General features: G+C 38.2%; 5 protein-coding genes and 1 long non-coding RNA gene across 25 annotated transcripts; 2 read left to right on the top strand and 4 right to left on the bottom strand.

The window, feature by feature from the left end:
* Nucleotides 1–1,406: 1,406 nt before the first annotated feature.
* LOC128319592 (uncharacterized) lies at nucleotides 1,407–2,441 on the top strand. The gene is made up of 3 exons (XR_008303059.1): nucleotides 1,407–1,532; nucleotides 1,809–1,888; nucleotides 2,304–2,441. It is a non-coding gene; the product is annotated as an uncharacterized LOC128319592 (long non-coding RNA).
* A 7-nt stretch (nucleotides 2,442–2,448) lies between these two features.
* On the bottom strand, nucleotides 2,449–8,157 carry LOC117595680 (ras-related C3 botulinum toxin substrate 1). Of its 4 annotated transcripts, none has more exons than XM_053238825.1 (7): nucleotides 7,909–8,157; nucleotides 7,733–7,844; nucleotides 5,996–6,067; nucleotides 5,643–5,790; nucleotides 5,226–5,288; nucleotides 4,056–4,215; nucleotides 2,449–3,748 (listed from the first exon to the last, which is right to left on the bottom strand). In XM_053238825.1, exons 2-7 carry the CDS (start codon nucleotides 7,765–7,767, stop codon nucleotides 3,618–3,620), a joined length of 609 nt encoding a protein of 202 aa, XP_053094800.1. In that variant the 5' UTR covers nucleotides 7,768–7,844; nucleotides 7,909–8,157; the 3' UTR covers nucleotides 2,449–3,617. The 4 variants fall into 4 exon arrangements, with proteins under 4 accessions (XP_053094800.1, XP_053094801.1, XP_053094802.1 ...); XM_053238826.1 differs by having other exon boundaries at nucleotides 7,733–7,850; nucleotides 7,917–8,157; XM_053238827.1 differs by having other exon boundaries at nucleotides 5,673–5,790; nucleotides 7,909–8,154.
* Nucleotides 8,158–10,332: 2,175 nt separating this feature from the next.
* On the bottom strand, nucleotides 10,333–44,385 carry sun1a (Sad1 and UNC84 domain containing 1a). Of its 16 annotated transcripts, none has more exons than XM_026914700.3 (24): nucleotides 37,960–38,306; nucleotides 37,235–37,381; nucleotides 29,765–29,962; nucleotides 26,555–26,754; nucleotides 26,421–26,447; nucleotides 24,382–24,687; nucleotides 23,899–24,018; nucleotides 22,692–22,823; nucleotides 21,981–22,061; nucleotides 21,372–21,479; nucleotides 21,118–21,216; nucleotides 20,190–20,283; nucleotides 19,514–19,572; nucleotides 19,223–19,392; nucleotides 18,878–19,147; nucleotides 18,674–18,766; nucleotides 18,545–18,588; nucleotides 17,586–17,730; nucleotides 17,178–17,441; nucleotides 17,003–17,087; nucleotides 14,670–14,785; nucleotides 14,387–14,554; nucleotides 13,407–13,499; nucleotides 10,333–11,060 (listed from the first exon to the last, which is right to left on the bottom strand). In XM_026914700.3, the coding sequence occupies exons 2-24, from the start codon at nucleotides 37,309–37,311 to the stop codon at nucleotides 10,944–10,946; spliced, it is 3,066 nt and encodes a 1,021-aa protein (XP_026770501.2). In that variant the 5' UTR covers nucleotides 37,312–37,381; nucleotides 37,960–38,306; the 3' UTR covers nucleotides 10,333–10,943. The 16 variants fall into 16 exon arrangements, with proteins under 16 accessions (XP_026770501.2, XP_026770502.2, XP_026770503.2 ...); XM_026914701.3 differs by having other exon boundaries at nucleotides 37,235–37,330; XM_026914702.3 differs by having other exon boundaries at nucleotides 18,878–19,144; nucleotides 37,960–38,305.
* Nucleotides 44,386–45,645: 1,260 nt separating this feature from the next.
* Nucleotides 45,646–77,990, bottom strand: myof (myoferlin). Its single transcript, XM_026915138.3, has 55 exons — nucleotides 77,593–77,990; nucleotides 74,143–74,198; nucleotides 73,874–73,965; nucleotides 67,629–67,737; nucleotides 67,368–67,461; nucleotides 65,711–65,838; nucleotides 65,410–65,538; nucleotides 65,182–65,244; nucleotides 64,713–64,763; nucleotides 64,566–64,596; nucleotides 64,345–64,460; nucleotides 64,029–64,155; nucleotides 63,051–63,154; nucleotides 62,901–62,969; nucleotides 62,754–62,797; nucleotides 62,324–62,406; nucleotides 62,117–62,152; nucleotides 61,331–61,455; nucleotides 61,093–61,206; nucleotides 60,814–60,991; nucleotides 59,095–59,219; nucleotides 58,874–58,983; nucleotides 58,528–58,720; nucleotides 58,209–58,364; nucleotides 57,911–58,042; nucleotides 57,629–57,792; nucleotides 57,407–57,521; nucleotides 57,134–57,236; nucleotides 56,883–57,022; nucleotides 56,555–56,725; nucleotides 56,326–56,425; nucleotides 56,068–56,145; nucleotides 55,786–55,967; nucleotides 54,241–54,399; nucleotides 54,007–54,108; nucleotides 53,646–53,807; nucleotides 53,396–53,561; nucleotides 53,203–53,273; nucleotides 53,040–53,096; nucleotides 52,662–52,670; nucleotides 52,451–52,549; nucleotides 52,078–52,206; nucleotides 51,801–51,956; nucleotides 51,590–51,681; nucleotides 51,329–51,499; nucleotides 50,201–50,349; nucleotides 49,967–50,106; nucleotides 49,056–49,144; nucleotides 48,873–48,968; nucleotides 48,628–48,769; nucleotides 46,875–46,974; nucleotides 46,597–46,787; nucleotides 46,399–46,508; nucleotides 46,167–46,314; nucleotides 45,646–46,030 (listed from the first exon to the last, which is right to left on the bottom strand). The coding sequence occupies exons 1-55, from the start codon at nucleotides 77,678–77,680 to the stop codon at nucleotides 45,992–45,994; spliced, it is 6,183 nt and encodes a 2,060-aa protein (XP_026770939.3). The 5' UTR covers nucleotides 77,681–77,990; the 3' UTR covers nucleotides 45,646–45,991.
* A 1,463-nt stretch (nucleotides 77,991–79,453) lies between these two features.
* On the bottom strand, nucleotides 79,454–91,912 carry tubgcp2 (tubulin, gamma complex associated protein 2). 2 transcript variants are annotated; one of them, XM_026915893.3, is made up of 18 exons: nucleotides 91,760–91,912; nucleotides 91,063–91,230; nucleotides 89,767–89,895; nucleotides 89,192–89,368; nucleotides 87,826–87,985; nucleotides 86,530–86,737; nucleotides 84,750–84,949; nucleotides 83,955–84,144; nucleotides 83,605–83,750; nucleotides 83,322–83,502; nucleotides 82,940–83,120; nucleotides 82,533–82,705; nucleotides 82,310–82,438; nucleotides 81,822–81,942; nucleotides 81,564–81,707; nucleotides 80,445–80,573; nucleotides 80,149–80,312; nucleotides 79,454–79,888 (listed from the first exon to the last, which is right to left on the bottom strand). In XM_026915893.3, the coding sequence occupies exons 2-18, from the start codon at nucleotides 91,210–91,212 to the stop codon at nucleotides 79,813–79,815; spliced, it is 2,658 nt and encodes an 885-aa protein (XP_026771694.2). In that variant the 5' UTR covers nucleotides 91,213–91,230; nucleotides 91,760–91,912; the 3' UTR covers nucleotides 79,454–79,812. The 2 variants fall into 2 exon arrangements, with proteins under 2 accessions (XP_026771694.2, XP_034165509.2); XM_034309618.2 differs by lacking the exon at nucleotides 91,760–91,912 and adding an exon at nucleotides 91,609–91,747.
* An 8,998-nt stretch (nucleotides 91,913–100,910) lies between these two features.
* Nucleotides 100,911–102,905, top strand: LOC113527290 (galanin receptor 2a). Its single transcript, XM_026914925.3, has one exon. It carries the CDS (start codon nucleotides 101,380–101,382, stop codon nucleotides 102,667–102,669), a length of 1,290 nt encoding a protein of 429 aa, XP_026770726.2. The 5' UTR covers nucleotides 100,911–101,379; the 3' UTR covers nucleotides 102,670–102,905.
* The last annotated feature ends 12,876 nt before the right edge of the window (nucleotides 102,906–115,781 follow it).

Below are 115,781 nucleotides of genomic sequence, written 5' to 3'. Positions count from 1 at the left end.
AAAGATGTGGGAATGTTATGGTTTTTACTGCCTTTATTATTCTCATACGAGCATTTCATTTCATTCAGGTATTGCAGAATGATTTAGAAAATCATAGGAATGAATTAGATTGTAATTAAATAATAAACTACTTTGAAAAAGATTGCTGTGGATGATCTCGCTTGAATATTCTGAAGACTGCATTTACCAAAACCACCCTTTCTCCAGTGGATAACTTCACTTGGATACTGTAGATTTAATCTTAAAAGAGCCCTGTGATGCTCATAATGAACATCCTTCATTCAACACACCCTGTGCTGTTTGATTTTACAGTATAGAGATGTAGAAGAGTAATGATTTATAACCCCGCTATCAGCTGTCACCCGGATGAGAATGGGTTTCCTTTTGTGTTTGGATCCTCCTTCAGGTCATTTCAGGGAATTTTCTTTGCCACTGTCATCTCTGGCTTGTTCATTAAGGATCAGTTTACCTGCCTTATAAAATACACTATGTGGCCAAAAGTTTGTGGATACCTGACCTTCACATTCACGTGTGCCTGTTGAATATCCCATTCCAGATTTAGTCCTCCTTTGCTGCTATAATAACCTCCACTCTTTTAGGAAGGCTTTCCACTAGATTTTGGAGCGTGGCTGTGGGAATTTGCGCTGATTCACCCACAAGAGCATTAGTGAGGTCAGGCACTGATGTCGAGCGAGGAGACCAGGGGTTCATTCGGCATTCCAGTTCATCCCAAAGGTGTTCAGTGAGGTGTTGAAGTCAGACCTCTGTGCAGGCCTCACAAGTTCTTCTACACCAAATTTGGCAAACCATGACTTTATAAACCTCACTTTGTCCAATTTTTTGGCAACAGTTTGGGGAAGGCCCACATATATACATGTAATGATCAGGTGTCATGGCCATATAGTGTACATAAGAGGTACTCTGATATGAGGATATAACAGACACCTGCCAGCCAATCAGAAATGCGTATTGGCCATGGTCATGCTATACCATGATAACTCAATTCTGTTTTCTGCTTTTAAACATCAAACAGGAGCTTTATGAAGCTCGCTTTGTGCACAGGGGCATTGTCATGCTGGAACAGGTTTGGGCCTCTTAGTTCCAGTGAAGGGAAATTGTAAAGCCACAGCATACAAATACATTCTATTCAACTGTGTGCTTCCAACTTTGTTGGCAACAGTTTGGGAAAGAGCCACATACAAGTGTGATGGTCAGGTGTCCACAAACATTTGGTTAGTGTATTATATGCATCAGTGGGGGTTTTAGGAGAGAGTGGGTTAAACCCAGTGCTCACATTGCAGGTTAGAACCTTCCACATCTTTCGGCATGGCACACAAATTAAAAAAATTTTCATACAGGTATAGCTGTATGAAACACCAAGCTGTGTAACACATTTCTCTGTAACGTTAGCGGTAGGGGCTTGTCGGCCAGACTGGAGAGAACTCGATGACGTGCTGATGAGAGATGCTGTGATTTACGTGGACAGCAGAGAGGGAGCTGCAGTGGAGTCAGGAGATATCATTCTGTCTGGGGTAAGCCTACACTTTCTTTTAGTAGTTGTCACTGATTATTTCCATACTCATATACAGTGATTTATTTAAAATGAATTTCAGAATACTTGAAAGACAAGTATTCTTTACTATAAATTTATTGTCCTATTTGGAATCCCAGCAATGATATCTGTAATAAGCACTATCACCAGTACTCATGATTTTTTGCCTGTTTTTATTCTGAGCACATACATGTGAAAAATAAATGATGTATTAACTTCAAGGGTTAATCTGAATCTATTTTTGGTGTTCCTCCAGGCAGAAGTGTTTGCTGAACTAGGAGAAGTTTTAAATGGAACTCGGCCTGCCTTGCGCAACAACAGTATTTAAGTCACTGGGTAAATGCTTTCCGTTAAGAACAGGCAAACTTAGGCTCAAGGAAGAATTCAGGCAGTTTCTCACAAGCAGACAGAATTCCAGCTGATAAGAAAATGTGAACTGCTAAGTCTCACCATGTTTTCTTTTTGATAGACGACTTGATATTTACTTTTTTGTATCCCCTGAGACAATAAAGGGAATTTTAGGCTCTATTTTTAAAGCTTAACTGTTTACAGATAGTGACGGTTCAGTTTTACGATTCCATTAGAAATTAAGCATACTGAAGTATATTTGGTAAGATCTGTTTCTGCTTGTTGCTCATACATGCTCATAAATGATTGGCAAAAACTATGAGGCAAGTGTTGAAATAAACATCAGCTGCTGGGTGTAAACTGAAGTGGATTAAGTATGGTTTCTCTTTTGCAAGTATTGTAGGAATGGGGATATAAGATGCAGTTGCTGCTAAGCTTGTGTTTGACGAGTGGAAGAGCAGCCAGTGAGGGACATGATATGGAGAGTTACCAGCCGGCATTCAGTACAGAGAACAACTCTAATGTCTAAAACTGAACACAACGACACGTGAAGTAAATCTCTATTCAACAGACATAATCATGACAGTGGAAACTGATTTCAGAGGAACTAACTGATTAACACTTGAATAAAATCACTAAAGCTTAGGACAAAGGACACTGTTTTTCATTTCCAGAGAATATTGTTAATACATTGTAAAAGTAGTTGGAATACAGTAAAAACAAAACAAAACAATCTGACATGATTGAAATCATACAAGAGATAAAAAATAAGACATCTGTTGGGAATTGTTCTCGACTTGTTCTCTTATATGTCCTCTCAGTGTGCCTTCCTGTGAAAAGGAATTTCAGTTAAACTTGGTGATCCAAGATCCACTTCTCTTGGGGGCGTGATTCCATACTGACAGCAGATTTTGGACAGACAATTCTCATTCTACATCTGTCCACATTCTATTCATCGGCCAAACTACAGGCTTTATACAATACTGCGTGGGAATAAAAAGTTCTTTCACAATGACTGCATAGTAAATGCAGCACATATTAATAAGCATTGAGCCAAATTTTGTTTTGTAATTTAGAGTGCTCAGATGACAGTGAGTCAGTGAATACGTGCTTTTTCTAGTGTAACATTTATGTACCAAATGTTTGACCCCAATATGTACACTAAATGAGTAAACTAATAAAAACTAATAATATCATAAGAGTGATTCCCAAATTTCCCCTCAGGGATCAATAAAGTACATCTATCTATCTAAGTAAGCACTCAGCAACTTCTGAATTGTGGACTCTTTCCTACAAAAGTAAAAGCTATTATAAGCAGGTTTGCATTTTTGGTAACTTTTCATTTTCTATAAAAAAAAAAAAATGCAGTGTGTAAACAAAATATATAGGCTCTGATGGATGAAATAAAGAAAGGATCATTTGGTTTACCATTACATAAACATGAAAAACACAGTATTAAAAGGCAGCAGGAATTACTTAGTGTGAAGGGATATAACAAGGAAACGCATCCCCATGTCCTCGAGACAAACTCTAGGATCCTAAAACAGACTCAGAGAAGCAAATCTAATTATAACTACAATATGTAAGTAAGAGAGATGTATGGGTATGGTTCATAGAGTCTTCCCTCTTTCTCCTAACACGTCCTCCCTCCCCACTATTCCTGAAACCTCTCCTCAGGCGAGTGCAGACTGCAGATGGTTCTTTCTGGACGACCTCTTCAGAGGAGACGGCACTTTGGCTTTGGCTTTTTGACCGGCGGTGGGCACAGGACTGCACGGATGGCTTCGTCGAACACTGTCTTAAGGCCACGCTGAGTTAAAGCTGAGCATTCCAGATATTTCACAGAACCTGTACATAGATTAGAAACATATAGAATACTGCAAACTCATACACAAAATGCACGAACTCAAGCAGGTTTTTATCATCATCCAATGCATGGTTCATGGGATGGTGCAATTTAAGACATGGACACCACACACAAGAAAACAAAGCAGAAACAATGCACAAGTGTGCAACGCTACAGGTACACACTAACTAAATAATAACTAGCTATTAGTGTAAACTAGATCGCATAATTGTGCAAACTGGAGCAAACTATTAGTGTGTGAAACTGTAAACCCAACAGCCTTTATTATTAGTAGCTACTAGTACTAACCTATTTCTTTAGCCATAGCAAGGCCTTGTGGGTAAGTAATGGGAGTGAGTTTCTTTTCTTTCAGCTTCTCAATAGTGTCCTTGTCGTCTCTTAAGTCGATCTTGGTCCCAACAAGAATGATTGGGGTGTTGGGGCAGTGATGTCTGACCTCAGGATACCACTGTGGGGAAAGGAGGAAGGAAAAGACAGCTCACTCAGACTTCACACACTAATATATATACCTGTGAGCTTCAACTAAACACATTTACACAGAACACAGAGATAGCCTGATACTGTACAGGTTTAAATAAGAGCACTGTCATAGATTATACATGATCATCAGCCCTGTCTAAAACTCCAGAGGAGATTACATCTAGACATGCAGGGAGTGTCTAATGGTTGAAACGCCACAGGCAGCCATTCTGCATTACAAAGACAATTTTTACTGGATGCATAATATGTAACTTTCCATCTTTCAATTTGTAAAATGTATGATTTAAGTATTACTTCTTGCCATGTTCGTTTCATGCAATTTTTTTTATCCATTCATTTCTGGTAACAAGTTGATTATTAAAGAAATGTAGCCAAATATAAATCTTATCAGTCACTCTAGTGTGGTTCTTAGAGGAAATGCTGTTACTGTCAAACAAAATCTACATTTAAATCTATATTTTCACATATTGTAACTGGGTGGATGGTTCAGGAGTTAAAAGCTTAAATAAATAAGATGATCCATATTTTCCAAATAGTCAGCTTATGTTATAAGGGAGTTTGTGGAAAAGTGTGAGCAACCACTGACCCATGCTGCACTAAATCCTTCTGACATCCATCTTGTGTTGAACCGACATTCAACATCATCCAGTTTCATCCAGTGGCTCTACATTTATTCTCTTACTCAAACACATCACCATGATAACTCGCCTACAAACCCAGTCCCAATTACTGCATCTCAGGTGATGTGATGAGTCAACTTTGAGGTCTATGATCATCTGTAATGTATTATATTACATTATAGCCACAAGACTCTGAGCAAACAAAATACTGGAACTGCTTTACGCAATACTCCAGACCAGACACATTATATCGGGCTCTTCCTTTTTCCTTGCCATCCAGATGCTCTTCTACACATGTCCAACACTTCATTTAATTTTACTTTTTTAGCTACACAGGTTCAATAGGGAAGCTGCTTACTTTGGCACGGACGTTCTCGAACGAGGCAGGGCTCACCAGCGAGAAACAAATTAAAAACACGTCCTATAGAAACAAGAGAAAAAAAGCAGTCAAATATGAGATGAAACTTCATCAGAGATGTAGAATATGCAAGATCATTTCCTTTCCCTTTCTTGATTCAGCACTGCCTTGTGGAAATGGTATGAAAGTAGAAACAGAAAGATGCTTTAAAGGGTAGTAGAGCGCAAACAGAGGAAGCATTCATTTTCATTACCAGAAAAAGTAGTGGTTAGGACACAATAGGATACTTTATGCACCGTGAAAGACATAAGCACAGATGTTTCATAACAATTGGCACTGGCACGACAGGCTCACATGGAAAAAAAGCAATGAAGCATGATCATGAGGATTGAAATGAGATGGACTGTTAATATTCACTCTGCATTGAGTTTGCTCTCGGCGCTGTACCGTTTGAGGATAGGAGAGTGGTCTCAGTCTGTCGTAGTCCTCCTGTCCTGCTGTGTCCCACAGCCCCAGGTTCACTGGCTTCCCATCTACCATTACATTTGCAGAATAATTATCAAACCTGGAGAGAGAGAGAGAGAGAGAGAGAGAGAGAGAGAGAGAGAGAGAGAGAGAGAGAGAGAGAATTTGTTTGATTGTACATGACAAGATAGAGGACATACACTTCTACTGAATACAGAGAAATGAATTTAGACAGAACAAGAGGCTGTTCACGGCGACTGCTGCACTTTCAGGACTTTAGCAGAGGAGTGTGTAATGTTACTCACACTGTGGGGATGTACTCTCCGGGGAAGGCGTTTGTGGTGTAGCTGATCAGAAGGCATGTTTTTCCGACTGCCCTGGATTTAAAAAATAAATAAATAAATAAATAAATAAAACTATCCACTAAGAATAAGTGCATGATACCAGATTTCATGCACTCTTACCACTGTGCCAATGTTAACATTGCCTTATACTGGAATAGATAAGAAAACATTTTCAAATGCAGAAACACTATAAGATTTTTCAAACAAAGAGATCTCCCTAGTTTTAGGGAAAAGGGCAATGTCTATTCTAATTAAATAAGTCAATACTTTTGCTCTAAAATGATATTACACCACCTAGACTGTTAATCATTTAATGTGATTCGATTAATTAATTTTACACAATTTGAAGATATTCAGCTATAAAGCAATAAAGATTTGACCATCAAAAGCAACTACGCAACTTTTTAAATATATTATAATCTATGTATCTATATGTATGTATATAGATATCTATGTATTTACATCTATCCATCTATCTATCCATCTCTCTCTCTCTCTCTCTCTCTCGCTCTACATACATATATACATATATATACATATACACACACACACACACACACTTAATGTGTGTATAACATTAGGTCACTATTTTTGAAAAGTCAGACAGAACTTGTGGAACTGCTTGATTGAACTCTGGATTATTTTTACATGATTTAATTTATATTTATATGTGTACAATAACATTCTGTCTATTTATTACAGTTTTAGAGATTTTTATTCCTGAACTGTACAGAACACCTCCTAATGTAAGACATCTACAAGTAAGCTGACATTCCATGTAAACCTTGTTTTTTTTGTAAAATATTGAAGTTTGGATTAAACTCATTCAATTCCAGGGACCAAACAGGCCAATAACTAGACAAATTTATATCAGTTGGTTGTGATTTCCAGCACTGTAACTAAATTTAAAAAGAAATAAACCCTCTAAAAGTCTGCACATTGAGAAGCACTGCTTTAGACAGATAACCTGAGAGAAATGACTCGCCTCACATTGTTATATTATTATAAACATTCATTTACATAAAATAACTACTTTCTTTAGCAAAGGTGTGAGAATGTATTAATCTGAGAAGCTTTTAAAGCTAAAACTGTGTTGTCTTCCTGACTCCATTACACAACTATAACGCTATTTAAGCCATGAAAATTCTCCAAACATCCTCAACAAACATGACAAACCTACATGTTTAAAAGCTAACTGGCTACACAGAGTTGTTTAGCGACCTGTACCGGCTCTTATGACCAATTAATAACATTATAAAAATAAGATTATTAAGACAGTTTTTTATCAGTAAGCTAATAACAGCACAGGATTTGACTCCATTAAAACAAACACTACCAGTAAGTCTAAAGGAATGCGGAAAACTACTACCGGAGCTAAGGAAAATGTTAGCCAGTTAGCTAAAGTGTGAGTAAGGAGAAGATTAGGAAAGAAAAGTGGAAGGTACTTTCCAAACTACACAGCTGGCATTCATGCTGAAATGTCTGATAACTGTGAATGGTGATGATAGTTTATTTAGTTTTCTAGGCACTTTGTAAAGCCTCAAGTCTCATGATAAAGCTTCACAGTAACAGAGGATAAAAATGACTAATATTAACATTTATTTTTATTTATCAATGGAAAGTGCGAGGCTTTAAACTACAGAGCAGGTAAACAAACACAAAACACAAAACACAAAACACACACACACACACACTCACCCGTCTCCGACCACTACACACTTTATGGCCTGCATGTCACAGCTGTTTCTCTGCTGCTAGTTGATCAGTCTGAAGAAATCAAACACACACTCTCTCACACACACACTCTCTCACACACACACTCTCTCACACACACACTCTCTCACACACACACTCTCTCACACACACACACTCTCTCACACACTCTGCGACACTGGAGTTAAACCGCCTTCACAAAAATACCACAGCAAATCAAGCCAAATGGTGAAAACTTCCTCTGTAAACTGAGCTCACAAGCTGCATTCCAGACTCCTCTGCTAGCGAGAAATGCTCCAGTGAAACAATCAGCAGCAGCCACCACCCAAAAACAACTCAGGATACAATCACAGCTCCTTTAACGCCCTCTTCTTGCTCCTAAGCCATAAACTCCTTCCCTCTGATTTTTTTTACCATCCGTATTATGACTTACGCCGTCCTTGTACTATGATAGGCTAATAGTACTCACATACAGCTCGCTGATTGGACGAATTTACTGCGCGCATTGTCACTAACCAATCCTAATGCAGAAGGCGGGGCTTATTCGGAATATGTGTGGGAATGAAATAGAGAGGCATAGCTTTAAACAAACTACCGCCATCCACTGGAGTAGTACATGCTCATCAAAGATGTGGGAGCGTCAGGGTTTTTCGTTGTTGTGGTTGTTGCCTTTATTACTCTCATATGAGCGTTTCATTTAATTTAGGTAGCAGAATAAAAGAGTGATTTAGAAAATCATAGGAATGAATTAGATACATATTGCAGTTTGAACTACTAATTTGCACAGTATCTCATCTCTCTCTCTCTCTCTCTCTCTCTCTCTGTATATATATATATATATATATATATATATATATATATATATACACACACACACTATATGGCCAAAGGTATGTGGACACTTGACCCATATATGGTTCACACCCATATGTGCTTCTTCCTCAAACTGTTGCCACAAAGTTGGAAGCACACAATTGTATAGAAAGTCTTTGTATTGTATAGCTTTAAGATTTCTCTTCACTGGAACTAAGAGGCCCAAACCTGTTCCAGCATGACAATGTCCCTGTGCACAAAGTAAGCTCCATGAAAACATGGCTTGCTAAGATTAATGTGGAAGAACTCGAGCGTCCGGCAAAGAGCCCTGACCTCAACCCCACTGAACACCTTTGGGATGAACTGGAACGCTGACTGCACACCAGGCCTCCTCACCTGACATTAGTGCCTGACCTCACTAATGCTCTTGTGGCTGAATGAACACAAATCCCCACAGCCACGCTCCAAAATCTAGTGGAAATCCTTCCCAGAAGAGTGGAGATTATTACAACAGCAAAGGGGGGACTAGATATGGAAAGGTACGCTCAGCAAGCACATATGGATATGATGGTTAGGTGTCCACATACTTTTGGCCATATAGTGTGTGTGTGTGTGTGTATATGATATATTCTATTTTATTCACATTACATTCCTCTATAGGCAGTTACATTTTCATTATATGTCTACTAGATTTTATTATATTCTGTTTTTAGTATGTGTGTGTATATTTTAGTTCGTTGTTGGTTCTGTTCTTTGTTGCAGTGTGGGACGAGGAACTAAGGAAACACATTTCACTACATTACATCAAATGTATGTGACAAATAACAAACCTTGAACCTATTGCACATATCCCAGTGTTTACAGTTAGGATCTACACTTTACCTACATACTAACTAGGCATACATACCATACATAATAATATATTCTGCATTTGTGTGTGTATATATATATATATATATATAGTGTGTGTGTGTGTGTGTGTGTGTGTGTGTGTGTGTGTGTGTGTATCTCCTCCCCCACCTTATCTTCTGATGTATATATTTTTTTTTGTGTTACACAACGGTAGAGTACCTGAGCCTCACAACAAGCATTTCAATGTACAATTGTCACTGACGTTTTGTGCACATGACAAATAAACCTGAAACTTGAAATTTGAAACTAGATTGTAATTAAATAATAAACTAATTTGAAAAAGATTGCTGTGGATGATCTCACGTGAATACTCTGAATATCGCATTTACCAAAACCACCCTTTCTCCAGTGGATAACTTCACTTGGATACTGTAGATTTAATCTTAAAAGAGCCCTGTGATGCTCATAATGTACATCATTCATTCAACACACCCTGTGCTGTTTGATTTTACAGTATAGAGATGTAGAAGAATAATGATTTATAACCCCGCTATCAGCTGTCACCCGGATGAGAATGGGTTTCCTTTTGTGTTTGGATCCTCCTTCAGGTCATTTCAGGGACTTTTTCTTTGCCACTGTCATCTCTGGCGTGTTCATTATGGCTCAATGTACCTGCCTCATAAAATACAATATATGGCCAAAGTGACTATCACATCCATATGTGCTTGTTGAACATCTTTCCAGATTTAGTCCTCCTTTGCTGTTATAATAACCTCCAACCACATCAAGTAGTTTCTTATTCATTACAGAAAAAGATTATGGTCTTTGAGTAAGTGTGTATGTGGCTTTGGTAGCAGTATTTTTCCCCATTACTGTCTATAAAAAATATTAATCACCAAAAATTACTTTTATGCAAAGCATTTAAAAAAATTACTCTTTATTTGAACATCCCACACAAACAAAATATAACTTCATTGCAAAAGCCAACCTGTGGTCCCTCAATAATTACAAAATGATTTGAAAAGCATTTACAAAAATACACAATATAAAGTCTTACTAAGATCAACACAAATACATAAAAAAATAAATAGTGATTAATAACAGTCTCTCTTAGCTGGGCACTTGAAAATCATTACACTATATAGGAAAATGCAAAATTATTAGACACACTTAAAGCGGACAAACTATTAACAATATTTACAACATGCTGTTTAAAATACACTGTAGTCCATTTTGTTTAGATTAAACATACTGAGTGTTTTCAGTGCAGTTCAGACCACGCCGAGTTCGCTGCTCTGTGTCCGTGTCACATGCCGGAGTAAAAATCACACAGAGGAGATTAAAAAAAGAAACAAAAAACCACAAGTTCCAGATGGAGATGAACTCTGTATTGTCTGAGAGATACAGGAGTGCAAAGCGCAGAGGCAAAACTCTGATGGTTAAAGCAAGCAATCATGTTACATGTTTCCACATTAAGACAGAGTGGCGCGGTATCTCCTCTGTGAAACTCCACGTCCAGTTTAGTGTTTGATCACTGCTGTACCGGCTCGCCGTGCACCCGGAAGCGGTACAGACACGTGTACTCTGGGTGACCCCAGTTACTCAGCACCCGCAGCTCAATAATCTGGAAGGCTTCCGTGTTGTTTTCCTGGAAAGCGTGAGATGATAAAGTAAACAATATTATCAACGGACGAATCACTGTTCTGATATCTAAAGTGCATACGCCTCTCTAGATGGCAAGTCAACACCATTTTTGTTTCATGTCTAGTAGAATGTGTGATTAATAACTCAACTCATTGAACAGACTGCTCAAAAATGGTTGGTTCAGTTGAAAGCAGTATTGAAGTATGTTTATTTCAGCAGACACTGTTACAGATGTGTCCAGCAGTGCTATAGTCTAGGAAAAAGTTGCATCACATAAAGCTCTCTCTCTAATTTAATGATCATAACCTGTATATTTACAAATTCTGAGTAGATATTTCTAATAAATAAAGGGGCTCAAACCAACAGATCATCTTGTCATATGGTAAAGTACACCACAATAACAAAACCCATTAGATACAGGTAAGTGCTAAAGTTTTGGTGTGTGTATATTTATTTATTTATTTATTTTATTAGTCTCGGCAATACTTTGCTTGCATGGGTGATTAAGGGCTCCAAAACATCCTGTTTTTCTGGGAACTTTGCGCATTACACTTTATTTTTAGAAACATCCACTATAGTATATACACTTTATTTACATTATGTATATATTCCACTCACTTACACTTTATTTAAGTTAAATCTATGATCATTATTTAGTGTTTTTCTATTAAAAACCCATTACAACATGACCTAAATATTACACCAAACAAGTCAAATAGCAAGCTGAAAGTTTCATCCCTACTGATATGCTCAAGGTCCTCTGTGGGCTTACGTAAAGCAATCACATGCTTTATATAAATTATTTACCTCAAGGTAGATCATCAAAAAAAGAAACATTAACAGACTTTCAGAGATTTCAGTCATTTAGTCATGCTGGTTGTTTGTATGGACATTTGTAAACAAATAGTTCTATATAGATGGACATTCACAAATTTTAGAAATGGTCCTGGGCTAGGATGAGTCTTATTAAGCCTAATAACCTAAACAGGCAACACATGTTTACTGTGAGCTTTTCATCCATTACATAAGATTGAACAAACAGGATGCAAGTTGTAAGCTCTGTGCTGTGAGCAGAAAAGTTAAGAATCAATGGGATCAGGAAGAAAGCTATCACAAGACAGAAAATATTGACCTTTCACAGAGCTGGAGGAGGAAGACACCAGGAGGTTTAGAGATAATCATTACCTCAGTGAAAATCATAATTCAGAAACAGACAAAGATACTTCAGAGAGGGTAGAAAAACTAAGTGGAATAAATTGCCAGAAAAAATCCAGAACCAACAGCAGGTGACCTAAAAGGTCTAAGTGGAGGCTTAACACTTTCACCATTTTTGTTACTTTTGATATTTTTGTGATACTGAAAGAACATATGCAAAACCTAACTTGCATTATGTTAAGCCTGGACTGTATGTACACATCTCATTATGGTTTCCATTAGGGCTGCATAGTATACCGAAATTATGGAAATATCGCAAATGTAAATATCGCAACATGAAATATTTATGTTGGTTATGTCATTTTAGTTTTTCAATATACTGAAATAACATCATTTACAGAAACCTAAAAATTGATATTATGCATATCTGAATATAAGGTAATGCTTTATAGCTGTAGCTGCCATTATAATGGCTCCCTTTTCCTCCTCCTTAAAATGTTTTCCCAAGTAGTGCGTGTAGTCGAGGCTTTACCACCCAGACCAAGTACAGGGTTGAGTGCTTCTTCTAAAGCATCCATTTTTCATTTCGTGATTCAGGGAGTGTTTAATCTCTAGGATCAGTGATGCACACTCTCCAAAACTACATACGGCAAGGAGCAGCACTCAAGCATTTTTTTTTTCCCCCCAACGAGGCAACATCTGCATAGAAAATCACGGACATGTGTATCTGTACAGGACAAAAACAATCAGATGGCGTCTAAATTCAGTGAAAAACTGTAGACAATTCAGCCTGTAATTTTCTGAGAGGAGGATGGAGAAAAACACATGGACAATCCAGATGGAAATAAAATCACCAAGAAGCACCTGTAAAATAGGAAACTACTCCAGAACCCCATGCAGAATCTGTTACTATCTTCACTACACTTAACTAACCCCTAACTTGTCCCGTCAAGTGCAAAAAAATCTGCACATACACTTATACCTCTACTCTGTGCACTTTGCACCTCTAGTACTCGGTTAAAAATCTTGTATGGTAGCACTACTTGTATTATTCTCTGCTTGATATATCGCTTTGCTTGTATTTCCCTCATTTGTAAGTCGCTTTGGATAAAAGTGTCTGCTAAACGAATAAATGTATAAATGCAAATTTAATCCCATCCAAACAGGGCTTAAGCATGTAGTGTGCTTCCCTCACCGTGACTGGGTAGGTCTGTAGAGCGTCTCCATCCTCTTGGTAGACGTACTGCCCGAGCAGCTGCCCCTCCTCCTGCTGTTCATCCTCCAGACCCTTTACAGAATGACAGAAGAAAGTCACTACTACAGAATTCACTTTAACATTCTTCTTCACTTTTTGAATCATTTGTCACTTCAGAAGAAACCATATTCCAATTAAAAAGCACACAATCAACATGTACCTTAAAAAATACCTAAATTGGAGATTGACATCTCACCAAGTAGACTCAAATGAGTGGCGTAAAAATTAAACATTATGCTTTTCCGTAAAGCTGTCGCATCTTTAATATCATCTTTAGTACTTTTTATACCAAAACTGTAACTATACAGAAAAAATCCTGCTCAACTTTTATTGCACTGAACTCAACCCATCAAAGCATACCAATACTTATCATCTGATTGGCAAGAATTTTATAAATCAGTATAACATATTTCAGATTTTAACTCTAAACAATGAATCATTTAAAACGTTCATGTAATAAATAGGTTTTTTCCTAATCTGAGCCAATTCCTGAAACTAGAGTCCTGGTATGAGTAAGTGAGAAGAATCACATTTATTGCACCATGGAGCAAGTTCTTCCCAACGACTATTAGATGGCTACCTAGATGTTTTTTTTTTTTCTAATTTTTTTAAGCCCTGTTTGTCATTAATGAGACTGCAACTCTTGAAGAGTGTCCTGTCCAAATAAACACCATGGCCAACATGATTCACCTAGACACAAATGTCAACATGGTCTAATGATATTCTAATACATTGTGCAACACACAATAAAATTACAATGACAACTAATTTTGAACTTCATTTGTCATGATAGAATGCAATTTTTCATTCAAGCCTATTTCCAAGTGCTCAAAACTAAGACTGGCTAATATAATCCCTCCCACATCAATAATAATTAAAAAAAAAATCTATGGTAGTCTGCTTTCAGTAATGTGCCTTACATAGACTGTGAAGTTGCGTGGGGCGCTGCTGATGTTGCCGGTAGGTGAGAGAGCTTTGGGGATGTGTTCCAGGGAAAAGGCTGTGGGAACGATCTTCACACACAGACGAATCACCAGATAGCCAGTGGAACCTTTAAATGCCCAGCAGTTGCCAGGATGTACATCTGGCTGATGTGGGAGAATTTAAAAAAAAACAGAAAGGAGAAAAAGGGAGGAAAACAGTATAAAGAAATTATATAGCAATTTTTGTGTAATGTAAGTACCGAGTAAGAATGGAGCTTACCTGTATGACTGCACGGGGCGACTGGGAGAAATACCAAAGAGGAAAACCGAACAGACTCATCAGTGCAGTCTTTGTCTCGTACGTCTCTGAACAACGTGTGCTCAGGATGCTGCCACCTAAACACAAACACATACATACAACTGTCACGCAGCTTAGACTTTAACAGTCACTTTTCCAGGCACACTCAAAACAGTAGCTGTAAGCTCTCTATTGAAGAAATCGAACCTTGATTCCTCAGTTTTAAGCAACTATATAATCTCTAACGCTTCATTTTCTTCTTTCAAGTACCTGAAAGTCTTCTCACAGCTCAATAATTTCTTAAATGAAAAAAATATTTAAAAAATATTCATGAACACATCAAGTCTCACTTCAGCTCAAATCAGACCCCTTTAACTCTTCTACTGCTACCATTTCCAACCACAATAACAGTAGGATTAAACACTTTACAAAGGTGGAAATTAAAATGAGACATACAGAAAAAACAGCTAGGTTTCTAGTATAAAGTGTCATGACGTAAGTTTTGAGCAGTGGTGCCATATGTCACAAATTAATGACACTTAAGAGTAGTTTTACTTGGGAAGTACTTTTCACTTTACTGAAATTTATAAAGACAAATGTATACTTTTACTGGGTACATTCCTCTCTCTTAATCCACCACATTTTCTCTGTCTCATTCTCTAACAGTTCTCTAGTCATAGTGAGGTCATAGTGTACTGTTTACAAATCGATTTGGCATAAAAGTAGCAAGAGTATATTTATAAAATTTCCAGACTGTACAAATAACCTGGAAAATGTGCAGAACATGCTAAAAAAAAATAATGGGTTAAGTCATGGCCTCGTGTGGCAGGGGAAAAAATGTTTTTTTGAAAAATCGCAAATGCACTTCACTCTAGAACACTGGAATTGTTTGGATGGGCCTCGTGTCAGTCATTTTATAGACTCGCCCCAACGGCGCTTCACTCCAAGCAGAGTACCTGTGTAACATTTGTCACTCAGGATAAGTGAAATCTAATTGTCATTAATCGACGAGCTGAATTTCGCTTTAACTTGGATTTCAATTACTTGAATGCCTGAGCGGGCTAAAAAGCTGAGTTCTAAAATGCTAACATCAGCGAGCCTATATACAGAGCTCTGTAGCTCGCCGCTCTACAAGCAGAGTACTTCTGTAGCATGAAAAGATGATAAAGTCACTCAGGATAAATGAAATATAATTGTCATTAATTGCTAAATACAATAAATCGGTGCCTGCCGTGAGGAGTTTCCAATGCAAGAGCTAGTTTAGAGGCTAAGGAACAGACAGGTGAATAAAAAAAATGAGTAACTTAGTTGGAGAAAGCTTCTGGCTTTATTAACAAATCCCATACAAGAACTGTGTTCTGGGTAAAATATAAAGCATAATTGATTAAAGTCTCTTCTTGTATAGAAGAACTCCACCGTTCCTTATTATTCTGCAATGCCTAATGATGATACTAATCCTTATAAATGAACTAGTTCAATAGTTGGTAACTTGGTCATTCCAGCTGCACTGTACTCTACAGGCCAATGTAGGTCCTGGGAGCAGAGCTTTGTGAACATGGGAGGAAACCGGGGTGGGCTCAAGGCAGGGAAATAAATCAATCAATCAGTTTCAAATGTTGAACCTACCCACTTTACCATCAGAGACCTAATCTTACTGATCTTACCTAATGCTCCTTTAACTGTGTGTGTGCAGGGCTTTTTTTTTTTTTCCTCCTTTATGAGAAAATCATTCTTCATAAAGATGGTCAAAATACTATGTTCAGTAATTCTTAAAAAACAAACAAACAAAAAAACCCTACATAGATATTCATTTAAAAAGTTTTGGGGAACACTGGCTGTATTTGTGGGGCGGGGGGGACAAAATGCACACTAAACAGCTACATGTATTTATTTTACGGCTTTGTGTGCGTTAAGGAGAGAAATATTCCAGTGCAGATGTTTTTATATTAAATCAGGCATTTGTATTAGTCCATTTCAGATTCACAGGTAAAACACAAATTAACACACAGTGATACGCTTTTTGTAAACATGAGATGTTTTGGTTCTTGGGAACTCTCTCTCAACTCTATCTGCATTTTTTACATCTAAAATGGGAGACTATATTCCACTCCATGCAGAACCTGCTCCTCTGTTACGCACACTGAGACTGAGAAAATACTGCTTACTACAAACACGTCTGCATCTGGGCAGCCATGAAGAAAAACAGTTCGATCAGCACATTCGTAACTGCAGTATTAATTCATAACCAAAACCACACTGCTTAGTCAGGGTTCCTCTCAAACCATACGATTGCAAGCGTGGTTTTGATACTGTACCTCCAGACTCCAGAGCATAATCCACAAGGCCAATGCGGTCCTCAGAGTAGAGCTTCAGAGCATTCTGCACAATCAGCTGGACATCCTGGTGAGAAAAAAGTAAAGTGTGAGTGAGAGTATTGAGGAATTATCTAAAAAATTTGAATTAGTGCAGCTACATTCTCGACACTTTTACCTCTTCTGATAAGCCAGATTGCTCAGTGGCTTGCAGGACACGCTGCGTGATCATCTCTTCACTAGGTTTTTGTTGCATCTCCTCTAGCTGAAGTGACAAGTTACCCAGAATTCTCTTCTCGAGAGCACCGAGTGAGACCAGCAGGTCCGAGTTGCTCACAAACTGGGTCGAAAGCCACTGCATCAAAGAACCTGGCAGCGTCACGTCCTTCTGCTCGCTACCGTACAGAAGAACCTGAAGCTCCTTCTTGACCTGAGCAGATATCTGGAAGGCAAATAGAACTGACATCAATATAACTTGCATCATCATGATTACTGTCACTACAAAGAAATGCTATTACAGGCGATACCATCAGGCCACATGACATGAGCATATCAAGATTTAAGTAGTAATAGGCATGTGACTTACTGTGTCATGAAGAGAATCCAGCTGTTCGCACCTTCCTTTACAGCCGTTCACCCCCTGCAGGTCTGCCCTGATGCTGCTCAGAGCCTCCTCCAGCTTGCGTACTTGTGCCAGCAGAGTCGCGTGAGAAGCACTATCCATTTCCCCACTACAGAGAAAGTCGTTGTCAGGTGTGATTAAGAGGCTTTGCAGCAAAATTTCCCTTGTAGTTCAGCTGAACACCACAACAAATTTCATGGACTTATACTATTTTTTTAACTTTCATTTTTAATCATCTGAAAGCAAAACACACTCCAATTTCTAAGAATCCCATGTTCTCAATACTTGAATGACAAAGCACAAGCAAACACAAACAAGTAATTTGAGATTTAACAGCAAATATGGCTAAAGAGTGTAAAATCCAGCAGTTCTTTTTAGTCTCTTTAGTCTCAAGTCCCCTTCATGGATAGTGTCACAGAGACACTGCATTCTTAGTTAACTAGCATTTTTTTCCCACTATTTGTCCCCCTATAATTACTTTCATTTGATGGAGTATGACCTTGTCTTACCAGAAGCTATTTTTCTCTGCAGCTGTCACTAACCTGGACATATAATAGACTTGGCGCAGTTCTGACCACATTACAGCTTATTAAGTGGGCACAAGTTGGCTGTAATTTTGATATTTAATTGTAATAATGTCCATTTTTAAACATGTGTGTAGCCAAGTACTTCTGAAACTTTTCTGAGACCCTCAGTTTGAGAACAGCTCATTTTTATGTGATATGAACGTATAGAATAGCACTACTGCTGATGCCATGTCTTTGTTTGTGGCAGTATAAATCGTTAGGTTCATTAACACTCAAATACAATTGAATAATAAATGTTTTTAGTAATTCAAATTTTAATGCAGTAATTAAAGAAATTTTATAACTAATACAGATACAAGTCTTGTGGTAACAATTATAATATAACAATGCACAGACCTGACAGCAGACGGTGTATCGGCCTCTTGTCTTGTTTGTAACTCCTTTAAATATCAAAACACACACATTCAGTTATATGAACCACAGAGGAATGAGACGTGATTGGGATCAGGTTGTGAATTATCGTACCTCGGTTCTTTGTGCCAGGTCCTGAAGAAGAGCTTCGATCTTGGCTAGCCGGGACTGCTGAGTTTGGTACCCGGCTTCAAACTCTTCCTGATGCTGAAGGAATAAGACAAGCGGAAAATGCTTTCTACTCATTATCCTGTCATAAAGCCATTTTATCTTCTGTTAATTACGTGAAATATGGGATTCGTTTATTCACATACGTACCTTCTGTGAGTGCTCCGTCTCTCTCTCCATCTCTTGTCTCAGCAGGCTTAATCTTTGCTCTACAATTGTGCCCACCCACTGGCCCATGGTCTTTTTATCCGTGTTTGTATGCAGCTCTTCTTTTAGTGAGCTGCACAGACCGAGTACCTCAGCGTGCCGCTCCTCCTGTTTGCCGCCTGATGCCGCCACTTTATCCCACAGCATCCCGAGACTCTGCTCTATCCGTGCCAGTCGCTCAGAATCAGCCTCAGATACAACCGGCAGCTCCTGCTGAGGCCACAGCAACTTTAATTTTGCAGTGGATAAACTTTATATGCAGAATTAACATATAGGATCTTCATTTACCCGAGAGTTTGTCTCTGATACAGTGATATCAGGTTGAACCTCAGTAGCTCTGTCTGATAATGTGATATCAGGTTGAACCTCAAAGGCTTTGTTTATGGGCGAGTCTCTAGTCACGTTTGCTACAGGCCAAAGGGTCCAGAAGCTGAACATTCCCCAGTACCACAGGACGGCTAAATAGCAGAAAACAGATTAGGATAGAGGAGATGAAAATGACAGATAAGATTCTCAGGAATACATCAAAGGAGCTAAATAAAAACAGGGGCCTCCAACATGACTGCAGGCTGAACTCACCAAGGGTAAGCACAAATGGAAGAATAATCAGGAAAAGTTTCTGAAGTAGAGGCACGATCCTACAGAAAGAGATTACGTGTGTTAAACGTCTCAAAACAAATTTCACTCTGAATTATCATAGTCTTTATGAATTTTGGAGGCAGAAAGATCTATAAATCAAGTATTTATAGAGCCAAATGTTCCAGTTTAGTTGCCTAATGAAAGTCCATCAAAACTTAATTTTAGCCAAAGTGTGTTATTCTGCTTGATGCAGGAAAAGAGCCCCGAATAAATCCATGTGATATTATATATACGATTTTCACATATCTTTAAGTTATGGAATAGATCAAATATGAAATAAAATGTACATGCCCTAAAAGTGATACCACATAACACTTTGACAGACACTCAAATGGTGTTCAACAGAGCATATGGTGCACTATGCAGATGTTAAAACACCATGAATCATAAAATGGTATTGCCCACCTCCCATGTTTTATGCAATACAAACGCACAGTACAGCGCTACAACAAATGGTCTGTTTGTGACAGTAGGAATTTATTCTTGTTTGGTTTCAAAGACACAGCAAAACAATGAAGGAATTCAAGTCTGAATGCCATTTCAAAGGAAATTTGACAGGCCACTACATGCACAGATACAAATCTCTGCCTGAAAATGAATGGTTATGAAAACTTACCTAGTCAAGAAAAAGACGTTGAGCAGAGACATGAGCGTGACCAACTGGTACCATGCCGTTCCCAGCCACTGTAACGCCCCTGAAGCTGCACTGCCTGCATGTACACACACACGCACACACACACACGCACACAGTCAGCCATAAATCAAGCCACAGAGAAGATAAGCACAATGGGTTAGGGAGTTTGCAGGGGCTGCAACCACAGAGATTAGAGTAAGTAATCAGCTGAGAGGAGGAATAGGAAGCCACGCCTTCACTTCGCTGTGTTAGTCAGTGTGTTAGGGAGAGAAGCACAATCACCTTACACACTACAGCCAAGATTTGACTCTGGCACGTACTGCTGTGTGAGGAAAGTATATGATGCCCAAGGACTCAACAATATTTGAAAACTTTGATTTTATTACAGTTATAGCCACAACTGGAGGTGAATTCAGCCATTTAAATAATCAAATTAAGAGTTTTAACGTGTGTGTTCTTTAAATCACTGACTGTTTATACTTCTGACAGTGCTGCTTGTTATTCATGCCAGTGTGTTAGAAAGTTCAGTGTCATGACTACTACTGCGGTTCTGAATTGCCCAATTGTGGCTTTAACGAAACAGCTACAAAGCAATGCCGCTTTCTGACTTCGAACCGACAAAGCTGGAGTAATTCACAAAAGCTAAATACTGTCCCCCTGCCAAGTCAAGGCAACCTGCCTTGAAAGTTTTCACTGATAAACAGTTCATGCTTGTGAAGACTAGAATGATTTGCCTTCGTGCTGACACAGAGGCATGATGTTACTGAGAGACTGCACACTACAAAACAGACAAAGGCACAGTATTTGAAACAGGGTTAGAAGGGGTTAGGGAAACAGATAATGCCCAGGGATCTTGCAACTGGATACAGGCAGGGATTTTGTAAGAAGCTGAAAATCCCGTCATAATGACCTGGAGACACTGCAGCCAAATAGAGAATAGAAAGAATCTTCCTCGCGATAAACCAGGCTGCTGAAAGAACGTTCTGGCCCGCCTTTAACACACTCCTGCCTGGACACCGTCAACGGGGGGAAAGCAAAGTTATTTACACATTACTGATTGCAGTAACAGTTTTAGTCCCAATACACAGTATTAACGGTTACTGAGCACATGAAGCAAAACTGGAACAGACTATAAAGCAAGTTAAGAACCAGCGAGTACAAAACCTGTGAATGCTACAAGGACCCACAGAGCCTCTACTAGCCACGGGGCTCTGGAAGACCCTGTGGAGACTGTGACGGTCCTCGAAGTCTGTTTCTCTTTGCAGTCGTCACCTGTTGGGATTCAACATGTACGGCAAAAAGATTAAATCATGCATGTAAAGTAGATTAAATAAATCAAGTAAACCATTGTAAATGTAACAGCCAGAAGCAAACCAATTTGTGATCTGCCATAAATAAATGGAACAGATACGTATGTCTTTGTGAACAAATGCAAAGTCTGCTTAAGTTCTGCTGCCATGTGTTTTGGTGAATCATGCGGGTTTTGTTTGCTGTGCACGAGGACATGACTCATCTCCTGTTGAGCATTACACCGGCAAACTGACCAACACACCTACAACGGTTCCTATACCACAGGTAGTGGAATAAATACGTTTCTGGAAACAACGAACTAAAAGCCGACCTCAAGTTTTCAGAAAGCAGTTTTCTATGCAGTGTGTAGGATCTAACGTAATCCATTCAAACTTGCAGAGAATGTACCTATGGTAAGTCTTCTTTGTAGGATGTGTGTGTGTGTGAGAAAGAGTGAGAAGTGTAATGTAGAGCCGTACTTACACAGAGGGCCATTAAGAGTGTGCGGGTCCTTTTGAGTCACCTTTTCATTTACATTCATGGTTCCACAGTAACTAGCATGACCTACAGAAAACCAGCACAACAAAACAAAAAAATCATTCTATTCCCTCAGTTCCGCCTGCAGTCTTTGCCTTTCTCCCTCTGATCAGAGCCCAGGATGTGCAGGGGTGGATGCAGACAGGCAGGATTTGCATGTAACCAAGGTAATGCCCACAGGAGAGAGAGCCATTTGTTTATGTGCAATACGTTGAGCTCAGCTCTTCTGCCGGAAGGGTTAAATTGTGTTGGACGTAGTGAAGAAGTGGCTGATGGGTGAAAAGTGCAGATGTCAGGACTTGAAGTGGTGTGAGAAGATAATACAAAATGAAAGAATTTGAATCAGCACTTTGTGCAAATCATTCTGTGACATTGAGGCCAGCTTAATATCAACACCAGAAATGAAAGACAGGTGACGATAGGTGACACGACAGACAAGCACCGGAGATGTTGTTCAGATTAGAAAATGACATAAATTAGCAAGAACAGCAGGAGCTCCAGTTGGGAAGAAGGAGAAAAAAATAAATAAATAAATTCAGAACACAGTACTGATTCAGTGCTCAACCTATCCAAGAAAACTTTTAGGACTGGGGTGTTGTCATTCATACGAAGAATTAAAGTGGTTAGAGACAGCAGTGCTCAAGCCTCCATTATTACCTCCGTTAGCACTGCCACTGCTGGTCTTCCTCAGCCCAATATACTGAGCCGGCAGTGTGAGGGCTGCAGCTGAGGAGGCACCTGCTCTCCTGCACACCCTCACACACCGGTCTGTCAGTGAGCACAGCTGGACTGGAGAGAGAGCGAGGTTAACACACACATGCAATACATTAACACAAATACAACTTATAACCTTCTTATTTCAACAAATATACACACAGAAACAGGAGTGTGGACAGCATGAGAAAACTTGGAAATTTCTTGATGAAAAAAAAACTGTGAAGTTGAGGACAGAGGTTAAAGAAGGCTGTGAATCTTGGAGTATTAGCAGGGCAGCTGTGTGGACACTGATTTGCATGCAGTGTGAATCTCAGTGTGAATCCTAGTCTGAGGTGCTGACAGGACAGAAGTCATTCCAGCGAGTTAGTCGAGTCAAATACACAAGTCACATTTTGACATGAAAGGACATAGTAAAAAAAAACACTCATTATTACAAGATGAGAACTGTATACTTCTTCATTATGGAGAAAACACCCAACAAAGTGTCAGAAGATAACAGATCAGAAGATAATGGTCAAGGCACTGTATTTTCTCTGTAAGTACCTAACCCCCCCTCCCTTACTTACATCATGGCTACTCACACCAGCTTAACCAATATAAATCCACTTTCTTTGTTACTCATACTTAAAGGATAGTTAGTTAGAATGAGTTGTGCTAGTTTTTTTTTTTTTTTTGGCTAGTAGGGTCAGCAAAGTGTTGTAGAGAGACTGTCTGGATTCTTTAGCGCTATCTCTACTTCCTCCCATTCTTCCAAAATTTAAACTGATGTTAAATTTTATCTCGTAGCATAAATAAAAGGTCCAGCCAAAACCGTTGTTTACACTCGCTGTCATGGTTACATTTCAACCTACTTACACACTATCAGACGCTTTCATTTGAAAAAACGTGGGTGCCGATATGAAATTAACACACACGTCCCTAATCTGGCCATTAAAAATCCAACAGCCATAGGAGAGAAGATAAAACAAGGTGAAAAGTTTAGAGATAACACCATGCATCAGTTAAGAAGCTCCAGTGAAAAGAAACAGGTAGCCAGCTATTTAAAAAAAAAAAAAAAAAAAAAAAAGACCAGAGACTGTATTGGTAAAAACAGGAAAACTGCAGACGGAGCAGGAATTGAGTTCAGGGGCAGATGGAAGGCTGGTACCTTTGCCTAGTTGGCAGGTCTTGAGAACGCTCTGCATGAGTATGGTAAATACACACACTACAGAGGCACACACTCTCCTGCTGTGATACAGGAAGGCCTCTGAGACCACTCCAAGCACACCTACAGACAAACCACACCCAGATATTGAAACACAATGCTCCACCAGAACCTGTAATCCAACATAAAATCTTAAAGACCTTCTAATAACACACATTTGCAAAAGAGGCATCAAGATATGAATGTATGAACTCTAAACTTACAATACACTAAATTTCAGTTATGATCCGACACATATCGGTCACTGACCATACTAGAAACTAGGAGAAGATAAATGAGCATGTCCTTTTTTATTATTACATTAAACCCGCAGGACTCAAAGTGCAGCTTGTGCAGAGAATAAAAAAGGAAATTTAAAATGCTCAAACCACATAACACACTCCCACACCTTGGCAGTACGTTATAGAGAACACTGAGATCTCTCACCGGCTCTGTGTCGGCGGCTCCTCTCTCGGCTGTACACTGTAGTGTGGGGAGAGGAGAAGGATGTGCTTGCAGCTGAGGTGGCTCCATCCACTGCGGTGCCGTGCAGAGCGGCTGAGGAGTAAGAACAGGAGGAGGAGGAGCAGGTTTTGGAGGAGGTGTAGGCTTGGAGAGCATCTCTCCTGTCAGAGTGGCTGGCCACGCAGTTATTGCAGATGTAGCCGCCGTGTAGGGTGGAGGTTTGAGTCTGAGCCACATGCGTGCCGCTGTTGTTGAGAGAGAAGCTGTGGTCTGCGTGGAGAGTCTGATCTAAAGGAAGCATCCAGAAAGTATATGCACCCATGTATTTGTGTTCAAGAATGTATAATGCCTCTTTGAGTGAATTTTATTACAGTACTGGTATTTATTTACAGTTTTTCAGCCATTCAAAAAAAAAAAAAATCTAGTTTACACAATTTTCTAATTACCCCAAATTTAATCAATCAGCATGGACATGCTTGGTGTCTGATATCTGTTACTCTGGCTTTGCACTTGGTTTTGTAGAAAACAAGTAATGGAAATCTGCATATCAGCATACGGCTCAAACCATGTCCAGTTCTCAAAGCTACTGAATGTAAAATTAAATAAATAAATAAATAAATAAATAAATAAAAAGTTCCCCCTCTGTGGTAGAAAAATGTTATTTAAAGCTACTTGAATAAAAACCTTTCACAACACTGGCTGGGCTGCACTGATCTCCACCATGCAGATTAATCTCATAGCTGCCAAATCAAGACTGTGCTCCAAACCACATAATGAGCACTAATTGGTATAACTAAATAGTAAGATCACTGTTAAGATGCACCGACAAAATATATAGTAGGGTAATATGCAGTTTGGGGCGCCAAGTATTTGTGACTCTTAAAATATAAAACATTTGTGGCTGTTGTGGTATTACAGAAGTGTTATGAAGATAAAATAGTCAGGGTTACGGTCACAGTGTAAAACCTTTTATCTTCAACAAGAACTTGCTTTTGAGCAACCAGCATCAGTGCCTGTGCATCGCTGATATCACGGAGCAACAGTACATTATACATTATAAAGCGATCGTTATCTCTTTAGCTAAAACAACCTCACAACTGGGCGACAAATTCCACAATCAGGATAAATAAGATGATCATCAGTTACAAGCTTCCCACCAAGTCAGAAGACAAAAATGTCTCATCTCATCAGCAAGAAAAAGCTAAAAACACAAAATCAATCCATTTTCTTCTTACTGATTATATTTGACTCACTCTCACTTTCTCTCTCTCCCCTAGTGGGCTTGCTGGTTCTCACCCATTTTTGTGCAGTCACACTACTAACTAATGTTGCCCTAAAACCAAATTTTTTGTCACTACTGACCAAACACCACTGACACAGTCTGACTGTAAACTGTTATTACAGGATTATCTAAGTGACTCCCAGCAGCTCAAGAACATCTTATCAAGTATTTTTTCTCCCCTGACTCAATATTTATATTTTAAACCGATAAGCATTGTAGCTTTAAGTTATGACTGACTGATCTATACAAATAAAAAGTGACTGCCACCTTGGAATGACTTGGCACAACTTGCTATGATTCCTTGACAGTCGGCAAGACAAACAAAAGCAGAGAGTTGGAAATTGCATGGTTGCATATATAAATAAGTACTATTGTAATTATTTTAAAAAATCTGAAAATGAGAAAATGTGTACGTAAGGATTTGAGCATATATTCAAATGCCTTGTAGATCAAGTGCAAAACTAATAATAAACCCAGACCCAGAAAATATCTAAGCTGATCAACTATATTTGAAGTAAATGGAAAACTGTGTAAAGTCATTTTTTCTGTTAATATAGATAAATACTTTAGTCAATTCTTTTCGGCAAAGAAGCAGTAAGACATCATATATGCACTGTTTATGCTTGCGTGACACACGCTTACACTTATTCAGCTTAGCCAGAGATCTCCATTAATCCATACTGTACACAACAAAAGCTTTAACACAATTAATTCTTTAAAATAAGAGATAATGCCATACCTTTGAGATCTCCATCCTTATCCAATCCTAAATCAGAATGGGAAAAAAAAACAACAATATTTTAGCAATCACACTGCAACACTTGGCCCAGAATAGCTGATATGATCAGAGACCCTCTGGTAATGTGCACTGACCCCAGAAGCTGTTGACGAGTGTGTGCTCCTGGATGCTCGACTCATCCAGCAGGGAGGACAGAAGTGAGGCGTCGCTCGCAGCACAGCTGTGCATGCTGCTGTTGTGGGCCTGCAACGCCAAGGACTGGCTCTTCACCGGAGTCTGAAAGAGTGAACTTGAACCGGATACGGAGCGTTGAGACCTCCTGCTCTTCACGGTCCTAAAAGAAAGAAGGAAAGACAAAAAAACAGGACTGGTGAGAAGGCACAAAATAAATAAATAAATAAATAAAAATCCATAACAAGGAATAAAGCCACAATTAAAGGCAAGTAAATGCTTCAAATGGCGGTGTGTGGCAAATAACTGGAACAACGGTCACTTATTTAATGCTAGTAACCAAAATGTCTATATTCTGCTGCTTGATGCATTTCATACATGTTACATCTTCCTGTAACAGATCTGTATAGAACTTCTTTTTATGTTGATTTAAAATGTACTTTTGTTTAACATACAATTGAAGGATTTTTTTTAAATAAACATTTTATTTAGCAATGAGGCTTCAGACACCAGGATATTGTTTTATTTTATTGTTTCAATGCTAAAAACATGGTGGTTATATCACAAGTTGGCACTAGAAGTGTGCCTTAAGAAACCAATCCTGTCGCTCCGGCATTTAGCATTTGTGTCTGTATCTACTAGAGATATTCTCTAACTAATTTCATTGGTTGCATTTCCTAAAATATAAACAAATTAGCAATTTAAGCCAAAGTGATCCTGCAGGATAGAACAGTTGCTGAAGATGCTGTTGCAAAGCCCCGTGAGAGCACACTAAGGCATCCAATAGGTTTCTACGTTAATCAGCATGGCCTTTCTCTGTCCCGCGAGATTCATATCTGACCCTCTGCTCCAGCCTCAGTGAAATAAAAAAAAAAAAAAAATTTTGCTCCCATGACTCTAGTAGTCACTAAGAGAGTAGAGTATGGGAACATCAGACAAGCAAAGTCATACAAATGGACTAGCAGTGTGATCACTATGGCTCATTTTTATGCTTAACTTAACTTATACTTAGAGGATATCTTGGACATGCAGTATATAGCATGCAAACAGGCATTCATTTAAAAGTAGCTGGCAAGTGCCGGATGATGAGGGAGGCCTTAAGTCTTTGTTTGAAGAGAGTGACTCAGCTGTTCGGACAGACAGGGGTGGTTGATCCCACTACCTGGGCACCAGGACAGAGCAGAGTTTTAATGAATGTCTTCCTTGTACCCTGAGAGATGCGGGGTCCAGTCGAGGTGTGTTAGAGGAGCTCAGTGGGAGCATGGTGCAGCGTGGGGGGAGTGATAAGTGTCTAAAGGTAGGTGGACACTGGTCCATTTTAGGCTTTGTAGGCAAGCATCAGTGTTTTAAATCTGATGTGGGCAGCTACAGGAAGCTAGTGGAGGGAATGCAGCAAATGGTGCTGCTCCTCAAGTAAACGGCGAGTGAAAAGTAAAAAATTACATAACATTTGGTTTTCTTTATTTTTAAGCAGCACAATGTCATAATTCTGTCATAATTTTTCTCTCAAAAGTCTGACTTATTCTCAACATACAGACTTATTATCCACAATATCTGACTCGTTATCTCAAAATTCTGACTTCTGAAGGTTTCGACTATCGCAAAATTTTCTTATCTTACACATTCTGGCATATGATAATAGATAAGTCTTTCACTACTTGCCTATCCCTGTCTTACTCCTATCTAGTGCACAGCTCAAAGCTGTTTAGCAGGATAACCTAATTAGCCAGCTTTGTAGGTAGGAACATTTGAAAGCAAACAAACAGCAGTTCAAATGATGTATCAAAAATGGTCAATGCTGATAAGCATACACGTTTTCTATATTAAAGGGGCTTAACTCCTTTTAACCAAATCCCAAAATTGTGCTTTAAAAAGAAGATTTGGCAGTTTTGAAAATTTTAATATCCAACCTAATAAATCATTATTTTGGCATACAGAGCCAAACATTTGATATAGTTCAACCTAATTTACAATAATAATTGGGAGAAAGATAAGCAAAAATATTGAAATAATAAGTCAGAGTTTTGAGATGAGTCAGAACTGAGATGATAAATAAAAAATTTGAGATAATGAGTCAGAATTTCGAGTCAAATTTTGTGATAACACGTCAGAATTGTAAAATAAACAAACTTCAATATAAGTCAGCCTTTTGAGATAATATGTTGAGATAAGTCAGAATTTTTAGACACATCAGAATTCTGAGATAAATAAAAATTGAGATAAGTCAATTTTAGGAAAACAAATCAAATTTTGAGGTAAGTCAATTTTTTTGACATACTGCTGCTGCCAAAAATAAGGGAAAAAAACAAGTGGTGTGCACTTTTCTCCTTTTCTACCTGCTGGAAATTGCTTCTATATAGAGCAAAGTGGAAGAGGAAGAGGTTCACTAAGCTGGTGATATAAATATATCTCACACATTGCCAACATAAACATGAAGATTAGAAAATGCTCATTACACACCCGTTTTAAGAAAGAAAAAAAAAATATATAAAACAATAAATGTCATCAAGCATTTGTTATCTACGTTCACCTCAGGAATTAGTTTATGATTCTTCTTTTTCTTTAAATGTGAAATCATTAAACCCTTGTGATATTTTTAGACTATAACATGGTGCAAAAGCTGCACTTGGGAGGCTACTGCAATATCAAATTTTTATTGCTCACTCTTACAAAATGATATAGTCTACATCACTACATCAAGTATATAAATGGGCCTTAATGACCAAACGGGGTCTGTCAGGCTGTCACTATATACAAAAAAAGACTAAATATTATAAACTACATGTACAAAATGAACTGAAAGTTACAAAGAAACAATGAACAGTACGGGCAGGACACTACTATAGACTATACTATAGACACAATTAACAGAAGGTAAGAACTAGATGTGTTGTTCATAGCGCAGATTCATATATCTCCCAGGAATAGTTCGTTTATTGCATTACATTGACTGTCAAATCAGGTCAGTTTGCCTAAACCTCAACTCTTCATAGTCACATTTAAAAAAAGAAAAAAGAAAAAACCCCACCCTCAATTCAGTTTGTCTTTTATCATCCTGTCACTGTTTAAGAATAATAAATCTCAGAGTTGTGCACTCATGTTGGAACTGACTAGGCTCCAGTCGATGCTAATGTAAATATAGATTGTCCTCATTAGTAGTAAAGCTGTCTCACTTGCTCTCTTGGTGAACTCGGCTTTCGGTACTGTAGGAGCCGCTGCGGTTGACTGAGGAGTCCAGCAGACTGTCGTCTCCATAGTGAGCGGAGTTGGTGTGCAGGCGGAGGCTGCGTCGCGACATCCTGGGCGACTCAAACACAGGAGCAAGTTTGTGTTCCCTCTCGTACTCCAGGGCAGATGATGAGTAGCTGGAGCTGAGTGACACAGTGATAATAATAATAATTATTATTTTTAGGTACAATCTATAATTTTCCAATTTATAACATGCTTTTGGTCCAACGGACAGCAGTGTTATGATAACGTGTCAGAAACAAGGCCTAGTTGTAACACAAAGATAGAAAATTAAAGAGAAAATATCACAAACTACAATGAACTTAACACTACTGTGTATTTCGGAACTCAGTGTTAAATAAACCATTTTTTTTTTTTTTTGTTCTTCATACTGAATAAAGAAATAGCAACAGTCTACTTTCCTGCCTCAGCTTAATTCAAACCATGCCATGTGCACATGAGGATACTGGAATGAGGAGTAGAGAGCTAAAAATAACTTAATCTCTCCAAAATAAAGGTTAAGTAGAGAGGTTACGGCTGTATTCCAGCACAGGATCAGAACTGCATAGGACAAAATAACTGACAATAAAAAGCACAGGAAGACCAGACAACACGGGAATACACTCTGCGATAAACACAGAAGGAAGCACCGCCCACCCGAACAACTGAACAAAAACAAATCTCGGCTCTCAGCCACACGTTAAAGCACAGGAAAAAAAAAAAAGGGGGTGGGATGTTTCCACATTCTGTGCCTGACCACGATTTCTAGTCGACTAAATATTTCCAATGCAGACGGGGGGGGAAAAAGGGCAAAAAAAAAAAAAAAAAAAAATCCATAAACCACCAACTGCCGTTTCTCTGGGAACAATTCCAGCGTTCATGCTCTTGAACTTTGGAGCTGTTCTGATTGCAACAGGCCTGTTACATTTGCCTAGACAGCTGAAACACAGGCAGCTGGCATGCACTGATACACTGCAACTTCACTTAACGCTGCAGAACAACCTTAGCACAGCCTCAGAGGTCTTTTGTTGTGCAACACAAAAGCTCAGTGCTAACTGAGAACATAACCTCAAATGCACACAGGTCACACGTCCCCAAGAAGAAAGAGAGTTAAAACTGAAAATAGGGCAATACACACAGCACAGTCCAGCCCCAGCTCTCCAGATCCCACCTGTCGTCAAAGCTCATGCCATGGAAAAATCCCAGCGGACACACGTTACCACCTACACGGACTCACATACGCGCAAACGTACAGCCGGTCGATAGATCAGGGTGAACTCTGTGGGAGGGACATCAAGGCTTACTCCACTTCCTGCTGGAAGCACTAAAGCCACTCAATGACTCACGCTATCCCCTCCCTCCAGCCACAGTTCTGCGTTTCTGCACTTCTTTATTGCTCAGTGCCACCTTGCCCTTCTTTTCTAAAAATACAAAATAGCACACTGCACTAGACTGAACAACATGAAGCTAGATTTTCAGGACTACATGTCACACAGATAAACACTCCCTTATTTTCAATCTGCTTAGAAAAAAACATGCATTTAAATAAACACTATTTCACGTTATATTAACTGAAGTGTCTTTTCAACCATTCAGCAATATTTTATTCTGCTAAGTAATGTTTCAAAGAACAATGAGCCACTGCAAAGGTCAAATAAACCTGACCAACATTCAACATTATGTGATAAAAAGAGGTTTAGTATTCACACATATGCAAACAAAGAAGTGCTCAGCTCAGCGGGAATGATTAATCCATATTTTTCAAACTCTATTAACATAATGGTACACAAGCTTTCACCTATTTTCCTAGTTTCCATCTATTGGTTGATCAGTATTTCAGTTTACTGACAGGACAGCTACAGGACAGCATCGCAGTAGCAGTCATATGAAAATTATTTCATCTACATAGTGGAAAACATGCAAAAATCAGGCTAGTTCAAAAATGCTAACACTTACAGAGTGTTTTCCACGGGCTTTGGAGTAACCTGAAAGGAGGAACCAGGTGTGGTCGAGTTGTGAGTAACGCGATTCTGGTTGTTGCCGGGTGTGTTTGTGTGAGCTCCATTACGTTTTTTTTTTTTTTTTTTTTAAATATTTATTTCAAACTTAAGAACTTGCAACCAAGCTAGTACTGATTATACAGTATCAAGCAGGGGAGAAGCAGCTTTAGCGAGCTTTAAATCCCCATTAGGTTTTTTTCCCCCCATCTTCACTTAATTTGATCATTTTCCACTTGCCAAGGGATTGTGAGGGCATGTGATTCCTGACACAAAGCCACCCACTGAATCTTTTCAAAGAGCTTCTCATGTTGTGTCACAGGGCAATGGTACACAATCAGAGGAAAGTGCTAACTGGCCTTTCCACATACATGGACTTACAGATGCCCACAATTGGCTAGAATTGCACTGACTGACAGGAGAGCGTAATGCCATCCCTCCCACTCAGAGAGCACAGCCAATCTCTTGCACTCCACGGATGTTGGGATTCAAACAAATGTTTTTCTGCTGTGTCACACAGGAAGAGTTGGTTATGTTACTGCTGTTCTGCTCTTTCTCTCTCGCTCTTTTAGTCCTTCCCCCTTTGCCCCAGGCCATAACAGTGAACTTCATAACCAAAATGCAAATTTTATTTAAACAAGAAGAAATAAACATACTCGGGATCTCCCAAAGTATAAACTATATTTAGGGAAACATTTCTTATTGTTGAACGCCAAAATAATGCATCTTATACAGTATACAGGAAAACATGTTCTGCACATAAAATTACATGAAAAGCCTCAGCATTTAACAAAATAGCTTAGGCAAGTCAGGATATTCCTTTATGCTCCTTCCTTGTTTCCTTTTCCTGACTCTTTTCTCACGTCAAGCTTATGCTGCATTCATCTTAACTCAGAAGTGAGAAGTCGGAATGCTGAATGACTATTTTCGATTTCTGTGTGTTCAAGCTGCAAAGTGGGGAAAAAAACACTGATGCCTCCATGTTTGTCTTTTGCATCTTAGCAACAATCTAGCCAGTTAACTGTAATGTACATCTTGCTCCTTAAAAACAGTGACCTGTTTAGTCAGTGTTACAGACTTAACAAGCTAATGTGTCTGTATGTCGATCGCACTAAAGCAAATACTTGTATATACAGCATAACTCATTTAAAAAAAAGTGCTACTTTGTTTGCCATGTTGATTTCACGTCACATGCGTGGGACCTTCCCGACTTTGAGTAGGAATTCTGAGTTGAGGGGGTGTTTTCTTTGTCCCCCCCACAAGTCAGAGGATGGAAATGTCAAGTTACAAGTTTTAGTCAAATGCAGCATTACACTAAAGCTGCTGAAAGCAATTTTCTTTTAAAAATAAATAATAAAAAAAAAAGCTTCTGATAACAGGCAGGATGTAAAGACAGTTTATCATTTGAAAACAGACTATGAAAAAGGAAATGTCTAGGTAATCATCAACTAAAACATTCCACACACTACCCTGCTGGATTAGGATGTTTACAGCTGAGTGAACCTCAGAGTGAAACTGCAACCCAGTTCTTGATATCTTATAAAAGCAATGATTGAAATGACTGGACCAAAGGATTTAATTTCAAAAATCACAGACAGCTTACATTACAAAACTGCCTAATAAAAAGAACAGTGCTGGAAAGACCAGAGAGGATTTGAGGGTGTTTGAAAATGGAGCCAGGTATTTTGTGTGGTTCTGGTGTCATCTGTTATCCAGCCATATCTTAACAGTATAATTTACACAACACTGTTAGCTAGACAAAAGACAAGACTTGGATGTCTTTTGGTGTTTACATAAGATAGACATACACTATCTGACTGATCCTAAGCTCCATGCAGGCTTGGCTACTATCTAGGTCAAGTTTCTAAAAATGGAGATTGGAGTCATTGAGTTAAGGTGGCCACCTCAAGCAGTCAGTTTTAAAGTCCAGGAAAGATTTTAAGTAGAATCAGAGTATGGCCTTTGGCATATGTTAGAAGGATATATAGGTAAAGTTTAAAAAAAAAAAAAAAAAACAAACAAACAAATAAATAATATCAAATTAAGTAAGTTCTAGTATAGCTAACAAGCAGTGTTAAACGTCAGTCTTGTACAGTCTGGATAGCAATGCTTTATATCATATATAGATAATTTCTTTTGGAGCTTTAAATTCAAAATACAGCTTGCAGACATCCACGTGTCCGCTCTGAACATCCCATTTCAGATTTAGTCCTCTCTTTGCTGTTATAATAACCTCCAATAATAACTCTTCTGGGAAGCCTTTCCACTACTCCCATTCAGCCACAGGAGCAAGAACAAGTAAGTTTGGACACTGGAGGCTTGGTGTGCAGTCAGTGTTCCAGTTCATCCCATTGTTCACTTGAGTTTTTCCACTCCAACATTGGAAGAACTATGTCTTCATGGGCCTCGTTTTGTGCACAGAGGCACTGTCATGCTGGAACATATTTAGTATCAACGAAGGGAAACTAATGCTACAGCATACAAAAATATCCTATACAATTGCGTGCTTCCAAACAGTGTGGGGAAGAACCACATCTGGGTGTGGTGGTCAGGTGTCCACAAACTTCTGCCTATATAGTGTACGTCCATGGAGAAAGACAGGTGCTGACGTGCTGAAAATGCAAGGTAAGAGGAAAACGACAGTGTACTGATCGGAGGATGAAGAAAATAAGGTGGTGCTTGGGGGCAGTCAGTTTTAGAACCTCAATCAGTGTAGCATTGCTAAATTTCTGGATCCTGCTTCACGTTATGACACCAAGGCACTGCGAGGGGTTTGGATGGAGCACATGCTGAAGGGTGGGTGTGACCAAATATGCTAGAAGCTGATATCGGAGAAGCAGGTCATCCAACCCAATCCAGAAAACCTAATCAGCAAAAACGCACGTCAGCACTAACAGGCTGTACTTGAGGAAGGCAGTCAGGTCTTAAATGACAAAGCAAAACAGAAAGGCACTTATAATGTGCGGTGTGATCTAAAGATTTAGGTCTTCTTTAGTCTGTGCTTTAAATTGCACTTTTTTTTTTTTAATATACTAAAACAGTTAAAATAAAGATTTGTACAAAAATCCTGCATTCAGGTTTCTCTTTGTAGACTGTGGTACCTATGATGTAGAAAACAAGGCATCCCTTAGCTGTCTTGTTCTCCTGCAGCAAAAGCATTAGGGTGCTAAAAATACCATGATGAAGATACTACATGCTTCCAAAATGTTTTTCTTTTATTTAAGCAGACTAGAAGCCTGGAGGCTTTTCTGGCTCACTATGAAAAAAATTAACACAGTTAGGGTGTGCAACATGCAACAGAAAAATGTCATTCCTCAGACCAGAAGAACAAGATAGACAGATCTGTCATTTTCAGTCTTATTTTCTCTCACACCCATGTTTTATGTTTGTGGGCCAGTTTCAATTAATTGTTTTTTTTTTCCTCCCCATTTTTAATATTTTATGTAAAGACTCAGAATTGGAAAGTGCTATCACAAAACGCAAATTCTTACAACGCCATTTCAAACTAGTGCTATTCTGAATGAACCAGAGATGACAGTGAAAATTTATTTCAGTAGGACAACCAGTCACACACACGTGCTACAGCAGTTCACTAAGCAACAGTGCTACACACACACACACACACACATGAACACACTCGGACTATTTCCATAACTTCCTGAAAGAGGAACACACCCCTTGAGAGGCCAATTTCAGAACGTACATTGCTCATTTCTCATTTCAGTTCTTCGGCTCTCTATGTCCAACATAAATCACACTTTAACTACCGCAATTTGGTTTTTCTGGACAGAAAAATACCTCTACATACCAATGAACTGTTCAGAGCTTTGAACCAATTACTTTGGCCGCACCCAAAATTCACATTTTTAAAAGAATACCATAAATACCATACAGTCACACTGCCATGCCTGTTCATGCACCTTACAAAGAGGCTATGAAACTGAAATGTGAAGCAACACGAGAGATCTTTGGGAATGCACACCCTGCAATTACACACAGTCACATCTGTACAACACGCAACCTTGGGAGTAGGGGTGTGATTTTACGCTCATCGCAGTGTTTAACACCTGATACAAGATATTTACGGCAAAAAAAAAAAACAGGTCATGCTGACTGAATACATGCGACTATAATGAGACGTGCTGTAATGTTGGCTGGAATACAACCACATGAAAACCAAACAAAGAACTGAGCATGAGCAAGGCTGTGGTTAGCAGATAATCAGGATGAAATGAGAGTTTATTAAAAACCAAAAAAAAAACAAAACAAAACAAACAAAAACAAAAAAACACCCTTGATGCCACGGCTGAATAAAGGCAAGTTCACATACACACACACACACAAAAAAAAGCCTGATGTTAAACTGGTGAATAAATTAACAAAAATGCTTGAGGATGACAAAAAAAAAAAAAAAAAATCTACACTGTGACAAAATAAAAGATTTTAAGCAATTCCTGAAAAACTTAATTAACTGACCAAACAAAAATAACATTATGAGAATATTATTTATGCATGGAATAGTATTTTTTATATATATATATAAAATAAAAATTCTAAATTTTATTTGTCGATACAAATTAGACAGTTAGTAGATATTTGGAGTCGGCATTAGTTTGCAGCCACATTAGCTACATGGATTTTTTTTTTTTTTTTTTTTTTTTTAAATAGGGGAAAAAAAAAAAAAAAGCTCTCTTAAATTCTGTTAGCAGAATTTAATGTCAACATTTCAGGTTTGAATTTTTGAGTTACATTTTGACAAAGCATGCAACTACTATATGCAGTGTTAGTAACAATAAAGTGGATTAAAGCGATTCATCATGACAAAATTATGAATAAATTCAAAATTCTAGTTTAATTCTACAAAAAAAAAAAAAAAAAAAAAATTGTTAAAAATGCCTTAAACATTGTTAGTAAATTCACTTTCATGATGTTGGGCCATGCTATGAATAGAAATGAAATAAAACCATTCGCTTGTGTTGCATTTGTGCTTGTCTGGGTTTTGAGATTTTATTGCATTATATAATCAATGCAAGGCAATAGTAAGATTTGTGTCACATTAATTCAAACATGTAATATCTAAAATAATAATAACAATAATAATAATAATAGTAAAGCAGACAAGTTATTTCTGTCTAGGAGGAACAAATGATGCTAATTTGGCTTTGGGTTTAATGGCATTTTAGGCACTGTAATATCAGTTCAGACCATAGATTTCGGCTATAATATGTTCAAAACTAAACTGGAGCAAACACTCTTATGGCACAAATCAGCACAAACGAATAAGTATTTCTTTTTAGATGGAGATGACAGAGGTAATCCATTCCCAGGCATCACCATTCAGTCTCGCACAGTGATTTAGGTAAATTTTTTTTTTTAAAAATAAATAAATAAAAGAGCAAGCTTGAAGCAAGCGCTCACCTGAGAGAGTAGGTATAGCCCGTCTTGTCTGCATCATGCTGTTGAGCAGTGTGTGTGTGCACTTTAGAATACACCATGGTCTCCTTTCAGCTCAGACTGCAAGAGTCAAGGCAATGGAGTTTACTCTCAGCACAGAGCGCAGTGTTTCTGCAGAGAGAGCGTCCCAGTCACACAACACAGCCCTTCAGCAACTCCACTACATCTTAACACACATCATCTACACTGCATTCAGGGCTGGCTCATGCGTTTAGTAGTAATATGTGGCTGCAGGATTATGTGGATAATGTGGATAATATGGAGCTGAGCCATGGCATGGGGCCAGGACACTCCCAGCAGCTCAGCTCTGTCCTACAATCCCAAAAGCTGTCCTTAAGAGCCGGGAAGGGAGATCAGATTAAACAGTGTGGAGCTAGATGAAATTGAAATAATGTGATAGAACAAAAGGAGAAATATTACCTAGAGCAGACATCACAGATTGAGATCATTTCAGCTAAAGGGAGATTAAAAATAATACTAATGGGAAAAAATAATAATAAGCTACAAGGTCAAGCAGATGGGACTGAGTGAATTTCCATTGTACTGTTCTACAGCAAAAGAAAAGAAAAAAAAACCACCACTGATCATTATTAGTCAGCTTTCCAGAGCACAAAGACTACAGGTTAGGATGTGCATTGTTTGGGATTATAAACCAATGTGGATGTGTAGCAGTGTGGAGAAACACGTACCTCAGTATAGCGCGACTCACTGCAGTGCCATGAGCGTCGCTGCTCCGACAATTATGTAATTTTCAAAAAATAACACCACAAAAAATACGCGTCCAGCTTTCGGTTACAGCTCGAAGCCACCTGTTCGAAGTGTGCGACACACACACGGACACACACATACACACACACACACACGACGTTTAGGTGTGCCGCGGTGGGCGTGAATAAAGCCAGCAAACCCTGGAGCTGTGTGAGGGGAAAACTAGCAGCTCTGTTCGCGCCTCATTCCTCCTAACACAACACCAATATGGCCTCTGTGCAGCTGAACGACGAGCAGCAGGAGGAGCAGGAGGAGGAGGAGGAGGAGCGAGCTGAGGCGCAGAAACTGCCCTGGCTCTTAAATAGAGCGCGCGCGCACACACACACACGCACGCGCGCGCGCACACACACACACACACACACACACAACCCACCAGAATAACCAGCAGATCACATTTCACATTTCTGTGTCCACCATTACTGATCCAAACAGACAAGACACACACACACACACACACACACACACACACACACACACACAGCTGTCATCAGGAGTGGACACCGAACACACCACAGTGCAGGCTTATTGTGATAAAATAAATAATAGCGTAAAAAAAAAAAAAAACTGCAAACCTTAATATATGAACATAAATAAATACACAAAATAATATATGAAATAAATAAAAATATAGTATCCTATTTCTTTATTACTTTTGACAATCCAGGGATTCCAGAGCCCAATTTATACACTATGTGGCCATAAATATGTGGACACCTGACCATTACACCCATATGTGGATCTTCTCCAAACATGGAAATGATGGAAGCACAGAATTGTATAGGATTGTATGCTGTAGCTTTAAGATTTCCCTTCTAGCATGACGATGTTCCTGTGCACAAAGTGAGATCCATGAAGACATGGTTTGCCAGGTTTGTGTGGAAGAAATCGAGTGTCCTGCACAGAGCCCTGACCTCAACCCCACTGAGCACCTTTGGGATGAACTGGAACGCCGACTGCAGCCCAGGCCTCGTCATCCTACATCAGAGCCTGATCTCACTAATGATCTTGTGGCAGAATAAACACAAATCCCCACAGCCATGCTCCAAAATCTAGTGGAAAGCCTTCCCAGAAGAGCGGAGGTTATTATAACAGCAAAGGAAGGACTAAATCTGGAATGGGATGTTCAACAAGCACATGTTATAAATGCTGGATCTCCTTCAGAAACCTCGCTGGTAAAAAGGCACAAAAATCATACAGCGGTGTTACTGTTTGAAATTTCCACAGTATGATAACCTAGTCTAAAAAAAATAATCACTGTTTCATGGTATCACTGTATTAACAACTATTCAAAAACATACAAGCTGGAGATTATGAGTTACGCAGATATCAGTTGTACTCAGAAAAATCCAACTTCCAACATGGAAAAATGCAATGGAAATGTAAACCTTTCTACTTGATGTGTAACTTTTCTGTCATAAAAAGGTGTTTTAAAACTAATCCCAATGATGCCACAGCCATCTGTAACCGGGAGTCCAAGAGAGGAAAAATTGGGTGGGAGGGTTGGCATACTCTCTCCTCCGTCAATCACAGTGACACTAACCAATCGTGGGCATCTGTGAGCTCATGTATGTGGAAGAGGGCAGGTAGCGATTTCCTCAGAGTGTGTTACACTGCCTTGTGATGCAGCAGGAGCAGCAGTTCGAAAAAGATGCGGATGGCTGGTTTCATGTGTCTCGGAAATTTCATGCTAGTCTTCACCTTCCCCTGCTGGTCACTGTTGTATGATGGGGAGAGCTGGCTGGTGGGTGGGAATTGGCAAATTGGGGAGAATATTGGAAGGCAAAATACACAAACAAGCCAGTGATCTAAGCCAGTGACACAAAAGAGCGGTTAGTATTTATCGCATTGTCATTATAAGCCGAAAGAGAGATCTAGACCTCTCTCACCCCCTCCCAAAAAAAAAAAAATCTAACTAGCTTGGCAGTGTGCAGAAATAAATCCAATAATTTACATTTGTTTGGTTTAGTTCTGGTCAGCAATGCTATGTTGCTCTGTGGGTTTGATAGCAGCAGCAGAGGAAGCAATGTAGCATGTTTATAACAGTAGTTGATTACACAGGCAGAGGGCTTTCAGCGCCGTCACGTCCAGGTGCAGAAAAACAGAGGCTGCTGTCGTATGATTTAGGACACATATGTCAAACTAAAGGCCTGCAGGCCAAGCATGGAACTATAAATATGCTGAACAAAAAAGTGTTGATGGCACATGAAGATCAGTGCATACATGTTTTTAGCAGAGGGAAGCCTGTGCGAGTTCTTCTGAAATGTCCTGCTTAACGCTGTGGTTTTGTTTTGTTTGTTTGTTTTTTTTTCTTGATATTTGGAAAACATCTATATTTAAAAAAAGCCTTTAATCGGTACAATAAATGTAATCACATTGTCCTATAAGTGCATGCAGTTTCTGTTAGGCCTTCTTTTTCTTATAAACATCCTATTTTAACACCAGTAGGCTCTGAAAGTAATCAATACAATAGATAATAATATGTTAAAAATGAATAGCCTTAGATTATGGCCCATCAAAGGCTCTCAAAAATGCTGATGTGGCCCAGGCAGAAATTGTTAAGGAATCGCAGTCAGACACAAAAGATGAGAAGCCCTGGAGTAAGGAGCTTGATCAGGTGAAAAAAATTAACAAGTAGATGGTAACAGATGGAAATGCATTTTAATCTGTATTTTGAAAATCTACCTTTTGAAAAAAAATAACCACCCGATCATACACTGTGACTAACTCTGACGACTACTAACAAGTGTGATGAATAATAAAGGATGTCACGGAGTTGTTCAATCTCATATGCTTACTAAATATACAGTTTTTGCATCATCATCATCATCATCATTTCTTCCCTGGCAACTTGCAGACATTGTGCTCTTCATGAACAGTTTACGAACAGATAGTGTCTCTGATAAATGTTGGATGCTGCAGAGAATGATTACCCATAGAGCAGTTCAGGTGTGCATGCCCACTCTAATAAAAACCTACTTAAATGCAAAATACAAAAGCTCTTAATATACAAGAAATACTGTCCATCCCTGGATATGTTGTGTTTGCTAACCTTATGACTTTGTCTTCAGATATTTAACTGTGCACATCAACTTCATCCTGTGTTTGTGTTTATGAATTTATGAATCCATCTGCATTTTTTTTATTCACATTTAAAAAAGTTTAGTAAGTAGCTGCTTCTTCAAAAACAGATTTTTCAATAGTGAAGCTTGCAAATGTCCAAACGATCACCAAACAATAATTATTGTTGCCAAGAATCACTCAACTCCAACTGAGAGGTTTAGATTGCTATTTGTCTGGAACACAGAGATGCAATTAATAAGATAAGAACATAGCTCAGTATGCATATTGTGTAAAAACGACATGAACGACGCCCATGCAAAGCATCTCTGTGCCTGTTAAGCAGTGATGCATGCAGAGGGCTAAAAACTAATATCCATCAACAGTTCAATAATGAAACTATTAGTGTTAAGAAATGCATTATATCTCAAAGTCTCATCAATGCCATAATAATTATGATGTGGGGCCAACTATTACACACATTTAAAGACAGATAGCCAGTTTGTAATGCTACTGGGTTCATACTGTGTTTCCTCTGAATATCAAACATGGTAAACGAAAAAGCTGTGACCTTTTAGTTCAAACCAAAAAAAAAAAACCAGACTGAACTTATGGTTCTTATGGTTTACTTTTAATTTCTTCTCCAAATGCATTGTGGGGAAAAAGGATGATAGAGTAAACCAAATAATCCACCTTGTTCAAGTTTAATACACACATGAATATATTTCACATATTCGCTGTTTCAATCACAGCTGTGTCAGTGAAGTGCACTGAGGAAACATCAGACTAAATGAAGAAGCTGTTACTGTTACTGACAGCCTGCGCGAATTTACAGCCTGGGCTAAAATGAAGTCAGCCCCAGCCTCACTTCTTCATACCATTTGTGTCATTTTCTTTCTGCCGGTGCTGTTGGCTTGGTTCCACAAAAGTCTGAAAATAGTCTGCCTTAAGACATTTGTTAAGTAAGGAATAAAACACGACTGGGCTTGCTGTTATAGGAATCCAGGACAGGGTGGTGTGATGGGGCACAGCGTGAAGCAGGATGAATAATTTTCCTATAACAGCACAACATTTAATGTTGTGGAGCGTCCACAAGAGTAAAAGTTAACAAAAGCTAGATCTTATTATCACTTATGTTATACACTATAAGGCCAAAAGTATGTGGACACCTGACCATCACACCCATATTTTCTTGTTGCTATAATAACTTCTACTCATTTAGGAAGACTTATCACTAGATTTTGGAGCGTGGCTGTGGGAATTTGTGATCATTCAGCCACAAGATCATTAGTGAGATCAGGCACTGATGTTAGGTGAGGAGGCCTGGGGTGCATTCAGTGTTCCTGTTCATCCCAAAGGTGTTCAGTGGGGTTGAGGTCATGGCTCTGCGCAGGACACTCGAGTTCTTCCACTCCAACTTTGGCAAACTATGTCTTTATAAACCTCACTTTATGCACAGGGGCATCATCATGCTGGAACAAGTCTGGGCCTCTTGGTTCCACTGAAGGGAAATCTTAATGCTACAGCATACAAGACATCCTATACAACTGTGTGTTTCCAACTGTGTAGCAGCAGTTTGGGGAAGAACCACATATGTGTGAAGGTCAGGTGTCCACAAACATTTAAACAGTCGTTCCCACACCAGCCTAGTTTTTTCTCTCTCTGTCTTAATAAGACAAAAACCCACAGCTTATCACACTACCAAAAAAACGGAAAGTCAATGCCAATGGCAGAAAACCTACTGACTGTTACAAAGCGCTGACACTGGAGACTCCTTCCACAAAGGGTACATAAACGTCTCCATAGAAAACTGTAAGTTAGCCATTAGATATTAAATAACACAACCAGCTAAATGAAGGATTTAACTTCTTTTAGTTAAAATGTTCCATAAATTCCTGACTTTTTTTTTTTTTTTTAACTTGCATCATAGATGCATAGGTTTTCCCTGACCTAATTTATTCAATCATTACTTCTCGGTTTAACTCTTGTTTGTTGTCATTTTTATCTTTTTCCAACCTTTTGTTTCTTTTGTTGGTTGTTGCCTCCGATTTCCTTGTTTATTATTTTCTTTCCATCCAAAACAATATATGAAAAAGTAAAGCTGGGACAGAAGCAACTCCACCGATCATCACAGGTGAGTTAGTTAGTTTGTTACATTGAAAACCCTAACAAGTTGACTGTACTCAAATGATTCATTTCACTTGAGTAATGGGATCTCCCAAAGCTTGGATATTTAAGCTCACTTAACTTGGTGTTCATATAATGTACGTTATAGCTTACTGACCGTGGATTGAACCTGGGCCATGGCGGTGAGAGCGCCACATGCTAACCACTAGTCTACCAGGGAGCCGATGTAGCGAGCTAATTAAGTTCACTTAACTTGGTGTTCATTTTAAGTGTACTTAAATACAGGGTGTCCCAAAAGTCTCCATACACTGGGGAAATTAACATTTTTTTTAGCAAAATTTAACTTTATTTACAAAACATCCTCCACATGATTGCCATTTCTTTGTAAACACACATGGAGTCATCTCTCCTACTCATAAAGATCTCTAAAACCTCACTACACCAGTACCAGCAACAGACAGACGAAAAGCACCGCCTTCTGCAATTATCTACCAATCAGCGCATTAGTTCTCTTGTTGCTAGGCAGAACTCCTTTACATGGCCAATCACATCAAAGAAAGACCAGAGTGAGCTATTTTAATGAATCATGATTTTGAGTTCATAACACTTGAGATCTTAAGTTTATGTATTTTGTAGGTAAATAAGTTAAACAAACTTAGATTTTTGATTTATGGGTACAAAACGTTTTACAACATTTTATGTGATGTTTAGTCATGATTACTTTGTTTATGTAAAGCCAGCATTAGGGTTTACAGTGTAGTTAGCAGTGTAGTGGTTAAAGGTGAGTTAGCCAGATAGATAACAGCAGTGATACACACCTAACTGAGCTCAAGTGCTTTCAAAACAACATAATATTTACATATTTTCATCAAAAATATTGCAACTAACATCTATAAACCTGTTTTCACTTGACTGGTTCATTCATTCAAACGGCTGCTAGTTTGTTTTTTTCTTGCTAGTCAGATTTTCTATGTGTTTCTGACATACACTTACCTTCACTCCACAAAAACCTCGACTGCGCTGAGAATATTTTTCCTAAGTAGTAAATAAAAATCCAAGCATGAACTTGAATAATTAAAAAAAATATATATATAAATATATATTTGGGACAATATGCGGAAAGTTTATGTAGCAATGATAACACAGCTATCTCCACCACTTTATCACCCCCTGTGCCTTTGATTCCTGACGTCATCAGATGCGTCACGCCGGCAACCTGAAATAAACGTCATTATGAATGACGTGTAATTTTTTTTTAAATATATATATTAATCATTAATCTTTGCCAGTTGATCACTCTTATTCTTACAAGTTTTTTTTTTTTTTGCATCGGAATTTTCCCAACTGTCCAAAAAATTGCGTTTATTCATGCAAATGAGGCTTCGTCTAATTCCATATGCATATATTTGCATATTCAATAAAACCAAAAATCTAATCTTTTAATGTTGTTCGAATTGAAATCTTTATTTCACTCTCAAGAGAAGAAATTATACAGAACGGGTTACTGGAAAATCATTTCTTTATTGCTTAATCAAGAAAATACCACGTACTGTGGTATAATCAATATTTATTTTTATTTTATAAAAATATTTGATGCCCTTTTTTAGGATGAAATCTAACAGAAAATCAAACAATAATCAACATAACATTTTGGGAAATCTCTCAGTGATATCCTTCTGATATTCATGAATGCAGGTCATCAGGTGATTTTTGGCTCTGAATTTTAAAAAAAAGAGAGAACATTTTTAAAAACACAATGTGATTTCATGTTTTACGACATGGTCTAGTGGTTTATTACATTCATAAAGGAAATTTTACATGTATATCATAATGACAGAAAAATAGACATTTCAGATAATGCAGTAGGGGGAGACAGCGGCTTAGTGGTTAACACGTTTGCTTCACACCCTGAGTGTGGAGTTTGTATGTTCTCCCCGTGCTTCAGGGGTTTCCTCCAGGTACTCCGGTTTCTTCCCACAGTCCAAAGACATGTGTTGAATGCTGATTGGCATTTCCAAATTGTCCGTAGTGTGTCAATGTGTGTGCATTTGTGCCCTGCAATGGATTGGCAACTATTGGTTCCCTGGGATAGGCTCCAGGCTTCCCCACGACCCTGTGTAGGATAAGCGGTATGGAAAACGGATGGATGGATAATGCAGTGGTCTTGGGTGGACACAAAGGGTGAAATTAACACTTTTCTGTTGAGCGTAGATATTTTTATTACTACAGTTTGAGAGAAGGCATGTTAAAGGTGCTATTTTTCCAAAAAAATCTGACAAATTCATGTAACCAAAATTGCATTTCTACCTGTAGTGTCTTTCCTTAAAATTCACATCATATTGCTGTTCAGTGTCTAAAGATTGTAGTGTATACCGTATGTACCTTTATCTCCGTTAGCAGGGAACTAAGAACACACCTTTCGCTCATTTAAAATGTTCTTTATTTTTTAGTTTATATACCAGTTTTTGAATGCTCTTAATCAATGACACAGATTAAGTGGCTTGATGTATTGCAAAAAAAAGTGCCAGAGTTGATAAAAATATGACTGGTATTAAAACAGTTCATTGCTGTGAGCATGATGGTGTCACATGCATTTCAATCCAATGGGGAAAGAAGACGGAAAAATATAAAATGCTATATAATACCTGGCAGTGAGTGTGGTAAAACTCTGTATTTCAGAATAACTTCTAAAAATACTTTGGATCAGTTAACACAAAAAGTGTGTTCTTGCAGGCTGTTGCTCCTGTGTCTCCAGAGCAGATGTCCATCTCATTTAATTGGCTGCACAATTTTCATTGAGATGTAGTTCTGCAAGAGCAAAATACAAATCACTAATGCATTGCCATATGAGGGAAATAAGAAGTTGTCTTCACTATAATATAGCACCATATGATCTGGGAAACACTATCAGCTTTTTATTAACTAAATTCAATCCCGTCCTTACCGGTAATGAATAAAGAAGTATTCCAAGGAACAGCAGCACTAATAGCAGTATAACCAAGCCAATAAACAGCCACTTGAATCTCCGCCACACAATGAACTTCAACGTCTTGCATGGGTTGGTGAACCAGAAGAAGGAAGTTTCGGGTCGGCTAAATGAATCCAAAAATGATACGTTACCAAATGTCAGCATTATATTAAACTTTAAATACTTTGTGATAGCTGTTTATGATTACTTGGGTGGGTTGAGCTTTGGATTCATGTTGGGTTCATCTCTGCCTTTTCCTGCTGGTCTCTCATCTGCCTCCTTCTCATTCACTATCTCCAGTGTCATCTCCACTTTGCCCTAAAAAGTAGTATCATTTTTTAAATTCATCTCTGATGAATTATTGAATTACAAGGTCTTAAATAAATCTCATGTAAGCTATACATACACCAAGCTCCTTCTTTCCATCTTTTTCAAGGTAGCAGGGCCACCATCCTCTGACTGATTTCTGGGCAAACAGGGACTTGGACTGGTCAAATTTCTGATGTGTTTTAGTCACATTATCCAGCATGTGCAGGCTGCATTTCTCAGGTGTTTTAGCAGGGGAGATGAGATTGTGCAGATTCAGTTCAACGGTGCCTGTGAAACATGGCAAATTAGCACCCTCTACCACACGAGCAAGAGAATTTCAGCTGTCTCGTACACAAAATAGGCAAGAAATCTTACCAAGGTAATCATCCAGGGAGAATTTATCATTGTCCCATATCTGAATGATCAGCTGAGGTGGAATTCGGAATTCTGTTTTGTCAAGACTCCAGAAATGTTCCTGTTCAGACAGAACACCTTCTAAGCATTTTTACAGAACAAAACATCCTGGTATTCATCTTCACATACTAACTTTTGAATGTATTTTATGATATACTAGGGAGCTGGTAATACGAGGCATTACCAGCTTTGTATTTGTATTGAAATTGAATACTTGTACTCTTACTTCATCACACTTCCAAGAAACAAAACTTACTTTTTACTCCTTACATTATTATTTAGACCTTAGTACCAAAAGTACTCGTTCACAAAGGTCTCTTCTTCTCATCCAGGCAATGACTGTGCGTTTTATATATATATCAATCGAATGGGCTCAGTTTAGCATCCAGTCATTTCAGTTTAGCATCCAATCAAGTACATCAATACTATCAAAACTATCAAGAATCATGCCAATTTGAAATCCGCTGTGACCTTATCATGCTATACAATGAAGTTAGCAGTAGATCTACCCTTTGAGGAAGAACGCTCCTGGCCCTACCTCAGTAAAATATCACAATAATCTGGAGTAAGCCAAGACTCATATAAAATAAGGAGTCTCCTTTACCTCTCTAGAAGGAATGAAAAAGCATGTTGAGGTGCATTTCGCTAATTTGATAACATTACCTGGCTATAATTAAATAAGTTAGACTGTTTTCTGTTTTGCTAATGCCAGGTTAGACTAGCAACTAGCCAGGTTAGACTAAACTGATTCCAGTAACTAACGTAACTGCCTAGGCAGCAGTCTTGCTAATGGTAAATATCGGTTATGTGCTTGATATTTTACTTCAGGTTAATTAATTTGCAAGATATGTAGCGCTAGTCATATGTATGAGCACCAAACTTACAGAGACTGAATGATGTTTTCAAGCAAAACAGTGTAGTTATTTTATCATCTTATGATGCATCATCTTCTAACAGTTTTATATAACCAATAAAAGCTACTTTTCATACCAACCACGATATTAACTAAATTTCATTAGTTAAAAAATACTTTTTAATATATTAATTTAAAAGTAGCAACTTTTTTTTTTTATTTTCAATTGAGTAGATTTTTGGCTGGATCCTTCCCCTTTTAATTAAGATTTTAACATATTATCTCTACTTTCACTTGTGAATAATTTCTCAGGACATTTTCACTGTCAAGCTAACCAGAGTTTGTTAGTTTTTTTGTTTGTATTTAAGTTTATTGCCATATCAGCTTCATTGGCTATTTCATGGCAAATACAGATATTAATCAAACATTCAATAAAATTCAGCTTATAAAAAATCAAACATTTCTGTGCAACATGACAACTCTATAAAAGATTCTTTAAATTTACTAGTGATTAAAAATGAAAAGTTTTCCTGGGTCCATCTTTCTAAGTTTGTCCTGATAAAAGGTGTTGTCTCATGAAATTAAAAATAGGGCAGACCAGAAAAATATGTTTTAAAGTCAAGGGAGTGTTACAGTATTGACATTTTGGTGGTTCTTCACACTTCAATAAATATCCATGGGTCAGTCTGGCGTGGCCTATACGGCACCAAGCTAACCAAAGCTCGCTGTGCTAAATAACACATACAGCTATAATCAGAGTATATAAATCACTCAATTTATACTGTATACTCTAATTTGATCACTTTTATGCTATAATATAGTAGTCTACTTGTCACCTTTTCCCATAGGTTGCTGCATTACCTTTTTGGAAACCAGGCACAGTTGCTCAGCAGGCAGGTAATCAAACTCAAAGACAAATCTCCAGTTGAAATTTCCATCACCATCAAGAGATCTGTAATGGACATCAGTTTTTTGCTTGTCCTCCTCTTTTCCTGCCATCCACCTGTGAATTAACATGCAGGTGAACAACAGAAAATGCTGTTTCTCTCAATAAAAAAAAGCATTGATGATAGATCTATCAAACAAGGTGAGGTTTTTGCATGTACCCCTTCACATAGATGTCACTCATACTCTCTCCAGTGATGCTGGTTTCATCCAAAATGACATTAGTGGTGTTCCAAATGATGACGCGCAAGATATGTCTGGTGGAAAAGAATGGAACGATGACTAGTTATTTGAGCACCTATAAGAAATGTCATTCATAGTCATTAAGAGTAACTTTTCCATACTTTTTAGCCTTGCGTGGGGTAATATCAAAAGGAGGTCCAGGAAGTCCAAGGCTTTTGGGGAAAACATCAACCCACATTTGAAGACTTCCCTACAACAGACAGATTAAAAATACAAATTTGGGTTAGCATTTTCAACATTATATCTATGTACACCACTGTGCTACTGAATTCTCAAATCTTACTGGTTAGAAACTCTGACAGTAGTGCCAGCTGTAATTCAAATCGCAGGTTTATATTAACGTGCTTGTTCTAATACGTTATCATTTGTACAGTAACAGCTAATTCACAGGGACCTGTATGGCAGATACACTACATAATCTAAGGCTAATAATAAACCGATTTAAAAATGAATTTTTTAACAAAGAAAAACTGAGGCATTTTTTTCTCTTTGGCTTTTTTATTTAACATTTATGGAAAGAGTCTGCAGTGTCAGTGCTTTGTAAGTGGATTGAGAGCATTCCAGACAGAAGCCTTTGCATTTTCTGGTTTCTCGGTAACATAAGCTGCGTTTACTCGTGTTATTACCTTCAAAATAGAGAAAACAGTGGCAGGTGAGGGAACAACTGTTTATAGCTGCTATATCGTAAGCTATAACAGGAACTAACTTGTCTCACAAACATTCCACAACATTAAATAACATGCTGTTCATTAATAAATTAAAAATTGTAATCTTTTTGCAAATTGTTGTGGTATAAGAGGAATAAAACACTTCAGGATGTGCCTTTATTGAAAAATAATCAACTGGTTGTAACAGCCTACATCACGCCACTCTATCATTGATAATTTTCCTATAAAAGTATGCCCTGTCATGTTTTATTCTTTACATATTAAGTTACTTCCAAGATCTGTTCCAGTAACACAAATGTTGTTGTCAGAGTGGTGTTGTTAAGAGAAGCTTGTGTGGTAAATACCTGAGACAGAGTGGGTTGGAAGGTGCTGTAGAGTGTTCTGGTTTCCACATGCTCAGGAATGAGGCCTTGTGTCCTGAGAACATGCAGTGCGATCCGCTCACTCGGTGGGCCCAGGTGCTGGTGAATTTCTTTGTTAGCCTCTACAAATATAAAAATGTTTTAAAAATAAATTAGAGAACTGAATGCTTTGGAAGGTTTAGCACACCAGTTAATAATAATAAAAAAAAAAGTCACCAAAGTCAGAGAGCTGATATTCTTGGCCGTTGAAACTTAAGGTGTTCCCGTTGTCCTCAGATGAAGGAGGAGACACTCCCTTCAGGCGTGCATGGTTCTGAAGGATCTGCGACGGCTTCAGCTGATCTCGCCACTGATTTACCCCAGATCTATTCTCTCAGGAATAATATATCTACAGGTTAGACACTCGTTCACGATATTTTGACGGTTATTTTGATAACCAATATTTTTCCAATTAATTGATTAGTTGGATTAATTTCAAATATATAAAATACCAAAATATGTATCTAAAAGTACTATTTTCCAGCATTTCAATCCACTAATATTATTACAGAACTCTTACATAGGGTTAATTAAATAACAGGTCATGAATTACAGTGAAATATTACTGACATTTATCAGACATTTATCAGGTCATGAATTACAATGAAATATTACTGACATTTATCAGACTGTTTATCAGACTATTTATACTGTTGTGGTATGAGAATATTATCAAGTGCTTATGTTTAACATTGTTTTCCAATCAGACACCATAAGGTCATGGTATTCCGTACATTTTTACTGGTTCCATACACTTTTTTGCAACGAATGTCAGGTCTTACCTGTATTTCAAACACTGATTTGTTCATTTCTGACCAATCAAATTCAAAATAAAAGGCAATATCTTTAAGCCAATAAGCCAGTATCTGCCTTGTCTGCACAAGGTGAATCATTTTGGTGGGAGGAATTGACTCCAAATCTTTGGGCCTGATGCTTAATTTTCAGTGCATGGAGTCAGTTCTTTTTGGGATTGATCTCAGCATCTTCCATATGAACCAAAAGCAGGAAGGTGAATTGATTTAAGCAGGATGCAGGATGGTGACTTTACACAAAATATAGATTAAAAATATATATTGTGTACATTAATAAAAATCCAACAATGTAGCGCTTATCAACAGTAAAAAAAAAGGTTTAGCTATAAGCTAAGTGATGTAATGGGTGCCACAATGTTTTTATAATGTAGACCAACTAAGCCATAATAAAGTTTGTTGCAACCTCTTTTTTATTGAGTTTTATCAATTTTAGCGAATAATTGTTGTAGCCCTATTTGAAATAACTTGAAGGTTTGTGTATATGGTTTCTCACATGCAATAAGTCTGCGGCAGACCACAGTAAGATCCAAAACGAGAAAGTAACCGGTTTTCCAGGTCAATCACCGTCTCTCCAACTTTCTCATCACGGGTAAGCAGATCAAAGTCATAAACTGAGATCTTCAGGTCTTTGTCTTGAGGGAGGAAGCATGACATCTCAAACATTCTGTCAATGAGAAAATGAAAATGTGGTTAACTATAATGGTATGGTGAACAAAGACATGAATCACTGTATCCCTTTTAAAAATCACACTACCTTCCAAACATTGGGTTCATGGTATTTGGTATGTAATTGTCTCTGTCATCGATGGTCTTCTTTCCCAAAGCGATCTTAATGTATGGATCACACTACATAGAAAACCATTTAAACAACATTTAAAATAAGTGTATCATACAGAAACGGAATTAAAATACAATTTGTGATTTAGGTGAAATGCTTATGCTGTGTTAAGGAGCATGACACTTACTAAACCGTTGTTGTCTTTGGGTTGCAGGTCAACTGCTCTGATCACGTAGATCCTGACGATACACTCCTGAGGGCCGCTGTCGGGAAGCTCTCTGAACTGCCGTGGAGGTGAGGGTACGGCCGGGTCATCTGAGAGCGGGTAGAGCTTGAAGGATCCCTGAAAACAAATAGTCATACAAACATACAGTAATTTAAGGAAAGTAAATGACTCTTCCTATAGAACACATTCTATTATCCTCCACACAGCTTTCATCATTCATATGCAGAAGTTTTTTTACCTTAAACTCCCCAACTACAGAGGGGTCGTCCTCACCGGTGTCACTCTTTCCACGGTAGAGTTTGAAGGTGTTACAGAAATCAGCCAGCCCCTTATAATCAGCCACATTTTCAAGTTCACAGTTGAACACCTGTAATAATATGCACAATTCAGCAACATTCAAAATTTAAAATAAATATCTGTGCTTCATTTTGTTGACCAAATATTAGTTTAAGTAATATTTGAAGTAAGGGCATATAAACATCTGAGTTGCATGTGAATCACCTTCCGAGAGAATTCCATCTTACATAAAATATCTGGCCAATATTTATCTGAGACACTCCTTTGACAAAGATAAATATTTAATGTACAATAACTAAGAGTTTAGAGATTACCTTCAGGGTGTCATAACCTTTCTGAAGGTATGGGCCACATTTCTCATGTTCCCCAACTGAAGCATAAAACTTACTCCACCAATCAATCGTCTCTTTCTCCTGTAATACAGAGTAAAGCAAAGAACCTTCAATGTGCACTAGGTTTGGAATACTGAGTATTATTCTAAAACTTAATGTGTAAAAAGATTTAAGTACCAACAAAAAAATTCACCTTCTCTTGCTGTCAGGTTTGATGCCAAGAACAGAAAAAGAAGATAATGTCAAACATGAAATGAGCCAATAATATAACAGTAGCAATAATGTTGAAATCAGAGACCCTGTGTCAGTCAGGTTTAAACTAAATCACTGTGCATATCTCTAAATCACAGGAAGGTGAGCTATGAGCAAAGGACACAGACTCATTGCCAATGAGTGGATTCAGTGATTGCTCCCCAATTTCCAAATGATCGAAGCATTGAAATTTGGAAAGAAGAAAAATTATGTGATTTTAGATTCTCATGAGGGGTTGAACTAGGACCATCTGAAGCTCAAGCAAAAAAAAAATTAAATTAATTTTCCAACTTGTTCACATCATTTATACCATACATACACGGAGTAGAAAAGATGGAGCCATTTTGTCAAACGCTGATGAGATGCCGTGCATAAACTGAAAGTCACAATGCTGACAATGAAAACACGCTCATAGACACGGATGCAACAGAGCCCTAATAATAATCCAGGTTAAGTAACGTGTTTATGCCAAATACTCCCACCTGTGTTTCAAGAAGAGGCCTTTCCTCTATATTTATGTGGAGTTCTTGAGGGGCGGCTGCCATCAAAGCCACTGCAGGAGAAACATATATGACAGCTTCACAGCAAAGTACAAAAACCACAACATACCTTGTCTCTTTACAAAGAAACAGAGACAATGTGACTTTTAAATGATTAATATATACAAGATGGTACCTTTAGATGACATAGCCACTTCAGCCATGGTGCTATACGGGTCACATCTGTATTCTTCCAGTGAGTCAATGGTGCACTGGCCTACTACAGGCTTCCTCCCAAATGGCCTATGATCAATAATTTTCAGCACAATTGGAGGTGTGTACATCTCCTCTTTGGGCAAGAGCTTCGGGATCAGATAACAGATGCCTTAGTTCACTAACATCCACATTGGTTTGTTCTCAAAAAAATGCACAAAAACTCATCTTACCACTTTCAACTGAAGAACATTTCCAGGGAAGTTGGGGCTCTTTTTCATGTTCTTGATGACTGCAGACTGAATCCTCTCACCTCCACACTCCACAACCAAGCTCGGAGAGGTCACAGGTGCCAACTGGTAGGTCTTCATGTTGCGCAAACCCCATGCCAGAATCTACACAAATCACAACTAGCGATTAAAAAAGCATGACTAACAATTACAATGTTTTTCATAATCCGAAACAAGTTGTAGATCTGGATGTGGTTACAAATCATTCCAACTGATTAAAGAAGAGTATTCATCTTTCCCAATGTTAATCAATTAACAAAATTGCTGCAGGTCTACGTTCAAAAGGATTTAAAGCTCACTTTACCTCTATGGCAGTGAGCTGCACTACAGGACGAACCCCTTGAGGCACCATGTATAGCATGTCTCCTCTCTTTGGTGGGACAAGGGGAAGTTCAGTCTCATTTCCCTGAAGAAAATTATGGAAATATCACATTACTACTACACAGAATTGCATGATTCTGTATGATCATGACACTGACATGACATTGTATGATCAAAGATCACTGATACTTTATTAGCAGGAATTAGATACTGGCACCTTGTTCCTTAAAATGAGCTCTGCGGAAACCAGTATTTGTCCAGCAGGCACTTCCTTGTGCGTGACAGGGCACCAGAGAAGCTTAGGAGATGTATCCATGGCTGGGTTCAGTTTCACTAATGGCAGGAGGCTGCCCCTGCCCAACAGCTCGTCTTTGCCCTGGAACACGCATGGTCATATTGAAGTATGTCCAAATTATGTCAAAGTTACATTACAATACAGTGCCTTGAATAAGTATTCACCTCTCCTTAAACTTTTTCAAATTTTGTTGGGTTACAGCCTCAGCTGGACTTAATTGGGATTACAGGTCTTCACATAAGAGCTCATAATAATTCAATAAAATTAAGTCTTCCTGGAAGGCCCTAGGATTTGTTAGAGAACAGACCTAAAGAAACAGCATCATGAAGAACAAAGAGCTATCAAGAGAATCACTCAGAGTTTGGTTATCAAAAAAATATCCCAAACTTAGAACCTCCCACAGAGCACAATTAAATCCATTATTTTAAAGATTATAGAATAAGACACAACCATGCCTCGAGGAGGACAGTCAGAGAAACAACGAAGAGACCATGGGTAACGCTTAACATTATGCTACCACCACCATTCTTCACTGTCTGGATGTTATTCTTGAGGTGACGCGCAGTGTTGAGTTTCCGCAAAATGTAGCATAGTGAAAAGTTCAATGGTGAATGCTAATGCAAGGCACTGTATGTCCAAAGTACATATACCACCAATATACCATATATAAACTTATAAGCCAGTCATAAAGACACAAACATTACAATAAAATCTGTATTTTTGTCTGTAATTTCCTCAGTACTTTACACTAAGATTATATTAAACCTTAGAGTTTGACAAACTTCCATTATAGCATAGCACTGTAAATTCTTGAATCTTATTGGTCAGAATGTGCTGAAAGAAGCTCTGACATTAGTTCAGCTGTAAGGCAAATCACAGATTTATACTAACATGCTCATTCCAATATATTATCCTTTCTAGAGTAACAACTTACACAGAGACTTGTTTGTCAGACACCTGACACCAATAGATTAAAAAGCATATAATTGTTCATATGGTTTAGTTGACAGTGAGTCTCCAGTATCAGCGCTATGTAACTGTCAGCAATAAGGCTGCTCCATTAAGTTTTCAGTCACAGATGATCTTCAGGATGGAGGGCTTTTGCTCAGGAACATAACAAGCTGCACTCTTTTTGGCTTATTAACATAATGAGAGAGAGAGAAACAGATGTTCATAGCTGTTTTAATGTAGGTGAAAACAGAAACTACCTTGTTTTACGGATATTCCATTAAATATATATTAAGTATACCCATAAACAAAAAAGGTATTGGCAAATTGCTGTGGTATAAGAGGAATAAAACTCTTGGGATGTGCTGTTATTGGAAAATCATAGACCCCAGTGTTGATTATTTTCCTATTTCAGCATGAGTTGTTGTATTTTATTCTTTACATATTGGGTGTTTTGGGCTTTTCGAATACTGGGTCAACTACAACTTTTTAAAGTAGTTTAGGAAAATAAGGACAAACCACTTGGTCACTGTCGAATATCTCCAACACAACTTGAGGTGGGTTGCGTGCAAGGATCTGAGGATCCCCATAGATTTGCACTCTGTTGAAGATAAGAGTTTGATCCCAGGTTGGGTTCAAAGTGGCCTTGACTGTTTCTGTGGTCTGGCTCATGTGTAAGAATGACACATGCACATATGGATCTGGAATCAAACCAATAAAAAAAATCAAGGACCATTACAAAAAAAGACTTAATTAACATTAAAACAACAACAACAAAAAGTCAGATAGTGGTTCGCTAACCCGAGAAACTATCTTTGTCCAAGGCAAGCAGGTTTCTGGCCTGGTAAACATAGACCCGTAGGTGGTATTCATAGGCTCCTGCAGCGATGGAAGATTGGAAATTATTAAAATACACATGTGAGTGGATGAATAGGAAAGACAATCTATTACCGTTTACACAGGACGAAAAAAATTATTAGTACAGTCTTAAACTAAATGGAATAAATTACAGTATAATTTAAATTACAATAAATTAAGAGTTAACGTTATCTTACTTACGGTCAAAAGTACATGACACACTGGGTGTATTGGCTCCAAATAAGTTAGTGGGATCTGATTTTGAACCCTTTTCATCCCCCTTTACTTCCATATCAATTCCCTGCAAAGTAAATCAAATACAAAACCCTAAGATACAGAATATTTCTTATAAATGAATTAAATTAATTGATTTCTTTCAGGAATTTACGCAGTGTAAATTAGTGCTGACAGCTTCCTTAAACGTACTCACCAGTGCCCCCTCTAATTTAAAGATTCCTGACGCCCCGATGCTATCAGAAGGTTCCATCTTCCTTCTCCAGCGGCGTCGGCGAAACGTATCAGAGGAGCGCTCCTTCTGGTGGAACTTCCATCCAATAAGAGAAGAAAACTCCCAACCTTCTGGATCTCCTGTATCTTTCTTCTAGTAAGGAAAGGAGCAATACAGAAAGGAAACACAATAAACTGATTAGCTGAGCTCAAAATGTCAATACATATTTAATAAGAATTTATTATTGGGTAAATAATGTGATTAAACATCTGATTAAATTTTATTTTACTATATAGCTGATATAGCATACCTCAGTGGCTGAGGCACCACCGGCCACCTTTTTGCGCAGTCGGATTTTTCTTCTACGGCGATGGACATGGTACATTTTCTCAGCTGCCACCCACGACCTAGGCTTATCATCAGGAGGAATCGTGATGCCATATTCCCAACCTTCGACCAAATTTTCACACTCATCAACTCATGCAAAAACACCTTCTAAAGCTGTCTAGCATTATGAATTTTTTAAAGCCCTATTGGAACTATGTATGTAAGGAGGCTAACCTCTCTCATCCACTGCCCTTTTGTCATCAAAGGTCCAATCATCCACCCATTTCCATCCACGAGGACACTCTATCTCCTCTGGGGGATGAGCCTTCTCTCCATTCTGTAAGCAGGTACTACTCAGAATTCTCGAAAAAGTTTGTCAGGTCATTTATCATTATTTCTACATCAAAGCAGTCCCTTGAAAACATTCGGCACATTTTACAACATGTCAGTGTCCAGCTATTAACGTCTAAAGTACTGTATATTATATGTGTATACTAATATTCGTACCACATCTGTATACGGTTCTGACGCTGCTGCCCACTCTCCTCCAGGATAACGAGTCTGATTCTCGAAAACTTCGTCCACAAACTCACTGTGTCCTGCATCAGCCTCCGTCAGCAAACTATCACACATATCACAATACAATTACAGCTAGGATGCTTGTCATTAATTATATAATTATACACTGTACCCTTAAAATCGAGCTAACCATCAAGCTAACCTATGTACCTTTTCTCTGGATCCACGAACCAGTCACCTTCCCATTGCCAGCCTCCAGGAGGCATAAAGTACTCCTGCTTTAGTTTCACTTTACCAGTCACGTCGGAGAACTTAGGGCGATTCAGCAGACCCGAAGTACCCCACTTGCCCAACATTTTCGCCTGGTTCTCATACTGTCAAAAAGAAAAATGCTTGGTTCTAATCTATCATTTCTCAGGCAGTCTCACTGAAGAGTGAATGCGATTCGGTAGAATATAAATATACATCTGAAAGAAATAGAAATGGATTTACCAGTTCTGCAAAAACATTGAATGTTCCCTCAGCATAAGCATTGAACTTTTTCTCGACTGCGACTAATCCCAGCCACATATTCACCCGTAATTGGGCAGGGATCTTGGAACCCTTGTTTTTATCCATTGGGTACTGAAGAAGAAGACAGTGAGCTTTACAGGACATAGCGATATACTGAGTCAGGTTCTAGCTGCTGCTATTAGTCCTCATCCATTGACATGAGTACGTAAAGTACAAGAGTAGCACAAATGTGCAACATTATTACTTTAGCAGTAGTGTCCTAATAGCATAATAATACCTTTAGAAAGACAGTCTGGGTTTTTCCACAGTACTGGCCACATGCCTGCTCGCTGTACACTGAATATAGAACTTGATGAGCTGGAATGCGACCGTAGGCCACACGTTTCTCTCCTCTCAACATCCAGATAATCACATCAGGCATGCTGTTCTGGGGCTGTAGAGAACATATAAAACTCATCTCAAGATTTATATGAACAGCAAATACAATTCACATTCTGATCATAGTGTAGAATTAGAGCAGTAAAGTAAATTGTGTGAAGCTATGCGTAAACATTAAAAAGAAATAGCTGTTTAACAGGCTCTGGAAAAGTAGCCACCTCCTCAGCCAGTTGTTTAAGTTTGTCCAGCCAGCCATCAATGGTGGCCACACTGTCCGTAATGTTAGCACTCTCCTGTAACAAGCCCTCAGCTGCGGTCAGGATGCTCTGCAAGGTGCTGTCTCTTAGCTTCTTAATCTTGATGTCCAGGGCTGTGAGGTTAGCCTTAGCCTCCAGGTCTGGGAGTTTCAAGCTAAAGGGATTGATTTTGGACTTAGAAACACTGATGAAACACTGATGGCAAACCTTCATATCAGTCAATCTTCATATGATGATATCAATACTACATGTAAAAACCATAATACATAATATAATGCTGTGCAGAAGGAAATAAAAATAACCTCACCTGCTGATGTCCTCCATGAGTTGGCTTAAAAGCTTGTTCCAAATCTCAAACAGTTTTGTGTCTGGGACTTTAGCCAGTACTGCGGTTTTCAGCTCGGTGATGTTATCTTGCTGAAATTAGTGAGCAGGTTATGCCAAACAGTTTACAATTCCAGTTCAAATCAAAGAAAATGAACCTGAAATCTTGTTTACATGTGTGTAACCAGTCAATAATATACATACCAAACGGTTTGCAATGTGGAGAATGATGTTAACAGCATCTAAGCGATGACTGATATCCTCCCAAAATGACATCACGGCAACAACAGGCTTTGTGTCAGCCCAGGGCAAGTAGTAGTACTGATTACCTATAAAGCCAGAATGGAGAGGATCATTAAGCTGGAGCCAACCTGATTTTACAATGTACTCAAGATGTACTCAAGTTTGTACTCAAGCTTGTAAACCTATACTTTTCTTATATTTAATATTTTTCTTTATATTTTTCTTTATATACAGAACTGTGCAAAAGTCTTAGGCACATGCAAAGAAATGCTGTAGAGCAAAGATGCCTTCAAAAATAACGAAACTAAATGTTTCTACATTAAAAAAAATACTATAAAGAGCAGTAAACAGTAATTAATGAAACAAAGTCAATATTTGGTGTGATGATCCTTTAAAAAAAATAGTAGTCTCAGGTACAGTGTGTGCAGTTTTATAAGGAAATGAGCTGTAAGTGTTACTGAGCATCTTGCAGAAGCAGCCACAGTTCTTCTGGAGACTTTGACTGTCGCACTTGCTTCTTATTTTTGCAGCGAAACCCAGCAGCCTTCATTATGGTTTTTTGTGTGAAAAGTGTCTCTTATGTAACATGCTGCTTTCTTTACTGACATACAAACATTTTTCTGTAACATTTAATTTTGTGCTGGAAACCTAATGTTTGGAATTCTAAAATGTTTTTGTACAGAATCAATAATGTAGAAGTCATAAATCTATAACAAAGTTTGTACTAAAAAAAATAGGGTGCCTAAGAGTTTTTATTTATATTTTTTATGTATATATTTTACTTTATATTTAATATTTTTCTATATTTTCTTTTCTATGTTGGAACAGTGGTACAAAGCATTTCACTGCAAGTCGTACTGTGTATGGTTATGCATGTGACAAATAAAAATTTGAATTTGAAATTTTTTTACTCAGTATACTCAAAACCACCCTGATTCAACAGTAGACTCGCTGTATACCCTGGTTCCACAGTATCCTCTCAATATACTCTAAAAACAAAACTGATTCCACAATTTGCTCTCAGCTTACCCCAGAACATCCATGATTCCACAGTATACTCTCAATATACTCTAAAAACCAACCTGATTCCACAGTATGCTCTTAGGATACCCCAAAACACCCCTGATTCCAGAGCATGCACTTAATGTACTCTGAAACCAAACTAATTCTACAGTATGCTCTTAGTTTACTCTCAAACCACAGTTTCAAAGTATTCTCCTAATACACTATGAAACCAAACTAATTCTACAGTATGCTCTTAGTTTACTCTCAAACCACAGTTTCAAAGTATTCTCCTAATACACTATGAAACCAAACTAATTCTACAGTATGCTGTCACTATACGACAAATTTGCCATGACTCCACAGTATACTCCAAACCACTTTGATTTTACAGTATGCTCTGATTATAAATTAAAATGACTCTGATGCCACAGAATGCTCTCAGTATACTCCAAAAACACCCTGATTCTTGAAGTATGTTAATATTATACTCTAAAACATTTTAATTCTGCAGTACATTTTAGGATACTCAGAATCCACCCTGATCCTGCAGTATAATCTGCAAGATACTCTGTATACTCAGATACCGTCTAGATTCCTCATGAGGAATTGTACTCAGTACAATACTCAGTTTCAGTGTACTCAAAACCTGATCTGAATTGGGATTATTGTCTTTACCATCAAACATGGCACAGCTGTATTGAGTGGTTGAAGCGAGAGGTTTGCATGTAGAGTCCAGCTTGTTGCCATAGTTCCCAATGCTAACTTCAAACTGAATAGGCTCCCCAGGCTCTTGTATCATCGTGGCACTGTGGAACACAGCACACAGGCAGTACTTCCTCCTTCGCTGGTATTTCTGTCAAAGAAATTCATGAATAAAAATGACATGCAAATGTGACATGCAAAACGAAAGGTCAGAGATCACGATTATCACAAATGCTTGACTGATGTAACTACCTGAGCAACCAAGATGTCATCATTTGATATGGCCTCCACATCCTTCTCTGCCTTTCCCTCAAGCTTAGTGGAAAGCTCAACAAGAACCCGTCCTCTGTAGGCTGCCCCTTCCCCCTTTGAGAAACATTTGAGAACATTATTAAATGAAATAAAAGTTGTCATTTGAGAAAGGCTGACTTTAAATCATTAGTTTATTTCAAAATGTTTCGTTCTATTGAGTATCATACTTCATACTTGCCTTTCCATAGTTAAGGTCTTCATAAGGATCAATTAAACCTGTAAACTCCCTTGGGCTGCCATAAAGGTTAATGTAGCTTGGGCCAAATGCAGGCAGAAAGCCAACCTCAGACTCCCCAGTTTCTCCTGTGAGAATAACAGATCTGTTAATTGATCTTAAAATGATGACAGATGAAGGGTTAGCTGAGTTATTACATTCCAGAGAAGGGTGTCTGGACGGAGATATTAGAGACATGACAACATTATTGCAGGTATAGAACAGTTCAAGCACTTTGTTAACGCTTAAGCCATTCCAGAGGTTTATAAGGGTTAGACATGTTAGTTGATTGAGGTATGTTGCATAAAGATTAAGAATGCTATATCTAGATAATAACAGTATTTTCACAACTCCCTTATGGATATTGTGTATCTGTCATGATGCGTTATAGAAGAAGAAAGGCAACTAAGGGTGTACGGTTAATAGTCTCCAACTAAACAGGACAGTCCATGTTTAAAAGCAACATAATATAACAACAGAAGGTTTAAATATATAAGCCCATGCACTGCAGGTAACTTGCTTAATAAAGCAAATAATATACAGTATAACTGCAAGCCTTTCTTCAGGGTATATGACATAACATTATATAGTTTACTATGTGGCATAGCTATAGAATATTACTAACAAATACAAAACAAGCAAGCAAAGAAATGGTAACTGACAAATCCATTTTTTTTACTGTGTGTGTAACTGTTATGAACAGCATGCACAGCGCTATGGAAATACTGAAGGGATGTGAACCTATTTAACCTGTATATCCTGGAAACCCATTTCCTGGATCCTCCTCTAGTATGGCAGAACAAAAAAATAGGAAATACATTTAAAAAAGGAAACCCCAGAACAACCCATTTCATTGCAGTACAGTACTCCAACTAAGTTCATACACTCTGTGCTGGTTTATACTGTAACACTGAAATGTAATGATATAATTCAGACTGCACCCTAAAAATGCCATACCTTCGACTTCACCACCAGAGGACGCTATTGAGGTCAGATTCAAGAATGTAGTGCCTATGGCATCATTTCTTGTGAGGCGATCCCTAAAGAGGGGGAAGGGATTGAGAGACGCAGTCAGTTAAAATGAGCTAGCATGTGAGTCGACATTCGTGGCAGTCACAGCCCAGCACTGGATCTCCTCAGATTTTCCACACTTCCCTCAGTGGGCTTTAGCAGAGGAATGAACTGTGGGAGAGGGAGGGGAAGCACCGCACTGACTCATGCAGTCTGCCGGGATCCACCCAGCTTTCTCAATCTCCCATTACAAAGTCCTGCAGTATTATGTTTACGACAGAATCCCAAAGCAACATTATAAGCATGCTCCATTTTCCTGTCTCCTCTACAGCTTTGCCACACAGACACCAGCCAAGCATATGTTAAAGGAACTCACCAATCGAATACAGTCAGTTTGATCCGTTCACACATAGACGGAAACTACGGATAGGGGAAAAAAATTCCATTCAGCTATTTATATGAAACAACAACAAAAAAATAATCCTGCATATATGGAAACTGCAATGCTGCCCATCTTTATTACCTTAACCTGAAGATTAAGCAGCTGGTTCCATTCAGGGTTTGCATTCTTCTCAATTACTTTTGTGCATAGCTGTGGAGAAGAACAAAAAGCAAAACTCAAAGATACATTACAAAGTTTTCTCATTGGAGAGTAAAATTTATGATGTTATACCTTCTTCCCTGCAAACCAGGCCTCGACGAATGGATCTACTAGATTCTTTTTATCGCTTTCTCCTCCAAATGCCTCTTTCAAAGATTGAGTGATGGAGTCATCCACTGAAAGTGTAGAACATTATCAGTAAAATGTGTGAGGGATGATACAAAAAGCTGATAGGACTGATATGAGTGAAAGAATGTTCTTCAGTTCCTATAAGATATATAGTACAAAAACACTCTTTTACTAACAGTGCTACATGAAATGGGGTAGGGCTGCAGGATAAAAGCTAAAATAATAATGCTGATGACATCACAGCACTGCTGAAATCTCAGTTATGATTGGCCAGAAGGTTAATTATTGATTATTAGTGATTAGTTTTCTATAACATTTTCTATACTAATAAGTTCATATTAATGCACTTTAATGTTATCATTTCTATAGTAAGAACTGACACACTCCACATAAATGAATTCAAAAACATGTATATGTGATCATGGTGATCTGGTGAGGCTTTCTGTGAGATGTTTATTTAACATTTTTGGAAGGAGGGAACATATAGCTGCTGTAACATAAGCAATAACAGGAACTACCTTGTCACATGAACATTCCATAATAAATAACATAAAAAATGTTTTAAAAATGTAACTATAGATAGATAAAAAAATGTGACGTCATTCTTTATTAAATAAAAAAATTGTAATTGATGGCAAATTGGGCAAATTGCTGTGGTAAAACATTTCCAGATGTGCTGCTTTTGGATAATAATCAACTTGATAACTTGATTGATTGATAATTTGATTGATTGTTTTTCAAAACACCTTTTGTATTTTATTATGCTAAAACGGGACTAAACCATATGTTTGTGTAATATAAGGCATCAAGCATGGTCATGAACCAGGTATGCTCCAGATGTTCCCCATTACAGACATTACAGCATTGCATGATGTACAGAAATACTGGCTTATAATGGTGTGTTGTGAGATTCTGGCTTACTCTGGGGGACGTCCTCGGCACGAAAGACTTTGAGCTGCAGTATAACCCATCTCATTGCAACTCCAGCTGGCAGCAGAAGGTTACTCTCTACATCATCATTATCACTGTCCTGCTCCCTCTTCTCCACCTGTCCAATTAGGCAGGAATACTGTCACTTTGTCCCACTCATGAGGCCTACTGAGCATCTTGGAATGCACCTACATTTGTTCCTGTGTTATCCTTCATAGTCATACCATGACATACCCTTTGTCAATTACTGTGTTATTCTTTAAAACAATAGTGAGGATATGCAGACATAATCAGACAAAATGAGTACCGGAGGATCGTCCCCGGTCCCCACGATGAACATGCTGACTTTCAGGTAGCCCTTTGCTCCAGAGCTTGAGTCATCAGGGTCATTTAAAAGCAGCCATTTCCTCATAACACAGTGAGCTACAGTCAACAGTAAAAAGCACACACAATGTCACAGTTTCGTTAAAGTAAATATGAGTAGGAATACATAAATCATGCTGCATGTGGGGAATTTCGGAAACATACCTGGCTCATCGTAGATGTAGCCGACATCAATCTGAGACATTAAGGAGAATAAAACAAATTAACTTTTACGTCACAAACCTAAAGTTTGTGAAGAGCAGTTCACTCTTTTACACTACTGGATGTAGTGAATATATGTATATACAGTACCTTAAACTCTCCCATAAGACTGTCAGCCCTCAGTGATGAAGAGTTGTACACCTGTAGCAGGAGAAAACAGCTTCTTCATATAGTTTAGAGAAATACTTATCTCTCCATTTTTAATTGACTTAAGACAACATAGAAAATATAATATCATTCAAATACTCAAAAGATTGAAGCAAATAAAAATATCGAGTAAAATATTCAATGATTAGGCTGATGCAGACAGTTAATCACATTCTGTGCCAAAAAATACAATATTTTTTTTACCATGGACATGGTATAGTTTGTACGTATATCTACTAAAGAAGCTATTAATTTAAATGTGACGATTTGATGACACTCAAAGGAGCTCTGAATTCTGCTGAGGTTCCTTGTACTACAATACAGATACACGTAAACATATAATAGTGATTTTAAAGACAACGCCACAATGTAATAAACTTCGACTGATGTGATATGAATCGTTTGTACTAACCCGAATGCTGACATGTTGATCGAAAAGGTCTGATGGCAGCATGTGGACATTGTAGAAGAACATCTGCAAAAAGTTAGAATAAAATAATTGTTTATTTATCTAGCACACTAGAGTAAACTCTAGGGAAGAGTATGAGAGTAAGAGAAGTAAGAGAAAGAGAAGAGTTTACTCGCAGGTTTATGTACATCCTAGCAACATCGTCCTGTCAGTAAACATTTATGTCAATACCTCATCAAAGAAGGGGTTATTTCCTCTTTTGATGCGAGTCCTATGGGTCTCTCCACAAACATGTATTTTCACAACAGGCTTTATGTTGTTTCCAGGCAACTGACGACCCTCGATGATCCGGATCCGGATCTTGATAATGGAATAAAAATCAGATCACTTACAAAGCACACGTCAGTGTTTACTTATTTCAGCGCGTTTGATTTCAGCCTTGGAAAAAAAGGAACTGAGGCAGTACTAAAGTTAAATGGCACTGATTTAGGAATAAAGTCCTTTCTTATGCATGGCGTGGAAGCCACTATACCTGGAAGTCTTGCGGTTTGTTGGATAATGGCCGCTGTTTTCTGGCCCTCCACTGAGATTTTTGGCCTGGCTGAGTGGGAGATGATAAACCCCCCGTATCAGTGGCATCTTCACCTCCATCAGCCCCACCTGCTCAAAAGCAAAACCACATGTATTCTTTACACTGCATTAACACTAACAAGGAGTATATGTACTGTCAGCCTCAGGGAAGAGCACATGGCAAGCTACTCCTCAAACAAACACAAATAAGATTGTTTGCACAATAATACTTTCACTGTGTCACATCATATAGCATTGAAACAGCTCAGTTATACTGTATGCTGTTAACTTAATTGTGGCGTAAAATGAATTTTAGACATCAGCTCTTTTATCACGTGATCTATTTTTATACATCACCTCTTTAATCATTGCCTAATCGGAACACAATCCAAACTACTATGCGTTATTGAAACCGACATGGCACTAATGTCAACGCCACAATATCAGCTGATAAAGAAATAATGGAAACTTGTTGAGCAGACTGAGACTATGGTGATGCTACTGTAACACTCGCTGTCTCAGTGGCATGTGTCCAACGTTACGCCTCCCCACAATTCGACTCACACGGACTCAGTTACCGGATCACCTGTTTTCTGTTTTTATTCAACACAGCATACAGCCTTTGTGTTTACTCTGCTGTAGCTTGTTCTTGTTTGTATTCATAGTCTTTTCTTCGTAGCGTGCCCTTCTGCCTCATTGCACTTATAACCTTTTTTCTGGTGTATATTAAGATCTCTTGTGCATTTGTGTTGTCTAAATGAAGTTTCCATTTACCACTATTTACATGGTACCTTTTTAAAAACTGTTCTACTCTAAAAAAAAAAACTTTTGTTTTAAAATACACTTCGCAAAGAAAATGACAAGATTTGCCAAAATGTTCTTTTAAAAGGTACAGAACTAATGGAACTAATTTTAAAAAATTACTATTTTTATTTAATAGCAATTAAAAATAAATTACTATTTAACTAATGGGTAACATGTATGTTTTCTGCCTGTACACTTACATTTTTAATTTTCAAAAGTCTTTAAAAAGTGAAAGAAAGCAGTGGGTATTTATGCTGTAGTTGTTGCCAGTTACACAAAAAAACAGAAACAACAAAAAAGAGTTATTTTAGGAGCCAGTATCCTTCTGTTAAACACAATAAAAAATCTATCTTGGGAGCAAAAACTATGGTTTAACATCCGCTCCTTCAGACGATGGCATAAACAGGATAAACAGCGCAAAGTTCTGACCAGTTTTCTACAAATGGTTGGGGGACTCAATTTAAATCTCCTTCTTTCTGTCAAAACTACACTAGAAGGTTCACATGAGGTTCATGAGCTAATATTGGCACTTGCATTTGTGCAAAAAAAAAAAAATTACCAGAACACAATATGGAGACCATAGTAAACAATATGTTGGTAATATGATATTGAGTTTGATCCAATGAATGGATGATACCACTAAATGTTTGAAAACTAGTTGAACAACATTCCACGGAGCATAGAAGCTGCTTTGGAAAAAAAAAATTATCCGACAGCCTACTGATCTATCCTTATATTTTTGTTGCTTTTGTATATATCAGTAGCAATTCATAGAAGAACAGAAAAAATTCCAGACTGAGTGAATTAAATCATACCTGCATTTCCTGCCACACCACCATCGTGTTGATCGTTTGGGTTTGGAGGAGCGTTAGCTGGCGGTTCATAGCCAATTAGCAGATCGATCGTGGCCTACAGTTAGAGAGACTGGCTTTAAAGATTAAGAACATTAGGTTTGCTTTCTCCCATGTGCTTTATGAAATATAAGCGGAAAGCAGTTTTAATCTTTTTTTTTTTTTTTTTTTTTTTTTTTTTTTGTGAAGACATACATGAAAAAATGAAGAAGTTAGAGCACTTACTCCAATATTTTGCCCGCTGTCATTGACTAAAGCCAAATTTTTTGAATGGAGGGACTTCACTTGACCGCTTGCTAGGTCATTCAGGTAGACTTTTGCAGAGCCAATAAACCTGTAACAAAAGATCAGATCAAATCAGATCAAAACCTGGAGATGTTCGAGTCAGTGAGGAGAAGGAGGTCATTTTCCAGCAGACTCATTTAGCTCCACTGCCATAAAGAACGTTTTAGGAAATCAGTCTTACCTTTCACTATAACACTGTACAACAGCTCATCTGTACATCTGTATATACTGTTTGTCATACATATGTTGTATATATCATTCACCTGTTTTTATTGCTCCTTTTTTCTATTTATTACTATTACTTTTTCTGATGTACACATCTTTATTTAATATTCAGTGTGTTCTGCAATTCTGCTTTTAAATTTATTGTTATTCTTTATGTTGCTGTAAAATAATAATTATCTTCATGGGACCAATAAAGTATATCTATCTATCTATCTATCTATCTATCTATCTATCTAATTTTTCAGTGATTGTGTCGACTAACAAATCATGTTCGATGAACACAAATCTACTAAACCTTTTATATGAGGGTGAGACAAATGAAATCCTGATTTTATTTACATTGTTTATTGCAAATTGGTGCCACAAAACTGTATCAGGTTTAAGGTAGCAGTAGAAGGAGCTACTGAGAACAATGGACCAGTATAACATTTTTACATTTTACACCTACGAATTTAATTTTTCCTAGCGAAACATTTATTATTTCTCAAATTTGTTGCACTTCTAAGGTTCTCCTTTGACTGACCCTCGTAATTTGGTGCAGAACTGCCTGATAAGACCAGGCCATGTTCCAGCTAAGGCACTGTGTTAATGATGTAGAGGGGAAACGCCTAGCATTCCGCTGAAAGCTCCGGACACAGAGGCCAAGGAAAACTGAGATTTGCACTCTCTGCATTCCATAAAAATCAGGAATTAGAGAATGACTGTCACAAGTGCAAAGCTGAGTTTAACTGAAGCCTGACTCCCAAATAAAAAAAAGCCTTTGTGTGCTTTGTGACAGGCAAAGAGAAAACCTCCTCCCAGTGCAAACACTAGCTCACTAAAGGCATACAGGCTTTCGCCAACCCATCATCACAAGTATTACAAAGCTCGACCAGTTTTTGCTGTGGAGAGAGAATGTTTGCCACGGAATATTATGTGCATACTGGGAGTGCTTCATTTACAAACACTGACTTATCCTTAACATACATGCCGTGGATATTAACATGCTAGACTGCCTTAAGCACACATTTTAATTAATTGCTAGTCTTGGTATGACTAATGTTTATAAAACTCCACTGGCATGTGTTTTTGTGGTTTAAAAGTTAAAGAGGCAATGAAGAATGAAGAATTGCTCTTGTGTAGAGCACTTGTGATGTTAATATTACACTATACTAGCAGAGGTAATATTATTTCCAGTGTATGATAATTGAAATAATTGGAATTTGCTTTTGGAATACAAACATTATAATACAATATTCAATCTTAATAAAAAATTCGATGCAGTATGTCTAAGTAAAGATATACACAGGTGACAATTTAAAGGGAAATAAGGTGTTAGTAAGTTGTTGGGCCACCACGAGCTGCCAGAACAGCTTTAACGCACCGTGGTGCAGATTTTACAAGTCTCTGAAACTGTACTGGAGTGATGAATACCATTCTTCCAAAACATATTCCCTCAGTTGGTGTTTTGATGATGGCGTCGCTCTAAAATCTCCCGTAGGTGTTTCAATTGGGTTGAGATCTAGTAATTGTGAAAGCCATAGTACATAATTTACATCATTTAAAAAGAGTCAACAAATCATTCAGTGAGCCCTCGTGCACTGTGGATGGGGGCGGAGTAATCCTGGATGAGGCCACTCCCACCAAGATTAAAATGTTTCAATGGAGGATAAAAGCAACAACTTTGTATTGATTCGCAGTGAGACTCTTCACTCTAAGAGGACAAGTGGAGACAAAGCATACAATCAAAATAAATGCCCCGCACCACCAGCATTACAGAGCCACCGGCAAATTCAGTGATCATAAAAGTACACACCAGTTTCCTATAACCAAACATGCAGTGGTATGCTCAAAAGTGTAATATCATGTCAAAGCAGTATACACACATTGATGATCAATCTTTATATAACAATAAAACAGAAGCATATACTGTAGTTTGCTATAGTCCCAGTCCAAACCCATGATCCATGTCAGTGTGTGCAAAAGCCTTGACTGCACCCTCCAACACAAACACTCCATACCAATCAGTTTCCTGCTTGCATGCTCATGATTCAGTCACTGATCCTGAGGCAATTCCTGGTTGCTTGCTCTGCCAACCTGTTTGTCACTAGGTTTTTCAGGATGCTAACACAGTTATGCAACAAGCTTATACCGCAGTGTTGATTCTGATTTTTCAGAAGGTGATGATTCATTTTCTGTAACAACAGCACCCACAGTAGTGCCATCTGTACAACAAATAGCATGTTTAAATTCATGCATTTACTGTATTTTACTACTTTAGCATTACTATAGTTAATTACTAACAGTTCAGTCACTGGGACTTGTATAGCAGATGCTCCACATAATCTAAGACTAATAATAAACAAATTTAAAAAGTGCTGTTATTCAACAAAGTAAAATGTATCAACATTGATACGGCAAAGTTTTTTCTAAGATGTTTATTTAACATTTATGGAAGGAGTCTCCAGTGTCAGAGCTTTGTAACAGTCAGTAAACTTTCGATTTTTTTTCTGTAACAGGACCAGCTGCATTTTTGACTTAATAACTTCAAGAGAGAAAGAAGAAAGACTGGTGAGGGAATGAGTGACAACAGGAACTTGTGTCAGGGATGTTACACAACATTAAACTGATTCAAAATTATGATGTCTGATTTTAATTATTTAAAAAATGCACCTGCCTTCAAACCACTGTGGTATAAGAGGAATAAAACACTTCAAAATGTACTGTTATAGGAATGTAACCAACGTCGGAGTAGTAATGGCTCACAGCTTCAGTCACTGATTATTTTCCAATAACAGCTTGCCCTGTTGTGTTTTCTTCCTTACTTAACACAATTGAGTGTTAAGTATGGAAACAGCATGTACAGCATGGAAACAGTGACAGCTGCAGGAAAGTTTGAAATGTTTGGGCACGTAGGAAGAGCTGTTGAGACGCTTGCTAGCTAATGTCTCTAACAGCTCCTTCTGTCTGCAAGTCTGACACAGCTAACTGCACAGCGAACAATAATGAATTGTATTATGAAAATGTGGGAAGCTCTTCTACGTGGGTTACACACAGGCACAGTGTTCTCCTAAAATTAGCTCCTCATAACAGCAATAGGGGAACTATTACACAGAATTTACACACTGAACTTGGACACCATACTGTTTTATCATTATAAGGGTGGTGGCTTTGTTTCCTCTCTCTATCATTTGGTGGGACAATCAGCACAGTGCACACTCTTTCCTCTCTCACTCTGTATGCTTAATATTACTCTGTTCCACCCTGAGACTACACACTTTATGTGACTAATCTTACTTCAACATAGCACACAAGCATCTAAAACAAACAGAAGACGACCTAGATATTTAATACGCGCTGTACAAAGAAACAAGTGCTCATGATAGAAAGCAACACGCGAATAAACTCAAAGTAGCAGCAGAATGCTGCTTAATCTCAATTTGCCTGTTTAAAACCTGTTTATCCCTGACTACTAACATTATGCACTGAACAATGATTTGAATGAAGCTCTTATCCATTCATCTGCTGTATAGAAAACAAGAGTCTGTACACAAAAACATATTAGAGAGAGAAAAGCAGGGTAAAAATCAGTAAATTTAACAAAGCATATTTGAAGTAAGGTTTACATATCACCAAGATTATTCTCATAAAAAATTTAAGTAAATTTAACTAGCAGTTTTTTTATAAAAAATTATAGTTTTTTAAAAAAAAATTATAGTAAAATAAATTTTACTCAAACTTGAGTTAAGTTGCACAAACAACACAAGTAAATCATACTTTTTCCCTTTTGTTTTAAGAAAATTATATTTTACCTTTCTACTTCATGTAAGAGAGCTCAAATGAACTACATAAATTTCAACATTGTAAAAAACAACAAGAACAACAACAACAAAACACACATTATCTAAAACCTATCGTTACTACTGAATGGCAACAAACACCTTAAATGGTTCCAACCAGAAATAACACTCCAATGAGTAAATGCACTTACATCAGCCTTCATGAAGGCTGAACTGGCAGAACTCAAGATAACTCAAGATACTTCATTGACTTAGGCGCACACACACAAATCATACACCTGACTGAAAAAAACAAAAAATATTGAAAAGAATCCATCCATAACCCTCAAAATTAGATCTTTTTTTAGATCATCAAGTGCAAATGCATAAAATGCAAAAACCTATCTTAGGGGACTCGAAGCACAAAATGGGGTCACCCTGGACAGGGTACCATCGCAGGGCACATTCACACACACTACGGATGATTCAGAAATGCCAATCAGCCTACACCACATGTCTTTGGACTGGGGAAGGGAATCCTGAAAGCACGGGGAGAACATGCAAACTCTGCATGCACAGAGCAGAGGTGGGATTTGAACCCCCAACAATGGAGATGTGAGACAACAGTGCTAACCAGTAAGCCACCATGCCCTCCAAAGCACAAATTTGTTTTTCTCATATTTACTGAACCACTGAATCTTTTTTCAGCGTAAAATGGAGATCCTCATATGAGCTCTGTTCTGATTGTGCATGTCCCTAGTGGACAGAACATGAACATTTATTACTTTCTCCAGGTGGTATCATGGAATGATTATAAATTAGGACCACAATTATTTTTTTGCAAGCGCAGAGTCAGCAAGATCACAAAAATAATGTGAACTGAATTCTTTCAGTCACAAAATTGTTCCCTAATCCAGTATTAGCAAACGTTTTTCTACTCCCCTCCCTGTCTAACCGCATTACACAACAAGTCTCAACCTGGTTCTGTGGGTGTGGCGACTGACTTCATTGAGACATATCCGAGACAAGTGGATAATCCCTCGATTTTCTAATATTCTGCTGGTCTGTGTACATTTTACACACAGAGAACACACTGCAAATTAAGTACATGTCTAGACATCCAATATATTTTACAATGAATTCAGCTACTCTTGTAATTCTGACTGTAATAATGTTTACAGTATTATCTTGAATTGTAATTTGAATCACATTTTACAGAATCAATGTAAGAATATTGCAGTTTGCATTATTGCATATAACCAATAAAATCCAGGAAACATATGAATATGAATGAAATATGAATGAAAACTTACTGAACATGTCTGTCAGTATGGCTATTGATAGAAACTTGTCATTTAAACCTATATGGCTTGCAGAACACTGATATTATTAATCTAATGTATTCAAAACACAGCCACAAATTAAATGTAGTCTGATTCTGTGGGAAAACCAAGAACCACCACCTAAAAAGTTGTCACTAGCTTTAGACTCTCAAAAGGTTAGCTAACTTCACTGGAAGTTTGGCTTCATCTTGGCCTCAAAAATGTGCAAAACCAAATCAATCCAGTCATATTTGAGACGTGAGTCATATTTGAGTGTTACAGTGTTGGGGTGTAAACCTCAGGCTCCGATGATGTGATATGATTTCAATTCTTAAGGCAATATTTGACAATACCACTGAATACAATTCGATTTAGTAGCCTTGATCGATATGTGACCATCTTCATTCAGAATCTGGGGTAAGCCTACTATTAGTTTGCAAATGATGCTAATGAAGTATCAGAGTTACAGGCAAATCACAGTAGTAGCCTATTTACACATCAGTATATGTATAAAAATATGAATTATTTTTACACACCAATTGTCTGTTGTTTTTTGATCGTAGGTGCTTCAATTCATTTCAATCCTTCCCTTTTAAACAGATGCATCGATCCAAATCAGCTGATCGTTACATCCCTACAATAATGCTTCAAAATCTCAATTAAAAATCTAAATGACCCTGAATATGTGTATAAAAAGGGCTCTAAATTATAGTATCGTTAAAAAGGATATGTTTTTAACCATCTGATTGCCTGTCTAACAGCAGTACATTAGCAATTAGATTAGCAAGAGAATTGATTTTTCACTAAAAACCTAAACTAGCTACAAAACCAAAATGTGTGCCCAGTACAGATGTTTACAGATGTGGAGTGGAGGACTTACTTGTCTTTTCCAAGAGTCTCAAAGTCTTTTACAATCACATCAATGAAGGAGGAGGAATCAAGAGGGGAACCCTTTAAGTCAAATTCGAGTGTCTGGGAAACAAAAGAGCACATAGTCAGATAAGTTTGTATTGTGTTAAGCAGCAAATACATCACACCAGTCACTGAGGAACCAAATGAAGCTTTAAATACTTAATAAACTATTATAAATGATTGATGTTTAGAGCTGAGAGCCTAAACATTTTTAAGCATGCATCAGTGCAGTCCTACCTCTTTCCAGACAGGATTAATTTCATTGCTGATGGACCGAGTTTTCTTCGTTTCTCCTAAAAATAAAAGAACAATGAAATTAACTGTGAATACCAAAATATGTGTAACTGTATGCGATGTGTATGTAGGTCTTTTGTTTTTAAGTATTTATTAATTACTGCAAGTGTGAAATGTGTAAGAAAGTCAAATTCTGGTTTTAACTTCTGGCACACAGACAAAAAAAAAAAAATTATAGTTTTATAGTATGTCTACATACAGCTTTGATGGGGAAAATGTTCCATAACAGTACCATTCCATTATGCTTATAATACAAATAATAATTATATGACCAGAAATTCCTGAATCACTGTTTTGCCAGCACACTCCTCACACTTAATTAAAATAAACCCACATCAGCCAAGAAAAAAACAGGACCAGTCTCACCAAAGAGGAGAAAATTAATATCAATCAATAAATCAATAAATATTGGGAGTCATCAAACGATTTACAGCTTTACAGCTTTTCAAGAAAAGGAGGCAATATTATCCAAGTATTGAAATGTATTTGAGATGTCAGGGCTCTGAACGTTAGCAAAAAGTGAAAGGAATGATCAGATCTTTCCAAATGTATCTACTTTTATTCATTTTTTTAATGTGTGTTTTAACTATTTTGCATATAAAGGCATATTAGGCTGTTTCCAGTGAGGGCGTATAGGACTCCTAGCCAACAATAAAAAGCCACGGCATCAGAACAAGAGGATGCAAGCAGGACATTGGTGGGCAGACAGACTAAAGATGACCACACTGGGACATGGACAGGGCTCTAAGGCTTAACTAGAAGCAATAAGTACTGGACATTGACCAACAAAAAGGAGTTTGTGTTGGACAAAACCAGATAACGTGACTCAAAATGGTGGGGGTCTGATGGCATTTATGAGTCTATTAATTTTATTCATTCATTTATCTCTTTATTTCTTAATAGACTCTTTATCCTGGTCAGGGTGCTGGTGGATCCGGAGCCTATCCTGGAAACACTGGCTGTGAGGCGGGAATACATCCTAGATGGGACGCCAGTCAAGTCAAGTCAAGTCAAGTCAAGTGGCTTTATTGTCATTTCAACCATATACAGCTGGTACAGTACACAGTGAAACGAAACAACGTTCCTCCAGGACCATGGTGATACATAAAACAACACAGAACTGCCTGAGACTACACAGATCTAATTAAAGACTACACACACCTACACAAGACTGGACTACACAGGACTACACAGTCCATCGTAGGGCACCACGCACACACACATTTGCATACTCCTTCACAACTAGGAACAATATTTCTACATTGTTTTGATAAACTGTTTGTAATTCTCAAGTCTGTATTAACATTAGTCTAGCAGTCTCCTTGACTAAATCCTATAACAATGATACAACGAAAACTGTGATTTTTCTGTTGGACGGTTTTCATACTACTGCACCTCTATTCCCAAGATACGCAACACTGTGACTCACAAGATGAGACTTGCAATGCAAATGTAGCAGTGTGTAAGAATGTTCACTAGATTTGTGTGATGAGGATGATGATGATGAGGAAGAAGAAGATGATGGACATCATATGTGTATATAATATATAATTGTTTTCACTTGTTGTAGATGTTGATGTTATAGTCTATAACTAAATCTGTGTGTTACACTTTTTTACAGAGGTGTGCATAAGAAAGGCATGTTGTGACACAGTGGCATTACACAGCTAAAACCCAGTGCTGATTCAACACCTGTAGTGTTTACACACTGCTATGTACATACTGCTGAACACTGTAAGAGTTATTTCGACACAAGCGTTAATCAACACTGCAAGAGTTAATATAACACTCCAGGTATTAAACATGCAGGGCTTTATTCAGTACTGTGGGTGTCTATGAATCACATTGGGAGATTTTAATTTGGCTCAACACAAGTTATTAATTAATTCAACACAAGTATTAACCAACACTGTAAGAGTTAATTTAACACTGTAGGTATGAAGCACTCAGGACTTTACACACTGGGCGTCTATGAATCACATCCAAAGGTAACTTAACCCTGTAGGTGTTCTTTAAACACCTACCAAATTGGTTCATCACTGAAAGCTAATTTAACCCTACAAGTATTCATTAAACACTTAAATAATTAATTAAAGTCTAAGAACTCATTTAGCCCTGTAATTATTCATTAAACACTTCAAGAATTTATTTAACACTAAGAGTATGTTTCATCCTATAGGTGTTAAAGAGTTAATTCAATACTAAAAGTTCATTTAGCCATGTAGACGTTCATTAACTAAATCTAAGAGCTAATTAAATAGTTAATTCAATACTAAAGGTTAATTTAGTTCTTTAAACAGATAAGGAGTTAACACTATAATCCTTTAGGAGTTTGTTCAGTACTAAAAGTTAATTGAACCCTGTAGGTGTTCTTTAACCAGTTAAAGAGTTAATTCAATACTGAAGGTTAATTTAACTCTGTAAGTGGTCTTTAAGGCATTAAAGAGTTAATTCAGTATTGAAATTTCATTTAACTCTGTAGGTATTCTTTAAGCACTTAAAAAGTTAATTCAATACTAAAACTTAATTTAACTCTGTGGGTGTTCTTTAAGAAGTTAAAGAGTTAATTCAATACTAAAAGTTAATTTAACTGTAGGTGTTTGTTAAGACATTAAAGAGTTAATTCAATACTAAAAGTTAATTTAACTGTAGGTGTTTGTTAAGACGTTAGAGTTAATTCAACACAAACTTCATTTAACCCTGTAGGTGTTCTTTAAGAAGTTAAAAGAGTTAATTCAATACTAAAAGTTAATTTAACTGTAGGTGTTTGTTAAGACGTTAGAGTTAATTCAACAAAACTTCATTTAGCCCTGTAGGTGTTCTTTAAGAAGTTAAAAGAGTTAATTCAATACTAAAAGTTAATTTAACTGTAGGTGTTTGTTAAGACATTAAAGAGTTAATTCAATACTAAAAGTTAATTTAACTGTAGGTGTTTGTTAAGACGTTAGAGTTAATTCAACAAAACTTCATTTAGCCCTGTAGGTGTTCTTTAAGCAGTTAAAGCGTTAATTCAACACTAACAGTTAATAGCCTAGATATTCATTAAACACCTAATTATTAATTCAACTGTAAGCTAAAGTTTAGTCCTGTAAGTGTTCTTTAAGCAGACAAAGAGTTAATTTAACCCTGTAGATGTAACCTTTTAGGAGTTGGTTTAATACTGCAAGTAAATTTAGCCCTGTAAGAGTTATGAACACTGCTCTTTTAGCTGGGTGCATTTTATTATATTCAGCAGCAGACTATATAAACTTCATGTTTCCAAAAGTATCAGACACATCTTCAAGTTCAAACAGCTTTTATCCTGCAGATATATTATATTATATATTATATATTAGTCTTTAGCATTTCCCAGATGTCATACTCTCTGGTCTGTGAGTCTGCCTCAGTATTTACCTTTAAACACCACAGATGCGATGGGGTCCGGACTGCCCAGCTTCTTTTTAGGAAGACCCGAAGCAGACTCAACCACAACACGCAACATGACTGATGCACGCCGAAAAAGAGTCCAGAAAGATTTTTAAAGGTGTTTTTTTTTATTATCCTGTCATCATGCCTGAGTGTTTTGGCTATAGTCCTCAGTTTTGTTTCCTCAGTGAAGTTAAAGCAAATGAGCTGCAGGGCAGGACACTGGGAGGAGGGTGTGGATTTACACCACATCAGCACTACACCTACCTGCTCTAATCATGACCCTGAGGAGGAAACCTGATCAGGGAATGCTAAGAACACATCGTTATTTTCTGTATATGAGCTGAACATGTCTAACAATAAGGTTAAACCAGAAGGAGGTGAACAAAACATCCATGAGCATCACATTTAAAACGAAGATGTAGTCAGTGAACAAAGACGCGGCTCTCTGTCGCCCTCTAGTGGTGAACATGAGGAACATTCACTCACAAGCAGTGTGCTCAATGTCAATACAAACAGCTTTATTGAACAGTCTTTTACAGGTAAAGGTCATTTTAAAATAAAATAAGTTATATGCGTAATACAATACATTTTTGCCTTTCAAAGGGCAAGTAAGGGAAAGCAAGATACAATTATTAAGGATATTTTACACCACCCAGAGCTGTTATTTACATAACATCAATACTAACTTGCTTTGAATATTCTCTCTTCCTGGTTTCTTTTTTTCTTTCCTGAATCCTATTATTATTTAACCACAGGCAGTGCATAAAGTCATGGAGATTTGTCCAAGCTGAGGGTTTATTTTTCACACAAATCTAAATTTTTCAATTTCTTCTCATTCACATTCTCCATGCTATTGAGCACTTGTCAGCTGTCTATTGCATTAATACACTATACGGCTGAAAGTATGTAGACACCTGACCATCACACACATATGTGCTTCTTCCCCAAACTGCTGCCATAAAGTTGGAAGTAGACAATTTTATAGGATGTCTTTGTATGCTGTAGCATTACAATTTCCCTATACTGGAACTAATCATTTTCCAGCACGACAATGTCCCTGTGCACAAAGTGAGCTCCATGAAGACATGGTTTGCGTTTGTCAAAGTTTGTATGGAAGAACTCAAGTATCCTGCACAGAGCCATGACCTCAACCCCACTGAACACCTTTGCGATGAACTGAAATACTGACTGCACCCCAGGCCTCCTCACCTGACCTCACTAATGCTCTTGTGGCTGAATGAGCACAAATCCCCACAGCCACACTCCAAAATCTAGTGGAAAGCCTTCCCAGAAGAGTGGAGGATATTATAACAGCAAAGGGGGACTAAATCTGGAATGGGATGTTCAAAAAACACATAAGAATGTGATGGTTAGGTGTCCACAACTTTTGGCTATACAGTGTACATCACATCATTTGCATTACACTTTTTCTGACAGCATTTATATGCCATATTGTTCACTGCATCTTTGCACTTCACTGTATTGTTTTGTAATTGTATTGTGCTGTTGTATTAATTTCATTCTGATTTTTATTGTGCCTTATTTTAACTCTAGGTATTACTCAGTTTGAGCATCAGGTAAGGAATTACTGTGTTTTTATGCTGTAAACCTATTATACATCACAGGTCTGGTCTTACTATTGTGAGCCATATTTTCTGCACATTACTGTTATACTTAATGTAATTTTGCTGAAACAATCTGCACTAACTTTGATAACTATGCTGACAAAAATCCTAGGGTCAAAAGCAATACTTCTAGCAATAATTCTCTGGGGCATTAGCAAGTGTGCAAAGTGTGTTGCCACTGGCTACTCCATAAGTGTATGATTACTTTAAAGTTTCTGAACTTTACAACAATAACACTGGTGTTTATTGGGTTGAGCGTTAAAAGAAACGAATCAGTAATGAAAAACAAACATCACAAACACTGCTCATTTTGTTAGAATGCAATATTTCTTAAAGAATTGCTTATATTACAACACAACACTGCTACATGTCCTGTGGAAGAATAAAGACACATCGAACTACTCAGCCATGGCCGAGCTGTTATTTAAATGTACGGTAAAACTCTTCTGAATAGACTTTTAGGTAATGTGATGGGTACAGCGTGTTCATTTTAAACATAATTGTAAGGAGCAGAACATGCCATTAGGCCCCTTATTGCTGCCTGATGTGTACTTTATGAAGGTTCTTGTGTAGGAGAGTGTTACGTGGCAGCCTTCTGACCCCGCTCAATCGCCATTCGCTCCAGACGCTCAGTGTAGAACCCGTTAAAGTCAAGCCTGCCAAAAAGCAAAAAAACACTCACCTATTGCAAGAGAGTTAAGTAGATTATGCTTGTTAGAACTGTATATGTGTGGTGGCGTGGGAAAACCCTTCACATGGTCCAATTTTGACATTTTATATTACATATAGTTCTTACAACTACAGGCTTTCCTGAACTATGTTTCTCTTTTCCATTCATCTCAACCACTAGTTTCGACATTCCACGAGTCTTCCCAGGCCACCGCAAATACACTTTATCCCTTAAGGGCTCACTCACCTGTAGATGATGTTGATCATGCTGTGCTCACAGTCATTGGTGCTGTAAATGCTCAGCTTGTCCAATAGGTCCAATAACAGTGTGCTGAAGTTACTGTCAAACTTACTGATGGTGCCTTCAAAGCCTGAGTCTGACTGCAGGGAATCAACATGCTCAGCTAAAAACTGCAAATGGACAGAAAGAAACATTTTGTCTTAAACAGTGCTATGTATGTTAAAAAAAAATACAACATTTAAGCTAATGAAGTGATATAAACCCTGTAGACAACACTGCACACAGCATTAAAAGTCTATTACCTTGGAGGCCAGTCTTTTCTTCTCAGCCTCCTCAGTGCGTTCGCTCTGTGTTGGAGGACCCTCCATGGTGCCATGTTCCAGAGTTAATCGGTTTATCTCACTGTCCATCCTCATGCTCTGCATGAATCGCTAGAACAAAATGATTGCTCTTAAGCCTGGGGTTAGACATCACAAAGGACGCAAACTGCACTCGACCGTGTCTCTTACCAAGTACCAAATTACGTTACCTTGAGGTCGATTCAAACATGACTATTAGTGAGGGAGCTCTCTGTTCGGCGAAATACAGAAAGTAATTTACTCTGAAATTTGTAAAAACAACGGACATTGATCCGTACCCGAGTAAAATCCTGTTTCTTGCTGGTAAACACTTAAATGGTAACTCTTTACATTAAGGTTCCTTTAAATTACATTATTAACATATTATTAACATATTAGTTAACATGAATAAACCATCAACTTTAGCGTTAATACACAATAACATTAACAAAGTAGCTAACTCTTTATAAATTCATTTTTTTTTTTTTTTTAAAGAATAAACCAAATTAGCCAAATAATCAATATCCGAATAAAACAATGTTCACACTACCAGTAAGAAAATTGAAATGACCAACATGAGAAACATCTTAATAAACGTGTTTCTGGTTGTTAAGTGCCAAAATTCAGAACTGAAGCCGAGGTTCTTGAAATTATTATTTATTTAATTATTATTATTATGCTGTAATTTAATTGTGGTAATTTATGTAGACTTATTTTTAGTCATGGAATGACTAAATATTAGTCAGTTTATGTGTATTTAATGAACTTATTTTGTTACTTTAAAATTACTTATGATCTATTAATGTTTATGGTTAGTTGAGGAAACCTTAATGTAAACTCAATGGTGTATTGTTCCTCACTTAAATGACAGTACCTCTCAAGGTAAATCTCCAGTTTAACAGGTATTTAGTGAACCAAGAACGCTACCATAGGTTAGTATACCCAGAAAGTACAGCTACACAAAACTCAAATATGAGTGCCACGATCATAAAAAAAGAAACTTAACAGCACAGACTCCAGTATTAAACTATTACGACAGCTTAACAATCCTGACCAATTCATCCTGAAACTGTCACTACACACCTGCATGCAGTTGGTGTACATGACGCACACAGACATGAGCTTGGAAAAAATCCTCAGCAGTTCAGGGTTGGTCAGCATGCAGTCTTTCAGACAGTTATCCAAGAAACTGGTGTGATGGCAAAGAACATCGTCAATATTGGACGCCTGCAAAGACAAAGAAATGAAGATGAATACCTTTTGCCTCTAGGTTGGAGAAAGTCAGTAAATGTTCATGGGGTTCTTCTAAACAAAGAAACTGAATAAAATGTCCTCTTTCACCGATTTCAGGTTGTTCTCCATGATGTGCCATGTCGGCTCCATGACCTCAAACATCATGTAGTACTGGATGTTCTGTACAAAGTTTAGCATGCGCTGCCTGAGAGCAAATGCACCAGCAAACCTAGCGACAGAAGAGAGAAAAAGACATTCAGTTGACACACAATGTTTAAACGCTAATAGACATCTAAAAAACTCTAAATTTATTGTGTATTTATTGTGTATTAGGAATGCACGTCCTTTCTACTTTTCCCTTTTTATCAAATACAGTATTCATTGTGGGCAAATAAGCTGCACTGCTGAGTTAATGCCTGGCCTCTGCACTGCAATTCGACATCATTGTCATTTAATAAAAAAAAAAAAAAAAAAAAAAAAAAAGTGCTAAATGTACCCAGTACTCAGCCTTTACACTTCTGCTGTCCAACACAACAACGTTTTCCAGTCTTGATGCTTGTAATAGAAAAACAGAGTCAGCAAATTTTTAATCTCACCATTTAGCAGAGTGTAGGGAGTACTGCTTGGCCGACTTGTTGCTGATCCAAACATTGCAGAGCAGCCTCTCGACATGCTTGCAATAAAACATGTGTCTGAACAGCATCTGATATCTTGTCAGTGCTTTCCTGCAAGAATAAATACAATGTTGACTCTCTCTGCTCAAAATCATACCGAATACCACAAGACTGCACATCACACGTCATACGTAAAGCTGTTTACCGGTTGATTATAAGTGACAGCGGCCATTTAACAATGTAGTCGAAAGAGAAAGCCTCGAGGCCACTGAGGGCCACCTCGGTGGGGTCGGCGTTGATGATAGCTTTTTCCTGCTTAGTCTCTATGGCCAAGACGCGCAGCAGCTGAGTAATGACATCATGGGGCATCAGGTCAATCTGGAAAACAACAGGAACCACATGAGCATTTTAAACTATTATTACTCCGTACAGGTACGAAAATGGCCCATTAACCTGACAGTTTGTGAATTTCACACACTGTTTCCATGGTATATAAAAGCCCTGCAGTCATATTGATGCCTAATAGTTAATGCTATTGTGAGGAATATTAAATTACTTAAATTGGGTTTAGGCAGAGCTTTAGGCAGTGATAAATATCCTTAAAAAATAGACCTTCAGATCATCTTTGAAGGGGTCTGTGTTGGCTGTGCTTGTTCTCAGAGCCAGCTCCAGCAGTGCCTCTAAGCGAGAAGGGATGATGTCATCAACAGGTTTCTTCAGCTCCTCTTCAGTGAGGTCCATGAAGTGCACAAAGAAGTCTCCCTTGTCCATCAGAAAGTAGTGCTTGATGGATCTAAAGACATACATACAGGATTGTTGATTTAGTAAATTTGCACATCATAACAGTACATAGGGCTGCACGTTCATACTTTTATACAGACATAATTTTTGGCAGCATGGTCTGGAGCATGGTCACAGTATAACCATCTGCTGTTTGGACTAAACCGAAACATAATTACTTTATATGAAGCTCATCAACATCCGGGACGTTTACCTGAGCCGAGACACCAGCTCCTTCTCCTCCATAAGAAAGTCCAGGAGAACCTTACTGGCATAGTTGTAGGCTTTCTCAATTTGCTCCACATATGCCCTCTCTTTTAAAGTGTAGAGAACCTCCTTTGCATCTGGACAGGTCACGTCTCGCCCACACTCCCTCACAACGTTCAGGTACTTCCCTGAGAGAAGAGAAATGACAAGAAGTCCATATTTATAATGAGCAGATCAAAAACATCTCAGCTATATCTCGTGTAATTTAACATAACAGTGATTCATCTCACCTGTACTTAGTATTTTATCTGCCATTTTTTGAAGGAAAGATGGGATTTTGTGCTGCACAATGGTGTATCTCTGATCCCAGTATTTGTCGTTATAGTCCTCCTGGATCTTCTCTTTCTGAAGCTCGTGTTCCTCAACCATGAACTCACTTTCAAAACAATATATCTGATTTAGTACACAATCAAATACTGCTTCAGCTGTCTATGATATTAGATTCCTCATATAGGAAATGAAAAGCAATAAACCTAAAGTAATCCAAATGAAGCTGAAAGAGTTATGCAGTCAGATCAGCAATACTGGATCAAAAACAACTAAAGCAATCCAAGTTGAGTGCTGTTTTTAATTTCTGTACCCGTATGGATCTTTGATGATTCCCCGGTAGGTCCACTTCTCCAGCATCTCAAAGTACGGGACACTGGCTGCTTTAGTGAGATAGAGGCACAGCTCTTGGGCTTGGCTGTCCCCAGTGTAGTTGAAGGTGCGATCATGAAGCAGACTTAACGTTGAGCCACCCATGCAGTCTCCTTTGTCCACTGAACTGGCTGCAGAAAAAAAAAAAAAAAAAAAAAACAGGACAAGAGAAGTAGCTCTTAGCTGACTCTCTGGATATATCACACACATCAATATACGGACAAGCATTATATGGTCAAGTATTATGCAAACCAATGGTCTAATGCAAACCAATCTTATGGCGTGGCTTTCATGCTTCAGAACTAATCTAGGCATTCAGCCACATGACTACTAAATGTGCTGGACCTGGGCATGTGCTAATAATAAAAGTTTTTACAATATTCGGCATGCACAGTATTGTAATAACAGGCACTTTAAAATATTGCTACCTCCTCTGCGTTTCATTTGAGAGGAACCTTGCTGAGCAGGCAGTGTTTCTGTGCAACAGCATTTGTGCTGCTAAGAAAGTCCACCCCATTTAGAAGACAGCATTTAAACAACTGCACTTTAAGGAGCATTAAATGCTTTTTCAGAGAAGACAATCCCATAATTATTTTCACCGGACAGTAGTTCTATTAAAGTTTAAAAACAACATGAATGATAACGCAAAAGACATATTAGCCAATTGTATGAGAGTCAGGTTCAGATTTCAGAAAAACTTTTACATTATAATGACTCAATGCAACAACATCTTTACCGATGGAGGCTAGAACCTCGATAGTGCGCATGGTGGGCTGGATGTAGAACCAGAGCTTCTGTAGGGAGAGCATGCCCTGCCTGTGAAGATGCTCTAGCTGGGTCACCAGGATGAGATACTCCTTCATCAGTGTCCTCATGGCCGCAGTGAGCGCGTGGTTCACCTGACCATACTCAAAGGAACACTTCTCCTCTGTGAAGCTGAAGGGCCATCCAAAGCATCAAATCAGACACAATGCAGATTAAGAGAGTTTAAATAATAGTCACAATAAGAGTTTTAAAAATTATATATATATATATATATATATATATATATATATATATATATATATATATATATATATATATATATATATATATATATATATATACACTATATTACCAAAAGTATTCGGTCACCTGCCTTGACTCACATATGAACTTAAGTGCCATCCCATTCCTAACCCATAGGGTTCAATATGATGTCGGTCCACCTTTTGCAGCTATTACAGCTTTAACTCTTCTGGGAAGGCTGTCCACAAGGTTGAGGAGTGTGTTTATAGGAATTTTTGACCATTCTTCCAAAAGCACATTGGTGAGGTCACACACTGATGTTGGACGAGAAGGCCTGGCTCTCAGTCTCCGCTCTAATTCATCCCAAACGTATTCTATCGGGTTCAGGTCAGGACTCTGTGCAGGCCAGTCAAGTTCATCCACACCAGACTCTGTCATCCATGTCTTTATGGACCTTGCTTTGTGCACTGGTGCACAGTCATGTTGGAAGAGGAAGGGGCCCGCTCCAAACTGTTCCCACAAGGTTGGGAGCATGGAATTGTCCAAAATGTTTTGGTATCCTGAAGCATTCAAAGTTCCTTTCACTGGAACTAAGGGGCCAAGCCCAACTCCTGAAAAACAACCTCACACCATAATTCCTCCTCCACCAAATTTCACACTCGGCACAATGCAGTCCGAAATGTACCGTTCTCCTGGCAACCTCCAAACCCAGACTCGTCCATCAGATTGCCAGATGGAAAAGCTTGATTCCTCACTCCAGAGAACGCGTCTCCACTGCTCTAGAGTCCAGTGGCGGCGTGCTTTACACCACTGCATCCAACGCTTTGCATTGCACTTGGTGATGTGTGGCTTGGATGCAGCTGCTCGGCCATGGAAACCCATTCCATGAAGCTCTCTGCGTACTGTACTTGGGCTAATCTGAAGGTCACATGAAGTTTGGAGCTCTGTAGCAAGTGACTGTGAAGAAAGTCGACGACCTCTTTGCACTATGCGCTTCAGCATCCGCTGACCCCTCTCCGTCAGTTTACGTGGCCTACCACTTCGTGGCTGAGTTGCTGTTGTTCCCAAACTCTTCCATTTTGTTATGATAAAGCTGACAGTTGACTGTGGAATATTTAGGAGCTAGGAAATTTCACGACTGGATTTGTTGCACAGGTGGCATCCTATGACAGTTCCACGCTGGAATTCACTGAGCTCCTGAGAGCGGCCCATTCTTTCACAAATGTTTGTAAAAACAGTCTGCATGCCTAAGTGCTTGATTTTATACACCTGTGGCCAGGCCAAGTGATTAGGACACCTGATTCTGATCATTTGGATGGGTGACCGAATACTTTTGGTAATATAGTGTATATATATATATATATATATATATGTATAGACCAAATTTGAACCTGCGTGTACTTTCAAGACCTCAAACGAAAATACTGATTTAGCTAATTCCAAAAATCCTTGAAAGAGAAATTGTAACCCAAACTGCTTCATGAATCAGATTAATTAATTTCACTAACCGTGTGACAGTGGAGTAACAGGATGCCACTGGTAATATCCGGTTCACAAGCTCCTTAATGGACATGTCCAGAGAAGGGTCTACTATAAAAGAGCGACTCTGTCTGCCGAGTACAGGCTGTGCTGTGATGTCTCGCCCATCCACACCAATCAGCACATACAGCAGGTCCTCAACCAGAGCTTGCTCCTGCACGGTCAGCGGCATTGTACCTGGAAACACATAAAAATAGGCAGCACATTTCCCATGTAACTCGTGCACTTCTGTGTTAATATTATAAAGTAGTAACATTGCAATCATAGCTCTGCAGTTAAGGCTCTAATAGTAATGGCCGGAAGGTTGTACGTTTAAAGCTTGTGAAAGTCAGAGAGAGAGACCTTTGTTTATTCTAGACACTGTATTCGGCCACTTTTGTAAGTCACATGTCTATTAAATGAATAGTAAAATAACTACACTGTAAATACCCAGACTATTCCAAGAAAAGAGAACTATTTTAGATTTATTTTTAAAGGTGCAGTTTGTAATGTTCAAAAGTATTCCTAGACCTGTAATATTCATATAAATTAAAGTGATTCACATCTACCATGCAATTTAATCTTGCTATTTTCTTTATTTTTACTTCTGATTACATTTTCTCTGGCCCAGAAATGAGCTCTGCCCCCAGTCAAAACAGTTGCTCGACTCTTCCCTAAAAGTGAATCTATGAGGCAGGCATACATGGTTTCATCTCAGGGAGACCGTCAGTTTAAATGTTGTCGCTGCATTTGCAATTCTCCAGTTAATAGAACGCTTTAAATTTTAATATAACATCTGATTTCATTGTAAACAGACTCATTTTTGCTGATAGACAGAAGTAAGATTAAGGCACAGTCAGCCCGTCCTGCTTATACTGTTTACGCAATAACTGGAAGTGTGGCCATCAGTGTTCATTTGTGCCCAGCGAAAGATAATGAATGGAGATTAGGTCTGCATCACCTCTGCTGACTTACACACTGCTGTTGAGAAAAGCTGAAACAATCTAAAATTAGATCTTACGGTCCTACTGAACGCTAAAGGTTAAAATTAAGGGTTAGGTGATCTTGCACTAATCTTTCTCAGAGGGAAAAAGTATTCTGGCTAGTGCATTGATGTACAATGAAATAATAAAAATAACAGTGTCTCCAAGAAAATAAATGCAGAAAATCATGCACTTAGTGTTGAGTATCTGTACAATCAGACTTTGTAAACCTGGCTGTAAAACTAACATGGATTCTTCAAGGAGCCATCTACACAGAAACCTTTAAGAGATCACGATACTTACCGATAGCCACGACTGGATCTCCCATTGGTGCAGAGCTAGTGATAAAATCTCCGATCAGAGCAGGTCTGTCATACACCCAGTTTGGGAAGACAGGAATAGGCTGTGTGGGGTTCTTCTTGTTGTGTCTGTCTCTTAGCAGCTTGCGGGTGACCTCAGCAGACTGAACATAGACAAGCAAACATGAATATTCAATTATCATATCACTTCAACTGCACGACTTTATAATCACAGTTATAAACAGCTAATGAATGTCTGCTGTTTAAAAGCACAAAACAGAATTGAATTATCATGTCATAGCATGACCGTGGCAAATAATCATTTCTGATTGGCTGGCAGGTGTCTCTTATATCCTCATATCAGAGTACCACTTATGTACACTATATGGCCATGACACCTGATCATTACATGTATATTTGTGGGCCTTCTCGAAACTATTGCCACAAAGTTGGACAAAGCAAGGTTTATAAAGTCATGGTTTGCCAAAGTTGGAGTAGAAGAACTCGAGTGTCCTGCACAGAGCCCTGACCTCAACCCCACTGAACACCTTTTGTTGTTACCATATAGTGTAGACCTGGTTAAATATTTAATTAAAAGGTCAGTAAATCAAACGTAATTAACAGTTAAGGCCTGGCCTAAAATTACACACACTCCCCAAAAATAAGAAAAAGAAATAATATGGATTTACACAGAATGGAGTTATTGAAAGTTTATAGAGCATGGAAATGTTTTAATTAAAAGCACCAAGAAGGGAGCGAGACAACAACCTCTGAGACCTAAGCATAGCTACAACTGTATCATTGCAGCCATGGGAAAGGTGACAAGTGGCCATGGTATAAGGAAACTAATGAACACCAATGCCCAGATTAATATCAGAAAACGTTATTATCATCATCAATAATTTGGAAGAAAAAAACACCACACCGCCTTCAGATAAGGGTGCTTTACAAAAAAGGCCAAAAACTCCTGAGCTGGAAGAGTTTGGAGTGACGGCACTTTTGAGTTTTTCTGAACTTTTATAAAGTGAATTGGGGGATTGGCTTCTCAGATTAGGGATACATGTGGTCCAAAATAAGACAACCTGAAAGACAACTACCTTTATACTATCTTTAGAGTTTATCTGAGGAGCACAAGCACTGCACTCTGAAGCTCCCTACCTAGGCGACCTCCTTCTGAATGAACTATCAGAGCACCGAGAATATATTACTTTCCACAGTAGTAATATTGTGTGTTAAATACCACAGTATACTGTGTACCTGATTAGTGGCACATGCCTAAGTGATGACTTCAGATTTTACAGTGATTAAAAATGAACACATTCTTATTTATGAAATAAACTTTCCAACTTGTTAAATAAATAAGGTAACACCTGTGGAACGTTGGAGCTGGCTGTGACATTCCCGAGTTTTTTGCGCAGTTCCTCCAGCTCCTGCATTGACATCTTGCTACTGGTTGGGGGAATACTGAAGGATGTCGTGCTGCTTGATGTCGCGTTCGCTGACATCTCTGATCTCTCCTTAGCATTTTGCTGCAGAAATTTCAGAGTCTGGGGAAAAACAACAGAAGTTATACAGTTGTAGGCCACTTTATCAGAGCAGTTAGTGATTATAACTCATTTAGTCCATGTAAAGTTTGTGTTAATCATCTTTATCCTTTCATCAATGGTCCATTTCTAACCCCAGGACTGCTACTGAATGGAAATATTGGTTGGTGGACTGTTCTCTCCCTAGCAATGGTGCTGACATTTTTACACTTGTATCATCTTATCAGTGTCATTACTGGGTTAAAAGAGAAGGGGTAAAAACTATATAGCAACAAATGGGTTAGTAATTGTATACCTACAAAATGCACCTGTGTGCATGGCACTCATGCACTCAACTGCCCATGCAGCACGATCTACTCTAAAACAATTAAAATATTCATTAGATCAGCCTTCAAACATACCTCCTTATCTTCAGTGAGCTTTGAGAGAAGATAAACCAGAGGATCCAAGTTGCGTGCATTTTTGGACTTCAGCTCTTCATATTTCCTCAAAAAGTCCTCGGGTGTTTTAGAGTGCTCTGCAATCTTCACCTGTAAAAACGCATCGGTTTAGTAGTTCCACTATGTGCTGCAGAGATAAAACGTTCATCACGGGGGCTTAAAGTAAAACCCCACCCTGAAACACACTGAATATGTTCATATTGAAATATTTGTGATGATTTCAGCTGCTGTAGTGTTCATTTGTTGGTCGGTGCTGTGCTTTCAGTATTCCTCCGAGACGTTAGTGGTTGTGTGCCAAGCTGACGTCACAGGGCGACACTGCGAGCGCAGTCACAGCGGAGTTTGATAGGAACAATAACTTTTTTTTTTCTTTTTTTTTTTTTTTTTTTTTTTACAATCTCGAATGGTCAGATTTCACTGATCCTAAAAACAAAAGAGCTTCTTTTCTCAACTGACGTTTGAGAAATCCTGTGTAGAAGTAGTGGAGACGTTATGGCAAACGTTCGACTCGAAAGTTCAGAATGTAACGCAGCTATATGACGCAGTTGCGCTCAGTTAAGCTAGTTAGTGATCTACGATGATGAGCATGATGGCGTTAACAGTGAATCGCCATCTTTAGTCAGAAATAAAAGAAGTAAGAACTGAATATAACTGCAAAACTATTCAGGAGGTAGGCAAACGTCATTGTTGGTAGCATAGGAAGTGAAAACAGACCAATGTGTAGAAAGAAGAAATTTAGACTAAGAAGTTTAAACTAAAAAAAGGCACGGTAGGTAGAGCTGCCATCTCTCAGCTCCAGGCTCCGCGGTCTGATCCTGAGCTCGGGTTACTAGATATGCTGTGTTTCACACGTTCTCCCTGAGTGGGTTTCCTCCAGGTTCTCCAGTTTCCTCCCACATCCTAAAAACACGCCTGTAGGAGGTCTGGCGTCTCTAAATTGCCCATAAGTGTGATTGTGTGTGTGTGTGTGTGTGTGTGTGTGTGTGTGTGTGTGTGTGTAGGGTGCACTGAGATGGACTGGAGACCCATCCTGGGTGTATTCCCAGCTCACCCCCAGTGTTCCCAGGATAGACTCTGGATCCTCTCTGACCCTGACCAGGATAAAGCTTACTGAAGAATGAATGAATGAATATACAAGTCAAGTCGTTCAGGATGCATTTTTTCTTTAAGTTTTGAACTAGAAGAAGGGATCAAAGACAGACATGTTATCTTATCTAACATATCATGCATATGTAAACCTGTAAGCCCAGGGCCTACCTTAGCACTGTGTGCAGAGACTGTGGTGGTAACATAAGGAGTCCTATTCTTCTGCAGTAAGTCAATGTACACCTCAGCCCCATCACCTCCTCTGACATGAAGGAGGCTGAGCAACTCGTTCACATCGTGGTGGATCCTGAACTCACTCATGGCTTCACTTTATCCTTCCTGGAGGGACACACAAATAAACAATATTCCCCTACTTTTAGCAGAAACTATTCCTGGACTCCTAGCTCTCTAGATAGTCGAATGAATACATTAACAATACAACATTTGAGCATCAGTAAACCTTAACTACAGGTTAAAATAACTACCCAAACTCAAATATCATATCATATATTTAATATACGACTATTTTTTACATCAGCAAGCTAGCCTACAGAGCTAATTTAATCGTCCTAGTGTTGCCCAGCTAGCTAGTTAGAACGTTAACGAAGGCTGAATCTAAACAGCTCCCTATTCCCTACATCTGTGCACTACACGCGCATAGAGCCTACGTCCTATCTAGTGCACTACATCTCTATTACGTATGCATTTGGAATTTACCGTAACCCAGCAATGGTTCATGGCTACCAAACACCAACAGTAAACTAAGTCAGGTCTATGCTATAGCGTTGCTATATGCTATACTGTTGATGCTAATAATTTGTCATTTTTAGCAAAAAGTACAGCTAAAGACACGCAAAAGTAACCTTACCACAGTTGTAGAAGCGTTGTGGCTAATTTCTTAACAACATTAACATCGCTAATGTGAAGTTAGAAACAAACAGCTAGGTATTTTTTTTCTTTTTCAGACGGACCCGCCAAAACAACCAGCATTACAAAATAAAAGTTCAATTTCATTTGTGTACAACAAAAAAATTTTGCTCAGTATAGCCGGGGAAAAATGATGAGAAATGAAAAAATGAAACAAATGCTAGGAAAGGGGAAGAAAAGAGGAGATGAGGATATCTTACTTATAATTCATTAATAATTACATTTGCAGTGAAGCGTTAGTGCAATGAAATATTACACTACATAATCAGAGCCCCTAAAGAACTTTTTTAAACGTATATATCTCATTAATTTTTCCCTTCATAAGTGACAGTAAGTGAATAAAGTTCCCTTCTCAAATCTAAACAAAACAGAAAAAGAAACGTGATAATTTTATCAGCAGCATTCAGTTGCGTGAAGATTAATGATGCTGTGCTCTATCAGTTATACACATCTTCAGTTAAAGCCTACAAATTGGTGATGATATATCTGGGATGGTGATTTATCTACCATCAGTACATGATAAGAATGTGCTGCTGAACAGTAGCTGACTCATGTTCACCGTGCTTTATTTATCATCTGAACACTGTTCTTTTATTCAGCGTACATACGTGGATCAGAGTCGTAGAAGGAACCAGCACTAGTTTCTGTGCAGACCTGAAGTGCTGAAGTCTGTGCAGGGGACGTCGAAGAGGGAAACACCCCCACCAGTCATTTGTAAAGTCTTTCCAAACTTAACTGATGAAAAGCATTTATTTCTATACTGTCATTATTGAACAGCCTGAATGATGGGCCTTTTGCTCTGATTATTCTTTGCTCTTAATGAGAATGTTTTCTCCAACCTATGAGTTTACATATTGATGTTTTTCAACATCAATATGTAAACTCATATTGCGCCCTGAGTCCCCTGGGATAGGCTCCAGGCTCCCTGCAACACTGTGTAGCATAAGCAGTATGGAAAATGGATGGATGGATCGGTAGGTGGATGGATGGATGGATGTTGGTCAAGTCAGGGGTGGATTGGTAAATCCTCTGGCCCTGGGCAGGAACTTAAGCACCCTCCTCTCTATCCTGCTACATATGAACGGATGCATGCACCCTGCAACATTATTCCTACATTACACATCCATCATGAGTATTTGATTAGTCTCAGTGATAAGCAGAAGGCATTCTTAATTTAGGTGACTGGCTTCTTCCTTGCTTTTCACCTCACAAACTCATTAACCAAATCGGCCAGCTGTTTACCCAGCTTCAACTCAGTGGCTCAGTGGTTAATCTTCTCTGGCTTCTCTTTCCTTTTTACATTTTTTTTTTCAATCAACTTACTTAGTGTGTGTTTACTGTTATCTATGTGTTTGTATTTCATCCACTTATCCAGTTCCAGTTAAAACCAATTAGGACTTAACTGACCACTTAGACTCACATGCCAATAATATTTAGAAATTTCAGATTGTGTGACTTACTTCATTGCCTTGTGTTCTGTCATGTTGTGTAACAGCGTAATGGCCTAATCGTTCACGTTAAATCTATGCTCGTCAAAGGCCCTCCTGTGTCCAGGGCCCCGGGTCAAGTTTAAATACAAAACATATAAACATTTCAGTATGCAGTAGTTACTTGTAACAAAAAGAAACAACCAGTAGTAATGCTGCTGATCATTCTTTTTATGCATTGCACTTTAGGCCTTAAGACGAATGTCTTAACCCACATTTATATGATATATATATTTTATATACACATACATACATCCTTTTAAAATATAGAAACCTTAAGGATTCTTTGGTTGTCCCTATTGGAGACCCTTAAAGGTGCTATGTCATATCATGAGTTTATTCCATGATGTTAAGAAGCACAGGCCTAATCCAGTGGAATATTGATCTGCACATAAGCAAGGCAAAAACATTTCTTTATCTTTCATACATATAATATATATGGATAATATAACTAAAGCTGATATTTGAACAGAATTAAAAGTGCAATAGTAATTTTTTTTTAAATTTCTTACTTGTACAAATAACCAGGAGAATTCAAGATTCAAGATTTTTATTTGTCACATACACAGTTAAGTGAGGTGAAGTGAAGTGACTTGTGGCCAAGTATGGTGGCCTATACTCGGAATTTGTGCTCTGCATTTAACCCATCCAAGTGCACACACAGTAGTGAACACACACACACACACACACAGTAGTGAACACACACCTGGAGCAGTGGGCAGCCTTTTTTTTTTGCCGCGGCGCCCGGGGAGCAGTTGGGGGTTCGGTGCCTTGCTCAAGGGTCTCACCTGAGTCGTGGTATTGAGGGTGGAAGAGAGCGCTGGTCATTCACTCCCCCCACCTACAATCCCTGCTGCACCTGAGACTCAAACCCACGACCTTCGGATTACAAGATACAAGTTCTCTAACCAATTAAATACAGTATATAACTTGCTGTGAAACAAAAACCTGGCCTGCTCCTTCTTAGACTGTGCATTAATAAAACCTAAATTAAAAATAAGAAATGAATAAGAAATAAGAAGAAATAAGAAATATTTGTACAGGAATGTGCAAAAATAGTAATATACAAAATATGCAGTTATGTTACGTGTAGTAACAATACAAAGTGCAGTGTGTGGAGTGTTAGTGGAATGCACAGTGACAAGAGAGGCTTTGTGGAGTTCTAAGAGAGATGTATGGTGAACATATCTTTGTTGAGGTGTCTGATGGCCTGGGGAAGAAGCGCCTCCTGAGCCTCTCAGTTTTAGCCATCAGACAAATATGTAGAACATGAAAATATGTAGAACATGCTAAAAAATTACTTAAGCAATGGCCTCTGCACTAGTGTATTCTGTATAAAACCCCATTTGGAAAACTATGCTATAGTCGGGAGGGCTTGTTTGTGTTTACATGGGTCTCCTGTCAGTCCTTTTACAGACATTCCCCAAAGCCCCTTCATTCCACCCCCATCTCAGTCTGTTCAGAAACAATAAATATGTCGAAAATTGGTAAGCACTCAGCGCAGCCAGATAATTCTCCTGTGAACAAAAAACCACTGTGCTTTGAAAAAATACTTTAGAACAAGTCATGCAGTACAACCAGAATAAAAACCATAATGGAATAAATTATTATTGGTGAAGGAAATGAAGCTGGATGCAGAATTAGCGATATTGCTCCTGGATGGGTATGTAAACACAATCTGTATAAAGCTTTGAATTGTTTGACTGGTCTGCTTTACATACCAAATTAAGTAGATATGCTTTTTTACATTACAAAGAAAAACAGGACAACAAAGGAACTTTTGACCATTCTCATAAATCACTATGAGCTGGATATTACATGTTTTAGTGTTATAACTTGACTTTGTGGCAGCTGAATAAGCTCTCCTGTTGCTTATAATACTAACAATGCTAATACTTATTATTTAAAAAAAAAAAACAAAAAAACAGGGCAGCAAAGTCAGTCTTGACCATTTTAATAAATCATTATCAGCCAATTTTTGCATGTTTGTAGTGTTATAAACTGTGAAACCAGCCCTATAGAGATCTGATTTTTATTAACCAGTTAAGGTCCTCTTGGTGATGAGTTGAATGCGGTGTGTTAAATAAAATGCTTTGAGCTTTTGCTTTTGTGGTAATACTCTTAATGTAAGATTTTATACTTGGAATTCTGATCATGCTTCATGGCTAAGAGGTGCATCAATCACAAACCAAGTCAGATCTGACACCACATTCAACTCATCACCAACAAGGCCGTAATTGGTTAATAAAAATCAGATCACTATAGGGCTGGTTTCACAGTCCAGTAAGAAGTATAAAACTGGATTCTAGTTTGTACTGACAGGTTGCAATTTAAATGAAATAAATATGAATTTTAAAGGTGCACTAGGCAGAATATATCTAGGGTTTGTGCCTAAAGTTTAAATTGGTGGTGATAATAAGGATTTAAATAAGATTTTGTTCTACGTCTTGAGCCTGCTCCCAAGTTCCTGCCCATGTACACAAAGCTCCACCTCGAGAACCTACAGCGGTTCAACTGCAGTGGTTCAACTTTTATGCTAGTACTCTTACTGTAAGATTTTAAACTTGGAATTCTGATCATGCTTCATGGCTAAGAGGTGCATCAATCACAAATGAAGTCAGCTCTTGATGCGTTTTAACATCTGGGTAATCTGACCTTGAGAGATGAATGGAAATCCAGTGCGTGTTTTGAAGACACTGATTAATCGTGATAAAGACGGCTGAAAACCTGACGGCTGAAAACCATTATAATAGACCATTATCTTCACATCCCACGTGGCATTTGGGAAGTTCTCAAAAAAACGGTTAAATGTGCTAAGTTTGGCGAGTGTGTATAAGCCCTGTTGCTTCTGTGAATGTGAAGCTTGTCAACACCATACTGTGAATAGAATACATTATAATATCTCTTTCCAGCTGCCACTAGAGAAACACCTCATTCCCGGAATAATGACTCACAGTCAACAAGAAGAAAATGAAGTGTCATGTCACCGATTCAATCCAGATCCCATGTGACTCCCCACAAATAAGATCGTCTACTCAGACCCCACTTTAAATTGTCTAAAAGAGACTGACAGTAGAAGGAGAATAATGCTGAAGCTTTGTCATGCATCAACCGAATCTCAAGCTGTTGTTCAAAGCTGAAGAGGTAAAACGTCTGTAGCATGGTGGAATGGTTATTTCCCTGTGCATTATCCTTGTATGTTAATGTAATGTAGGCCGAATCATTGTAAACTGATAGCACTTGGGTTTTGATTTGACATATAACAAATTTTACGATTTAACAACAAGAACTCTTCCTATCTTTACCGTCTCTAATAGCTTACATTCGTACTGCCTTGAATATGTGCCATATATAATATTTTGGAGAACTTTTTCTATAGCAGATGGTGTGGGTGTTTTCCTTTCATAGGTCCTGAACCTGTTCATACGGGATAATTTAGTGCTTCCTTCCTTGTACAGTTCCTGTTACATTCCCCAAGGTTTGTGTGAGGCATTTACAAGGAACATTATGAACTTCTAAGAAATTCTATCTAAAATGCACAAGTACTTGGTAATATCATGTAAGTAAACATTTCAAAGTTTCAAGATTTAATGTTCATTGTCAAAGGCAAAATTTCAGAGGCTAAGAGCCATTGCATCCATGCAGGCCACCATCTGATAATTCTTTTTGATGAATTACTTTTGATTTATGCTGTTTTGCCTAAGATATATCTATTTTCCTTATGTCTTTCATTTTTGCACATTTTTTGCAAATTTGTGTAGCACAATCAAGCACTTCTTATGTTCCTCATCAGTGTCTAAGTTCATATGCAGCAATCAAGATCATAGTATGGAGTATTTTATGTATACACGTACATAGTATTCTCCGAAGATAGACAGAGAGAGGAGGGAAGTAGTAAAATGTGCAGCATAGTATGCAAAGCCTCCGGAGAAAAAGGATGTTTCATTTCAGGGGGGAAAAAAAATTCATCATCAAGCATTTAAAGCTGTAGGAGCTGAAACTAGCACATGTTTGTTTAAAGTATAACATTCTTTCCAAGGTTTTCTGGAGACTTCTTCATCTCAAACGTTCTTCATTTCATTACTGCCGTAGCAACAAGTAGCAGTGCTAACATCCATTGTTGTTAATAATTTCCCTAATGTATATTTGATTTATTTTTTTTTTTTGCAGGAAACACAATAAACAGCTCCTGTGGTGATGCACGAGCAGTGTTGAGTAATAAAAATGGATCCTTTAGGGTTTGTAATCTCGTTGGCCTGTTAGTAAATGTCGAATGGTTGTCGATGACAGCGCTATAGATAATATAAGATAATTTCATTTATTTCACTCCTGATGAGCATGTCTCTCATGTTTTTGTCCCATCCGTACAAGATTGGTGGAGGTTCTCTAAAAAGTAAAGCGGTCTCTTTGTCATGCTAGAGTACAATTTCAGCCAATAATTAATTAATTACTGAGACAATAAGTGAGCACCAGAGAAATTCTCCCAGGCCATGCCAATGACTTATTTAGGAAATCCATACAAATATTTGCACATATGAGTTCTCTGGAGGAAGTAATCTATTTTTAATTGCTAAAATGTGTACTGAAAGTAGAAACATTGTCCAGAAAAAGACACATTTTTGCACCCTAAGTCATAGTCAGTGTATAGTAAATGTACAACAGCAGTCCTTAAATTCTAAGTATATACTTCAGTGTCCATTTAACTAAACAAACGAAAGACTAGTCTTACATGTAAAACTGCAGTGACAAGCCCTAAGTCAGTATCTTGGGTGGAATTTGGAGAAAGAAGACCCAAACAGCTGGAGCTCTTCAAGTGTGCATGAAGCAGTGACAAAAATGTCATCAATCAGTCTGAGAAACAGTGTGGATACATGTGCAGTAAATTGTTCAGAAACCTTTTGCTCTGTTAATTCAGTAAAGAGGTTCACAAGAAAGAAGTTAAAACTTCCTATCTGAGAATAATATTTAGAATTATAACTGAAGTGTTTTAGTGCTAACACAAGTTCGAGTCTTAACGGAATTTCCCTTTTGAGGGTTTCTTTTCCGGTCACACACTGAGGAAATGTTTTAAAGCTCCCAATCCATCTTCATTTCGAAAGACTGTGTATAAACTTTTTGATCTCTGTAGAAAAAAGACAATTGTCTAGATGGAGAGTCTAGTGGTTTACCTAGATGTAGGTAAACAGTGAGTTGAAAATGTTATCTAAAAGCTGGTTATAATAGGACATCCACAGAGCTCCAGAATTGTTTGCACAATTCAAGAGATGATTGCATTACATCAACATTTTTCGTTAAAGCAACCACAAAAATAACTTATATATTTTATATAAAATAATGGTATTTTTTTTCTCAAAATATGCATGGCAAAATTACTGGCATATAAGGAATATTTAAAAATAAATGCAAATAGATTTTCATTCTTGAAAAACATTTCAGTTGCACACATAAAACCCATCATCCATCATTACGGGGAAAACTAAACAGCTTTCAGCAGAAAAGAGACTGTTTAGAATATCATTCAGTGAATATATTATTCATTTAATATATTCACTTTTGCTCATTTTTTAAAAGGATGCCAATAATTCCTGAGTAGACTGTGTCTGGACAGCTGCTAAGTTTTTTTTTTCCTTCTCTGTGTGTCTGGTGCATTAAATCCATTTTTTTGCGTCATTTCACAAAATAAAGTGCCTTTTTTAAAAAAAAAAAAAAAATGGACTATGCCTTCAGGCTAGATTAATTCAGGGCATGTGAAGCTTGAATTCATCACTAGCGTTCTTATCATCAGCATTAAAATAAGGCCTGACCAAATGTGCATGTCTTCATATACATATATTCTGACTGCAGGAATATGAATATGCTTTTGAACAAAAGTTCAGAGGGTTCAGTTGGTTTACATGGCTGGTTTGGTTTGCATTCACTGACATTCATCTAACTAAACATCCAATTATCACTCAAATGCTCTGCACTGATTTTCTGGAGTGGCTGTAGGTAGGTAAAAAGGCCACAGTATCAAACATCAGTTCAAATTCACACTCTTTATGAGGATCTTTAAGAGGATTATTTTCTGAGTAGAATTTCATAGTACAATTTCTCATCAAGTCCTGAACGTTCAGTCAGTATTAGATCTCATCTTTTTCATTCGTTGCTTCTTTCTGGAGCTGACTCCGGGGTCTTTTATCTAGCAAGCCTGTCGGTTTTAAAGCTCAATGGGTCAAGAACACCAGGTGCTTTCCTCTCTCTTAATTCACCTTAAAGGAGCTGAGCAGATGGTCTTCATCCTGAGCGCCTTATCTTTCCATGTCTCAGACACAGGGAATAGTTGGACTCATATTTGACGTAATCTTGTTGTTATAGCTGCGTGTGAGCCTTTGCAGAATCCAAAAAAAAATCTTAGTAACTGTTTCAGTGATAAGAGGCTAAAAAGGGTGAAAACACAGGATATATAAATACCTATTTAAATACAAAGCCCATTCTGGACCAGATAGCACATTGAGACAACTTAGCGTGCTTTAAGATGAAAATAAACATCTGTGGTTTGAGAACTGTCCATCTTATCTCGAAATAAGCAGGTATAAACAGTTATTCTGAATGACTATGTAGAACAAATGGATCCCCCCCCCATGTGCACGTATTACCGCACATACAGTGTGAATATATGACTGTAAGGCAAGCTTACATTATTTTGCTACTTTATCTTATCTTATACAGGCTATCAGAGTAATTTTATTTCAAGGCAGTGTTCTGACAAATTGTCTTACTTATCTAAAGCGTTTCTGCACATGCTCCCTTCACGTGTGCACGCCCATAAATACATACTATATACAGTTTATATATAGGAGCATGGTGGTTTAGTGGTTAGCACGCTTGCCTCGCATCTCCAGGGTTGGGGGCTTGAGTCCTGCCTCTGCCTGCATGTTCTCCCTGTGCCTCAGGGGTTTCCTCTGGGTACTCTGGGTTCCTCCCCAGTCCATGCACTGTAGGCTGATTAGCATTTCCAAATTGTTTGATTGTGCCCTGCAATGGATTGGCACCTCATCCAGGGTGTCCCCTGCCTTATGCCCAATGGTCCCTGGGATAGGGTCCAGGCTCCTCCACAACCCTGTGTAGGAGAAGCAATACAGAAAATGAATATATATACATGCAAAGTGCTAGAGGTATTTTCTGATCCAAATATGCCACCTATAGATTAATGCTGTAAAGTCACAGTCACAGTTGTAAAGTAGACAAAATAGGATAAAAAAAAACAACACAAAAAGACGATAGGACAGTTTGATAAATCATAAACTGGCAAATCGTCAGAGCACCAACAATTTTAATCATGATAATAATTTTATTCTGAAATGATCTGAATGTGAGTCACGTGGCACTAAAATGTCACGAGAAGTAATATTTTATCTGAGAACAGAGGCTTTTTTTTTGACTTAAGGAAATTTCCTCTTTAAATTAAAGACATTAATTGACATTAAATGGACTTCACAGGTTAGGCTTTAGGAACTTGGACTCATCATCATCATCATCATCATGAGCATCATCATCATCATCATGAGGTTTCACGTGCACAGATGTGCAGCATATAGTCTACACAGTGCCAGAGGGTTTGCCAGCGCGTGCGCACGCCTCCTGTCCGCGCGCGCCAACTTTTCTCACCTTCATGTGAGTGGCAGTTTGATGACAGCGCACGCTCACCTGTTTCTCCCCCAGGGCTAAATCCTTCATTCCCCCGACATTCCAGCTGTGGATGTGTGGACTGTGCAACTTTTGGAGCGGCATCAGTAAAGACGCGAGGCGCAGTGCGTGTCTGATTTTTTTGCAAGCGCTTTTCACCGAGCAGCACTCTGGTGCAGCTGGAGCTCCTTATGATGGCGATCGACGGTATTATTACAATCATTCATTCCTAATTACATGCGTGTGTTGTAAATGATGCTGAAAGGACGTGTCTCTTTTTCTTTGCTTGCCGGAGCAGCGCGTCCTGATCACCTGCATGTCTCTGTTTATTGAGGTCGGACATTTTCCTGACGCGAGTGGATTGTTCATGAGGAGACGATGAGCAGATTAGAACACAAATAGACAAAACATGAATTTTTCAAGCATTTATGCCAAATTTGGACACCTTCTGCCGACCAACTTTTCTTTCCTGAGACAGGACAATAATGGGAGTATCATTCATGATTCCCTGCCCTTTGCTGCAGACTTTCTTTTTGCAGGACACGAGCCTGGCACAATTGTCCTGATGGTCATGTATTTGGTGTCCTTTCTGACAGGATTTGTGGGGAATATTATGGCGCTCTTGGTCCTGAGTCGAAGAAGGAACAGACTAGCTGGTGCCTCCACTACCAGAAAGCTGCTGATAAACTTGGCTGTGTGTGACATGATGGTGGTGTGTGTGTGCATGCCTGTGAACTTGGGTCACCAGGTGTACAATGCTTGGGTGTTTGGGGACTTGTTGTGTCGCGCGGTGCCGTTCGTTCAGGCCGTTTCCGTGTCCGCAAGTGTCTTGAGCCTGGCTGTCATAAGCTTGAACCGGTACTACAACGTTCACAGCCCACTACGTGCACGATCCTTCTTCACCGGTAGGAAGATTTGTGCGATGATAGCCATGGTGTGGACGGTGTCGTCCGGGCTGTGTGCTCCGTTGGTCTTTATGAACGAGACCAAGATGCTTTCCTTGACAATGGATGGCTCACACGTGATAACGGTGTGTGTCGAGGCCTGGTCTAAAGCACGACTGCGCCTAGGCTACAACTTTTTACTTTTCTGCGCCCTGTATGGCTTTCCAGTCCTCTTCAACCTCATCATATGTTTTCTCACTACCTGGAAACTATGGAGTGCAGATGACCAGTTTAGTGAAGCTGCCATGTCAAGCTCAACCCGGTCAGCAGCGCGGCTGAAGTCGCGCAAGAAAATAGCCAAGATGGTGCTAGCCCTGGTGGTGCTTTTTACCTTCTCCTGGCTTCCTCTCTATGTAGTGGATATCTGGATTGACTTCAACATGCCAGGCTCTTTGGACAGAGAAGTTCTGGGCCACGTTGAGCACAGTTGGGTGTTGCAGAGCCGACCTTTCGCGCAGTGGCTTGGCCTCACCAACTCAGCACTCAACCCGCTCTGCTACTGCTTTGTGGGCGACCTGTACAGGTCTGCAAAAAGGTTCAGGAAGAGCTACAGAGAGAAAATGGCCTCTGTTTTTAACGCGTCTCAGAGACCATCTTCCTCCGTGAACTCTGCCCTCAAACTTCAGTCGTATGCGTCATCCACAAAATACAGCACTGGAAAGCAGAGATGGGCAGGCTGCTATATTTTCAGTAACAGATTAAACAGAAGCAAAAGCATGTCTGCCATAAGTGTGTGTGAGACTGTATTTGGTTGATGGATATATGCCTGAATACACAACACAGTCCCCAGTGTTCAAATAATACTTTTATTATTGAATTTACTATTACAGCACTGGACACTAAACTTATAAAAACTAAAACAAGGTTAGTTCAGTATTATTTCTTTAACTGTTATTGCAATATTGTTTTTTCTGCAATGTACAAATGGTCGCTCTAACAAACCACAATTCAGAAAAGTCCAGGGATGTAGTCAGTGGTAATTTTGATAAATTTCTTTTTTTTTTTTTTGCTGTATAGTCTGTAATGAGAAGCCCTATTCCAATACTGTAAGAGTTAATTTGACTAATATCAATAATATCATATTACATTTTGCTGGTTGTGTTGATTTGTAAGGGAATCAAGTCAAGTGTTTTTTATTGTCATTCCTCTGTAAAGCTTGTATACATCGAGACAAAATGTTGTTTCCTCAGGACCATGGTGTAACACAATGACACAATACACTACATAAAGTGCAAATTCACGACAGTGTGCAACAAGTACACACAATACAATAAACACACAAGGTGGTGCATGTCAACTAGAAAGGACAACAAAATACAACAGAAGTAAGATAGAAAGAAATGATATCTGTGTCGAGGTTTTTTGTTTTTTTGCTAATTAATGTATTTTTCTCGTGTAACCTCGTGTGAGTGGTGAAACAGATGTAACTGTGTACCTAAGTACATGTTAATTGCTATTGTCTAGTATATTGTGTCTGTAACAAGCAGCTTTTCAGTCCTTCGGCTGTTTTCTCATCATTCTTCAATTACTTCAGCTTGAATAGAGTTACTGAAAGTTTTTTTTTAAGTCATATTGATCTGAATTCATTTAGCTGCTGGTGATTATCTGTGAATGTTCATTAAAATTCATTACTGTACAGAAAACAAAATGATTGTATTATACAAAGCAAAAATAATTCTCTATGGATGTTCCAATTATGAATTACTCACACAGAAGAGAAAATCTTCAAAACTGCACACACACATCTGCATTTAGCATTATCTTGAGCATTAGAGGTAGAAGTAAACATGTATTTTAAATTGAAATACTTTGTTAAGCCAAGCAGCTTATAATCATTTCAGGGACACATGGCTAAAATTATGAAGACCACCAGATGTTTGCATGTTGATTTGCAGTATACAGTGGCTCCAGCTTCCATACAATACCAGCTCCTAACAATATACAAAAGAAATAATGAAAGAAATCTTATTGAATGCCTTCAATTATACATTCTGAAACATACATCATCAAGGGCGCGGCCTTCTTCAAAATTGTATTAAGATGAAATGCCATTGACTTTCTATACATCTTCCCTGTCATATTGTTTAGATTATATCTACTAAAGCAACTATGGAGTTTTTCATCTCTACAAAGTGAATTGTTCTTGACTGACTGGTCCAGATATACATACTGAGCTGCATTTCACTTACTGAGGCAGTAATGCTTTACATGCATCAAGGTTCCCTGATCTAACATTATTTTATATTAACAAACCATGAACTACAGCATTAAAAACCGTAAATAATGTTTACTTGCATAATTGATGTTTGTTTAAATGTTAACCAAATACATCTTCATTGTCATTTCAAATATTTACTATTTATAACCAATGATTAATAAATCCAAAAATTAAAATTATGGAGTGTTTCCAAATGTTTAAAAAAATTCTCTAGAGTCTCAGTTCTGGATTTACTTAACTACTGTTCATTAAGATTTACGTAATGGATTATATTGATCATTGTGGGCTTCATTTTCCTCATTGATGGAGTGAACATTGGTTACTGCAAGTTCAGTCTTTGTTCATGTTAGCTAATGCATTATATATGCATTAACAAGTGTTACTGCTGAGGCAAAGACTGAAGGCAATATATATATATATATATATATATATATATATATATATATATATATATATATACATATATATATATATATATATATATATATATACATATATATATATATATATATATATATATATATATACATGCTAGAGGCAGTGAATCACAAGTCGGTCAATTGAGGCAGTCATTCATCAGGGATTTGCAACCAAGAAGTAAACCTTTTTTTAAATTAATTAATTAAGATGGTGTTACATTGTTTAATTACAAGTGATTTCCAGTTTAATTTTTAAATTGTATGCCGTATGCCTCTGTTATGCCAGTGTCCATATCATCTAGTTAACTGTTATTGCTACAAATATGCAAACCAATTAAACCAATAAAACCTATACCTATCTATCTAAGAGTAAATTCTAAAAAGGTCACTGAATAATCATGTCATATAGTAAAATCTGCAGTTTTGTGCACAGAAAAATACTTTTTGGTTGAAATTCAGATGATTTCTCTATCAAATGGCTTTGAGCGCTCTACGGACAGTCAACATGAAGTTGGGATAGTAAACCCTAGATTTTCTGGCATATATATTGAGTGAAATGGTCAGAAAACCTGAAGCCAGCTGGCAGAAGAGATAGTGGTGAAGACAGGGATTAACGGTGCTGCCGAGGACACGTCAGTCGTGATATGTGGTTTAATGCTGCTGCCCACCAATTCCTCAGTGGCAGAAATGTGAGTCGCTCAGTACAAATAATTCTCCCGCTGTTGCACATCAGCACCACTTTTCTCTCCCCTCCATCTCTGTCAAACCTGCAATTCAGAAAGCGTGCCTGACTGCTCTGGGGGATGGAAAATTACAGATCATGAGAAAATTAGGAGGTAGAAATATAAGGTAAAAGGGTACCAGAATCACGTGGACACACAGTGTTGATTCTCTGTCTCTGTTCCCTGTCTCTGTATGAATATTTAGCTGACAGTGTCACCAGTGATCTATGAGTAGAGTACCTTTTCTTGACAGAGATGGAGAGATTAGACAAAAAAGCGAATGGTTAAGATAAAGTACAACCTTTAAAATAGACAAATAATGTAAATGAATAAAAGTTATGGGCATGCATTCTTCACAAAACCTCCTCAGAAATGTCCAAAAAAAAAAAAAAGAAAAAAGAGAAAAACTCATGCAAATTATTATTGCTATTAATCGCCATACTATGAGCTCTTACCTTTTGTCTATAGAATGTAAATGAAACGTGTTGAATTTGCTGTTTTTATTCTTTTATTACATTTTCATATGTGCAAATCTAATTTAAGCAACAAAATATTGATGGTTTCTGACAATATGGACATTTCTGATGTCATCCTGTGAGTAAGTGTAGACATTTGTTGTCTCAAGGATACAACACTAATAAATGCCATTGTTTGCATTAGCAATTTTACCTCATAGATTCTTTATGTTACTGGAAGTCCCGATTGACTGTAGAACAAACCAAGATTATTATAGGATGTAGATGTGTCACACAAACAGAAGCATGAAGGAAGGAAAAATATTGAGTAACTGCTCATGATCGAAAGCAAAGGTTTATTAAAGCAAATTTGTTTTAGATAGTGGGCCAGATAGTGGGCCACATTACACTTAGTCTAGTGGCAGGTGGGGTGGACTGAAAAAAATGGTTTAGTGACCAATAACACAACAACATGCATTTATCTGAATGGTACATTCTGAATGCATGAATGTATTCAAGATAAATCACCTACAAAATAAATTATATATACTATATAAATGATATATAATTATATATACTCACCATCCACTTTAATATGAACACCTGAACACCTCTACCCCTGCTCATTCAATTATCCAATCAGCCAATCATGTGGCATAAATTCATGCAAATACAGGTCAAGGGCTTCAGCTAATGGGGAAAAAATGTGATCTCGCTGACTTTAACCATGGCAGGTTGTTGGTTTGACTATTTCAGAAACTGTTGATCTGGGATTTTCACACACAACAGTCTAAAAAAAAATGATACAGAAGTGTACAAAACAGCAACAACAACAAAAAAGATCCAATAAGCAGCAGTTCTGTGGGCAGAAATGAGAAAGGTCGGAGTTGACATGAATGCTAGTGAGAAAGGTCAGAAGTGATATGAACGCTAGTCAAATGACCACTCTCTATAACCGTGGTGACCAGAAAAGCATCTCAGAATGCACAACATGCCTAAACTTGAGGCCGATTGGCTACAAGAGAAGGAGACTACATCAGGATCCACTCCTGTCAGCCAAGAACAGAAATCTGAGGCTACAGTGGGCACAGAGTTACCCAAACTGGACAGATGAAGACTGGACAAACATTGCCTGGTCTTGCTCGTTTGTTTAGTGGCCAATAACACATAACTCCTCTTAAATGTGTTAATTTATTGGCATTTATCTGAAAAGTATATTCTGAATGCACGAATGGTTTGAACATACTGTATATCACCTACAAAACAAATTTTCCAATTTTCTTTTCATACCATATATACATTATATGGCCAAAAGTATGTGGACACCTGACCATCACACTCTTATGTGGGCCTTCCCCATACTGTTACCACAAAGTTGGAAGCGCATAATCGTATAGGATGTCAGTTGTACATGGTTGCCAAGGTTGGTGTGGAAGAGCTTGAGTGGCCATGCACAGGGTCCTGACCTCAACCTCAATGAACACCTTTGGAATGAACTGGAACACCGACTGAACCCCAGGCCTCCTCACCCAACATTCAATTCAATTCAATTCAATTTTTTTTGTATAGCGCTTTTAACAATGGACATTGTCACAAAGCAGCTTTATAGAAATAAATGGATTCACAAAAAAATATATTGTAAATATGTGAATTTATCCCTAATTAGCAAGCCAGAGGCGCCGGTGGCAAGGAAAAACTCCCTGAGATGATATGAGGAAGAAACCTTAAGAGGAACCAGGCTCAAAAGGGAACCCATCCTCATCTGGGCGCAATGGATAGTGCAGTTATAAGTAAATTCCTGCTATTATTGTGTACTATATGGACAAATAGTGCAATTGTGCAACCAGTAAATTCATCACAGTTTTTGCAAGAAGTCTGGTTGGTCCACTGTCCACTGATGGAGTCCTGAGTACAAAGGTGCTCGTGGCAACCGCAGCCCCAAAGCCACTACAGCAATTGCAGTCCCAGGCCATTACAGCACAACTCCCAATATGTGATCCCCAAGCCATCTCCACGGCCCCCAGATGGGACCATCCCCAGCAATCCAAACAGTTCTTCAGGCCGTCCATATGGGGCCACCCCCAGCAGCAGCGAGCGAACTCAACCGATGAGAACTCCAACCAGAAGTAGGGCATCAGGATGGATCAGGCAGCGAGGAGGAGCAGAAGGGGCATCAGGATGGGTCAGGCAGCGAGGAGGAGATCAGCGCCTGATCTCACTTACAGTATATTCTTGTGGCTGAATGAGTGCAAATCCCCACAGCCACGCTCCAAAATCTAGAGGAAAGCCTTCCCAGAAGAGTGGAGGTTATTATAACAGCAAAGGGGGACTAAATCTGGTATGGAATGTTCGACAAGCACATAGGAGTGTGATGGTCAGGTGTCCACAAACCTTTGGCCATATAGTGTATATAGTGTATGGTAACACCCCTGACCTAAAGCATACGACTTCATTTGTGATACATAGTGTCATAGGCATGTATGCTATGCCAGTGGATGGAGCTTCACCTTGCAGCAAGGCAATATAACAACAAGCATTTTAAGACAGCAACCAAGGAGTTTTCCAAAGCTACAAAGTGAAAATGTCTTTGACCCAGTTGCTTATATAAACTGATCACTGAGCTGCATTTTACTTGCTGAAATACTAAGACAGGGTAAAAGCCTACAGCAGCAGGACCGAAAACCATTTTATTTTGTAATGTTAAATTGTTGAGTTTCTTTGGTAAATTGCTGGACTCCAAACCCTGTGTCTCTCTCCAAGTGTTTCCAGACTACACTGTATATTTATTCCCTTCTTATTTTATCCTCTGCATTAAGTGCCTGGGTTTTCCAATGGCTATAAAATGAGTGTGGTTTAAAAGCAGTTTAAATCAATTTAATATTTGTAAAAACCAAATAAGGATATAAATCTATTAAAAAAGATTACTTGGGATACAAGCCAGTGAGCCAGCATGCTATGAAGTTCTCAGCAATGACATTATGTATAAATAAGCTTAAGCTCTACAATAGTGCAAGTCCTCATGCCTCATGTATAATATGTAACATTTATTCAGTCCTTTCCTATAGCTTTGAGATAGAATTGATCTGTACTCCAAGCTATAAAATGCAAACCCTTATGCAAAGTTTCCTTTTAGTGTATACACTTTCTCTGCAAAGCAGACATCAAAATCAATTATATGACTAAATAGCGTGTCTTATTTCAGATATTTGGTATTCAATGTAATCCTTGTAATTCAGTAATGATGAGTCACAGTAAAGAGATAGAACCCATTACAGGATATGCTGGAAGTGAAAATGAACATATTTCCACTGAAGTGTGACAGTTGTGTGACAGAACTCAGTTTAAAGGCAGACCTATATTCAGTAGAACTATGCATTTCCTGAAATTGAAATATTATTTTAAAAGGAAGATCTATTAAGATTATATTTAAAAATTGTTTAAAAATCAGTCATATTTAACATATTAATCAAACGCACAGTCTTTTTTTTTGCGCTCTCTATTTCTGCAGACACTTTTGCTGCTTTTTAGTTTGCCCTTGAATATGCACTGTATTTCAGTTTCCTTTTGGTGTTCTCAGTAATTTTATACTCTTTTAGTCTTCTTGCCCCAGTTTACCAGGGTTATAGAAGATTTAGTACATGGAAAAAAATGCTCTCTATATTCTCATTACACGTACTCAATGCACGATGATCATACTTACTCTGTGCCTGCAAGCATTTCAATTACAGCCAAGTGTTACTTCACCTTCTCTTGACTCATGAGGTCCCATCAGCAAAACAGATGGCTTTCTATTTGCTGCTTTCAGCTTGTATATGTACATGGGGGTGGACAAAATAACAGAAACCTGTAACCTGCAAATACATTGGTATCACACTATATCTCACAGGCTCAGGAACAATATAATAATCTATCATGGTGGAAATTCACCTGTAAGATAAGAAATCACTACCCACACTTGAATGTGTTCAAACAAATATTTTATCCAATCACAAGCCAGGGAAGACATGCTTACCTTACCAACCGTACCTTACATCAGAGTGCTACGAGGGTTGAGACAGAAGATTATACTATATATAATTACATTCATGAATTATTCATTTCATTATTAATTTTATTCATTTAGTGAAAGACAAAGAAATCAACATCCTCCTGGATGACAGAATACACTGATTATCATATTTTAACATAATGCCACCTCCTATCTTCCTCACCATCATCTTCCTCCCATCACGTATCCCCATCTTATCTTATCCACTTATTCTTGGTATATGTTCTCATGGTCATAAAACTGCATACCACAGCCCCTTGTCTGTCTGGTCCGATTCACCAAACATGGAAGTAACCCTCTGAACAGTTCGTGCTTTCTTCTATTCGATTCTATTTAGAACTAACCAAATTGACCAAGTTCCACCAACTGGGATACAGCATGTTTTATGTAATTTACATATATTTAAGTAAACTGCAATGTTATTTGTCCCCCCAAAGCGGTGTTTCCCACACTTCCTGAATATCTGGTTCAGATATCTTTGCAGCTGGGAGAGGAAAATTGTTGACCCACTTGGGAGCTTAAGAAGCAGTTTAGGAAACTGCCCCAGGGTACCAATCCTGTTCTAGCATGACGCTGCCCCTGTGCACAAAGCGAGCTCCATAAAGACATGGTTTGTCAAGGCTGAAGTGGAAGAACTCGAGTGTCCTAGTATCACAGAGCACCGACCTCAACCCCACTGAACACCTTTGGAATGAACTGGAATGCTGACTGCACCCCAGGCCTCCTCTCCTAACATCAGTGCCACTCACTAATACTCTTGTGAATGAATGGGCAAATGGGCAAATCCCCACAGCCACTCTCCAAAATCTAGTGATAAGCATTCCCAGAAGAGTGGAAGCTATTATAAGAGCAAAAAGGTAATGATTTCATATTAATGCCCATGGCTTTGAAACGGGATATTTAACAAGAACATATGGGTGTGATGGTCAGGTGTCCATATACTTTTGGCCAAATAGTGTATACTATATACTATATGTGCATTTTGTTTTATTTATTTGTGGATTTCATTTTATTTTTGTGGAATTCATATTAATTATTTGCAAATTATACAACAAAATACCCCCATACTCTACAAAAGACCCATGACCCAATGGCTTACTGATGGAGTTTTGCTTTTTACAACCAGCATCATGAGAAAGCCAAATCTTATTAAAGTTCCCAAATAAACAGAGTAAGTATTGGCTAAGTGAAACTTACTACTTCGGGGAGATTTCAATGGAGAAACATTACTTTTTTTTTTATTCAATGGAACTGCCAAGTTGTCACTGCTGGGTCCTTGAGCAAGACCTTTAACTGTCATCTGCTCAAGCCTCTGCCAAATGATTAAAATATAAAAAATATACATGGGCATTAATGACACTAATTACATTTGTCTTAGAAACAAAGTGAGAAAGCCAAACAAGCCTTTATTAAAATGTCTTTAAGGCAATGAAAAATATATTCAATCTAGCGTGTGCATGTTTGACTTGTAGTGTAGGTTTCTGTAAAGCTGAATTCTGATTTCTGTAAAGCTGAAAAGGTCTGTCATAAAAACGCTACAGCAATAAAAGTGTGTTGAATTTATGCAAATTCTGTAACACTCAGATCAGTTGCTCAGGGAAGAAGAATGAAATAATGTGGAGAAACAAACAAGAAAGGATGTTCTAAAATATTTCAGTTAATTATCCTTCAGAAATATCTTATGCATATTCAAATAGCATATTTTATATTGACTGTAAACCAAGGAATATAGTGTAGAGGAGCGACCATGAATGATTGAAAGCTGTGTGTATGTGTGTGTGTGTGTGTGTGTGAGAGAGACTGGCAGCTGAAGGGTATTTGGTTTTCAGCATTCTGGCACACAATCCTGCAGCTTTGGCTGTCCTATAAAATGTCATCTCTAAAGAGCTTATACTCCTTTCGTAATTTTTTTTTCTGTATTAGGGACATGCACACAAAAAGTCTTTCCAGCATGATGTAAGCTCTCCTCAAACCACTGTTAGAGGACACAAAATTAATAGAATAGTAAGAGTCTTGATTTTATGCAGGCTTTAATCTACTGACAGATCTTTGCATGGAACAGTCTTTTAAAGTGCATAATTATTTGGTTAAGTTAAGAATTACTGAGGCAACATTTTAAAAGCATAATATCTTATTAATAGTTCTGTGTCATTTGAGAGCAATTGCTGGGCAGAGGATAGATTAAAGAGGCCTTGTATTGTAGAGGGCAGACCGGAGCAGACTAATTGCCAAACAAATTAGTAGGAACACTTAGGATTTGTCATATGCAACAGAAAATGATGCATAGAATTGCATTGTAAAAAGTTCATGTGAGTAGCAGCACCATATTTTACACAATGGCAATGTGAGTAAGTCTCATTTGATTTCATATCGGTGAAAGCACATACCAATGAAAGGCAGACATGCTAAGCACATACCCATCTCTAACCTTGTAGGTCAATGTTTAAAACTATTTTTGACCTGTGTTAATCATTTAAATTCAAAAATATGAATATCTTTTAGAAATGGTGGTAACATTGGTATGTATTTGATCTAGATAGTTTCTTGGAGCAGTGCACCTGAGCTTGAGTTACTGTCTGTGTGGAGTTTTGCTTGTTCTCTGCAGGTTTCCTCCAGGTTCTGAGGCTTCTTCCAACCTCCCAAAAACATGCCAATAGGTGGTTAAAATAAATTGCACCTTGGCGTGAATGAGTGTGTGAATGTGCGCACGGTGCCCTGCAATGGACTGGCCTCCTATCCAGAGTGTATATACACCTCACACCCAGTGCTCCTGGGATAGGCTCGGGATCCATCAGGACCCTGACCGAGATAAAGCGCTTATTGAAAGCCAGAGAGTGAGCGAGAAATTCGGCTCCCAGCCAGATCAGCGCTGTTCAAGTCTGTATCTTTTCTAAAAGGTAACTTATGAGGCAGTTTCAACAAAAGGGGTGGGTTGGTCGGGAGAAAGGTAGCAGTGGGCTCAAAAAATACCTTTCATAAATGTTCTTTAACACCCATTTTAAATACAAAAAGACATCATATTTACATGAAATTCACATTAAAATTAAGGTAAATTATCAGAGTTGAAATAAGTTGAAATAAAAGGCATTAAGCAAGTGAAATCATGTACTATGTGTCCATCTCTATAAATATTTTTAATTTGCAATAATCCAGATGCAATAAAAATTGTTCTTCAAAAGGTTAACAGGACAGCAATTTACAAAGTCAATGGTTTTGGTCTTTTTATTGCTGGAGAACTTTAGCTACTGGTGATGGTGAATAAAAAGACAGCTGTGACCTTACAGTGCATGAAAAGGGAAGTATAAGTGGACCTTCAGCCCATATTCATTTTCAGGAACGCTTAGCCCTCTTGTTATAAGTGCTGTGCTTTATAAGAAATAAAACAGATGGCATTGGTCGGCTAAGAAAAATAAAAGCAGCTCTTTTTACTGGAAAGGAGAATTATAAATGTTATATATTGCTGTTTGGTGGATGACAAATAACACACATCCATTCTGTACGTCACAAAGTGGAGGCAAGAGGATGAAAGTGCAAGCCTTCCACTGATAATTCAATTCAGCAGACAAACCTGTAGTCAGTAATCAGACAGGGGTCAATTGATCAGACAAACGAAGCAGTGAAGCGCAATCAATAAAAATGAAGGGCAGAAGCGAGAATTACGAATGGCGTCACAGAGAAATCAACGCTCACATAGAAAATGGCAAACCTTTCAAAGGAGCTTGGTACGTGAACTGATATATATACAGTGATCTGAACAAGGGTTTAACAGGAAACAGGTGCAATGAATAATCAGGTGAGGGGGAGTGATATAATGTCCGGTCTGGATCCCGAGCCCATCCTGTTGTAAGAAAAAAATCGTGAGGACGTCGAAGATCACAATGAAGAATAACTTTATTGGAGCGTTCGCAGTTACAAAGTACACGAAGCACTTAGGGTTCATCGGAGTCAACGTGAACTTTGAACAATATCAGCTCAGACATTTTATACTTGTTTTTTCAAACCAGATTTTCCCACCCGTAAGTCTTGCTCTAAATGTAAATTTAGGATAACAATTAAAGTGATCACTTTGCGGTCTCACATTATTGATGTCATTACAGGTGTGACCACCCAGATGGTGGGGTGATATGATTATCTAGACAGATTTCTGAATGATAATTACAGTCACATACCCCTATGTTCAGGGATGGTTCTGGATGTCCCACTGCTGCTCCCATGCTGTAACTGATTGAATGTCACTTCGGGTAGTATTATCCACATAATGCTGAGAACGAGATGAATTGTCCCTAAGATAATTAAGCCTTTTTGGGGGATTGCGCTTGTTCCAACACCTACCTTGGAGTGGAATCTCTGCCTTAGGTTGTCCTCCTCTGGCCACTGGAGAATCTTACCCATCATTGGGTCATCACCTCCTGCACACTTGTTACCGCCCCATCCAATAGGTGGTCTGTGGATGAGCTGGTTGGCTACAGCACCGTGATACCTCAGGAATGCTGTCATCAAGAGGTCCTTATACATCCCTGTCACACTTTCTTCCCAGCACCGTTCATCCATGTTTGGAGACCACGCTGTCAGATACATTAGAACTGGAACATGGATCCATTTGGTGCTGTTGATAGTACTCTGGGGTAGGATCTTGTCACCACACCTGATGGAGGAGCTGGATGTTTCTCCGGGCACATCTTTATTTCTTTTGGTTATGGTGAAAACACACATGCAAAAACACACAGACAGGTCACACACAGCACAGCAAACAATCTAGAATCAGTTAACTAAAGAGATAGAAATGAAACATTGAAAAAACATATACACACTTGCTTTTATATACATTTTGCATGGTTTTAACTGATTGATGTTTAACCATTTCTTATCAGATTGTATGTCTTTAGTCTCATGACAGATCCGAAGGTTTGTCCAGGGGCCTTCCGCAAGGCATGTAGGTCTCAAACAGCCATTCTTTTTAACCCCAATGGATTCATCTGGGTCCACGTTAAGCAATTTGCACAGTAATCTTTCACATCCTTATCTACACCTGACAATAAAAACATGTTTTCTGTACTGTCCTTCACTTTGTTACACTCAAGTGTCCCCCCTGATTGTGAAATATCATTCTGCAATCTTATAGGTGGAACCCACACTGGAGTGTCACCACATCTGTAGAGTAACATGTTGTCATGTACGATTAGCTCTGCATTGTGCTGGGCAAATGGACCATCTGCAATCATTTGTCCATTGCTCTTCAGTCTGATTGCTTCTATAATTGAAGGGTCATGCTGTTGAGCATTTTTCAGGTCTGCTGGCTTTCTATTGTTGATAGCTGCAACTGATTCTTGCTCTGTGAAAATGTTATTCCTTCCACAGCAGCTTTCTTTGCTAGCTCATCAACTATTAAAGTACCATCACCATGTTTGTCTGGTTTGTGAACAAATTGGGGCTAATGAGGGAGAAAGGCAAGGCCTAATAACACCCTGCTCTAACAGAGAATCTATAGTATGCTGTATGTAGGGATAAAATCAACTTTATCTTGCAGTAGGTGGGGGGAGTGAATGACCAGCGCTCTCTCCCACCCTCAATACCACGACTGAGGTGAGACCCTTGAGCAAGGCACCGAACCTCCCCAGGCGCCGCAGCAAAAAAGGCTGCTCACGGTGTGTGTGTTCACTACTGTGTGTGTGCGCTTGGATGGGTTAAATGCAGAGCACAAATTCTGAGTATGGGTCACCCTACTTGGCCACAAGTCACTTCACTTCACTCTCCAGTAGCATGGCCCTTGTTTTTCCAGGAAAACTTGCAGCCTCCATTCTGGTAGAGCTTTTTAACACGTATTGCTGACACAGGATGAGATTTCTTTGAATTAACATTACCGTTGTAAATCTGTGTCATTTTGGCAATAATGTTGTTGTACTCAGAGAGATGTGTCACATGCTTTGCCACAGCAGAAAGGGTGAGTGGGTCACATTTGCTAATTCAGATTTGAAGCTGACATCATTCTGAGTAATATCAGTATT

The sequence above is a fragment of the Pangasianodon hypophthalmus genome, chromosome 12, assembly GCF_027358585.1.
Source record: "Pangasianodon hypophthalmus isolate fPanHyp1 chromosome 12, fPanHyp1.pri, whole genome shotgun sequence".
In the NCBI taxonomy this organism is placed as follows: Eukaryota; Metazoa; Chordata; class Actinopteri; order Siluriformes; family Pangasiidae; genus Pangasianodon; species Pangasianodon hypophthalmus.
This window is presented reverse-complemented; position numbering and strand designations above follow the sequence as displayed.

What these genes read in the sequence shown, in the direction of transcription:
- sun1a (XM_026914700.3), bottom strand. Translation starts at nt 37,311, where the DNA reads ATGGTGTATTCTAAAGTGCACACACACACTGCTCAACAGCATGATGCA. An exon ending in GGTCCTTGTAGCATTCACAG is followed by an intron (nt 21,217 to 21,371) that starts GTTTTGTACTCG and finishes GACGGTGTCCAG; the next exon opens with GCAGGAGTGTGTTAAAGGCG. An exon ending in TTATGCTCTGGAGTCTGGAG is followed by an intron (nt 14,786 to 17,002) that starts GTACAGTATCAA and finishes GTTTGTGTTTAG; the next exon opens with GTGGCAGCATCCTGAGCACA.
- tubgcp2 (XM_026915893.3), bottom strand. Translation starts at nt 91,212, where the DNA reads ATGAGTGAGTTCAGGATCCACCACGATGTGAACGAGTTGCTCAGCCTC. An exon ending in AGATCCAGTCGTGGCTATCG is followed by an intron (nt 86,738 to 87,825) that starts GTAAGTATCGTG and finishes ATGTGTTTCCAG; the next exon opens with GTACAATGCCGCTGACCGTG. An exon ending in CCTTCAAAGATGATCTGAAG is followed by an intron (nt 82,706 to 82,939) that starts GTCTATTTTTTA and finishes GTTGTTTTCCAG; the next exon opens with ATTGACCTGATGCCCCATGA.
- myof (XM_026915138.3), bottom strand. Translation starts at nt 77,680, where the DNA reads ATGTTGCGTGTTGTGGTTGAGTCTGCTTCGGGTCTTCCTAAAAAGAAG. An exon ending in TGGGTTTCCAGGATATACAG is followed by an intron (nt 61,456 to 62,116) that starts GTTAAATAGGTT and finishes TTATTCTCACAG; the next exon opens with GAGAAACTGGGGAGTCTGAG. An exon ending in CCAAAGCTCAACCCACCCAA is followed by an intron (nt 46,315 to 46,398) that starts GTAATCATAAAC and finishes GGATTCATTTAG; the next exon opens with CCGACCCGAAACTTCCTTCT.
- LOC117595680 (XM_053238825.1), bottom strand. Translation starts at nt 7,767, where the DNA reads ATGCAGGCCATAAAGTGTGTAGTGGTCGGAGACGG. An exon ending in GGAGAGTACATCCCCACAGT is followed by an intron (nt 5,791 to 5,995) that starts GTGAGTAACATT and finishes CTCTCTCTCCAG; the next exon opens with GTTTGATAATTATTCTGCAA. An exon ending in TCGAGAACGTCCGTGCCAAA is followed by an intron (nt 4,216 to 5,225) that starts GTAAGCAGCTTC and finishes CTTTCCCCACAG; the next exon opens with TGGTATCCTGAGGTCAGACA.
- LOC113527290 (XM_026914925.3), top strand. Translation starts at nt 101,380, where the DNA reads ATGAATTTTTCAAGCATTTATGCCAAATTTGGACACCTTCTGCCGACC.